The sequence below is a fragment of the Pyrus communis genome, chromosome 12 (genome assembly GCF_963583255.1).
Source record: "Pyrus communis chromosome 12, drPyrComm1.1, whole genome shotgun sequence".
In the NCBI taxonomy this organism is placed as follows: Eukaryota; Viridiplantae; Streptophyta; class Magnoliopsida; order Rosales; family Rosaceae; genus Pyrus; species Pyrus communis.
In genome coordinates this window covers 18,718,588-18,859,912 of record NC_084814.1, presented here as the reverse complement: position 1 = coordinate 18,859,912, position 141,325 = coordinate 18,718,588, and the positions used below count along the sequence as shown (strand labels likewise).

The 141,325-nt window shown below is 36.8% G+C and overlaps 13 protein-coding genes and 1 long non-coding RNA gene across 16 annotated transcripts; 10 read left to right on the top strand and 4 right to left on the bottom strand.

Annotated features, from left to right (window-relative positions):
• The first annotated feature begins 2,196 nt into the window (after nucleotides 1-2,196).
• On the top strand, nucleotides 2,197-2,742 carry LOC137710112 (brassinosteroid-responsive RING protein 1-like). The gene has a single exon (XM_068449067.1). It carries the CDS (start codon nucleotides 2,197-2,199, stop codon nucleotides 2,740-2,742), a length of 546 nt encoding a protein of 181 aa, XP_068305168.1.
• A 2,882-nt stretch (nucleotides 2,743-5,624) lies between these two features.
• On the top strand, nucleotides 5,625-6,179 carry LOC137710111 (E3 ubiquitin-protein ligase RHA2B-like). The gene has a single exon (XM_068449065.1). It carries the CDS (start codon nucleotides 5,625-5,627, stop codon nucleotides 6,177-6,179), a length of 555 nt encoding a protein of 184 aa, XP_068305166.1.
• A 9,598-nt stretch (nucleotides 6,180-15,777) lies between these two features.
• Nucleotides 15,778-16,359, top strand: LOC137710110 (probable E3 ubiquitin-protein ligase RHA4A). The gene has a single exon (XM_068449064.1). It carries the CDS (start codon nucleotides 15,778-15,780, stop codon nucleotides 16,357-16,359), a length of 582 nt encoding a protein of 193 aa, XP_068305165.1.
• Nucleotides 16,360-17,917: 1,558 nt separating this feature from the next.
• LOC137710567 (histone H4-like) lies at nucleotides 17,918-18,489 on the bottom strand. The gene has a single exon (XM_068449633.1). The coding sequence runs from the start codon at nucleotides 18,405-18,407 to the stop codon at nucleotides 18,096-18,098; it is 312 nt and encodes a 103-aa protein (XP_068305734.1). The 5' UTR covers nucleotides 18,408-18,489; the 3' UTR covers nucleotides 17,918-18,095.
• Nucleotides 18,490-28,190: 9,701 nt separating this feature from the next.
• Nucleotides 28,191-32,375, top strand: LOC137710927 (beta-1,6-galactosyltransferase GALT31A-like). Its single transcript, XM_068450093.1, has 11 exons — nucleotides 28,191-28,530; nucleotides 29,764-29,869; nucleotides 29,946-30,007; nucleotides 30,125-30,336; nucleotides 30,455-30,518; nucleotides 30,616-30,688; nucleotides 30,920-31,040; nucleotides 31,145-31,232; nucleotides 31,308-31,433; nucleotides 31,549-31,658; nucleotides 31,941-32,375. Exons 1-11 carry the CDS (start codon nucleotides 28,427-28,429, stop codon nucleotides 32,087-32,089), a joined length of 1,215 nt encoding a protein of 404 aa, XP_068306194.1. The 5' UTR covers nucleotides 28,191-28,426; the 3' UTR covers nucleotides 32,090-32,375.
• A 5,244-nt stretch (nucleotides 32,376-37,619) lies between these two features.
• LOC137710877 (uncharacterized) lies at nucleotides 37,620-41,122 on the top strand. Its single transcript, XM_068450031.1, has 6 exons — nucleotides 37,620-38,586; nucleotides 38,783-38,945; nucleotides 39,066-39,242; nucleotides 39,336-39,419; nucleotides 40,041-40,122; nucleotides 40,360-41,122. Exons 1-6 carry the CDS (start codon nucleotides 38,228-38,230, stop codon nucleotides 40,809-40,811), a joined length of 1,317 nt encoding a protein of 438 aa, XP_068306132.1. The 5' UTR covers nucleotides 37,620-38,227; the 3' UTR covers nucleotides 40,812-41,122.
• Nucleotides 41,123-70,334: 29,212 nt separating this feature from the next.
• LOC137711568 (uncharacterized) lies at nucleotides 70,335-71,043 on the top strand. Its single transcript, XR_011065076.1, has 2 exons — nucleotides 70,335-70,546; nucleotides 70,675-71,043. It is a non-coding gene; the product is annotated as an uncharacterized lncRNA (long non-coding RNA).
• A 12,524-nt stretch (nucleotides 71,044-83,567) lies between these two features.
• On the top strand, nucleotides 83,568-87,812 carry LOC137711172 (granule-bound starch synthase 1, chloroplastic/amyloplastic-like). Its single transcript, XM_068450380.1, has 14 exons — nucleotides 83,568-83,707; nucleotides 84,455-84,819; nucleotides 84,911-84,991; nucleotides 85,134-85,232; nucleotides 85,346-85,435; nucleotides 85,606-85,669; nucleotides 85,777-85,877; nucleotides 85,972-86,081; nucleotides 86,189-86,432; nucleotides 86,517-86,696; nucleotides 86,792-86,983; nucleotides 87,076-87,162; nucleotides 87,273-87,401; nucleotides 87,489-87,812. Exons 2-14 carry the CDS (start codon nucleotides 84,469-84,471, stop codon nucleotides 87,603-87,605), a joined length of 1,845 nt encoding a protein of 614 aa, XP_068306481.1. The 5' UTR covers nucleotides 83,568-83,707; nucleotides 84,455-84,468; the 3' UTR covers nucleotides 87,606-87,812.
• Nucleotides 87,813-91,523: 3,711 nt separating this feature from the next.
• LOC137711560 (glucan endo-1,3-beta-glucosidase 11-like) lies at nucleotides 91,524-94,250 on the top strand. Of its 2 annotated transcripts, none has more exons than XM_068450813.1 (4): nucleotides 91,524-91,831; nucleotides 91,959-93,107; nucleotides 93,319-93,479; nucleotides 94,012-94,250. In XM_068450813.1, the coding sequence occupies exons 1-4, from the start codon at nucleotides 91,768-91,770 to the stop codon at nucleotides 94,078-94,080; spliced, it is 1,443 nt and encodes a 480-aa protein (XP_068306914.1). In that variant the 5' UTR covers nucleotides 91,524-91,767; the 3' UTR covers nucleotides 94,081-94,250. The 2 variants fall into 2 exon arrangements, 1 of the variants encoding a protein (XP_068306914.1); XR_011065075.1 differs by having other exon boundaries at nucleotides 91,528-91,831; nucleotides 91,959-93,103.
• A 518-nt stretch (nucleotides 94,251-94,768) lies between these two features.
• Nucleotides 94,769-101,919, bottom strand: LOC137711559 (ubiquitin carboxyl-terminal hydrolase 9-like). The gene is made up of 14 exons (XM_068450812.1): nucleotides 101,689-101,919; nucleotides 101,372-101,542; nucleotides 100,016-100,264; nucleotides 99,707-99,851; nucleotides 99,399-99,458; nucleotides 99,192-99,287; nucleotides 98,418-98,822; nucleotides 98,157-98,297; nucleotides 97,779-97,949; nucleotides 97,177-97,434; nucleotides 96,646-96,794; nucleotides 95,844-96,371; nucleotides 95,469-95,739; nucleotides 94,769-95,356 (listed from the first exon to the last, which is right to left on the bottom strand). Exons 2-14 carry the CDS (start codon nucleotides 101,521-101,523, stop codon nucleotides 95,192-95,194), a joined length of 2,790 nt encoding a protein of 929 aa, XP_068306913.1. The 5' UTR covers nucleotides 101,524-101,542; nucleotides 101,689-101,919; the 3' UTR covers nucleotides 94,769-95,191.
• A 515-nt stretch (nucleotides 101,920-102,434) lies between these two features.
• Nucleotides 102,435-107,975, bottom strand: LOC137710661 (probable GPI-anchored adhesin-like protein PGA55). Of its 2 annotated transcripts, none has more exons than XM_068449746.1 (8): nucleotides 106,716-107,975; nucleotides 106,176-106,531; nucleotides 104,685-105,764; nucleotides 104,431-104,589; nucleotides 103,954-104,293; nucleotides 103,805-103,875; nucleotides 103,559-103,681; nucleotides 102,435-103,114 (listed from the first exon to the last, which is right to left on the bottom strand). In XM_068449746.1, exons 1-8 carry the CDS (start codon nucleotides 107,614-107,616, stop codon nucleotides 102,749-102,751), a joined length of 3,396 nt encoding a protein of 1,131 aa, XP_068305847.1. In that variant the 5' UTR covers nucleotides 107,617-107,975; the 3' UTR covers nucleotides 102,435-102,748. The 2 variants fall into 2 exon arrangements, with proteins under 2 accessions (XP_068305847.1, XP_068305848.1); XM_068449747.1 differs by having other exon boundaries at nucleotides 102,435-103,111.
• Nucleotides 107,976-111,995: 4,020 nt separating this feature from the next.
• Nucleotides 111,996-116,690, top strand: LOC137710808 (polyadenylate-binding protein-interacting protein 11-like). Its single transcript, XM_068449938.1, has 10 exons — nucleotides 111,996-112,982; nucleotides 113,169-113,270; nucleotides 113,365-113,409; nucleotides 113,493-113,565; nucleotides 113,676-113,788; nucleotides 113,905-113,964; nucleotides 114,044-114,091; nucleotides 114,214-114,282; nucleotides 116,034-116,095; nucleotides 116,254-116,690. Exons 1-10 carry the CDS (start codon nucleotides 112,449-112,451, stop codon nucleotides 116,309-116,311), a joined length of 1,164 nt encoding a protein of 387 aa, XP_068306039.1. The 5' UTR covers nucleotides 111,996-112,448; the 3' UTR covers nucleotides 116,312-116,690.
• Nucleotides 116,691-119,180: 2,490 nt separating this feature from the next.
• LOC137711348 (alcohol dehydrogenase-like 4) lies at nucleotides 119,181-123,332 on the bottom strand. The gene is made up of 10 exons (XM_068450575.1): nucleotides 123,148-123,332; nucleotides 122,912-123,048; nucleotides 122,762-122,811; nucleotides 122,270-122,598; nucleotides 120,999-121,081; nucleotides 120,563-120,638; nucleotides 120,358-120,419; nucleotides 119,944-120,039; nucleotides 119,697-119,858; nucleotides 119,181-119,471 (listed from the first exon to the last, which is right to left on the bottom strand). The coding sequence occupies exons 1-10, from the start codon at nucleotides 123,230-123,232 to the stop codon at nucleotides 119,361-119,363; spliced, it is 1,191 nt and encodes a 396-aa protein (XP_068306676.1). The 5' UTR covers nucleotides 123,233-123,332; the 3' UTR covers nucleotides 119,181-119,360.
• A 9,739-nt stretch (nucleotides 123,333-133,071) lies between these two features.
• Nucleotides 133,072-133,844, top strand: LOC137709786 (uncharacterized). The gene has a single exon (XM_068448770.1). It carries the CDS (start codon nucleotides 133,157-133,159, stop codon nucleotides 133,766-133,768), a length of 612 nt encoding a protein of 203 aa, XP_068304871.1. The 5' UTR covers nucleotides 133,072-133,156; the 3' UTR covers nucleotides 133,769-133,844.
• The last annotated feature ends 7,481 nt before the right edge of the window (nucleotides 133,845-141,325 follow it).

The following is a 141,325-nucleotide window of genomic DNA, read 5'->3' as shown; positions in this document are numbered from 1 at the left end:
TTGTTTCATATTGTTTAATGTTGTTTCATGTTACTTAATTTAATTTAATGTTGTATAATGGCTTAGGAAGTTATAAGAAAAAAATATGAAACAAATTTTGTGAAATAGAAGTTATAGAAAAAATTTTGTAAATAAAAAATAATAATAAAACTGTAAAAATAAAAATAAAAAATAAAAATCAAATGCAACGGCTAGCTGACGTCAACTAGCCGTTGCATTTGAATTTTAGCTTAAGGATTCTTGTCGGTAATCCTCTAGCCCTTTCGGATTCCGTGAGGCCCTCTCAGATTCCACGAGCCATCTGGCCTAGCCTTTGGTTGGAGACGATTTTTGAATTATTTTCGACCATCTGTACCCTTCAGTTGAAGATGAACTTATTGTACTGGCCAGTGGCCACCCAATGACATTACGTGACTTCCACCACGCACTATGTTTGACTCAAAACATTTGTTTATCCACAACTCCACATAATTCAGTTCTAAATGAGGATGTCGGCAGCTGGTGATGTACATAAAAATTCGAATGTTTCTATTAATTAGGTAATGGTACTAGACTAAATTTTTTAAATTAAATTTGTAAATTATATGATATGTTATTAATAAAAAATAAAAGTATTAATTAATACTTAAATAATAATTTAAATATCAACAACCATATCTATATTTTACAAAATTTAGTTTAAAAAAGTCAATCTTCTTAACTTTAATTTTGGGAATTATTATTGGCACTCTAAATTTTTCATTCTACACTCTAAACTTTCTATATTTAAAAAAAAAAATACACTTATGGGGTGTAGAATAAGATTTTTGAAATGCCAATAATATTTTTTTTAATTTTAAAAATTATGATAATTTTAGAATATCATTTTAATTGAGAACAACAGTCTGGCGAGAATGAGGTGTTTTGCTACTTGACACTTGCATGTTTACGTGTGCTTACGTAACGGGAATAGAAGGAAGGGAATGGGAATTGCACTACTTTTAAGGGATTCCGGTGTTTACCAACACTGGGGGAATGAAAGTGTCGGTAGAGCCCATCTAAAATGGGGAATCAGGTTCTTGATTTTCTCGGAATTGGACTACCAAACAATATGTGGTATTCGGACTCCCGAAAAAAGCATACATCCGGAATCAACTTTTTCTGCCCAATATACCCTCATCTCCTTCTTCCTTCAACCTCCTTCAACCTCTGTCTCTGCTCTCTCTGTCAAAGGAAGATTTAGCAGGTTTCATGGCCTGCGGGATATGGTTTCATGACCAAAATCAGAAGGGAAGAAGATGAGGACTTTGGAATTTCAATTTTGATCATTCGTCGGCAACGACTACAATCACTTCGATTCATTCCCGACTCAATCTCGTGTGTCAGTGGCGACCTAAATTAAACATATACAAAATCAAGAACGGATGAAAAGAAAGGAATTTGTAGGGAAGGGAGAGAAAGCAAGGGGAGACAGCTGGTGGTGACTGAAAAGGCTGTGGCTGTGGGGTAAGGAAAACAGATGGGGCTGGACAGAGGGTCGAGAAATTTTTCCAAGTGACGGGAACACCATGACACGTGGTGTTCCCTCACACATTAGGATTTAATTTTTTATATTTATTGAAATATAAAATTAAAAAATATTCAAGATGTCAAATCCTAATGTGTGAAGGAACACTACGTATCATGATGTTCCCGTCACTTGTAAAAATTTCTCCAGAGGGTCACGATAAAAATTGAAAAGAATGGGGAAGATAGAGATGGGGCACGAGAGGGTCTCAATAAAAAATGATAAAAAACTCTAAATACTTCTCATTAAAGATTCGAATAGTCCATCAATCACAATACTTCTCATTCCTTTAGAATAGCGTATATTTTTTCACAAAACAAAATAATAAAAAACTCTAAATAATTGGGGCTTCGTTACTTTGGAGGCAGACTCCCTGCGTGTTTATTTTTCGTGTCATCGTGTGATTATAGTTAAGTTATGTTAATATTTTATATTATTTTTTATAAAAATAATATAAAATAAAAATAAATAATAATATAAAATATTAACGTAATTTAATTATGACCACATAAATAGGAAGACACGGAAAATAGGAGGGTAATGAATCTGCCTCCCATTACTTTTCCTGCAATATTTATATATCCACCCATTTCGGCTTTGCTATCTGCAACAACACAACCCCTTCAATTCCTCTCCACTTATACAATACCATGGCATTTTGTGTTGGTATTAAGATGCCTAAATGGTTTACGACACTGCTCGTCCTCGTCCACTGCTTCAAGATCCTGTTGATGGTTGCACTTTCCTACCTAGGTCTGCTCAAACCTTCCCAAGAGACGACCGAGTTGGAAGAGTATCGTCGTCGACAAACTGACAATCATTTTGTTTTGCTGGATCGTCTGTCCCCGTCGGCAGTCCCCGTCCCGATCCATGTTCTAACAGAATACATCAAGAGGAAGCTTCCGGTAATAAAGTTTGATCAAGTTTTCGAAAAATACACAAGGCATGAAAGTCGGGAGACAGGATGCAGTATATGCTTGGAGTGCATAGAGAGGAGCCATGAGGTGAGGGAACCTTGGAACTGTGATCATTTGTTTCACAGGGAGTGTCTGGATAGTTGGGTCAATCAGGGCCAGGTAACCTGCCCTTTGTGCAGATCTCTGTTGTTTCCGGCCAAGAGCGAAATAACGAGCTGCGGCGGAGGAAGTTCAGGGACGACGGAGAGGGATGAAGCTTACTTTAGTAGGTTTTTATGAACTCTTGCCCCCAAGTCTCGACTGTGTAAAATTGATTTTTCTGTGAATTTTTGTTACGAAATTTCTGAATTTTTCTTTGCTTAAGGAACTTACATTGATAGGTTAGATTGTTGGAATTTACTGTGGGATGAGTAATAACGTTGTTGGTAACTTCTTGCCGACATGCCTCGTACTGTGAAAGTAGTTTCTTGAATATATTCTTCAAGAATGTTTTTGTTTTCTTAATCAAGAGTACCTCACTGGGTAGCCCGTGACACATAAACAAGTTCAAAATGGGCCATAATATATACTGAGTTTAACTTGAACTTAATGTCATAGTCCAATATGGCGAGGAATGGAGTGATCATGTAAGCAATACGCGATAGCCCCGGTGCCCCTCTATGTACTAACAGATCAAGAGTCTTCCAGTAGTAGGGTTTGGTCAAGTTTTTGAAAAATATACAAAGCATGATAATCAGGAGACAGTTTGCAGCAGATGCTTGGAGTGCATTGAGAGAATTCATGAGGTGAGTGAACACTGCAACTGTGATCATGTGTTTCACATAGTGTTTAGACGGTCGGGTCAACCAAGGGCAGGTCACCTGCCCTTTGTGCAGAGCCCTGTCGTTTCCGGCCAAGAGCGAAACAACGAGCTGCAGTGGAAGAAATTCAGGGACGACGGAGAGGGATCCTTACATTCGTTAGAATTCATTGTGGGATGAGTAGTTTTTTATGAACTGTTGCCCACAAGCCACAGACTCTGTAGAAGCAATTTTTCTTTGTATATTTTCTACAAAAGTTACTGGCTTTTCTTGCCGTAAGCAACTTATTTTAATAGGTAAGAATTCATTGCTCTTGCCCACAAGCCTTGCTCAGACTTTGTAAAACAGTACAAGTCACTTTTCTTTGTACATTTTCCATAATTGTACAATTTCAAGTACCCTACTTATCCTTACTACCAAACGATGATGCGAAAGTGATCATTATACAATGTATAAAAATCTTTTTGATACAGGATCATGTGACTGAATTTCAAACTTTAATAGGTAATATTCATGCACGAGACTTGAATTTTTTCAAAAACGGGGTCCTTACTTATCTTTTTAAATTTGAATGTTAGAAACCTTTATAAATCAAAGTGAAGCATACCAAGTTTGAAGATTGATGATCAAGATCAAAGTTGAAAATAAAAGTAAAAATAATGGCTTTCATACTCTGTCATAATTTTTGACCCGTGAGAAAATTGCGATCGGTTAAGCTAACCCTTTTGCCAGTTACCACCCTTAGCAAAAATCAAATTGAACTGAAGATCCATTGTTTTGTTTGTACTAGAATAATATTCAAAACTGGAATTGAGGAATAGTATATGAGTTGGGTATTGGGTGCTTAATTACTTTGATTGGACATAAAAGATTTCTGGCTTTCATTCTCTATGTTAAATTCAATTCGTGAGAAAAAATTCAATCGAATAAACTTCCTCCCAATGCCATAACTCAAAAACCTAATCATCTTTCCCCATTTAACTATGAAATAGCGGAAGAATAATAAGATGAAAATAAAATGAGGATGAGAGGTCATTACTGTCACAAAGAGGAAAAGTGTTGGGCGATCCGTTGACGACAAAGGAGAGGAAGAGTGCATGAGATTGAAATATTTTAAAAATATTTTATAAAATTGTATTTACACAAACTTGAATGCATAATGTAGTTTACCGTTCAGAATATCATTACAATTGAGGCTTCCTAGAAGTGCATAACAACAGTTCGGCGTGAATAAGGTTTTTTCCCTACTTAGCACTTAAAAATTCGAAATGTTCCATCAATCACAATACTTAAGAAAAGCGTGTCATTTTTTTAAAACAGATAAAAATATAAAATTCTAAAGTATTGTAGGATCCAGATTCTTTTCAGGTTTTTTGGTAAGGATTCTGGAGATTCGTAAATTATGTTCGTTTATCGTATATTATGTTGTCAATTTTATCAAGTACTGTTTATGTTTATTTTTTTTAAAAATATTTAAAATAATTTTTTACCGCACAATATACGTTGAACAGGCACGATTCACAAATTCTCGAAATCCTCCGGACTCTGTTACGATGGAGATTTCAAATTTTTAGAGCAGCTCCAGTGGGAGCATTTGCTCAGGGGACAATGGGGTGAACAGGGCCAGAGAGCCCGACGGATTTGGTCCAACATGTGGCAGCTCGAGGGACAGGCCTGGCACGATTTACCAGCCCGAGAACCCAGAGTGGGTGTGACGTCAGGGCGACGTCAGCCTCTTTTTTTATTTTTTTTTTGTCAGGCGCGTGGGCGGGCATCAAGAGACATAAATTCATAAATGGGGCCCGCGGCCCACTCAAATTTCTTATCGTTGGGGAGGCCATGTGGCTTCCTCGTGTCCGGTGGATTTCAACGGCTATATTTTATAGACCGTTGGATTTTCAAAGGTAAAAAAAAAAAATTAAAAACCTCATTTAATTTCAGCTGTTGGATCTGAGATCAACGGTCCACGTGATTAGTCTATGTAAACTAAAAAAAAACAATTTAAAATTTTGAAATGTTACCGTTGTGCCACGTGGCACAATCTGAAGTGTTGGAATGTAGCGATGGAGATTCAAAAGACTATTATTGTTCATTAAAAGTAGTTACTATTCACTAGGTGAATAGCATGTATTGTCTGGGGATTTCCACGCTGGAACTGCTCTTAAATGCCAACCAGCAAAACTACGTATTCACGCGGGAACTGTTGTTACCACATGTTAAAGGCTTCAATTATAATGATATTTTAAAGGGTAGGTACATTTTGCACTCTCTTGTCTAATTTTCTATATACATCCACCCATTTGTGCTTTTGCAATCTCGACAACACAAACCCTTCAATTCCTCTCGATTTATACATATCCCATGGCGTTTTGGGTTGGTATTAAAGTGCCGAAATGGTTTACGACACTGCTCGTCGTCGCTCACTGCTTGAAGATCCTGTTGATAGTTGCACTTTCCCATCTAGATCTGCTCAAACCTTCCCAAGAGATGACTGCGTTGGAAGAATATCGTCGTCGACAAACTAACAATCATTTTGCTGTGCTGGATCGTCTGTGCCCATCGGCAGTTCCCGTGCCGATCCATGTTCTAACAGAATACATCAAGAGGAAGTTTCCGGCAGTAGAGTTTGGTCAAGTTTTCGACAAATACACAAAGCCTGAAAGTCGGGAGACAGAATGCAATATATGCTTGGAGTGCATAGAGAGGAGCCATGATGTGAGGGAACCGTGCAACTGTGATCATGTGTTTCACAGGCAGTGTCTGGATAGTTGGGTCGATCAGGGCCAGGTAACCTGCCCTTTGTGCAGATCTCCATTGTTTCCGGCTAAGAGCGAAACAACGAGCTGCGGCGAAGGAAGTTCAGGAACGATAGAGAGGGATGGCGAGCACGGTTCGGTTTGGTGGAGCTTTGACTGAAACCGAAAAAATGTTTTTAGGTTCGACTCGGTGCGATTTTAAAGCTAAAACCGAAATAGAATCAAACTATTTTGGTTTTGATTTGGTTCGATTCCAAACCGTTTTAATTCGGTTTCAAATTATTTTGCAAACAAACTGAATTGTTTCATGAATTGCAGATTTGCAGCCACCGGCTACTATTCAAGAATCAAAATTGCAACTTCTAAAACGTTATTAGCAAGGGTCAAATCCTGTCGAAAAAGGTATTCTACCTTCGCAAAAATATTTTTTTCGAGGATAAAAGCTAGTCATTGGTTGTAAAAAATTCTTCCATACGACTTATATGATGGTTGGAAATACTTTTTGTACGAGGACCTTTCTTTTTTTTCGTTTTCCCCTTTCGATTGATGATTTTCGTTGAAAATTAGGGATAACAATTATAACCGTTAAATTCGATAACCATAGATAATTAACCAAATGAATTGGATTTGGATATTAAAATTCGGGTATGGTATGGATATGGGGAAAAACCGGGAATTTTATTCGGTTATGGTTTTGAATATGATTATAGGGGTCCCCAATCCGTATCCGTCTCCGAATTCGACCCGATTATTACATATATATATATATATATTTGATATATAATATAATTTTATTCAATTTACCGAACCCTCTCCATACTAATTCATTATGCATGCATCAAACTCTATACTATCTTTATTATGCACCAAACATCATGCATGGGGCATACCAAGTTACCAACAACCTCATCCATTCAATACTCTTATTGTTATACTCAATCAAATTAATTCATTTAATCATTTTATATATCAATTATCAAATGTTCCAAGTTTATCAGATTCATATCTCTTCAAGAGTTTCATTGTCAATAAATTGGTGCATGTTGTCAACTCAATAGGTACTCTTTCATTCTTTTTCATGTTATTTGATTCATGCAAATTCTCAATTAGCGTCAGTTTTCTAGTTTATTACATATTTTATGAGCCCATAGAATTATAAAAAATTAAATCAATAATTGTCTTCTTTTTTGTTGTTATATATTTAGTTTGCATGTTAATTGATTCAGTTTCAGTATTATACCATGTCTTCGTTTACATATTAATGGATTTGGTTGTGTTCGTAGCAATCAAAATGTCTAAAAGAAAATTTAAGTCTCAAGAAGAAACAATATATACCCCAACTAATTGTAATCTAGCACCTATATTGAATCCAAGTGTTGTGCAACAAGAAATACCAAATCAAATTGCTCGGCCCCAAGATATACCAACTCCTAATGAGGTCGCTGGTGAGATTAAGGAACCTAGAGGTGATGATGGTGAAGGTAATAATTCAAGACTTCGCAATTTGGTGTGGCAACATTACATAAGAACAGTAGTTGATGGGGTGATGAAAGCAATATGTAATTATTGTAACAAGAAGCTTGATGGGAACACTGGAAATAGAACCAGCCATTTGAGGCATCATGTGACGATATGTCCGCGTCAGAGACAAAAAAAAATTGAAGCAAATGCTAACCAAAAAGTGGGAAATGGGAAAGTAGAGTTGTATTCTTTCCTTGGTTGAGCGTGTTGGATTTAGAAACTTCATGAGTGTTGTCCAAGCATTGTTTAAGTTTGTTTCAAGAAACACAATCAAAAGTGATATCCTAAAAATATATGATTATGAGCGTTCGAAAACAATGCAATTGTTGAATGAAAATAAAAGTAGAATTGCCATAACTACTGATATGTGGACCGCAAGTAATGAGAACAGAGGATTTATGGTAATCACGGCACATTTTATTGATGACTCTTGGACGTTGCAAAGCCAAATAATAAGGTCATATTTTTAATACTTTAATATCTATTTAATTATTGCCTAGCTTTAGATTTATATTTCAAATTCTTTATTGTAACCATCTTCTTTGTAACTTTTTCAGATTTATTTATGTGCCTTGTCCGCATACCGCCGAGACACTTTCAGATGTTTTGATGGAGTGCTTGCTAGATTGGAACCTCGATCATAAGCTTTCTACCTTAACCGTAGATAATTGCACTACAAATGATAAAATGATTGATCTTATTCTTGAAAAACTTTATAGGAGTTCACTTTTGTTGGGTGGAGGGTTCTTTCACATGCATTGTTGTGCACATATATTAAACTTGATTGTGAAGGATGGTCTGGAAGTGATTGGTGGTGGTGTTGAGAAAATTCGTGATAGTGTTGTTTACTGGACAACAACACAAAAAAAAAAAAAAAAAAGAAAGAGGAAAAGTTTGAGGAAGCAGCACATCAGTTGAAGCTTCCAAGCACTAAGAAGATGGTTATGGCTAATAATTCTATGAATTTGAGTGACTAGTCACAGAGAGAGAATAAAGACTCGTTTGTAATTGTTTTTAAAATGACCGAGAGTGCTTCCGGCGAAATTCATTTTGAGTTCCAAAAATATTTTAAATGGTTTTTGGAAAGAAAAAAAAAACACCAAATATATGTTTTTCACAAGAAGCACTATAAATATTTCTTCAAGATCCACTTAAATTTTTACTAATAAATAGTTTCAAAAATATTTTAACCAATGATACTTTCAATCAATTTAAAAACGCTTTGAAACGAATTCTAAAATTTGCAAAAAGTAAAGTTTGCTCCTAAGAGCATTTCCAAATATGGAGTCAAAAATGCCACATCATAACGGTCATAAAGATAACATTAATATTGTCCAACCAAAATGCAAATTCCCAATAGGGTATGATGTTAATTGACAACAACTTCACATCTATTTTTGGTGATTAATAAATGTTTTTCATTATTTTATTAATATTTTTGTTTCAAAAATACTATTACAATTATGAAAAGTAACTAACGTAATAATTAATAGTAATTTGGTGAGACATCAACTTATTGAATTCGGAGCATGCTATAATTCTAAGAAGCAAGTTCTTGTCCTTTGTGAGGAAGGTGATGGAGCTATCTTTGCTGGACAATCAATTCGATGGAGGCGGCCCAACTATGGTGTGCTTAAGATTAATTGTGACAGTGCATGGTGCGGGAAGACACTCAAAGGAGGATATGGGTGGGTTATGAGGGACTTTGCAGGATTGCTACAAGCGGCAGGTGGGGAAGGAGGCCTATTTTCCAATAATGCGGTGATGGCAAAAGCTGTTGCGATTCACGTGACATTAATGGTATGTTTTGAGATGTATTTTTATGAAGTGGAGATTGAGTATGACTCTCAAGTGATAATTAGTATGCTTAATGGGGAGTATGTGGTAGATGCTATTTTGGAGTGTTTTATCCATGATATTGGTCATTTGGCATCTCAATTAGGAGAAGTGAGGTTTGTGCTTGTCAAGCGGAATGGAAATGTCGCTGTTCATGCTGTAGCATCATATGTTGCCTCGCATGGAGGTATTTTTCGTTGGGATGCTCTTGGTCTAGAGTTTTTATTTAATATTCTTGCTGTAGATGTAAACATTTCGATTAATTTAATAAAAGTTATCCTTTAACAAAAAAAAATAATGTAATAAAAATACATGATCATATTTATTAATATTTTTTGTTTCAAAAATGTTTTTCATCATTTTTTTAATACTTTCAATTTTGATGAGTCATACTAGTATAGGCGTTGGCGTCACAATATTGGACAGGTCACCTGTTTAGGAGCCAAGTCCAAGTATATATACAAATTCTTCCAATTTAAAGATAATATTCGACTCCTGTTTTATTGTGAAGGAATAAAGAGATTCATGAATCCCCCACGAGTCCACGACTATAAACCAAGTCCAAGCAAGAAACGTTAACTAATAGGGATAGCCAGTTGAGCTGAATTCAGAGAACTTAATTTTGTCTAATATTATTTTATCATGTAATAAGCATTATTAGATTAAAAAAAATTATGAAAATTATGTGACTTTCATTTCATGTGAATCTCAAGACTCATTAACTCGGGATGACACGTTCTAAATTCGATTTATGCTGCCTGGTAAATCAGACGATTGTAGTTAGGAAGAGATTGACCTTAAAATAATGGATGCTAATCCACATCCCCAACTAATTCTTTTTTTTTTTTTAGTACATTGATATTTTTACATTAAGGGTAAATCAGACGATTGTAGTTAGGAAGAGATTGACCTTAAAATAATGGACGCTAATCCACACCCCTAACTAATTTTTTTTTTTTTTTAGTACATTGATATTTTTACACTAAGTGAATGGTGAGTTCAACAAAGCGACACAATAAGCAACCTAATTTGGTATCGAATTCGCCATTCACAAAATTCAAACCTAAGACCTCTTACTTTCAAGTGAAGAGAAATATCATCAAACCGTAATATTAAATGACAATCCCCTTTTAAAAAAATTAAAGTGGGACGGCACAAAGTGATCTTATCCCCAATAAAATAAGCAATTGTTTGGGAAAATGCCGCATCTGCCTGTCGGCTTCTGTTTTCCACATCAACCGGTTCACCGACCCAATCCAATCCGCTCCAACTTATCCTCCTTCATTTGTTTAAGCCAAGCCAATCCCATCACACCATTGAGTTCCTATAAATTCCACGTTCAGTTGCCAAGATCTTGAAGCAATGTACATGGACTCAACACATTCAGTTGCCTCCTTTTATCCCATGGACTAGCTATTTAACAGTTTTAGTTGAAATTATGAGTTTCATTGATATGGGATGAAGTTTAGACTTCATTTCTTTTTCTATATATTTTTCTAATTTATCAGATAATTTCACAAAAGTATTAACCGTATTTAAGAAATTTTGAACACTGTCTAAATGAAATAAGTTTATTGTTATATGATGTCTTGAATAACTAATATGAAGTATGTCACTGTGTATAGACTTTTAGTATGTCACTGTATATTCGACTTCATTCTCTCTTTTCATATACGGAAATTTAGTATGTCACTGTTTATTAGTTGCAGGAACTGTCACGATAATAAATTAATAATAAATCCATACTGCATAGTTAAGATTAAATTTAACTTGAAGATGTCACTTAGTACTACAGTCTAATAATATTCCTCTTCATTGGTAAGTGAGAGGTTTTAGGTTCGATTCTCGCTGAAAACGAGTTTGAATCACATTATTACTATCTTATTATGAGACTAAGCTCATTCATTTATATTGTTATAGATAATATTAAAAGAATAAAAAAAAAAAATTGAAGATGAAATTCCATTGGCTTTTGGGTGCAGGGTTGGAAATGAAAATGAGTCCCCACCGTAATGAAATATCTGTACAAAGTCTGACACACTCTAGATCGTTGGATTCAACCACTTTGAACGGTTGAGATGGCTTTTTATTTTGCATTTATTTTGTTATCCTATAACACTTGATGTGTCTTTCTTACGAATCTGGGATATTAAATTTCTTCAAATAAAAATCTGGCCCGGTCACAAAGAGAAATAGTGGGACCGAAAAGTACATCCCTAACCTGTCATTAAATTTCTTCAAATAATATTAGGTACGCATTTCACAAGAAATTTTTAGTTGTGACGGAAATACAAGTGGTATATCATGTGTTTTAATAGGAATAGTGAGAAATTTATTTTTTAAGTTATTAACATTTTAGCACACAAATTTCACCATTTATTTAGTAACACGTGATGTACCACCCCGTGTACCAGTCACATTGAAAAATCTCTCAAATACCTCCTAAAACCCTATTATCTAAGGCGTTGGTTGTTGCAACTTACGCTTACTTGTCATTAATAAAAAATAAGTAAATTAATAATAATAATTAAGTAAGAATTAAGTTATTAATAATTATATTATTTAATTTACAAAATTTAATTTAAAATTTAATTTAAAATTTAATCTTCTTAATAGTATCCGAGATAGAAATACAAACATATACAATGTCGTAAGTAAGTAATTTAAATATAATGGGAAAAATCAATTTATATATAATGAGAAAAATAAAAAACTCAAAAGTCCAGCCCAATAAATAAACAAACAAAAACTAAACCCTAATTCTTATCGTCCAAATGCAGAAAAAGCAACACTTACTGTTGTTGTTAACCACCACACAGTGGCTTACTGATTGGAACTGTATTACAGGTTAGTATTTTACACGATATTTCTTAAATTTGTTTTTTGATGCTGAGACATCACATAATAATAACACAGGACAAACTAAAATGTTTTTGTGGACCTTTTGACCTTTGAAAAAAAATATCTTCTTGTTGTTTGGAGAACGCACAGCAGCACATGGCATCGGTTTTGTTCTCATTAGGCGGATAATATTCCATGGCTTTTATGTCACCTTTTAAAGCAAATAAATCAACAAGTTGGTTCTGACTTCTTCCGAAAAGAACCACTTGAACCTGCTGTTTTGGCTATTAATTCAAAAAAGCTAGAAAAGTCAAGTGCAGTTAAAATAATCCCAAGAGAAATGCTTACTCTTTTTTTTTATTTACAATTCTTAAGATGTATTTTTCGTCGGATTTGGATCTCATTCGGATTCAAGTTATGAGGATCTTAAAAATTCACACATCTTAAAAAATCTTACATTTTAATTATTTATCGTATATTATACGATAAAAAATTATACTAAATTGATTTAAAATTAAAATATAATTAATATCTAACTAAAAATGATCACATATACGATGAACGTTTATAATTTAGATATTTTTAGAATCCTGACAAGAGGATCCTCATCCGTTTTCGTTGGGTTCATCATCCTTGCTAGTTGCTTTCCCACCCACCAAAGGCGACTAATATGACAAGTAAATTTCATGTGGGTCAGTAATGTCATGATGTGAATTCCTGTCTTTTTATTTGAAAATTAAAACTTTTTGCATAGTGTTATGATAAAATTGACTATTTCTAAACAAAATGTTTGAATTTGTAATGTTTTATATTAGTACATATTTTTTGTTGTAATTATTTTAATTTAAATTTATCTCTCGTGCTCTTAATTGTAAAATTGGCAATCGTTTCAGAGACATCCACTCAAGTAAGTTTGGCATGCATATGCGTTCGCATGATATAGGTTTATGTTCGATGGGCTATTTAGCTTTTAAGTTTAACAATTGAGATACGGGCTTTACATGTTAATTAATTAAGAAAACTAATGAAAAGAGCTTGAAAATTTTAAGTTTTAATGATGAAGATAAAATAAAGAGTAAAGTGAATAGTACCATGATTGATCTTTTAGCGTAAAAATGTGATTTTAGTTAAAGTAACCAATATCGTAAGCTTTTCGTTAAAACTCTTTAATTAATTTGCTACGAGTTCGTTTAGCTTAATTAAAGGCCCACATATTAATATCAGATGCTGTGCGTTTAAAATGAGGATAAATTCAAGGGAAGTTTAACAAAAAGCTTCTAGTACTGTTCATTTTAACGAAAAACTATATTTTTACACTAAAAAATCAATCATGATACTATTTACTTTACCATTTATTTTGCCCTTATCGTTAAAACTTAAAGTTTTCATGTCATTTTCATTATCAAATGGTATTAGTTTTTATCTCTTCACTTAGTGATCACTTCAAACTCTATTTGATTAGTTGTTTTAACCAATTAGGTTGAGGAGTCTGATCTTTCCGTTTCTTTGGCCACCTGATTGATATCTTTAATCTAACAGACATATTTATAGGTTCATCAGGTTAGGTTTCAAAGTGGCGCCGCATATGCATGAGTTGAGTTTTAGGCTGCTCCATATATCAGAATGGCTTTTCCTGAGTTTTAGTTGCTGCCACACTTCCATTGTTTAAGTCAAAAAACAAAAGAAAGGTTTCTGCTATTTACGAAAAGAACTGCAGCCACTGTTTTTCGTCAGACTAAGGTCTTGCAATTTGTGTTAGCATGCATTGAATTCGTTGGTTTCGTTTTTAACAGAAGAAAATGATTTTGATTCTACTGCTTTGGATTTTTGACCGCGCGTATTTTTAAGAGAAAATAATACTTTTCATGTTGTTTTGTTCGTGCTTTAATTAGAAATCAATTATGAAAATGTACCTTGTGATTTTCATAATTGATTGATTTTCAAAATTATTTTATTTCATTCATTATGCATGATCGTGTTAGTATCCTGCAAAGTTCGAGGAGAAGGTGATTGACGGCCGCGTTAGTATCGTGTCACTTCCACTTGAAGGTTGAAGGAGATCCAGTAGTAAAGCGCGGAGACAAAACTACCTATTAGTATGCGTGTCGAGTTGATGAGTTTTGTAAATCTTTATGTACTCATTTCTTTATGTACTCATTTCTTTTAGTGTTTGTCCTGGTTTGGGAGCCCGAGAATTTTCCCAGTGGTGGGATTTGCCTCATTAAATCTTACGTCTTGTGTGCACATTTTATTTATCGTTTTAATTGCATATGAGTATGATAGTTTGATATGTGATGTGAATGTGTATTTAATTTAAGAATTAAAAATTAAATTGAAAATTGAATTGAAATTTTAAATTAGAACCTATTCACCCCCCTTTAGGATAAACTAGTACCATCCTAGAACTTTCACATAGGTTTATAAGAGATTGTATACTTTTGCCTCGCCAATTCATTGGAGAAATATCCCAATTTCCTTCATGCCAAGAGTAGAAATCTTTGGTTAATATATTGAGGAGATATTTTTGTATGTACCACGAACAAAAACAACCACACCTGTTATAATATGAGTGGAGAGAAAATATATTTTACGATGTTCGTCTATTTATTTTGTAACACATTTTGTACAATTTGTGTTCTCATTTAGAAAAAAATTCTCTTGGCAAATATGGATGAGAAATAAAGGAAAATGATTTCCACACATTTATTTCAACCTGTCACACACTTATCTTTGTTTTTTGACATCAAACTCAAAAAAAAAAAAATCAAATATAAATAACGATCAAGATTAAATAAAAGTGTAATTATCATTTCGCATAATAAAATGTTGGGCTTAATTGGATCGTTAGTCTTTATGGTAAAAGGATTGTCGGAAGATAGACCTGTGGTAGAAAAAATTAGAAATTAAGCACTTGTGGCGAAGTTTTTTAAGATTTAGGCGTAAAATTGAAAATTTTATTATTAGCACGTAAGTTACACATATGAGGCTAAAATGAAACTCTTCTTTAATTGTTAGCACGTGAGGCTAACTTTATTATTTCAGCATCGCATGTGAACCTCTTACACTAACCGAAAATTTTAAATTGTTTATCTAAATCCTAACAAATTTTACTACAGGATTTAAATTCTAATTTTTTTACTATCACTCGACAACCGTATCATCACGTTAACGATTAATCCAATCGAGCCTTTAAAATGTTGTTGCAACTTGCAGATTGAAAAGTAGAAGGCCAAGTCCAAATCCTTTTAAAATACATTAAAAGCCTCTTTATTCCACCCGGGGTCAGTGGCAACTAGAAAGGCCAATTGTCGTTCAATGTAGAATAGTTGACCAACAGTGACAGGTCCGCTGATTGAAACACGTCGGGATAGGATTGCCTGTATCGTTCATATCCAATACTCAATGCGTCCGACATCCGGCTTTACTTATACTTTTCCCATCCTGCTTACCCAATCCAATCCAATCCGGAAGGAACCCACAGTAGTGTATATTTATCCATCTGCTTTCTTTTCTTGCAACACAAACACCTCCAAATCCAATCCCATCCCCTCTAATCCCCCATGGATTTCTCCTGTGTTGGTATTAACTTCCCCAAATGGCGCAAAGGCCTTCAAAACCTGCTAATCTTTGCACACTGCTTAAAGATCGTACTGATAGTGGCGCTTAACCATCTGGGACTGCTCAAACCTGCAGTACAGATCTCTGAGCCAACTGCTGACTCCATGGACCGCCACCATCCGAATCCGACCAATTCGATACTGGCGATCGATCCCCTGTGCCCGTCGATAGTCCCGGTCCCAATCCACGTTCTAACAGAATACATCAAGAGGCGGCTTCCGGTGGTGGAATTTAGTCAGGTTTTCGAAAAATACACAAAACTTGGAGATCAAGATACTGCTTGCAGTATATGCTTGGAGTGCATAGAGAGGAGCCATGAGGTGAGGGAGCAGTCTAACTGCGATCATTTGTTTCACAGGGAGTGTCTGGATAGTTGGGTCAATCGGGGCCACGTGACCTGCCCCTTGTGCCGAGCTACGCTGTTTCCGGCCAAGAGCAAAACGGCGAGCTGCGGCGGAGGAAATTTAGGGACGACGGAGAGGGGTGATGCCTACTTTGATAGGTTGGAATTCATTGTGAGATGAGTAGTTTTCTATGAACTCATTCCCACAAGCCGCGGAAAATGTGTATAGTAGTAATATTTCTTTGAACATTTCTACAAAATTAATAGTAGGTAGTATAAGTTACCAATTCAATTCCTTGATGTATACATATTTCTTGTAAAAAATGCTGGAATGATTTAATTAGCATGCTAAAACCAACTGGCATTACTTCATTTATGATATGAACCTCTGTGAGACCAACCAACAAACACCTTGCCTGCAATAAAAAATAATAATAAATAAATAAAAAACTAATGAAAATGACTCGAAAACTTTGAGTTTTAACGATAATGACAAAATAAAGGATAAAGTGAATATTACCAAGATTGATTTTTTAGTGTTAAAATATGGTTTTTCGTTAAAGTGAACAGTATAGAGAATTTTTCGTTAAAGTTTCCTAAAAGAAATGGGTTCAAAACAAACATTTATAAGACAAAAGTTTAGGGCAAAACATTTTGAAAAAGAAGGAAAAAGGGCTCGAAAAGAGACTTTTCAAAAACAAAAAAATAAGAGTACTTAAAGCTTATGGAGTACATAGAACAAAATCAAGCCCAATAATTTTCTAAATGTTCCGAGTTGGTCGTTGCGTCACTGTGGCAACGGATGGGGTAAAACTCCTCATAATTTCTCTGGACCCGAAAAGAGTATATAATCGTAGCTTATCACTGATTATTTACTTTTTAAAAAAATAAAATATACAACTGACCATACTTAATAAAATTAAATTTTATTGTTGTTGAACATTTCTTACACTAGTTTTAATTTCATCCGTTAAGTATCTTAAGAAATTACCAATTGGATTAATTATTTTTTAATTCTAAGCCTCAAATCTCAATGAATTAGACATAAATTAATTAGACATAAATTAAACAATAATTTATGTCTAAAAACTCTCTCAGACATAACAACAAACACCTTGCCTACAACAAAAAATGGGTGCACCATTGGTACAACCACTAAGGATCAGAGTGGTCCCAGGCTCATCCTGACTATTGTGTAAGAAATTTTAACGGCTTTAAACTTGCAGTTGTAGAACCGTAAGACATGAAGAATAAGATGAATTATCCTCATGAAGAAGTTAAGTCGAAATACATCGTATCTTACATTTTTCTAACAATTTTGTTTGTTTTGTCTTTGTGAATTAATGAAACTCAAGGTTGAGGTTTTAAAATCAACTTTAATGTTATTTCTAAAGCTACCTAATCAACTATTATTTGCAACCCTCTTCTTTGCCCTTCTTTTTCTATCAAACTATTCAAACCAAATTTCTTTGTATTTTCTTCCTATAATTTCAATTTTTTTATCGTTTACCTTGCCCTCTACCTCCCACTCTTGTATTATACACTTCCTTCGATTCTCTTTATTAAATTAATGGGTCCTTTAATTTTGTGAAGATCACTTCAATTGTTGATGCTACGAGTTCTAAATCTTTCTCAAGACATATATAAAAAACCCTCTCTCACAAAGAATTTTAGCTCCACCATTGGGTGCACCACAAAATCAATCCAACAATTCAGTAACTACAAATTGTGCACAATAATTCTCTTTAAGTAATATATCTTCATTGATGGCATTGGAAACGGAAAGGATCCGATTGGAATTACATATTCAAATCGATCTCAGACATTCAAAATTAACAAGCAAATTCATCAGATCATAACAAGTTTTACAAAAAGCCCCAAATTTAACCAGAAGGATTCGATTCAAAATATCTTGAATTAACCTCCGAAACCATAAAGGGTTCGTCCCTGCCTCTTTAGAGCATAGACAACATCCATGGCGGTCACCGTCTTCCTCCTGGCATGCTCGGTGTACGTCACAGCGTCGCGAATGACGTTCTCCAAGAAGATCTTGAGAACCCCTCTGGTTTCTTCATATATGAGGCCGCTTATGCGCTTCACACCTCCTCTGCGAGCGAGCCTTCGTATGGCCGGCTTGGTGATCCCCTGGATGTTGTCCCTCAGCACCTTCCTGTGCCTCTTGGCTCCGCCCTTACCCAACCCCTTTCCTCCCTTTCCTCTCCCTGTCATTTTCCCGGAAATTTAAATTTTCTGACCTCCCAAACAAATTTGTTGTGAAAGTTAGGTTGAATCTGGTGAATGAAGAATCGACGAGGAAGGGGGGTTTATAGTGGGGAGCGGAATCGAGCGATCTTTGAATTTTTGGCGTTGCCGCCTCGGCTGAGCTTTGTGGGCGGATTTTTTGTTTTTTGTTTTCAACTGGTGCCGTTGGATCGAAACTTATCGACGGCTGGCCAGGTCGATCCTCGTGAATGAAATTTGTACTAACTGAATACTTTATTATGGGTCATCTAACGGCTGAAATAAGATATTGAAAGAGTACTTGGATCGTGTAAATACGGTTTCGCCACTGCCGCAGTTTTACATTTTTTTTTTCTTCATTACAATCATAAATAGAGTAAATATGACCCCGTATAAGTTTGTATACAATTGCAACTTTATCTAACATTTTTAAAATTTCACAATGACAAACATTAAAATTTAATTAAAATATCATACATCTATTACAATTTGTTAAATTAATCGTTTACATTATGATGTAACAAGATAAAAATAACTTTAAAAAATAATTATTCAAAGTAAGTATTTAATATAATTTTGAAATAACAAAATAATAATAATAGGTCCCACCTCCTCCTTCTCTGGCCAAACTTAGGGCTGGTTTGGTATTGCTATGCTTTGAAAAAAAAATTGCTTCTGCTGTGCTGTGAGAATAAGCAGTTGTGAAATAAAGCAGCAGAGTGTTTTATAAACTTTTATGTAAAACATATATGAAAAAAGCTGATTTTTCAAAGCTGGGTTTTGCAACTTCTTGTTTTTGGCTTTTTTTTTTTACCCAAAACTGTGAAAAAAAGCTGAAGCTAAATGTTTACCAAACACAAAAACAGGTCCCAGCTTTTTTCAAAATCACTTCAGTACCAAACCAAGCCTTAGACCCAACCACACCTCATTCTCTACAACCCTCCCCAACCCAACCTCTCAAATTCGTTGCAGGACCTCTCTCAATCCTATCTTCCCCCCTCCCTTTTCCATAAGCCACCCAGTGTGGAAAACTTCCGGCAAGATAACGACACGCGTTGAGTTTCAAGACGTCATTAGATAGAGTGATGTTGATCGAAAACCCCACCTGATTAGTCCTCAAAAACGACTTATTTAACATATGTTTAACGGATGTAAAATGTTGCAATTAAATTACAACTTGTATGACACTAAATTGCAATTAAATTGTAATTGTACACTAACTTCAGGGTGAAATATGCAATTTATCCTAAATTTTCTTAAGGGTAAACTACCTATACCCCCAAACCATTAAAAGATTGTCGTTACCCCCAAAACTACTTTTTTTGCTGATTTACTCCCTTAACTAGTACGAAACAGCCAATTACTCCCCCATTGCTAGATTTTAGAGAATTTTATCCAAAATTTTGTTAAGTGGTGTTAAAGTAACTTATGTGGATGGTGAAGAACCTTCTGAAGCACAAGTTGACAGTGATGAATAGCAATGTGGATAGCGGATATGAACAACACAAATACGTTAGTGCCTAAATTCATGAATTTAGTGAGATAAAAAGACAAGTTTTTCCTCTTGCCTCTCACATGACACCACTTAACAGGAAATTTAGATGAAATTCTCTGAAATATAACGGCAAAGGTTATTGGCAATCCTATAATAATTCAGTCTATTTTTAATGGATGATAGTCTAACATTGATTCAATTTGAATCATTGGAAGAGAGATCTAAATCCCGAGTAGGATGACCTGGGAAAAGTTAGGGTTACAATGGACATATTTCTGAGCAACTGAGCTTGGTTCATGATTAAGAACAGATGCTAAGAAAGTTTGCATGGACTCCTAAAGCATATTTAAGATCCTTAATCTCTCCACCAAGAACATGGTTCTTTGTTCCCCATTGCACCCACAAAAAAGAAGAGAATCAAATTCCCTTTCTCTCCACTTTCATAGGAACTTCAGTTCTACTTTGAAAGACGATGGAGTCTATAATTGTCCATCAAGCACTTCGGGAATATTCCCATTATTATTTGATGATTCGATCATGTATCTGCATTATTACGATCTATTAAGAGTTCCACACCGTTAGTTAGATGATTGTACAAGTTAGCAATATAGTTAGTTTGTTAGTATTTGGTTAGAGTAGTTAGGCTTACTAATTATGTAATACTTCCTTTTCAGTTAATACAAGTCTCATTTCTCTCTCTCTCTCTCTCTCTCTCTCTCTCTCTCTCTCTCTCTCTCTCTCTCTAGTTCTTCATCTTTCTCACTGTTATTCTTCTTTCATTTTCTCTTCAGTTCTGAAATATTTCAATGTATTTAACACAATTTGCTGGATGAGTATGATCCATTTTCATTTCTCTCACAGATATGGGACTTGACACAGCATGCACCTCATCAGTCCATGTCAGGCTTCCGAAAAAGGATGCTGTGTTCACTTGGTAGGCAGTGGAAACCGCAACTGTAAAGAAGATCGCCTTAACTGTCGAGTTGAAGGCGTCTCTAGCTTTACAACTACTTTGATGCGTGATGGAGGCTCGATTTGAGCTTTGTACATTGAGTTGACAGAACCAGTATTCATTACAGTTCGAGTGAGTGTTACAGGATTTCTTAGATTTGGAATGGTAATGGACGGCAGGTTTACATCAAGAATTGAAGGTTTTGTAACAGGACATGATGTGGCTTGTTGAACAAGTAGAGAAACAGCTGAGGTGTTGTAGCCAAACGCACAAAGGTAGCTTATGTAGTCATTTGTGCTGATATCATATATGAGGCTAGGGTTCGCTGCCTTGTTCGGGTTCACTAAGCCTCCTCCATAATCAAAATGGATCCGCAACCTTCTGCTCTGCCCCTTCAGCAAAGACCGGCTCTCCAAATGGATCTGCAAAAGAAGAAAAAAACTTTGTTTATTATTAATGTGCTGACCTAATCTCGAAACCATCCAATTTCACTACATTACTGACACTTGCTAATCGCTTGGACACTAAGCATTATGGTTGTAGATCAACCTGTTGTGATTAGTCGCACGATTTGCATGAATAACAAGGATTAAACACACATGTCCCGTTGAGAAAGATGCACAGAGGATTTGAACTTGATTTTAGAAGAGCAATTTGTATGGTACGGGTACACCAGTGGCGTCCTATGCTAATGCTACAAAGACACGTGAAAATAGTACGTATTCATTTCATTCCAATCATTTATATCAAACGAGTCCTGAATTCAGTATTTTGGGGTGTTTGTACTGCACATGCATGTACATAGAGAATGACAAGTCAAAGCTTGAAAGGTGGTTTATAGATGAACTGAATATACCCAAATTGAAGTCTTAATTCGTGATTCTCTACCCAAATTGATCAAACCCAAATTTCGTAGGCTGTTTTTGGTTTTGATGTAGCTCAAGTATTGCACACACATCAGTACTCGTATGAATGTATGTCACGCAATGCGCCTTAACAAGCACTGGTTGAAGCATGTCAGGGGAACATATAAGTACTTTTTTACGTGCAAAGCATGCCAGGGAAGCTATGATTGCTTTTGATGCCAACATCTTAATGAAGGAAGAAAGCTTCCAGTTTCCCAGACTTTCACGTTCATTACTAATCGCTACTTATCCGAAGGTTTTTGTGTTTGCAAAGACTTGACAACCTCCTCAAGTTACTAGTGCACTGCACACAAAGATTGGCTTTTAAGATTCGTGGCCAAAGAAATGATAATGTAAATGGGAATATAAGTTTAATATAAACAAATCAACTCGGTAATTTTCTTAACTTCTACGTTTTATGGAATCCAGGAGTGTCAATATCCATTTGTATAGTGCGCAATTTGCTACGGTCGAGTGATATTTTCTTTACTTTTAGGGCTGGTTCGATATGGGATACCGAACCAAAATTAGTATCCTGAATCCCAAACCAAAATTTTTCGGGACCGAAATTTGAAGATCAATCCCAAACCAAATTTTTCGGGAATCCCAAAATATTTTCGAAATTTCGGGACAAATCCGGAATCACTAATTGAAATATGAAATTATGAATTGTTCTTCAAATATATTCTACTATCAAACTATTTAAATTCAATTAAGACTCCAACGAGGTGAAAGTTGATTAACCGTTCTAACAAATCATAAGGGGGAGAAATTGAAACGCACTTGCTCAATCTCTGACTAAGAGCACGGAGAGCCGCAGGCCTTCTTCCCCAACCAGCGGAATAATTAGGCTGAGAAACTTCTTGAGATATCTGCCTCAGGTTGCGTAATGCCTGAAAGAAGAAATATGTCCACATTACAACACAAGATGTATGAAGCTTCATCGTTTCTACGATTCTAACTTGTTTTAAACATTCTCAACTAAGAAATTTTAATATCCAAACAAGATGACATCGATCAGGAGAAAACAATCTTACTGCCATACTTGTCTTCTGAGCAAGAAGTGTTGATGACTCATAAAGCGGGCGCAACACTTCAGGTACACTCCAAGGCTGGTTTAAGCAATCAAATTAACAAGTCAAAATTATGATCAATCAAGCCAAGGAAGTGACATTGCTTCAATATACAAAAGCCATATGATCAACAATGTGAAGGATCAAGCCACCACCTTCACAAGGTCTAATTAGATACCCGCTAGCTCGACAGCATTTCCGCTCTCACAAAATTCTGCACTGGTGGCATGCTAGAACCATTCTGTGTATTGTTAAGTGATCTTTCACAGACCCACCAACAATAATTAAAAGTGCTTGAACTGGACACAGTTACAAACAAGTAACACCAAATTGTTGAGTGCTCATGTAAAAGAAACAAGGACATCTGTTACAACGAAATTACATTGGAGATGAAATAATGTTTAGGGTAGTAAAGAAATTACATTGGAGATGAAATAATGAAACTCACTATAAAGTCCAGTTATAATTTGTACATAATACCCTCACTCTCGTACATACAAAGTAGGTCACTAGAAGGAAGTCTTGCAGTTTAATACTGTATAATTAGAATTGTATATAATAGCCTCATTCTCATACGTATATAATAGCCTCACTCCTAAATCGAAAAAAAAATTCATAAACCTTAACCTAATGGTAAACATAAATATAGAAATTAAATTAGCGCTGGAATCATGAACATCCAATCCAAAACATAAACAAATTTCACAAACTCTAATCTAGAATTCGAACCCTAAATAAAAATTTCAAACCCTAAATTAATTCCAAAATTTACTTGATTTGAGGGAGAATCGGTGCACAGTGCACTAAATGAAAAAGATTCTATGATTTTGAGTGTCTGATAAAAAAAATCGCATGAGAGAGAATCACAAGAGAGAGAGCGGTGGCCATGGCTCTGTGTGGTGAAGGAAGGCTTCACAGTGAGGGATGAGAAGTCGAGAGAGAGAGAGAGAGATTAGAGAGGTTAGTAGAGAGAGAGGTGAGTCACTTGTGTGATGTGGGTGTGGCCGGATTCGAAGACGGCAAATAAGGAGGAGAGAAAGATCGAGAGAAATCGGAGGTGAGGTCGAGAGAGAGAGTAACTAAGTGAGGGTTTTATTTAGATTCAACGGTTGAGATTAAATCTCAACCAAATTCGACGACTGTTACAATTCTAAATATATATTTAAAATTAAATAATATATATCTATTTCAGTTCGGTTCGGGATTACCGAACGAATGAAAATGTGAGACTGATTCCTATACCGAAATTTCGAGATTAGTTCGAGATTGGGTACCTAGATTTTCAGGATTTTCAGTTTGGGATTTTTTCGGTTTGATTTGGGGATTTTTTCAATTCGGTTTGGAATTTTAGGTATTTTTTCCCACCCCTATTCAGTTGTAAATAAAAGGTCTCAGGTTTAATCTCAAGAATGAAGAGTTCATAACCAATTTATTCTCTTATTCTCTTATTGTAAATATATCATTGTATAAAACAAAGTTGTCAAATACCAAGTGATGAATGAACATTTTTTTAAAACCTCAACCGTACTTACGAGGGAGAATTTTATCAATCAACCAAAAACATAATAGTAATGTTATTGGGAACAGACAAAACTAACACACTCTTTAATATAGGTGAATTTATTAAATAATAGAAATCACTTTTATATCCAATAGGAGATGCCAAATGTCCATACAAAAGGCATTGGAATGGACATTTTACATTTTTTGTTGGTTGAAAAACTATCCAATATTCGGAATATAAAATACTTATCTTTGTCAAAAAATGTAGATAAAAATGTAACTGTACATCTTGTGAAGAAGGACCATGCCAATCAAAGAGAAAAAAATAAATTAGATTCCAAATTAAAATCTCTTCCGTTAGAGTAGCTATTACATTTACATCTTCTGGAAATCTATGCCATGTAAACGCAGCTTTACATCTCAAATTTGTATTTCTTCATCCCAAAGTCGTAGTATTTGACACATAAGTTTAGCAGGGCAAATTCTTAAAACTGATTTGCCAAAATACCCATTAGGGTTGAATATGGGCTTAGGGCAATTAAGGTAAGAGCAGGTTTTGTAAAAGCCCACCATGAATGGGCCCAGGTTTGGGTAAATCTTCATTGGGCCGGGTTTGGGTAAATCTTGTCTAGATGTCCATTGTGTTGGAGGATGACGATGATCATTAAGAAGCTGCACATTACTAATTACTGCAACCAATTTTTCTAAGTTTATGATGTCTCGTATGTTGCATGATAATAAGCAAATAGGTATCCCTCAGCAACTAGTTTGTAGCGTGAGCATCTCAGAGATGCACTCATGTGTTTGTTTCGGTAATCAATTAGGACCTAGGACGTCGGATGTCAAAGATAAACGTTCTTAACCACTTGAGTTACGTGTTCTATGATGCTTATCAGCTCCATTAGCATATAAAATGAAAGTGTTGACATATAAATATATAATCTATCAACAGAACTGCCCAACAAAATAATGTGATTGGTAGCCACCATCAACAGTGCATCACCAGTTTCAATTCTTAAATAACTAATCTCAGAACTGATCAAACTAACCCATCACTACCAAATTTTTAGAGGCTTAATTTGTTAATTTAGTTTCTTCTGCAACATCTGGGCATGCATGATAGTAGAATTAGTATGTAAAACAAAGCTTAAAACACAATTAATTAAAACACTTGGGGCTCACATATTCAAGCTTTACTTTTGCCTCAAGTTATGGATTTAAAAACAGGAAAACAACACAGGACGGAACAAAAAAAAATCTGGCACTGGATCTGATGAACTGCTAAATTCACTCCTACGTAAAATTAAACAAAGTTGATGGGAAGAAAAAGGGAGGGGGTAGGGACAACCGGACAAGTCAAAAATATGAGTCATGGCAATCAGGACCCGTGAAGAAGGGAATGGTGTTGGAGAGGAGAATCTAGGGTTTATATGGTAGCAATAGGGTTTAGGGGTACCTAGAACACCATCACAGCATGTTATTAGTTATAATATGCATTTTAAATTTTTAATAAATCATAAAATTAAAACATATCAACTCTATTCTTCACTTATATCAAAATACGTAGAATTATAACAACACGTAACGATATTTTCAACCCACACAAAAATTTCTTACGGTGTCAGAGGATGTGGGAGTATGGTATCGTAATGGTGCTCTACCACAACTACACAAATTTAATATTTTTATCCTTTTCTTTCTTTACTTTTTGGATAATTTAAATTTATGCATAAGTGTAACTCACTTCTATGACTTCATCATGCATTCACGTACGTCGTTCTGTCTGTCTGTTTGCCATTTGACACCCTGGCATCAAATGGACTATGTGAGCCTTGACTTTAGGTCACATTTACTATAACCATTCACCAACCTAACTTACCTTTTTCAAGTTCATACTCAAAAATGATTCGTTGTCAATTTATAGAATTTCGTGTCTACAATCAAAATTGTTCATATTATAAATCACCTAATAAAAATCGTTTACGCAAAAAATTCAATTAAAACTTAAGTTGTTTAGTCAATGAATTGTATAAAAACAAATAAATGGAATTGGTAAAATCATTACTGACCATCTATGTATTTATTAGAATAGATTGACGAAATAACCTTTTTTTAAATTCATTTTTTTGCAGAGATGATTTTTACATTGTGATTCATAATATGAACGGTTATGATCATAAGCTCAAAAACTCTGTGATTCATGCACTAGGAGTTTTGAGTAGGAGTTCAAACTCATTTTTGAGTAGCCAAGTTTACAGTATATAGAAAATTGTAGCAATGATCCCTTAACTTTAACCCAATTGGAGCAATGGTCCCTCAACTAAAATCCATGACAATTGATCCCTTAACTCATCAAAACGTGCAACTATGGTCTTTTTCGTTAACTCCATCATAATTTCGTCAAAATGACTCATGTTGGAAGGACCATTACTACAATGAGGTTAATGTTGAGGGATCATTGCTTCAATTGGGTTAAAGTTAGGGACTATTTGTCTAATTGGGTTAAAATTGAGAGATCATTGCTATAATTTTTTTCATTTGGTTTTTTATATTTGCCCCTTGATTTATTTTGACGGAAGTTTTAACGGAGTTGACTAAAAAGATCATAACTACATGTATTGATGAGTTAAGGGATCAATGATCATGAATTTTTAGTTGAGAAATCATTACTCCAATTAAGTTAAAATTAAAGGATTACTGCTACAATTTCTTCTTACAACATTTGGCCAACTTTGTTCGCAGCTCTATTTTTGCATGTGGACCAGCCTGCCCTCTTTGGCTTCGTAAATTGTTTATGTCTGCTCCAAAGCTAAAGGACTATGCAGTACCGATAAAGTTTTTTTGAATTTGCAATAGAAGCATTTTTCCATTTTACAAATCTATATTTGCAAAGATATTATCTGAATTGTATGTTGAGCTCCTTCAAAGTAAAGTTTTCTTTTTGTGTTTTTTTTTTTCAATCAAAGGTTTTCTTTCTGTATTTAGATCAATTGAAATGTTAATGAAGTAAAATTATAAGTTTTACATAGATAATATATTTTGCTGGTAAAATATGTTGTTTTAATACATCGTGATTATTGCTTGTATAACACTGTATCTTATGTACATCGTGACTCCAACTTTGAATTTGGTTACAAAAACATGATTTTTGTCACTAGTTCAATACTCATCTCTTGATAAATTAAGACCGAGTAAAACAATATTGGCACAAAGACTTTACCAACAAGTAAGTATAATAATCATCATATAATAATCATACATTAGTGACATACATGAAAATACAAAAGGATATAAAAACGAAAGTTTCACATCACAGGCGTAGATAAGTTATTTTTATTTTTCTACATAGAGACTAGTATTCAAAATTGGGGTATATGGTAAATTACAGGTCAAATTGCTACATCAACAATACTAGAGTCAGCACAAACAATACATAAAATTATGAGGTTTCAAGTTTTTATATTAGCAAAATAATTTCTGCACGCTACTCTTCTATTTTTCTTGCACATCTACATGTATTTGTGCTATTAAAAAAACAGAAAGACATAACCATATATCTTAAATTAAACAGGAAATCTGCAAAATGATAAGCATGTAGGAAATAAAACATGGAAAAATAAAAAATAAAAAATATAAAAAATATACAAAAACAAGGGCAAAGGCGCAGAAAGTATAGCCAGTGCGAATGCATTCCATTGCTTGGAAAAGCTTAAGAATAAAGGGACATTATTGACGGTTAAAGCTGCCATGGCTTTTGTCATTTTTTTTCAAAACATTTTAAATAATATTATTTTTACCGTGACAGAAAAATGGAGAAAATGGAAAATTATAATTACTAGGTAGCCCATCTCCCCTCAACTGTTTAACTCCATCTATTTCCCTTCCTTTTCCTTTTCGAATATATACGTCACTGTTTCAGGACATGATTTTGTTGCTGTGCTGTCTGTAAGAAAAACTGATCTTTCTCTAATGGGGTTGCTACTGCTCATATTTTCTTCCTGAAGCTTCCTCCCCAAAACCCCACTCCACAAAAGCTTAAGCAAAGGGGAGGTACCTTAAAGCTGACGACTTTTTTGCAGATGGGTCTCAGTAAACCTCACAAGGTCGGCAATGGAGTCTCCGTCAGATGGGCTTCTCTCTTCTGCATTGCCAGCTTCTTCCTCGGTGTTCTTGTTGTCAACAGGTTCTCTCTCTCTCTCTCTCTCTCTCTCTCTCTCGCTAAGATCTTGTGTTGAGGTGGTTCTTTCAGTTTCCAGATTTGCTTCTCAGTCTAATGGGGCTTGTAAATTTGCATTTTTTAACGTTGTTTGCTACAAATGAGACATCTTTTCCGACCCTTTTGCTGTTTTTTGCAAATGATGCTCTGGTTTCTTAATTCAAATTCTGTTGGCACCATTGTTTGAAATTTAGGATGTTTGCTAATCCTATTTAGTAATTTGATTGTCCTTAAGTTTCCAATTGGACATAATGGGTGCTGAATCGTGGTCGTAATTTAAAGTTACATGATTTGGTTTAAGGAATATGTTGTGATCTATTGGCTTTTTAGTGTGGAAAGTAGTAGATTCAGTGAAGTTTTGCGATGGAGTCTGAAAGGTTAACTCTGATTGGATAAGGAGTTCTCCATGATGTTTGAGTGTTCATTTGGTTGGAAAGCTGATTTTTCGAGTTTCGTAGAAATTTGGGGAGCTTGCTGATCGATTTTAAGTTGGGCATTAGGAAAATGGTTTCAAGTTAACTCCCTTGGATGGTAAATAAAGTAATGGCAGCCAGTTGATATAGTTCAGTGGTGCTGGAAGAGATTCCTAGCCCTTGGAGCCGGTAAGAGGCTAGTTATTCTAAACGGTGATGCCAATTTTTGACCTAGTGTTAGATAAGTTTATGTACTCAGTCACATTGTACTGAAACTTTTCCCTTGAAGAATCAAATTCTGGTCAGAATCGTTTCTATCAGTTGGCTGGCATTGCAAAGGGAACATGAAGCTGACAGATGGGAACAACTTGAAGACGAATATGCACCCAATAATACTCTTGATCTGCTTAGCTTTGCTTTGTGATTGGTAATTTATATTACTTTGGCAAATTCTGCCAATAGATTTACTCTTCAATTTGGAACCAGATCTCCTATGTCTCTGATATTGCATAGAAATATAAGTTTTGAGTGTTGATCAATCACCACAAAAATCTAATGTACTAGGCTGGTGAAGCCCAACTATGGTACCCAAATCACATGAATGTGACAAGAGAAGCAAAGGATCATTGGATGACCTTAAAGTATGAGAGTTGAACTGTAAATTGCTTGGAAACGAATTTTTTTTATCTATCCCACTCATGTGACATGGGACTGTATTTGTCTGGTTCATATTGTTGTTTTCTTGACAGAAAATTGCATTGGTCAGTTGCTGATGTTTATCTTGCAGCTTTTGGGGTGTTCCCGATCCAGACAAAATTGATGAGGAGGCTCCACCACTGGAGAAAGATCAACCAAGAAGAGTTCTGCCTCCCATAGTTAATTGTGAGAAGAAGGCAAGTTACAAGATCCAAATATTTGTTAGCTCCATTTATATAGTAAATCAGTAATAGTTTATCTGTGCTACTGCAGGAGGTCACTGATGGCGTGGGAGACATCCTTTCTCAAGTCTCGCAAACACATGATGTGATCATGTAACTTCCCATGTCCTTCTATTATTTGAGGAAATCTTGAAAGTGATCATTTTTTGTATTTCAATATATACATTGATGTTGGTATGTTATTGACATTTATGCTGCATTTCTTTCCAGGGCATTAGATAAGACAATCTCCACATTAGAGGTCCAGCTGGCAACAGCTAGAGCTTCTAAATCTGGCAATTATGAAGGATCTCCTGTGGTGATAAGACCGGGAAAGGAGCCATTGAAAGAGCGCCAGAAGCTTTTCTTTGTGATGGGAATCATGACTGCCTTTAGCAGCCGAAAACGAAGGGAGTCAATCAGGGAAACGTGGATGCCCCAAGGTTGAAACCCAAAAAACTCGAAATCCATTTCTCTCACATAAAAGATTAGTTGCTGCTATAAGAAATAAGCATATGTATATATAGACACACATAATTGATTAGTTTATCACTTTTCCAGGGGATGAGTTAAAGAAGCTAGAGGCAGAAAAGGGAATTATAATGCGGTTTGTTATTGGACACAGGTAGGCTTACTCTATATTGCAAGTGACTAGCTTAATAAACTGCTTTCTTCAGAATGAAAATTTTAACAAAACTTACTGGTTCCTTTTTTGTCGTCAGTGCAACTCCAGGTGGCCTTTTGGATCGTGCCATTGATGTAGAAGATGAGAAACATAAGGATTTTTTCCGGCTGGTAAGTACTGAGTGCCTAGGACCAAATTGCCTGTTATCTCCAGTTAGTTGTTTGGAGACTCATGCAATGCTTTATGCAGATATATTGTCTTGGGAACCAATCAAAGGAACAAAATTCTTAAACCCTTTGGTGGGCATTTTTTAGTTGTTTTGAGATCTAGATTGTCCATTGGTTCAAACTTCAAATCACTTCGGTGGACCTTATGAAGTGTTCACCATTGTATATCTGCAGAACCACATAGAAGGATATCACGAATTGTCGTCAAAAACCCAAACATATTTTACCGCAGCTGTCTCTAAGTGGGATGCTGACTTTTATATCAAGGTTGATGACGATGTGCACATAAATCTTGGTTAGTGTGTATATTTTTAATTCAGCTGTATCTGCTGTGGAAATATGGGGAGGAAACAATTGATGCAGAATTTGCGGCACTGAATTAATTTCAATATTTGACAGGAATGGTTGGTTCTACCTTGGCCAGTCATAGATCAAAACCTCGTACATATATCGGTTGTATGAAGTCTGGACCTGTCCTAGCGAATAAGTAAGCAGCCAAATGTTGTGCATCTCTCTTGTTTAATTTATGTTTGTCATTCATCATCTGTACCTATTTTGATAGGGGGGTCAAGTACCATGAACCGGAATATTGGAAATTTGGAGAGGAGGGAAATAAGTATTTTCGGCATGCAACAGGTCAAATATACGCAATTTCCAAAGATTTAGCAACTTACATCTCAGTCCATCGGTAAGTCCTTTTGTGCAGTCTCATTTTTCTCTTGTACGCACACACACACACAAGAAAAAAATTCTGCATTTTGTTCTTGCCATGTAACTTGGAAAAGTTCTGTTTTCCACTTTAGGCACATACTTCACAAATATGCAAATGAGGACGTCTCTTTGGGTTCTTGGTTTATTGGTCTTGATGTTGAGCACATTGACGAGCGAAGCCTTTGCTGTGGTACCTCTACTGGTAAGTTCTTGGCAACTCAATTTAGTTCCACTTCAAGCCATTAAAGTGTTAGTTTCTTTATGCATATGACCTCAAGATTGATGCTTTTTGCTTTTCTACGCAATTAGTTATTTAAACTCAACTTATTGATTGTTAAAAGCCATTGCAGTTGATGCTTCTCACTAAAATAATCACTTTTCTTGCAAGCCGCACAAAAGATCACACTGTAATTAGTTCAATTTAGATGTTCTTAAGCTCGATCTCAACTGTGTATAACTCGAAACTCTCTTGTCTTTCTCAAAGAGTGTGAGTGGAAAGCTCAAGCAGGAAACCCTTGTGCTGCCTCGTTTGACTGGAGCTGCAGTGGCATATGCAAATCGGTGGAGAGAATGGAGGAGGTGCACGAGCGATGTGGAGAAGGTGATGAAGCTATTTGGCACACTAGCTTTTGAAACCCGTGTTCATTTGATTGTGATGTAAATGTGTATGGATTAACAGAAGGTTGGTTAAACACAAACCACCTGCCCCATTTTTGCTATTATTTATGCCCCTGGGACAGTTGGTATATGATTAATTTAATCATTGCACAGAGAATCTTGAGTCAGAAAATATGGACAAAATCCTTTCTTTCCAAGTTTGATGCTCTTTGGATGGAAACTAGTTGGCAAGTTGGGTTTTTATTTTCTTTCCATTTTTTATGACACCTTGGTTGGCAGGACTTATATGGAATATGTTCATTGTCATGTTGCGTTCTGGTTAATAATGCATTGTCATGTGTAAGTATATAACAAATATTATTGAATTAAGACCCTAAAATTACAATGATTTTGTTTCACGTAAGTTTCTTTCTTTGATTTGACACACCAATTAAGATCCTAAAATGATAATAATCTTGTTCTATGTAAGTTGTTCTTTTTTATTTGCGGTTGGAGCACAAAAGGTAAAGTCAAATCCAAATGAAAGCTTTTTTTTGGACGGTCCAAAAATAAATGTAAGCATCATCCTTCAAAGTACCGAATCTATATTTGAGATTGCTTTTAATTAATGAAATCAAATTGTGGGCCCTAAAGCAAAGAGGGAAGAGAATGTGTTGCTATGTGCAATGATTGGGGTCATTGCGATTTGAGCAAAAAAAGAACTTGTAAGAAATTAATAGAAAATAGTGACTTACATAGAATGATTTACGCTATTGTAGTATTTTGTTTTAACAATAAAAATTAATGAAGAAAAATTTACACATATCATTGTTTCAATAGATCAAGACGTCACTTGACATTGAATTTATTCATGTAAGTCATTCTTCACTTTTAGACCCAAATACAAAAATACGAGCATAAAATTTAGATTTTTGCATTCAAGATGAGCTAACAAGGAAAATCTATCTTGTAACAAAAACATGATCTTAGTGGCACCACCACTCCATAGCCTTTCTTTAGTATTTACTTATCACGGATTATTACTCTTACAAGACCTCCTATCATAATATTAACTTTTTATCTTCAAATTATGAACTGCTAACACGCACTCATTGAATAACTGTGCCATTAGAATTTAGAATTTTGTCTTGGTGACATAATTTCTCCCCCAAGTCTAAAACAACCATTTACAAGAGCTAGTACTCTTCTGATAAGAAGTTCTTTCTTTTTGGAAAATGTTTCTCTCATGATGAATTCTTTCAAGCAGGTCCCAACAGGCTTCGTGCATCCTGCCAAACTTTGTGCCTCTGTATTTTGGTAACTAGTCAAATCGAAAGAGCTGAGATGAGATGACATTTCAAACCCTACACCTGTTAAGCACTAACACGATTTTTCATCCTTTTGTGTGTTCCCTCGTCGGGCAACGTCGTCTTATCACAGATAAACCTAACTTTAGGTTGTTGGAAAGTCAATTTAGACTAAAATTTCACAACATATTACCAAGTGTACACACTTGGTAATTGTGTGTGAGGTTTACTTGTATTGAACGTGTCGGTGTCTTTTATTACGACAATATTCAAAATTAATCTACACTAGGGGGTTTTGAATATGAAACGTGGTGGGTTGAAGAAAAATATCATAACCACTATGATAATTCAGTACTTATAGAGTTCCAGTTTTGTGTATCGAAATAGTTTTATTATATTAATAAGCCATGACTATGTATATAATTTGTTACTCATTTATTCATGAGGTGTGATATCCACACACCTTTTTTTATTTCTCTCACACCTTTCAAATTTTTCATCGTCGGATTGGATAAAATGAAGAATATCAAATTACCGAAATTAATAAGGAGTGTGTGGATAGCACATCCCTTAATCATTTGTTCAAATTTGTAATCAACTATTTGAGGATTTGACATGGTCGGTGGTACAGCCGAAATGCAATATTTGATGGGTGAAGTGAGCACATCTGATGGGATTTTCCAAAATCATATGAAGTGTACGTGATGTAGAAATTCATTATTCACCGTCTACGCGCCCAGTGACATACGCATCCTCCTCAAGGATGTCAATCCTTGAAGAATCATAGGCGGTTAAAAACTTAACTTTTCAAGTAATGGGGTCGATGGAGAAAACCCTTTGGACGGCTGCAAACTCACATGAGGTAGTCTCTCGATATGGGACCGATATGCAGGAAAGCCGATCTCATGTGAATGTGCTACTGTATACAGATAGTCCTAATAGAAGATTGATAGAAGATTTTCTTCAAAAAATGGACGTGGAGTTAGTTATGGATATAATCATGTCCGTTCAAGTGTCCATTAGTTGCGTTATTTATTTTGTTTCCTCATGGTAAATCTATAATTTTTTGTGTGTTATAGGCTTATAGCTAGTCACAAAAAATTATATGGTCCTCAGGAATATGTGATACTCCAGACTTTAGAATTGCTAAATTTTAATTTAAACGAAGATCTAACAATTTAAACATTTATTGTATCCCACACTCGAAGGAGGCATAGAAAATATCGTTAGTCGCCACTTTGTGATATGAGATTCATACTCTCAATAGAGACCATTACTTTCCATATCCCACATCCATCCTACTTATTGTGTTATAATTTTAATAGAAAATAAAACCAACACTCGAAGGAGGCGTAGAAAATATCGTTAGTCACCACTTTACGATGTGAGATTCATACTCTCAATAGAGACCATTGCTTTCCATATCCCACATCCATCCCGCTTATTGTGTTATAATTTTAGTTACTCTACGAAGTAACTGAAGAGTAAGAATTATAAAAGATTCTAAGTAAATTGGACCAATATATTATTTTATGGTCCGTCCATATATGAAAATAATTGTAATAATTGACTAGAAAACGCTTGCATGTGGAAAGCCTGATAAAGTTAAGACTCGTCTATTCTTCAAACATAACCATCATGCATGTGTAGCTCATGCAGCTAGCTATAAATGTATATGTGTGTGTGTGTGTGTGTGTGTGTGTGTGTAAGGTCGGAGGTCAAATTAGAAGCTGACGGACTACAGAGCTTGAAGGACATAAAATAATTTACACGACGAAAGCATGCAAGTGTTTCAACCATTATATGGTCGGTTTCACTGAGATATTGTATTATTCTGGCATCAACTGGTTTCTTTCAAGCAATCATTTCAAGCACTAGTCGCCCAATGTTGCGGCCTAGTGGGGAAGGTGCTCGTTCTTCTTGCTCAATGTCTCCGTTAGAGTCACATCGCAGCGTTCGGTGGTGCTAAACCTACGCGTCGCTTGCAGAGTTACGAGAGCGGTTATTTACATGTTAGGTCTGTATAGTATGCTCATTCAGCGGATTTGTTGATTAAGGAAAATTAATCTTCTGTATTGACCAAGACCTAGCTAGCTACAACCTGTTCACATGCTTAGATTAAGGTTTGATTTTGCCTTGTTGAATTCCACTTAATTGACAAAGAAACCAGTAAACAAGACATCATATATATAATTTGCATGTCCATGCAAAAGGGGTCAGGAGTTCGGCCAGTTGAGAAGCGTACAAGGAAGCAACTTTAGGTATATGATTTGACCAAATATTATGCTTAGGCCATCATAAATATAATATGCAATTGTAATATGCTAAGGCCAAATTGCTGAAACCCTCCATTGCATTTGACCAAATATTATGCTTAGGCCATCATATATATAATATGCAATTGTAATATGCTTAGGCCAAATTGCTGAAACCTCCATTGAATTTGACCAAATATTATGGTATATGATTTGACCATCTTAACCTTCATCCACTCAATCTATAGCCAATGATGATTATATATGACCCTGGAGGCTTTTGGAGCAATTGCTCTACTTCCACCGTTGTTTTGTTGAAGCATGTGATGAGTAACTTATACATTAGGGATACATCACTGTGATGATTTTTGTTAATGAAAAAACGCTATGTGAAAAAAAAATCAATATATTATTAGTATGAGATGTCATTGTAATATTATAATTGTGTCGTATATGTCTTATTTGATCATCATACCATTTTAATTAAGAATTAGGTCAATTCTAAATTGCTAGTCTTAAGTGGCAACATTAAGCCGCCAATGAAAGAATATACGCATGATCAGTCAAATGCTGGAACGCTGCTTCTTTTGACATCCAACGGTGTTGAACCATCCAAAATTGCTAGTCATAAAGTTCTCATGTTTGTTTTATTATTAAACCTCAATGATAGGAATTTTTTAAAATATAACAATATAGTCACATTACGGTTATTGGTATTAAATTCATTATCTGCCAGATCCGAACTTAAAATCTCTTACTTACAAAAAAAAAAAATATCACTAACCGTACTAGGAGAAAGAGTTCATCAAATTTTAACAGTTCAGACCAACAACCAATACAATCATCATCTAAAATGCGTTTTGAATGAAACCTAATCAATCTATTAGTTAGAATTTATCGATGTTTTGCATTTTGCCTACATTTATAATTTTGATCAAATAGTAGATAGTGTGTATATAACCTTGTAATACAATATATCAAGATAAGATAATTAATGTGAGGTATGGGGTGGTGATACATCTTAAGTTTAAGATGATAATTACAACCAGCAAAAACAGAATCTGGTACCAAAGATTATCGCCCAATAGAATTCAAGATGGAAATCGATTAATCTAATCGTCAACCGGACAATATAAGGGCCTAAACTAAGTACCGTAGGATTATCATCATCTCAACTTTCCAACCCTAAAACTTTAAAACATAGTAGACTAAAAAATAACTAATTAGAACAATGTGCACCCTATTTTGTACTTGAGTTCGAGTTTTCATCCTCATAACTTAGTTAAATTGGTTAGTCATGCACCCACCTCACTCTGCTCCTAAGTACGAGTTTATAACTTTATAATCTAGATGAATTTAGTAAAAACGAAAAAGAAATGCTAAAAGACTATTTCAAAAGTGGGACTCTCTATCACTTCATGTTTTTGACACAATATTTTATAATGTTGGCATGAAAATTGATGTTCAACTGTGAGGTGACAGAAAATTTATAAAGAGTAATACTTTGAGAGAGTTCCCATGGAAATGGATCCCATCCGGATCCATTTTGTGGGAATCCTAGGGATCCACTCATCTTAGCCATTCATCGTGTTTTGTGCGGTTAGATCTCATTTGATTTTTTTAATTTAAAAGTAAACACAAATAGTATCTGATGAAAACTGACTGCATAATATACGATAAACGTTTAGGATGTAAAGATCCCTAAGATCTCCATAATGTGAATCCAAAGAGAATCATCTTTCAGTTTCTAAGGATTCACAAATGGATCCAGAGAGAATTCTCTTCCCGTTCCCATGGCATTTTTGAATAGTAAAAACAATCATATCACACATGTTTTCTCTTAGCCAACATTTTACAGTCTCGAGAGAGAGAGAGAGAGAGAGGAAATGTGTAAAAATCCAAGTCAGAGAACGTGGAAAACGAGAAACCGCGGGGAGACAACACATAGAGCCTAACCACCCATGGTATATATACAAAAGCCTCTTCAACTCATCATCCCCAAAATCCACAATTCATAACATTTACACACACACACACACTGATTTCTAAGATTTTCTCAGAAAATTCACCTTCAATCAACAACTAACTCGCTTTTTCTCATCTTTTTTTATTAAATTGTAATTAAACAAAAACAAATAGAAATTGAACATTTTGGTTGAAGCTATTGGCCAACACTAGCAATAGCAGCACCAGAAAACAACAAAGTCCCTCCTCTGTGAGCCTGTGGGAATCTCCCTAACGCGTCTCTCTACCGCTGATCTCAGAAATCTTATCCAAAGCTCTCAGCTTTCCTCTGTCTTCTTCCTCCTTTCTCTCTCTCTCTCTCTCTCTGTCTCTCTCTCTCTCTGCAAATAAACCATATCTAAATCTCATCATTCTCTGCTTCCTCCTCCTCTCCCTTTTTATTTTTATTTTTTTCTCTCTGTATTTATATATCTAATAAGTAATTAATATCCCCCCTCTCTGTTGGGTATTGGGGTTTTGCTATCTTCTTATCTCCTTCATCTCTGAAACCCTCGGGCAATCGCTGTGCTTATTGCATACCAGTATCCGATTCAATCAAGGGTTTTTCTCTTTTTTTCGCTTGCGGGTTTTTGCTTTTCTGCCCGACGATGGCGTCGCCGTTGGCTTTTCTGGAGATTCTGAGACGACCCACGATTGTGGAGGTGCTGGGGGAGCTGATGATGTTCATAATCCCTCTGTGGATTGGTGTGATTGTTGGGGTTTTTGTTGGGTGGGCGTGGAAGCCCAAATGGGCGAGCTTGGTTGGCCGAGACCTGTTGGATTGCCCAATCTCCAAACAAAAAGAATCCTCGTCCTCGTCCTCGCAGAGTTCGTCCACGTGTTTCGGTTCGATTCCGGGTCTGAGCTCGTTGAAGTTTCAGCTGCCCAGTTGCATTCCATGGCCTGCCGACGATAGGAATCCGGAAGACGCGCCATCTTTGCCACCTACCACCAATCCGGATTTCAGGTTCGTTGACTTTCTTGAGTATTTTGACTAATTTCAAAAGTTGGGTTTGCTTTAATTTTCCATGTTTTGGTGTTTAATGTGTTCAATTTCACAACTTTGATTAGTGTTTGTTGTGTTAAATTGGGGATTTGGGTCAGTTTAACTTGTAAGACATGAGAGCTTAAGCTTAATGAATATAAATGTTGTGATATGGCAGCACCTCAAAGATTGAAAGAGAAAGTTCCGGTCATGTGAACAAGGAGGATTTACAGCACATATGTCAGCTTGTTGAGGAGAAAGATGGAGGGCCTACTTGGATACATATGATGGATCGGTCTACCGCAGCTATGCGCTATCAAGCTTGGCGAAGAGACCCCGAGGTAGTTGTCTTTACCTTTCGTTTCAATGGATAAACGAGGTCCTTGGAGACAGAGTCTTGTTTTGCTTGTATGTATTATGTTGGCGAGTTGAACTAATTGGATTTCACCTGTGTATTTTAGACTGGACCTCCACAATACCGCAGTAGTACTATATATGAGGATTGTACACCTGAGTTACTGAGGGATTTCTTCTGGGATGATGAGTTTCGAGCAAAGTGGGATGACATGCTTGTACATGCTTCTACTTTGGAAGAATGTCCAACTACCGGAACCATGTTGGTGCACTGGGTGCGCAAGGTGAGAACATGATACTTTGTTTTGTCCTTTGATTCATGAGTTCCGTTGCTGCATTGGCTTATTACTTATGTTGTTTCTTTGTTTCGGACACAGTTCCCATTCTTTTGTAGCGACAGAGAGTACCTGATCGGTCGTCGCATTTGGGAATCGGGACGGACATACTACTGCGTAACGAAGGTATGTAAACAGTGAAGATGTAGCTATATATATATATCCTCTCAAATGAATGCACTGTCTAGTCTAGTCACATAGACAAGCTGCTGTAACCTGTTTTGCAGAAGAAAATTAATGTCAAAAGGATTCCTTTAGGATCCAAATTTCATTGTTTTTTTTTGGACAAGGTTGGATGTCTTGTGTGAAATAATGACAGCTAATGCACTAGTTTCGGTTAAATTTGGTATGCTAAAGATTGAAGTCATGAATGGTTGAATTGCTAAGCTATATGTGGCTTTCCAGTGACGCAAATTTAGTAATTTCCAACTCGAAATATTTTGTTGGTATGTAATTTACGGATTTGGACATTTGAGGCTACTGGTCGGTTTATTGTACTGAGTTCATACCTAAAGCAATTTTAATTCCTTCTGTATGCTAATAAGTTGAGAGTCCTAGAAGAACCTCGTTTTTCGAGTTATACTCCGGAGTGTACGTATTAGTAACTGTTGCAAGTGTTCGTTTTGAGCTGGTTGTGTTTAGTTTTGGAATAAATTTAGTGATATCGCTCATCATGTACAACAGTTCTGTTTTCTAAGGTTATTAATTCAGGATGCTAACCTAATGGTGTGACGTCACATGTTTCAGGGAGTACCCTCCTCTGCTGTGCCAAGGCGTGAAAAACCTAGACGTGTTGACTTGTACTATTCAAGTTGGTGCATTCGAGCAGGTAACGGAAGTCTCATATGATCTTAGTGCTTTCTGAAATGAAAAAACAAATCTGCCCTCCTAAATGAAAGATATCTTTCTTTATTTACCTATTAAGAACAGGGTATCTCTTCGCCATGGTGTGCAATTGGCAGATTAATTTTTATTGCCTTAAAATTGAAATTTCAGTGTGTTTTCTCATCTCAATTGAGCTTTTGGGAATAATCTCTAAGACTTGTATTTGTTGGGTATGAACCAGTTGAATCGAAGAGAGGGGATGGCCAGCTTACTGCGTGTGAAATTTTACTCTATCATCACGAAGATATGGGTATCCCTTGGGAAATTGCAAAATTTGGAGTCCGGCAAGGCATGTGGGGAACTGTTAAAAAGATCGAACCTGGCTTGCGTGCATATCAGAAAGAGAGAGCCTCTAAAGCCCCACTTTCACGGTGTGCTTACATGGCTCAGATCAACACTAAAGTCAGTGCAGACTACTTGAGATCTGTTGAAAACAGCACCAGCGATTCCATGGCGCTTGAAAAATCAGATAAGTCGGACTCATCGGAGAAACCAGAAGGGAAGACGATACCTAAGATTCTAATTATCGGTGGGGCTATCGCCCTCGCCTGTAGTCTTGACCGAGGGCTCTTAACAAAGGCAGTTATATTCGGAGTAGCCCGAAGATTTGCAAAAATCGGTAGGAGGTTCTGATTCCAGAGGCGTCAGCTAATGCCATCGTCAAGCGAAGTGAGGAATAGCCAAATGGTGGATCTCCGCGCTTTGCCCCATTTCAAGAGAAGTCGAATTGAGGTCTTATTCCTTGTTCTCTTTGTTTGAGCCATGAATATAACTTAGTTGTAGAACATCAGAGAAAAAGAAGCAATAGAAATGTTTGGGAAAAGAGGGAGAGTGATCGTATAGCCGTGTTCGTTAAAGTTGGAAATGTGATTGAAGGCTTTCTTGTGCTGCAAGAATGACAGTACCCTAGAGGTTCTTTTAAAGTTGCATTTTCTTTCACTTCATTGATCTTGAACTGCTTCATAGCTTTTCTGCATACACAACTTCACATTGAAAACTGCATGTGAATGCTAATCACATTCCCAAATAGAAGCCGGAAAAGATTTTCACGCTCTATTTTCTTCATTTACACCATTTTCCTATTTTATAGTTGTAGATTGAATAAATAAAAGTGGATGAGGAAAAAAATGGAGTGAAAATCACTATACTCGAACGATCTAGGAATTAGACGAGAAATTTTTCTGTGCGTTGAAATACGGATCATTACACCAATTGTCATAATACAATTGGTTGCAAGATTTTTACTATAAGTTTCTAATCAATTATAGTGTTCTAACACAATGCAAAATCTCTCGAATTAGAAAAGCTGTTGAAGAAGTTTAATCTTAGTTTATATAAAAACATAAAACTAATCACAACCGACCATGTGTCTATCTAATTGAAGCCCAAACGTGTAAAGTTAGTGGTCACCAATATTTTTATTTTTATTTATTTATTTATTTTTTTTGGTGAAGTAGTCACCAAATTTTGGGTCCGGAAAAATATGTGGCATTGTATGCACGTGGTCCAGCAGGGAGCACAACATAAAATCATGGAGGTTTGTGGTCACGGTTGATACAATCACAACAGCCTCAAAGTCGGCTCTCAACTCATGTCTTCTTTGACGGATCTGTCGTCTCTGTTCTAATTAATAAAGTCCAAGCCATCGATCATTCAGCAATTGGCCCCCTTTTATCTACACAGCCCAAGTCCTCCTCCAAAAGTAGAGTTCCAGCTCCGTGTAAAAAACTTAATCCTTCAACGTCACGTGATGAGTGATATATAACACCGCACTATATGCCCTTGCATTGGTCGCAACTTCACATTTGCTACTGAAAAGGTAAAAGTGGGAACTTAAGAGGCTGCTGCTGTTCTGATTCAATTTTTACGTTATTCGTTACAGTGAGATGCAAGTCGAAAGTTGATTTTCCCAGCGAGTGGGAAGCACAAAGTTGAATCATAGGATTTGTGCTGGTTAGAAACTAGACATGAACATTTGGGATCTAGAAAAACAATCTCTAGCAGCAGCGGGCTTTCTGGTGGAAGAGTTGCTACCATCTGTGTGGATCTGGAATTTTTCACTGAGTGGGCTAGTTTAAAATTTTAAATCTTTATAACAAAAAAACTTGATACTGTATTTTTCACAATATCAGCTTCCTTAAGAAAATTTTCATAAGGTGAGCCAAGAATTTTCGTTATTAAACAAATCTAAATTTGTACCTGTACAAAAAGCGACGAGAAAAAAGATGTCAGAAAAAGAGACGGTTTTTAAACTGTATCATATAATTTTATATGACTATACCTAGAGAATTTAGATTAATGACTAAATATATGGTAAGCTTTATTAAAAAATTAATAAAAATTACATGTAAAATTTTATCTTTCACGTAAAGCTACCTGAACTATAGCGTAGCCCATAACGTGGCTCTGCCAGTGCTTGACTACTACTCGATCCATCCTTTTCCTTTCAACTCGGCCTCGCCAGCCAGGTTTTCAGCAATATGGATATTCTTCGAGGAAAAATTCTTGTGTAACTGTTTCACTATTTTGCTCTCTATATATGTCTCATCACGGAACAAAAACTCATGAAGCGATGCTGACATTGTGTTGATAATGATAAATGAAATGTTATTGGGCAAGAGAATATCACACTTTGATATTTTCTGCTGATATTTTGTGTGGTTACATTATTATTATTTATGAATCCAAGTTCCAAGTGATGCCATAGGACTCGGCTGATATTTCTGAGCTAGTATCCTACATGTGCCCCAAACGATGTCGTTCGGGTTTGCAAATGTCTTCTTTCGAAAAAAGACTCTGAACTTGTTCACTTTGAGGCATTGTTTGGTGAGTTAACATACATCATAGGCTAAAAGTCAAAATAGTCATTGAGGTTTGCATAACACATCACTTTGGTCATTGAAATTGAAAATCAATAGAAATTGTCCCTGAGATTGTTCACTATCCATCATTTTGGTCATTCCGTTAAAAATTATGTTAGGTGTCCCGGAGCTATTGGCCGGAAGTTTGGACAATTTTCAAAGCTTGGTAACTCAATTGTTTCTTAACTTAATTCGACCCCTAATAAATCAAAATGAAGATAGGAAAGTGTAGAACAAGATTATACCTATTTAAAAGACCAATGGTTGCCGCAAATGGCTGGAAAATAGCCTTAAAGTTGCCTGGTCTGAGGGAAAACTGGAAAACTCACTGGAAACTGGGTAAACTTTAAATATTCATAACTTTTTCAATACTCAACAAAATCGACTGATTCAAAAACAAAAATCATACTTCTCGATGAGACAAAGAGAATGGTACCTTTCTTGACAGCTAATTCACTGTGGTTTGCCCAAAAAAGGGCTTGAAAAATAGGTAGCCACTTTCAAGCTGTTTTCCGGTCAAACCACGGTGAATTAGCTATCAAGAAAGGTACCATTCTCTTCATCTCATCGAGAAGTATGATTTTCATTTTTTAATCATTTGATTTCGTTGAGTATTGAAGAAGTTATAAATGTTTAAAGTTCACCAAGTTTCCAGCGATTTTTTTCAATTTTCCCGCAAACCAATCAACTTTGAGGTTATTTTCTGGCCATCTCCAGTAATCATTGGGCTTTCAAATAGATATAATCTTGTTCTAAACTTTTCTATCTTCATTTTGATATATTATGGGTCGAATTTAGTTAAAAACGATTGAGTTACGAAGCTTTGAAAATTGCCCAAACTTCTGGCCAAGAGCTCCGGGACACTTAATAGAGTTTTTAATAGAATGACCAAAATGATGGATGGTGGACAATTTTAGGGACCATTTCTATTGATTTTCAATTTCAGGGACCAAATTGATATATTATTAAAATTTCATGGACCATTTTGACTATTTAGCCTACATTATATTCAATTTGGACTTATTTGGTGTTCAAGATTAGATTGAAATAAATAATTTACTATGCTCAATGTTAAATAACTTGAAGGCTGAAGATGAATTACTCAATAAAAAGTGAGATCAGAAGAGTTGAGCTTTCTAATTTAACCTTCAATATAAATTAAGTTTTATAAGTTAGTGACTCACGTTTCATTCGTATGCACCAAACGAGCCCTTTGATCATCAGACAAGGCATGATATGGCAGGATTGAAGTTTTGAGTCATGTTTCTTCTGACTCATGCAGAGAGTCCAAAAACTCTTTTCCGACATCCTTGTCCCAATCCGATATGCATTTAGGCACACCAAGTACGGAGAGTACTTCAAGCCGATCTGCCCATCTTCCTATGTTTTTGTAGAAGATGTGTTACCCATGCAAATCAACATGGCTACACACTTTAAAATAGTAAAATATTCAATTTAGAATGCAGAGTAAGAGTAATGTTATTCATACCATATTTTTGTACCATATTTTCATACTATCTTAGATGACATTTAATGTGGACAGACACATTATTTGAATTAATCAAAAATTTAAATTTAGTTCATTATTTAATAAATAAAAAATTAAGAAAAACTAGTTAATTAAATGATAATTGTAGTATATGAAGGGTCTTTCTCATTCATTTCCTTGGATTTTGCAAATTTTTCAAATGATGTGACTGTCCACATCAGATGTTATCCAAGGTGATATAGAAATGTAGTATAAAAACATGGTATGAATAGCATTTGAAACTAAATTTGCAAATTAAATGATGTGTCATCAATAAGAATGAACACGTTTATCAATGATTATGTAATAAATCAATTAACAACTTCCATGTCCTTTAGTTTCTAAAACTTTATCTACAAATTTAGTCTCTCTAGCATTACTCGCAGGGTAAATACCGATAAAAGAGGAATGCCAAAATTGCTACGTGCTACGTATAGTATATAATGCATGTACCGTATACAGTCCCTAAAATTTAAATTGCTTTAATTGGGTGCAAGTTTAAGCTGTACAGTGTACACTTTATATATTCAACCTAGTTTTCAATTTCCTTCCCTGTTTCTTGTTGATTAGAAGGCAAAATTCCACATAGCAGGCGGCGTTTGTAAACTTTAGCAACAAGGCAAATAAAATAAAATACAATTTACTTTATGAAAACTCTTCGAAATTTGATTTATAGGTACCAAAAAAATTAACACAAATTTGGGAAAAAAAGAGATGAAAGAATTGTAGTATATCCAATTAACATATACACGAATACTTTGGTGTAAGAATTTGAATATAATCTGGGAAGACGGGGGGTTTAAATTACAGCAGCCGGTGTAGTTAACGAGAGACGAGTGTCTCAAAGCAGTTGAGCCCGTCCAGCTCCACCGCGAACCGCGGCGGCGTCCTCCGGCTCTGCTTCTTCACACGAGCCTCCGGCGATGACTTCATATTTCCCTCTTGCTTCGCTGTATTAACCGTGTTGCTAGATGGAACTGCGGCAGTACTCTTCAGCTGGTGTGCAGGGAAGGAGGACTTCACCATCTGGCCCAAGATCTCAGCACACAAGGCATCGAACGAACTGAACAAGGAATTCATGTTTCTTGAACCTGAAGGTATTTTTCTGATCAGATGATCCAAAACTCGAAAACCCAATTCTTGTTTTCTTCAATCGAGAAAACCCAATTCGCAAAACCGATACTTTTAAAGTGTAGAGAGAGAATTTGAATGTTTGATTGATGAGGAAGTTGAGGAAGAAAGGTGGGTGGGTATTTATAGGGAAGGAGGAATGTAAGGTTCGAGAGGGAGAGGGATTTGGGATGCGTGTGGAGAGAAATAGCGTGGATGCTCTGTTTTGCAGTTGCCGCGTAAGACTGCTGGGACTCTAGCCGATGGGACCATGACAAGTCCCAAGGAAGAAAGGAAGGGGTAATATAAATTCAAATTCTAAAGTAGGAAAGGGTAGTATAATTTCAAATTCTAAAGTTTTCATCACGCTATTTAGAAAAATGAATTGTTGTTAGTATTTCATAAATCTTATTTTATATTTTAAACGTTTTATAATTAAAAAAATACAATTATGAAGAATGTAGAATGAAAATTTTAAAATAATAATAACTATTCCTACAAAAAAAATAAAATAACTCAAAATATTTAAAATAAATCAATCACCACCATTCAAATACGAATAATAAAAAAAAATAGTCGGGAAAGAATCCTAATCAGTTTCTATATGAATCCGGGTCTGTGCTTATCTTGGGAAAGGAGTCTTTGATGTCTTATGACTTGGTCTAATCTTGTCTTTGATTTCTTGATTTAGAAATTGTACACATATGCCCAAAAAGGTTATTTTGTGTGTGATTAAAATACATGTAGCATGTTGAAATGGTGTTATTGTATTTTGATTGAGTAATGATACATTTATTATTTATTTGTATTATTATTTATATTATTTTTATAATAAAAATAAGATCTGTTAATACATGTGAGTACAAAAAAAAGATATATAATTTAAAGTTACGAAAGTATAATAACAAGAATAGTAAGTCATGAGTCATGACAAGGTTCTAGTCATACGGAAAATATTAAATTTTGGGATCGATCAACTTACCTAGATTCACCTTTTGCTTACACACGTCGTGCTGCACACACACACACACACGCACACACACAAAACCAAGATCATTTCCTCCTTTGGCTTTTGGGGATTAAAAAATTTGTGAAATTTAATATATACAAACTTAGCACAAAAGCTTAGCGTAACGTACAACACATGTATAAAATATTACTTGATATTTATGAGCACAGTTTTAAAAATTTTCGCCTAGCGCCGTTTAGGTCCCGTCTAGACGCTAGGCGGCTAGCTCCTGTCCCGATTAATGTTTAAGCGTTTGAAAATTAAGAAAATGCGCCTAGAATGCCTAGGCACCTACCTAACTTGTCCAGACCAGCTTAAGCACATGCTTAGATCGCAACTCACTTAAACAAATAGATAATTTTTATTTTGCATTTTATTTTTTTTTTCCAATAAATTGAAAAGACATGCTGAATACTTAAATAAACACACATTATATCTTTATTTCATATGTTTTCGTTATGTTTCAATACTTCATTATATATATGCATTTTATTTTGTAATTTATGATGAAATTATATATTTTAAGTATAAGTAGATACTTATTTACACGAAATATGATAAATTTACTTAAATCCGCCTAATCCGTCTAGACCCCACCTAACCGTCTAAGCGCTAAGCCGCAACCCGCCCCTCAACTAGCGCTTAACATCTTTTAGAACCTTCTTTATGAGTTTATTTATGCGTGTTAGGCTATTGAAATATCAACCGTGGGTTTCACAATTCACAGCTCGATCTAATACATGTGATGGACTTGGGAATGAATATCTATCTAGTTAGGAAACTATTTCACTTTCTGCAAGTAAAGAATTAAACAATTTTTGATATACAAAGAGTCAAATAATACCCTGTTAACTCAATTTAAAGAAATTATAAATATATATATATATATATTTATATTAATTGAACTAAACAGTGTTCAATACATAACGAAAGAGTATCTCCAAAGGAAGTTTTAAATTTTTGTTAAACTAGCAAGTGAATAGTGTCAAAAACTTTTTTTTTTTTAGTACCAAGATATATTTTACATTAAAGGGAAGAGGAGTTCAGCTAAGCTACACAATGGGCAACTTAATTTTTATCGAATTTGCCATCCACAAAATTCAAACTCAAGACCTCTCACTTACAAGTGAAGAGAAATATTTTCAAACCGTAGTACTGAGTGACAGTATAGCTACTCAAATTAACTTTTCATCTTTAACAACACTGTCTATGGGTAATGGTAGAGAAACTAAATTTGTAGCCTAAACTTTATAAACTAAATAATATGGAAGTTGATGATTGAATTATTACTTATATGTTAATTAATGTGTTTATTTTTTATTGATGATACATCATTTAATTTGCAAGTTTAGTCTACTTAACATTACTCTTTTTTTTTATTTGATTTGCTCTTATATAGAGACCATTAAAAGGTCTTTTAGGGATAAATTTCTTAAATTTGACTTTTTTTTTTTTTTTGGAAAAAGCGGAAGATTTATTGCCAAACCACACTAAAATTTACAACAGATTGAGGTCCGATTACAAGAAAAAGCCCAAAACACAATATGGACCCCCAAAACAAAGCCCAAACCAAAAGTTTGAGCCCAGAAACAACAACAGAAACAGAAAACCTATCTTCCTTGCAACTTCCGCCGATGCACCGACGGAGACCTTCCATCCAACAGACGACAGAAATCTAGCCAAGCAACTCCACAAAAATGATGGAAAGACGCCTCCCACAGCCTTCACAAAGCACCATAGATGACAGATTTGTAGCGAAACAAAGGAAGCTGGTGAGAAAACTCATCAGCAACATAGTCACCGAAGGCAACAAAGTCGTCGAAGACAAATCCATGGGAGGTGGTGGTGTAAACACCCGAGCCGGAGCAAAACACACTTCCTGATCCATGAGAGGTGGTGGTGAGATCACCTACACCAGAGCTCTACGCACATCCCGAGAAATGCGCGACAAAACGCGTTTGAGAAAAGGAGCTACAAATCCGAAATCAAATGGGTTAGAGGTGTAGAAAATATGGAAGAGAATGTGGAAAATATGGAAGAGAAGAGAATGCTTTGTGGAAATATGGAAGAGAATGCTTTTTCTCATTAATTTTTCTCTACAAGATTACAAGGATATATATACATGATATAAATGTGTAGGTAGGACAAGGTAGCCGTCCTAGTGTGTAGGTAGGACAAGGTAGGACGGCTGTAGAGGACAAGGTAGCCATCCTAGTGTGTAGGTAGGACAAGGTAGGACGGCTGTAGGACGGCTTGACGGCTGTAGGACGGCTTATTCTTCCAATAATAATATTATATACAATTACAAAAGGACTCCAACCATATTCCTTATTTGTCTAACACTCCCCCTCAAGTTGGAGAGTGGATGTCAAGAACTCCCAACTTGCGTAACATACCCGAAAACTTTTCTTTCCCAAGAGGTTTGGTAAACAAGTCTGCCAACTGTTGTGCCGTACCCACATGCTTGGTCTCTATTGTGCCACCTACAATCTTATCTCGTATAAAGTGACAATCCATCTCAATGTGACGAGTTCGTTCATGAAAAACAGGATTGGCAGCTATATGTAACGCTGCTTGATTATCACAAAATAAAATGGAAGGACCATCCAAAGGAATCTTCAAATCCTTCAACAAAAAACGAAGCCAAACTATCTCGCAACAAGCACCTGCCATGGCCCTATATTCCGCCTCTGCTGAAGAGAGCGAAACGGTTTTCTGTCGTTTCGTCCGCCAAGAAATCAAAGAACCGCCCAAGAATACACAATACCCAGTAGTCGAACGGCGAGTGATAGGGCAACCTGCCCAATCAGAATCACAAAACGCAGTTAACTTGGTCTGGTTGTCAGAACGAAATAATAAACCTTGACCTGGAGTAGCCTTCAAATAACGAACAATACGAAGCGCAACATCCATATGAGATATCCTTGGCTCGTGCATAAAACGGCTTAGAACATGCACAGAATAGGTGATATCCGGCCGAGTGATAGTGAGATATATTAACCGACCTACTAATCGTCGATACTTTTCAGGATCCTTGAGAAGTTCTCCTTTATCATATAATTTTGTGTCATCCATAAGAAAAGCAATGGGTCGTGCTCCCAAAAAACCATAGTCCTTGAGAATCTCTAATGCATACTTGCGTTGAGAAATATAAATCCCTTGTTTGGAACGAGAAACCTCAATACCCAAAAAATATTTTAAATCACCAAGGTCTTTTATCCGAAAATGATCACGGAGAAAAGACTTCAGAGAATTAATGGCACTAGCATCATTGCCTGTAATCACAATATCATCCACATAAATGAGCAAAGCTGTGAAAGAAATACCAGACTTTTTAGTGAACAATGAATAGTCAGCTTTGGATTGTTGAAAACCGGCAGAAATGATGGCACTAGTGAATTTGGCAAACCATTGGCGAGAAGCCTGCTTAAGACCATAAAGTGACTTGTGAAGGCGACACACAAGATTCTCCCCCTGTCGCCGAAGACCAGGAGGAGGAGACATATAGATTTCTTCATGTAAGTCACCATGTAAGAAAGCATTATTAACATCAAGCTGATGAAGAGACCAAGACTGACTAGCAGCAAGAGCCAGAAGACAACGCACTGTAATCATCTTAGCAGTAGGAGAAAAAGTGTCATGATAATCAATACCTTCAGCCTGAGTGAAGCTTTTAGCAACCAAACGAGCTTTGTAGCGGTCAATAGAGCCGTCGGAATTGTGCTTGAGTTTGTACACCCACTTACAACCAATGGGAATTTTGCCAGGGGGCAAGGAAGTTAAAGTCCAAGTACCATTAGCATGTAAAGCTTGAAGCTCCTCAGTCATAGCACGTTGCCAATTGGGGTCAGTGGCAGCCTCGGCAAAGGAGGAAGGCTCCACAGTCCGACTGACAGAGTTAATGTAAGAAAAATGCATGGGAGAGTAACGGTGATAAGAGAGAAAATTACAAAGTGGATATCGCGTACCTTGTGTAGAACCGGGTTGCGAAGTCGAAGATGGGTGGGATGGCAGAATCACCTGCGAACAAATATAGTCTTTTAAATAGGATGGAGGTTTGTGGGCACGGGAAGAGGTGCGGGGAAGGGGAGGATTGGTAGGTAGTGGATGGGGGTAGGGATGTCCGTGGGTAAAAGGGTGAAAGGTAAGGAAGTAGCGGGGGGGGGGGGGGGGGGTGAAGGAGGGGATGCCGATAGGGCAGGGGCATGGGGAGGAACGGGTAATGGGGCAGCAAGGGAATCTGTGGGAGGCGTGGAAGGGAAGGAAGGTGGAGGAGGGTGAGGCGTTGGGGCAGGAAGGGGTGGGTTATATGTAAAGTCCAGAGGGGGTGAGATGGGTAGGGTAGGCGAAGAGGATGGGATAGGAGGGTGAGAAACGGCATAAGGGAAAGTAGTTTCGTGAAAGATGACGTCTCGACTAGTGAAAATGCGGTGATTGTCGAGATCGTAAAGGGTATAGGCCTTTTGTCCATGAAGATAACCGAGAAAAATGCAACGATGAGCCCGAGGGGAAAATTTGGTGGTGGGAGTGGTCATAAGATGGGGTTTTCGAAAAGAGAACCTCAAATGGGGATTTATGATGGAGAAGACGGGTAGGGAAACGATTGATGAGATAAGTAGCAGTAAGAACACATTCCCCCCAAAACTTGATAGGAAGATGGGATTGAAAACGAAGGGCGCGAGCGGTTTCAAGAAGATGACGATGTTTTCTTTCAACAACGCCATTTTGTTGGGGGGTATAAACACAAGAAGTTTGTAAAAGCACCCCATGATCAGAGAAAAAACTACGAAGAGATAAAAATTCATCACCATTGTCAGTACGAATGCATTGGATGGTAGTGCGGAATTGGGCAGTGACATAAGCAAAAAAATCCTTAATTAATTGTTGAGTGTCGGATTTATGTTTCATGAGGAAGACCCACGTAAAGCGAGAAAAATCATCCATAATGGTTAAGAAATAATGAGCACCAGAAAGACAAGATTGACGATTCGGGCCCCAAATATCACAATGAATTAAAGCAAAAGGGAAAGTTGATGAAATTGAACTCAAAAGAAAAGGTTGACGAGTTTGTTTTGCCAACGGACAAACATCACAAATATGACTAGAATCAAAAGTACAATTAAGAGAGCTAGATGCTAAAGCTTGCAAACGAGTGGAGGAGGGGTAACCAAGACGCCTATGCCAGAGGGAGGAGGGGATGGTAATGATGTTGCAGAGAGGTTGACGGGTGGGGAGAGAAGAGGTAAGGGCCACAAGGTAATACAGATCGCCACGTCGCTTACCCACACCAATCATCGCCTTCGAAACCAAGTCCTGCAAAACACACCAAGAAGGAAAGAAGGTTATGGAACACGATAATCCATCTGTAAGTTTACCAACCGATAAAAGGTCCACTCGGAAATTAGGGACACATAAAACATCCTTCAAAGTAACTGATGAATTTAAAGGAAGAGTGCCGGTAAAAGTAATGGGAGCGGAAACACCACTAGGCAAAGAAACAGGTGGCAAATGTGAAGGAGAACGATTAACCAAACATGAAGCGGAAGAAGTAATATGATCCGTAGCACCACTGTCAAGAATCCATTGACCATGACGAGAGGTGACAGGTAACAAACCTTGGGCAAAATCAGTAGTGAGAACGGCATTGGCCTGAGGAGGGGTGGTGGTGTCACGTAGAGCAGCTAGAACACGGGAGTGCTGCTCGGCAGAGAGGTCAGGCATGGCAAGCTGCAAGTCATGCAAAGTGGGCTGGGCCCCGTGCACTTGGTGGGTCGCTGGAGTAGAAGAGGAGGCGGGGGCCTGGGTGCCTTGCACGTGATAGGCCTGGGTGAAATTATGGGGCCGGGAAGCAGAAAATCGTGGCTGCCTGGGAGGACTGAAAGGTGCATGGCTGCGGGAAGAACTGGAAGCAGTGGCACGGCGCGGTGGTCGCCACGGTTGGCTGTGGAGGGGATGGCCAACGGGATAGCCATGAAGTTTATGGCAGGTGTATCGGGTATGATAATCAAAATTGCAGTAGGTGCAGTGGAGGGGAGGACGAGCAGAGGAGGGACGGGACGGGCCACGAACAGCCATGGGAACGGCAGAGAAAGCTGCCGAAAAAAAAAAATTAGGGCTAGGGTTATAAACCTGCTCTGTATACCATGTAGAAAATATGGAAGAAAATGCTTTGTGGAAAATATGGAAGAGAAGAGAATGCTTTGTGGAAAATATGGAAGAGAATGCTTTTTCTCATTAATTTTTCTCTACAAGATTACAAGGATATATATACATGATACAAATGTGTAGGTAGGACAAGGTAGCCGTCCTAGTGTGTAGGTAGGATAAGGTAGGATGGCTGTAGAGGACAAGGTAGCCGTCCTAGTGTGTAGGTAAGACAAGGTAGGACGGTTGTAGGACGGCTTGACGGCTATAGGACGGCTAGTGTGTAGGTAGGACAAGGTAGGACGGCTGTAGGACGGCTTGACGGCTTGACGGCTGTAGGACGGCTTATTCTTCCAATAATAATATTATATACAATTACACAAGGACTCCAACCATATTCCTTATTTGTCTAACAAGAGGAAAGCCTAGGAGATGGAGGATGGGAAAGATGGTGGAAAGAAATTGGAATTGATGGCATAGGGATTGGAAATTTGACTTTTTAAAATAAAATTTTAGTAAATTTACGTTTTAAGGAATGTTCTATTGACTCGACTCAGAACACATTTCGGTATCATTGAATATATTAATAGGAGTGCACCAAAATTGAATTTACGAAGACTAGTACTCTCGCATTGGTTAGTCAACGGTCAACTCATGGATAAACAAAAGACCACATTCATACTATTTCAACCTTCAACTCTTCAAGGGTTGCACTACATAGAATATTGCTTAATGGATTGACTTCAATTTTGTTCCGTGAAGTTTTGGCCAAGTTTTATTTTAATTTATTTAATATTATAATTTAAGTTTTTCTAATGGTAGAGACATTACGTATTTAAATTATATTATATTTTGTAAATTATATGTTGTAGTATTGATAATTGTATTATTATTTAAGTGTTTATTAACTTCATTAAATCTCGAATTTTAGTGCTCGCAAGTATACAAATCGAATGATGATAAAATAATAAATAAGCACCAAGCCTCCCACATAGATCAAATTGCTTCTAAAAATCTTACTAACTAAATTGAAACAAATTATAATTGAGAAGCTTGAACGGAAAAGATACGAGATTCTAAACTGAAAATTAAATAAAGATCGAAAATAAAACGCATGGAAATAATAGGATTGGAGACACAAAGAAGCAATCCCTAGGGTATTCGAGTTCACCGTAACCAATTCTACTTAAGAATTGAACATTAAGTAGTTTGTTGGAAAAACTAGGGTTTTACAAAGAAGGACAAGCCATCAAAGGTAGGTTGTAAAGCGAGTGCACAGCTCCACATCCCAGGCTTTGGATTCTGAGTTGGTGGACTTGCCACGTTCTTGTTCTTGTTCTTGCTCGTAGTAACTTTATTCATGGTGGATGATTCTGAAGAACTCGGACTGGTATGGTTGGCTTTGGTAGTTGACTTGCAATTAGGCAGAGCCACACCACATTCGTCACCGAAGAAGTCCGCACAGATGCCTCCACTAAATCCACTGAAAACAGACATTGTTTTACGGCTCACCAAGGGAAGGAGGAGTTTGAGATTGATGAACAAAAAGATTATGAGTTGTTATCAAACATAAATTATACACGTTCTGTTTGTGTTCAAGAAGACAAGCACACAAGTTATTTTTTTACTGAACGAAGAGTTTGATGTGGGGCTTAAATGGAGAGTGTTATTAAGGGTACAAGTGTAATACAGTTAGAAATTCAGTTAGTAAGTTTGTTAGTATTTGGTTAAAGTAGTTAGGATTTCTTTTATAAAAATAATGTGTGTAATATTCATTTGATCAGTTAATACAAATCTTATTTCTCTCTCTAAACTCACTCTGTAGAATTTCTTTTGTTTCTCTTTATCATCTTCCCCTTCCTCTGGACCAATTCTTCATCTTTTACAATGTAGTTAACGAATGTGAGGCAAAAATGCTAAACTTTTGTCCTTTGTTAACAAGAACTTGTTACCAAAAGACAAAAGCTACCTGAAATTGCTAAACTTTATTCACGTTCTTGTTCTTGATCTTCTTCAATTCATTTGTATAAATTGTTTCGGTTGCAGGCGTAAGCTGTACGCTTTATAAACCCGAACCAGTTTCAATTCCCTGTTTCTCGTTGATTGGTAGGCAAAATTCCAGATGGCAGGCGGCAATTGTAAACTTTAGCAATAAAGTACAGTAGAATTACATTATTCAATTAAAATAAAATAAAATTTTGCGTGATGATAACACTTCGAAATTTGATTTATAACCAAAACTTCAACTTCGGTACTTAAAAAATAATTAGGGGAAAGGGAAAAGAGAGATGAAAGAATTGTAGCGTATCCTATTAACATTTACATCAGTAATTCTTTTTTTTTTTTTTTTTTTCAATTTTTTTCTGGTATGACAATCTGAATATAATCTGGGACGAGCGGGATTAAACTTCCAGCAGCCGCTGTAGTTAACGAGAGATCAGGGTCTCAAAGCAATTGAGCCCGTCCAGCTCCACAGCGAACCGCGGCGGCGTCCTCCGGCTCTGCTTCTTCACACGAGCCTCCGGCGGGGACTCCATATTTCCCTCTTGCTTTGCTGTATTAACCGTGTTACTTGATGGAACTGCGGCAGTACTCTTCAGCTGGTTTTTCGGGAAGGAGGACTTCACCGTCTGGCCCAAGAACTCAGCACACAAGGCATCGAACGAACTGAACATGGAATTCATGATTTCCTGAACCTCAAGGTATTTTTCTGATCAGATGATCCAGTACTCGAAAACCCAATTCTTTTTTCCTTCGATCGAGAAAAACCAACTCGGAAAGTCGATTAATCTAAACTGTAGAGAGAATTTGAATGTCTGATTGATGAGGAACTTGAGGAAGAAGGGTCGGTATTTATAGGGGAGGAAGAAAGTTCGAGAGGGAGACGGATTTGGGATCCGCGCGAAGTGGCGTAGATCCCTCCTCTGTTTTGCGGTGGCCGCCTAAGACTACTGGGACTCTAGCTGGTGGGACCATGACAAAGTCCCACCGAAGAAAGGGAAGAGAAGTATAATTCCACTTTCCAAGTTCCAACGAAGAAAGGTTTTTGTTTTTGGAGCATGATATTTTCTCCTTTAATTTTTTTTCCTTTTCTCTTTTTATATTATATATTTTTCCTTTATAAAAGAATTAATATTTTTAATCGTGATCGTTTAAATAATAAAATAAAATAAATAAAATTTAAAGTTTTTAATGTCTTATGACTTGGTCTGATCAAGTGTCTTGGTTCCTTGACTTGGAAATTGTATGCATTGCACGCATGCCCAAAAAGTTATTTTGTCTGTCATTAAGATACCTGTAGCACGTTGAAATTAAATACAAAAAACAATGAACTTAGCACAAAAGCTGCACAACGGACAACACATGTATAAAATATTACATGAAATCCATGAGTTGATTTATGCATGTTAGGCCTTTGAAGTAACAACCGTGGGTTTCACAATTCACAGCTACATCTAATACAAATTTGATGAGAAATATCCTTTCAGGATCTCTTTCACAAAAATTATCGAATCAAGTGATTCGAATGTTTGAAATTTCATTCAACAGTTCATTTATTTTGATCTTTTAAAAGTTATAATAATTTTTAACTATTGAATAAAATTTTAAAGGTTCAAATCACTTGATCCGATGATCTTGATGGAAGAGATCCGGAACCAATTTGATGCAATTGGGCATGAATGTCTTTCTGGTCAGAAAAATATTCGACTTTTTGCGAGTAAAGAATGAAACAGTGTTCGATATATAAAGGAGTTAAAAATAATATTCCATTAACTCGATTTAGAGCATATTCTAATAGATTAATTGAACTAAACAGTGTTCGATATATAACGAGCTAGGAGCATCTTCAAAAGCAGTTCTAAATTTTTGTTAAACTAGTAAGTGATAATGTCAAAAAACTATTTTAGTTAATCAATTTAATTTTTCATTTTTAACATGTAAAATTATCAGAAAGACGGGACATCATCGATATTGACCTCACCTTGTTAATTATCACCTGCATAGTTCGGCAAGTGTGAGATTTTATCACAAAAGGTCTTATATTTATTGAAGTAGGTAGGATATTTAAACTATTATTTTCTCCCTTATTCTGCTGATGTTGGATATTTCAACACGCCTCTTCACGTGGGATCTAATTAGTGGGTCACACGTGGGAGATCAACAGATTAGCAACCACTCATCCAACACACGTAGCCAGTGGACCCATCATCATCACACGGGGTTAGGGGACCCACCCATCATGCGGCAGTACGGACTCATTCCCTGACTTTAATATCGTTCAAATTAACATATAGACGTGCCAAGGTCTACTTTCAACAATATCGATGTTGTTCTCAACTTATGAATTATCACATTCATTTTCCGAAAGGTATGGGGTTTTATAACAAAGCCTCAATATTAAATGGTGTGAAGTTAAGATATTTAAATACTTCTTTTTTTACCTCATTCAGCTGATGTGGAATATTTCAACAATACTCTCTATTTTGGCAAAACTTTGAACATGTTATAATTAAAATTCAAACTCAACCAACTCATTTTCTACAACCACTTTCTCGCTTCCTTTTCTACTTGGTTCACAGGTCCACCATTGAGTTTTATTAGTTTTTTTTAACATTTAGCATATGAACAGTAACTCCATAAATTTAAAGAGCAACCGTTCACTTTGCTATTATATGAAGTCCTTTATAGAGTCTTTTAGAGACAAATTTTTTCGGTTTAACTTTTTAAAATAGAATTTTAATAGTTTTACCGCTTTTCTTGGCAATATTCAAAGGAGCGTTCTGTTAACTCGACTAAGAGCGCATTCCGGTATCATTGAATGTCTTTCGAAAGTTAGAAGTGACAATGGAGACTTCTTGGTGGTTCGATACGAAGAGGAGCTGCACCAAAAGTGAATTTACCAAGACTAATACTCTTGTATTGTGATAAGGGAATGAGGCAGCCTCAAAAGCCTTCAACCCTTCAACTCTTCAAGGATAATGCTTAATGGATTGACTTCAATCTTTGAAAAGGCGAAATTATAATTTTGGTCCATTTGATTTTCGTCAGGTTCTATATTTTAATGTATTTACTTATCGTCATTTAAGTTTATGTAGTTTTATTAATTGTCGCATTTTAATTAAGATTAGTGGTTTAACTTTCTCTATTTTTTTTTGTTCATAAAATTAACATTTGTGTGAGATGTGAAGGTAAATTGGTCTTTAAAGGTGTAACATCATGTAAATACGTCTCTCTCTAAGTACTAATTTTGTAAGAATTGTTTTGTGACGAAATCAAATCATTGACTTTGAATTCCACAACTATTAAATTACAAGAATACCCTCTACTACTGTGTAGCCCATGAGAATGTTCCCTTCCTATTATAACTAATGTTCTAAAACGCGCTAGGTGATAGTTGGACTATGGCAAGGAACTTAGCGCCTAGAGGCCTAGCCGGACACTAGGTGTTTTTTAGAGCTTTTTTGTTGGTTTTGTAAGGTTTTCTAAGCCCATTTGTTTAAAATCATTGTTGCGCCTTTTGTTTTCTCATAATAAAAATAAAGAAACTTGGGCCTTAAACTGTAAAAAAAATTGTATTATTGCAATTTTCTTGTTTTAAAATAAATGATACCCCACTTAAGAAAAAAACCCTAACAATTCCCCACAAAACATATGCCGACGATCCACCACCTTTCTCTGCAACTGCAGATTTCAACTCATCTTCTTTAAAGAAAATATATGATAAAAATATATGAAATAGACAGAGATTAGTACCAAAAAAAGTCAAAGAATAACCACCTTAATTTAATAAATCGCAATAATATTTTCCTATATACTCCATAAAACAAAAGGTTTACGTATCATGAAGTACTAGTTCATTATTGTTCGCCAATTGGCAAGCAACAAAGTAAGAATTGAACATTAAGCAGGTTTGTTGGAAAGACTAGGGTTCTACAAAGAAGAACAAGCCATCAAAGGTAGGTTGTAAAGCCAGTGCATAGCTCCGCATCCCAGGCTTTGGATTCCGAGTTTCTGGACTTCTCACGTTCCTGTTCTTGTTCTTGCTCGTTGTAACTTGATTCATGGTTGATGATTCTGAAGAACTCGGAGTGGTATCGTTGGCTTTGGTAGTCGACTTGCAATTAGGCAGAGGCACACCGCATTCGTCGCCGAAGAAGTCAGCACAGATGCCTCCACTGAATCCACTGAAAACAGACATTGCTTGTCACACAAACAACAAATTTCACAGCTCACCGAGAGGAGGAGTTTGAGATTGATGAACAAAAAGATTATGAGTTGGCAGAAGACTCAACGATTGCATTGGCCTTTATATAGACAAAGTATTCAGGATTTTAGAGGAAATCAGTTTCCCATTTGGATTCCGAATCCTACCTAATCCAGGAATTCTAGTCTTAATTATAGCACATGTGTGATCTAGTATATTGTATTGGATTCTATCATGTTTACAATAAATAAAGGTACAAGGCATGAGGAATATTACACCGAATCTTATCTAATTCAGAAATTCAATCAAATATGAGTCGAAATTATTACAATAATTTAGAAAATAATAATAATAATCTCAAAAAAAAAAAAAACAATTCAAAGAAAAACTGAATAACTAAAGTAGCTCACATCACTAAATAAACCTATGACTCTAATCCCTGACTGCCGCCATGAATCGAAGCGGCACCGCCATAGAACTCAGTGCATTTTGTTATGAAGAACATGTGAAACAATTGACAAATATGTGGACTCGAACTTAGTCTCTAATGATTGAATCGCACATAAAAGCGAACATAAGTCCCAACCCCTCCCCTCCCAATCCAGCTCTCTCACCACTCCAAAGCATATTGATACCAACAATTTCACTTCCATTCCTTTGGGGTGTTTTTGAGAAGGAATGAAAGTGAAATGGTAGGTGATAGAGATGGATTTCCTCGAGAAAAGAGGTTGGTTCTAAAGAGAAGGTGCCTGAGAGACACATGGAGTCTAAGTCGATATTTGTGTGTCTATGTTGAAGTATCACCTCAGCAAGCTTCGACATATGGGTGTGGCCTCATATGAATATTACTGGTATAGTTATTGCTCTTGTTATGGATGAAGTTCCATGGCAACCATCATAACTCATGACCAAGGTTCAACAGATATTGAGAGATCAACTTGATTACAATCACCTTACATTCATACCACATATTAATACAAAGAGTACTTAAATTGTGTTCATCTCCCTAATCTATGTCAACTTTCTTTTTGAATTATTTTTTAGCCAATTTACCTAGTAAACAGTATAAAATGTGGTCATTCTCATGCTTACCGTTCAGTTTTTCAATTCCCACCCTATTGAAATTGAAGAGTGAGGATCCTCGCCTGATCCTTTTTGTGAGGATTTTGGGGATTCTCTAATCACATCTGTTTATTGTATATCGTATATCGTGCAGTCAGCTTTTGTCAGGTACTGTTTATATTCAATTTTAAATAAAAAAAATTTACAATGATTGTTAACCACACAATCTATGATGAACGAATGTGACTGAAGGATCATCACAAACAGGATCAAGCAAGAATCCTCTTGGGAAATTGAACACCCAATTGCCAAGGCAATTAGGTAATTATTGCCCGAAAAAATCGAAAACCTTGCTCCAGCCCACACGACCTTTTGGTACGATGTTGTAGCCTAGCTACGAGTTTTTGGTTTTATCTTTCTTTATTTCTTTTTATTATTGTTTTACCTTTTTAAATGCTGAATTTGCCCTATTTTCAAGAGCAAGTTGAATGAAAATTGAAAAACTTCGGAGGATATCTAATGCACACAAACTGGCCTATACTAAAGAATTATGAAGCACTAAATATTAAGAAAAATCCCTTTTCTACAGTACGAAATACAACCCAAAAAGAAATGTTAAAATCTTGAGTACATCAAATACCATAAGTTTACAAAACCAAGTACCACAAGTAGCAAACTAAGAATTGAACATCAAGCAGAATTTTGGAAAACTAGGGTATCAAACCAGAACAAACCATCCAAGGCAGGTGCAAAAGACGGTGCCAATCTTCGCGGTTTCACAGCCAAGTCGGCTTCTGGTGATGATGAGTTGTTGGCGTTGCCCACATTCCTATTGTTCTTGCTCACAATAACTTCACTCCTGGCTGATTCTGAAGAATTAATCTTTGCATCTTTTGTTTTGGTGGTCGACTTGCAAATAGGCAGCAGCAAGCCATGATCATCACCAAAGTAGTCACCAGATATGCCTCCACGAAATCCACTGAAAACAGACATTCTCACACAACCTAGAAATCGAGCAGCTCATTAAACACAATTATTCGAGATTGAGGAACGAAAAGATTGCGATTTTACGCAGGACTCAAGATTGCATTTGTTAGGAACGTCCATACCACAAGATAGAGAATGCACAAAGTAAAGTAGGAAATGGACACCAAGAATTTATGTGGTTCGGCAATTTATGCCTACCTCCATGGAACAACGATCAATCTTCACTATATGAAAAAGATGAGTACAACAAGAGTAGTCTTACCAAGCCAAAGACAAGACTTGATGGATACAAGAAAGTATAACACACACTTTCTATCACCTCTAAACTTCACTCACAATGTGTAGTGGAACACTCTCACTCTCACTATTGGAGTGGAACTCCAGCTTTGGACTTGATCCTTTTCTACTCACTTATTTGCTGGCAACACCCACACACCTATTTATAGGTGGGTTTATGCCGACGTACCCATTGCCCACCGACTTTGGGCTTGCATGACAGCCACAAAATTGTAGCTTCTAGATCTTTCCATTTGCAACCAAGGAAGCTAGTACTCTCTAGCTTCTTCCACCGACTTAATAACATGCTAGAATTGTCTAGCATGCTCCGGCCACCTCACTTGCTTACTAGAATAATCTAGAACATTCATCATGGGTTGGACCATATACCAACAATTTCCCCCTCCAGTCCATGAGGGAGGAATTCCGATCACGACTCCAAGTTACCTGGAGTCCATCCCAGCAGCCTTAATGCAAAATTCTAACTTTGATTTTGTGACTACCTTTGTCAACATGTTTGAGGAATTATTATCGATATGAATCTTCTTTAGCTGTAACAACTTATTCTCGATAACATCTCTAATCTAGTGATAACGAATATCAATGTGCTTGGTACGTGAATGATATGCAATGTTCTTGCTCAAATCTAGAGCACTCTGACTGTCACAATAAACGCCATAATCACTTTGCTTCAAACCCAACTATTAGAGAAACCGCTTCAGCCATAATAACTCCTTGCATGCTTCTGTAGCGGCTATGTATTCAGCCTCGGTTGTGGACAAAGCAACACACTTTTGTAACTTGGATTGCCAAGACATGGCTCCCCCTGTAAAAGTAAACAAGTACCCATACTTAGATTTTCTACCATCCAGGTCACCTCCTATTTCAGCATCTGTAAATCCTTCCAAGATTGGTTTGGAACTGCCAAAGCACTAGCACATCTTAGAAGTCCCCTTCAAATATCTGATAATCCACTTAACAGCTTCCCAGTAGTCTTTCCTTGGATTAGAGAGAAACATGCTCACCATACCTACTGCATGAGCAATATATGGCCGTGTGCACACCATTGCATACATGATACTTCATACCATTGAAGAGTAGGGAACAACTGCCATTTTCTCCTTTTCTTCATATGTTTTTGGACACGATTCTTTGCTCAACTTGATATGATTAGCTAAAGGTGAGCTTACCGATTTGGTTGCTTTCATGTTGAACTTTTCAAGCACCCGTTCAATATACTTTTCTTGTGACAACCATAACTTCCTGGATTTTCTGTCATGAATTATCTCCATGCCCAAAGTCTACTTGGCTGGCCCTAAATCCTTCATATCAAAGGACTTAGATAACTCTTCTTTGAGCTTTTTAATCATAGAAGCATCTTGACCGACAATTAACATGTCACTAACATAAAGCAATAAAATGATAAATTTACCTCCAGAAAATTGTTTGATACAGACACAAGAGTCAGCATGAGTTCTATTGTACCCATTACTCACCATGAATGAGTTGAACTTCTTATTCCACTGTCTCGGAGCCTGCTTAAGACCATATAAGCTTTTGTTCAGCTTGCACACCAAATTTTCTTTACCTTTGACTTCAAAGCCTTTGGGTTGCTCCATGTATACCTCATTTTCTAAATTGCCGTGGAGAAATGCAATTTTCACGTCTAACTGCTCGAGCTCAAGATCCATGCTTGTTGTCATACCAAAGATAACTTGAATAGAAGTCGTCTTCACCACTAGTGAGAAAATCTCATCAAAGTTAACTCTTTGACTAAAACCTTTAACGACCAAACGAGCCTTGTACCTAGTCATGTTGTTGTCTTTTTTTAATTTGAACGCCCACTTGTTTTCAATGCTTTTCTGCCCTTTGGAAGCTCCACCAGCTCATAGGTATCATTTTTTTTAATAAGGAATCCATCTGTGACTTCATTGCCTTCATCCATCTGTCATTGTCGCTATAAGCTTTGGCATCCTCATAAGTTTCGGGCTCTAATTAGTCTACATGATATACTCTGATGAAGAATACTTGGTAGACGGTCTTCGACTTCTGCTGGATCTTCTGACTTGGTCTTCATTCTCTTGCGGGACTGGAGGCTCCCTTTGATTGGGTTCCCCTTGAATATGCTCTTCAGGCTCCTTCTAATCAACAATTTCATGGTCTGGCTCATCTTGATCAAGCTTCCCTTGATCAGCATTATCTGGTTTTGTAGGCAATTCATTGGCAGCTGCTTCAGGGATGTCACCGTGACTTTCTTCATCTGAAGCTAATGGATCAACTCCTTTGACTATGCCATCCGGTTGTGCCTCTTTATTCGAATCCCCAATTGTTTGATCTTCGTAAAAGATCACATCTCTGTTTCGAATAAACTTCTTCTGGTATGGATCCCATAATCTGTAACCAAAATCTTCACCACCATAACCAAGAAAGATGCAATATGTAGCTTTGTAAGCTAACTTCGATCTCTGCTCTTTGGGCACATGCACAAAAGCTTTGCAACCAAACACCTTCAGATGAGAGTAAGACACATAATTACCAATCTATACTCTCTCTGGAACATTAAGACCTAATGGTATTAATGGAGATCGGTTGATCAAATAGCAGGCTGTCCTTAAAGCTTCACCTTATCTGTTTAGATAACTTTGCAATCCTTAGCATGCACTTGACTTTCTCCATGATTGTGCAGTTTATTCTTTTAGCAATAATGTTATGAAGTGGAGTTCCATGAACTGTCTTCTCATGACGTATGCCATGTTTCACACAATACTCTCTAAACTGGTGAGATGTGTACTCGTCACCGTTGTTGCTACGAATGCACTTAAGAGGTTTTCTAGTTTCCCTTTCCACCTTGGCATGGAACTCTTAGAATGTCTGAAACACCTGATCTTTGGATTTCAATAAAAACAGTCAGACCCTTTGTGAAGCATCATCAATATAAGTAACAAAATATTTATTTCTTCCAAATGACTCGACTTCCATGGGACCATACACATCTGAATAAACAAGATCTAACAAATTTCCTTTGTTTGTAGATGGAACAGAAAAACTAACTCTTCTTTGTTTACCGAATAAACAGTGTTCACAAGAGTTTAACAACGTACCTTTGGCAAAGGGAATGTGAGACTTCTTTGCCAGAACTTGTCGGCCTTTCTTGCTCATGTGGCCTAGCCTCTTATGCCACAAGTCTAGAGATGAGTCATCCACAACGTTTAACTCACCTTTCAAAACATTGGTATTGGACTGGTACAACGTACAACAAAGTCGTGCTCTTGCTACCACCATTAAGCTTTTAGTAAGCTTCAATTTTCCTTCACCAATATGGTGATAATAACCTTGTCGATCAAGGGTAGTGATAGATATCAGATTGAGACGTATATCAGGAATATGTCTCACATCTTTCAACATCATCTAGCAGCCGAGATTAGCTCTAAGGCAAATATCACCAATTCCAAGAATTTTGGAATAGCTTTCATTCCCTATCTTCACTATGCCAAAGTCACCTTCTTTGTATGTACTGAAGAACTCCCCGTTTGGATGTAGCATGGAATGAAGCTTCATTGTCAAAGATGCATTTAATGCCTCTGTCAGAATCACCCATATGCAGACATTCACCAACAAACAATATTTTTGGTACATCACCACATATGATAGTGGTGGTATTGCTAGTATCATATTTCTTCTGATTGTTTCCTTCTTTTTGCTCTCTCTTTCAAACTCGACAATTTTTCTTCATATGGCCTGGTGGCATGCACCCCTGAACTTTGACTTGGATCGGCTAGGACTCCTGCCATAACCTCTAGGCCCTCTACTCTTGCTTCTTCTGCAGTTCTCTGTGACAAATACTTGACTGCTATCTGTGCCAGAAGTTTTTCTCCTTGTTTCTTCATTGAGCATCTTATTTTTAACATTATCAAGAGTAAGAACACATTAGGAGCAGAGTTACTTACACTCACCACAAAGGTCTCCCAACTGTCTAGCAAGGATCCAAGTAACAAGAGTGCTTGTAGCTCGTCCTTAATTATCATGTTCATAGTAGCCAACTGGTTGATGATATTCTGGAAATTGTTCAAGTGTTCTGCTACACTTAAACCATCCTTGTACTTCACATTGATGAGCACTTTGATCAAGAAGGCTCTCTTGGCTGGGGTCTTATTCTCGAACAAGAACTCAAGCTTTGTCCAAAACTCGTGAGCATTGGTTTCATTAGACACATGGTGAAAGACACTATCGTCCACCCATTGTCTAATTATGCCAATTGCCTTGCAATTCATCTTCTTCCACTCGGCATTGGACATGCTCTTGAGCTTAGCGGCATCTCCTTCAATTGGCTCATGCAGATCCTTGCAATAGAGAATGTCCTCCATTTTTGGCTTCCATGTTACCCAATTGGAGTTGGTGAGTTTAATCATAGTGCCACTTCCTTCTATCTCGTAGTACGAGCCAACAGAGCTCTTATACCACTTGTTAGGAATGTCAGTACTACAAGATAGAGAATGCACAAAGTAAGGTAGGAAATGGACACCAAGAATTTATGTGGTTTGGCAATTTATGCCTATGTCCACAGAACAACAATCAATCTTTGCTATATGAAAAAGATGAGTACAACAAGAATAGTCTTACCAAGCCAAAGACAAGGCTTAATGGATACAAGAAAGTATAACACACACTTTCTATCACTCTAAACTTCACTCACAATGTGTAGTGGAACACTCCCACTCGCACTATTGGAGTGGAACTCTAGCTTTGGACTTGATCCTTTTCTACTCACTTATTTGCTAGCAACACCCACACACCTATTTATAGGTGGGTTTATGTCGACTTACCCATTTCCCACCGACTTTGGGCTTGCATGACAGCCACAAAATTGTAGCTTCTAGATCTTTCCATTTGCAACCAAGGAAGTTAGTACTCTCTAGCTTCTTCCACCGACTTAATAACATGCTAGAATTGTCTTGCATGCTCCGGCCACCTCACTTGCTTACTAGAATAATCTAGAACATTGATCATAGGCTGGATATGCCAACAACATTGACTTTATATAGACAAGGGATTATGGATTTTAAAGGAATTACAAGCTAGTTTCCCCTTAGGAATCCAACTTCCTGGTAAATGTAGGAAGTTCGTGTTTGGAATTAAGTGGTATTCCTTGTTTAATTATAAGTAGTGCTTTTCCTTAGTGGTTTGGGAAATTGTTTAGATTAAGAAAAAATTAAACTAAATTAAATGAAAAAGGGTTTATCTTTGATTCGCAACTCATCTACCCCACTAAAGCTCTTTGACTTTGCTTTCAAATAGCACTTCCTTTTAGAGGGGTTGAAGATTACATGTAGTGCTTCATCTTTATATCCCTTTCGTTGGTGAATCCTCTGGTGCTTAAAGAGGCAGGAAATCCACTTACACCTAGGGGTGGTTCGGTATGGGATCCCATACCGAAACCCTTGTCCCGATTCCCAAACCGAAATTTTTGGGAATCCCAAATTCAATACCAATCCCAAACCAAATTTTCGGGAATCCCAATTTTCGGGAATCCCGAAATAATTTCGGGATTTCGGGACAAATCGGGAATCCCGAAATGTTTTTGGGCTTTTGGACTAAAATTTGACATATTATGTTTTTGGGCTAAAATTAAGTTTCAATCTACCCACTACCCATTTGTGCACAAAGTTTTTGGGCTAATGCCATCTCACCCCACATTCCAACTTTGATTCCTCCTCCACATAGTTGTAATTAAATGAAAATTTTGGCGGCGCCCATGTCTGAAAGAACAACTATATTGTGTACTCGAAAACAAAAGAAAAAAATTTGAGCTCAACTAATTGCATGCCCTGTACCCACCTTGTACGTGTATATATATACAATATATGTATACTGATATGTTCATGCATGCATAATGGTCTTTGCTCCTTTGTTTCCTTGATTTGCCTAGGTATGCAGGAAACTAATATCCACATATTAATCACACTAGTGGCTAGGTAAACTAATATCCAAAGATCAATCACACTAGTGGCTAGGTATGCAGGAAACTAATATCCAAAGATTAATCACATTAGTTGAGACAACTGGAATATAAAAACAAACAAATTGAACAAACAAACATTAGTTATTTAGTTGAGACAAAGATTAATCACACTAGTGGCTACCAATACCATTAATTAAAAAATAATTCTCTTATAATTAAAAAATAATATATATATAATATTTATTTCTATTCGGTATGGGAATACCGAAAAAATGGAGATGTAATCCCGAATCCCATACCGAAAATTTCGGTTTGGTTCGGGATGACATACCGAAATTTTCGGGAATTTTGGTTTGGGATTTTTTTGGTTTGGGATCGGGATTTTTTCGGTTTGGTTTGGGATTTTTGGGATTTTTTTCCAGCCCTACTTACACCGCAGCACTATCAGAAGAAAGATATGAGTTGAAGAATCTTTGACCATATTCATACGTCTCCCTCGTAATATTCGATGTTTCCAACTACTTTATACACAACGCTATTAGATGCGTTCCTCGCAGTCTTTGATACAACTAAAGACATCAACAGGTCTTGAATTTGATTGATTTATTTGTCGAATAAGCGTATCTAATAATCAGAAAAATCTGCTTAGTTTGGTTCTTTCTAAGAACCCAATTTATCGTAAACAATTATTTCGCTTGTGGCATTCAATCCTCACTTTATTAGGAATTTATGAGTGAGATGAGAGATGAACCGCCGTCAAATCGAGAAAGCGAGGGAGCGAGAGGTCTGAGATGGAGAGTAAGGGGTGGAGCTCGTGGCATGTGAGAGAGGAGACGAGCTCAAGTCGCGACACCTGTGAGCGAGTCGTATAGGTTGAGCGTGAAAAAAGGAACATGAAAACTGGTTTGAGTAATGTTATTCTTATCATAATTTTATATCATATTTTTTTACCATGTTAAGTGGCAGATAAGTTGGACAAGCTACATTATTTGATTTCAATCTTTTTATTAATTAAAACACTTAAATAATTTTAGATGGAAGAAGGAAACTTCTCGTATACCACAACCATTATTTAATTAACAATATTTTTATTAATTATTGATTAACATTTTGAAATTAAATGCTAATCAATTTAGATGATGTGGCTATCCATATCAGATGCCACCTAAAGTGGTATACAATTGTGGTACAAAAATATGATAAGAATAACATTATTGAAACTAGTTTACTGCGTTTTCACTTTTTGGTCTTTACCTTTAAGTTTTGTTCGTATTTAATATTTTTTTGAAACTAAAAGTAGTCACCAAACGAACTTTTAATTTTCAATAATGTTATAAATAAAAATAAAATTTGTTATCAAATGCTCTATAAAAAAAAAACAAAAATGTTAAATAAGATTATCATAAGTTATTTATTTGAACCAAAGATAAGAAGTTCAAATATTCCATATGAGATGATAGCATGCGTTAGAACTGAGCAAGCTGATCGACTGACCAAAACAGTGTAAAGCATAAACAAATGAACGGTAATGCAACAAGCCAACCAGAGCCCCCTTCTTCCCTCCATGCACTCACAACTCCCCAAGCTAGAGGGACCCACCCTCCTTTGTATCTTACGGCGCACAACTAAAGCATCTTCGTTATTGTACCCAAAGAAAAAGGCACTCTAACCTACTCTCCCCCTCACCCAACCTAATGGTGCACCTACCTCTATTAACTAAACCAAACTTCACGCCTCACACTCTCACACTTACCCTTCACACCATCAAGTTTCTTAATGTGGATCGGAGTATAGTCTAAAGAACCGATTGAGTTTTAAGACATTATAGAAGATAGAAAAACAGTATGGAAAGTTCCCTAAGGACCCTAGAGTAATCAGCGTTCGTTGAAATGTCTGCTTGGTAAGGTTCTAAAAAAACACACGACGCTACTCGGGCGGTGGGCCTAGTGCTTAGGCGGGCACCTAGACGGCCTAGACAGATTTATGTAAATTTATTATATATCTTTTAAATAAATGTCTATTTATACTTAAAAAAAAATAAATAAATAAACTATACTTGTATGGATAATCGAATAATGATAAACTGTAAAAATAGAAACAGAAAAATACACAAAATACATCCATCCAACAAGTTCAATATTTAAAAAATAGTAAGCATATAATCATAATGAGGAGTATTCTTGGATGACAGACTAAATTCTTCTTGTTCATGATCCTTGCATTGGATTGGACATAGACTAAATCATTTAAAGTTGTTGTATCTAGTTTTTTTTTTTGTATGTATCCCCTCAAAAGTTCTCCAATTCATTTCACAATTGGATGAACTTGTAGTCAATCCATCCCTTGCAAATTAGGTATACCATTTTCAAAAGTATACCACCATAAAACTAAAAAAAATAAAAAAGCACACAATTAATTTAAAAAAAAAAAAAATCAAATCCGCCCAGAACCGCCTAGGTGCCACCTAACTCCAGACCGATTTTTTGAAACGATTTGCCTTCTATAGTGGCGGGTCTTCACCGCCCAACGCCTGATGCTTGGTAGAATTCAATTGGTGATTTCCGATAAGCCTCGGCACATCACTCAATAGGTCTCAATAGACCTCGACATGCCCTACAAATGCTTGACATAGCGCCTCAATAACAAAACTAGGCAAAAAAAAAATCGATTGGAACCCAAATTTTTTTTCGCACGCATTAATTCTATCAAAAATCGTTTTCTTTTAGTGGATTCAGTGGAAGATACATCTAGCCCGTTTATTCACGTTACTGTCGATTTTTGATTTTTTTGCAAATCAAACGCCGCGGAATGACAACCATCCATCTATCCGACCAACCAAAACACGCCAGCGTGGCAAAGAATCTCAACACGAAGCCGGATCTAAATTTTAAAATTAAATCCCGTTAAATGCGGTCCGATGAAGTCCCTCTTTACCCGCGAACGCGTATAAATAACGGCCCACCAAAGGCGCCACCCAACGCCTCTCCGCAACGGAAAATTAAGAAAAAAAGAAAACGAAATCGCAAAGTTCGGGTCCGAGATCCGGCGAGCCTCGTCGGGTTTCGACCACCTCAATTCGAATCATTAGTTTTGGAGCTCGGAAACGCATCGTTTCTCGCCTCTCGTCGACTTCGAGATCTCCGACAATGAAGGGGTCCGGCAGTCTGGTCGCATCGGTGGTCGCCGCGTCGACGGTGGCTCTGACGACTTCGTCACCGTCCAACCAGGTACGCATAAAATTACAAAATGCTGCTGCAAGGTGTTGTCTTTTCATCAAATTTCATGAAATTAGTTTATGGATCTGCTAATATATCGGAACCTTAATCTAATTACGGCGTTAAATGCATTTGACTAGGGTTCTTCTTCCCCGGCGACGAAAAACGGCGGACAAAATTCGAATACGGCGTCGGATAAGGATAAATTCGAGCCGAGATTCGACGGGTTGAGGTTCATTGAGACGCTGGTGACGGCACACAGATGATTAATTTGACGGCGGAGCACTGGAGTCAATTGTCAGCCCCGCGATTAGGATTCAGAGGAAGAAAACTTGTGCTTTCCTTTTTCTTTCTTCTTTATTTTTTCGTATTTTTCCAAAGTTGAAGACTTTGGCGTCGATTTGTGATTGGGTCCCTTTTGGGTGTTTAATTTAGGCTCTACAATCTCAGAATTCATATTAATTACCATTTAATCTCATGTTAATTAAATGAGAAGCTTATTTTTTTAATTTTAATTTTTTGAAATTTTGGGGATCATAGGAATCTTCGTGATTTCCAGAAGTACATGTGACAATGTCTGGACATTGTTTGTATTTCGTTGTAAATTTTCGGTAGCGAATTGGGGTTTCTTGCTGCGAGACAAAATTACTTGGAATTGTACAAACAATTAAACCAAAGAAATTTTAACGAAAAGTTTCCGTTATTATTTATTTTAATGAAAAATCACATTTTTATATTAAAAAGTCAATTTTGATATTATTCATTTGACCATTTATTTTGTCCTTACCGTTATCGTTAAAACTCAAAATTTTCAAGTGTTTTTCATTAATTTTCCTTAAATCATATGCTTCCAATTCCAGTTGGTGTTTTTCAATGTTGGAAATTACGTTTTGTTTTTTGTTTTTGACATTTTGTTAATTGTTAATTGTAAGAAAGGATTTGGTGGGTTTGATTTTTGTCTTATAATTTCTAATTGGGTTTGCTTTGCTTGTCCTGTGTATTATTTTAAATTTGGTAGTTATACAAATAAATTAATAGTATAAGTTATCGGCCAATTCGAGTGAGGTAGGATTGAGATCCTTTCTGGATCTCAGATTCCGATTCTTACGGACTAAGCAATCTAGAGCGTTCAAAAGGGAGAGATATCTGATCGTTGGGGAGAGAGGCGCTATGTGTGAGATGGCTAATAGGGATCGCACGTTTTAAATTGAAGGTTCCAAATTGTTCGGTCCGCGGGCTCCGGATCTCAATCCCTTTTGTTACGTACATGACTTTCATGTCACAAAATGTTAATGTTAACGTTATGTAAAAAGTTAAAACGCATGTCATTAGTTGACTGATTTTAAGAATTTAAAATACAGTTACAGTGGCATATTCACTTGTGATATTTGGTTTTTAATGTTGGCTTAAAATTTTGATTGCTTTGTTTAACAATTCTACGGTTCTCGGGAGCATTGGTAGCCGTAGAATTTGACGCACAGATCTCTGGCTATCATTCTATGAATCTTTGTCGTGTCGCTGGATGTTTGGTCACAAGAGGAAGGCGCATATAAACAGATCTTTGCAAGAAAAAGGTAGTGCAGCTACCGCACCTTTATGACATAGATTAACAAAGTTTCCAACTACTTTTTATTGTTAAAGTAGTTTCCATCTTCGGATGTGCCGATGGCCTGTTAGATTTTTGTGGTGAGACAGAGACTCAGATTGTGGAGAATTTTAGGTATCCCGAACTTACACATTCACACGTTTATAACAACACTGATTATTCTATTTTATAACACTCATTGCGTAATTGAACTTTTTTCCGATCACGTCTTTCAAATTTCGTCACGTAATAAGTGTTATAGAGATGCCGATGTGTTTCTGGTGATTACAAGATAGAGTCTCCATAGAAGGATGGGTCTCCAACATCCTAAAAATATATATTTTTTTTTTCTCAATGCTTCAATTATTTTTGCTTCCTATTTATAAATCTACGATGACTGGATACCACATAAGTTTGTTTACAAAAAATCATGAGTGGTCCAACAATGACCATGATGTTTACCTTTGTAAATTGCAATCCAACAATTTTGATGACTTCGATCTGTAAAAGGATTGTGGTTGAGATTTAATTTAAAACATATTGGCCACACCGTGTACGACTATTCGAGAAAGCACTAATATTCATTTATGAATTAGGATTCGGGAACACGCGTTTTTTACACACATTTTGCTACTCTTTTTTTTTTTTTTTTAAAGACAAACAATATTATCTACATTAAGAGAGAAGAAATGAGTTTAGCCTCACAGTGGGCTAGCAATAATGTGGTTCAAATTCACCTTTGGCGAGAATCGAATCTAAGACCTCTCACTTACAAGTGAAGAAGAACACCATTAGACCGTAGTACTTAGTGGTCTACTTCGTACTGTATTTCAACAATTTGAACCGTTTATATTTTAGTACATTATTCATAGATTATCCTTGTAAAAAAATTATAAAAATCCAAAACCATAAAGACATTCATTTGGAGTGAAGAAAACGGACGAATACGGTTTTACAAAGAAACGCTAAATTTAATCCAACAACCATATAGTTTCGGATTTGAGTGATTTTTGACATATGTTATCTTTAAGGTAAACCATAAAAGATTAACGATTAGATTGTTAAAATACATTACTAAGTGGATCTCACAAAAACGCGTGTACTCATATTCTAACCCATCATTTATTTATATTTGTGATAAAACACTTTTGTTTTCTTTGAGAGTCTTTGAGACACTACAAATTTGACTCTTTGATTACATTTTGTTATCTATGTGACAGTTTAAAGAATAAAATTTAGTACTTCACAATTTTGCAATCCAACAGATTCTGCATATTTTATTATTTTATACATTTATTGTTGTGCTTTTGGCCAGTCAGTTGAGCGTGGAATCGAAATTCAAATTACAACCTCATCAAAATATAAATTTACAGTTGAATAGAATAAAATACAAAAAAATAAAGACATTAAGAAATTTACTAGGATCAACAAAATGCTGTCTACGTCTCCGGAGAAATAATGCTCTTCACGATGAGGATAACTAGTACAAGATATATTTGAGTAAAATCGATATAACCTAAACTTGAATCCCTTATACACCCAGTCACAGAATTTCCCCAAGAGCTCACTCTACCCCATGAATTTCTCACTCTCACTCTTTGTTTTCTCTCCTCTGTGTTCTCCTTCAAATGCTTACCAAATGCACAAATATTGCATCTAGTTATAGGCATAGAAGAGAAAGCATGCACAATTGCATCAAGACCTGCTTTCAACTTTGCTTGTGGCAATCATCATGTCTTCTCTTGAACGAAGACTTCCACACCACGACCGAAAGCAAACACAAAGTCACAAATGACTGCTGCCATTTCTTTGTAGCATTCACAAAGTTACATACGCAAAATTGTTGCCAACTCATAATTAATCACTAATTTATGAGCCAATCACAACATCTAGTACAAAAGTGTTGATTTTCCTTTCTATATAAAATTTGGTATAATTGCGTGTATTGTTCCTTTTTTTTTTTTGATATATATACATATATATATATTATTATTGCAAATAAACATTTGTAGAGTGACTTTCTCACACTACACATTCGTAGAGAGAGAATTGAGTCCCAATTTTGATGAGCTATTTTGTAGAGTCTCTTGGAGCAAGTTTTGAAAATATGGTTCTACAAATTTAGTCAAAAGTGGATTTATGGAATTTGTTGGAGATGTTTTTTTAACTTTTCTTTTTTCTTTCGTTTCTTAGTTTTTTTTTTTTTTTTTTTTTAAATTTATTCAACTTAAAAGCTAGATAAATACAAAGAAATGCGTAAGAGAAAAAGAATATACTAATTGTTTGACAAGGAAAGAAGAGAACTTAAAAAAAGAACATGTTATAACATTAAGAAGAAAAACATGACTAAATCACGAATTGTTTTGTAATATTAATTTATAATTTAGACGATGATGCATGCTTCATTAAACTATTAAAAAGTGAATGTCATTGCAACCGCCACACCATAATTTGTAGAAAAAATATGGGCCAATGGAAATGGAGGATAAAAATGAAATTATAAATCTATAATATTTTTTTTGAAAGAATAAATCTATAATATTAGTTTTATGGAAGAAGAAGTGGAGTTGGGAAAATATAAAATAAAATCTGAAGAACGCATACGGCAATAGTTTGATGAAAACTTGAAGTGCACGTGGGCCATGAATGCAGTGGCTTGTGTTCAAATCTTCTGCATGTATTTAGGATGTGGTCTCTTTGTGGCTGGATCATTAATTAACACGTATTAGGCAGAAGATTGGAAGATAACTTGTTACTTGAGATTGTACTTAATATGTGGATGGTATGAGACGGACTTGGATCCTCTTCTGAGCCCAAGGAGAGGATCCTCCTGACCAAATAACTTGGGCCATTGGATGAAAATTCAACGGCTACAAATAGGGACGTCCCTTTAAAGTTATAATAATTATAGCCGTTAGATTTTCATCTAACGGCCCAAGTCCTTTGGTCAGGAGGATCCTCTCCTTGGGCTCAAGAGAGGATCCAAATCCGTATGAGACTACGAGTACTGTGACTAAAGGTGTTTGCACTTTACAGCATGACTGTCATTGATATATGAAGTGTTCTTCATTAGGCTGCTAATTAAAGCTTCTCTTCAGGGCTTAATTTTTCTGATATTATTCTTCTCACCAAGGAGGGAAATATATATTGTACAAGATTGATTTATAAGGAAATAAACACCAAATAATATCTATCCTAGTTACATCTTGATTACAAGGATCCAAATAGGTAACTAAGCCAATTACAAAGGTCAACTCTCCAACACTCCCCCTCAAGTTGGTGCATAAATGTCGTTCATGCCTAACTTAACGAGAGAGTTGTAGAACGTTTGACTCGCAACATTTTTAATTAAGATGTCTGCTAATTGATCCTCTAACTTTACAAACGGGAATTGAATAATATTCCCATCCAACTTCTCCTTAATAAAGTGTCTGTCAACTTCTACATGTTTCATGCAATCATGCTGGATTGGATTGTGTGAGATATCAATGGCAGCTTTATTATCACAAAACAAATTCAAAGCTGACATTGAAGGACACCTAAGTTCTACGAGTAACCTCCGAAGCCATCATAATTCACATACTCATTTTGCCATACCCCTGTATTTCGCCTCTGCACTTGATAAAGTAACCACTTTCTGTTTCTTACTCCTCCAAGTCACTAAATTTCCCCCCACAAATGTAAAGTATCCAGATATGGACCGTCGATCAGTAATATTCCCTGCCCAATCTGCATCGGTATAACCTTCTATCCGGCAATGACCATTCTTGGAAGACATGATGCCTCTACCCATGGAGGACTTTAGGTATCGTAGAATGCATTCAACCGTACCCATATGAGTGTCACTCGGGGAATGCATAAATTGACTAACAACACTTATTGCATATGCAATATCAGGCCTAGTATGAGATAAATAAATTAACCTCCCAACTAACCTTTGATAACGATCTTGGTTAGTGGGAACTTGATCAGTGTGCACGGTAAGATGGTGATTTTGGATTATAGGGGTGTCAACCGGTTTACAATTAAGCATTTGGGTTTCGGCTAACAAGTCAAGAACATATTTTCTTTGAGATAGAAATATACCCAGTTTAGATCGAGCTACTTCTATACCCAAGAAATATTTCAATCCACCAAGATCTTTCATCTCGAACTCAGTTCCTAAGTAATTTTTCAGCCTTGAGATTTCCTCTTTGTCATCACCTGTAACAATCATATCATCCACATAAATAATAAGTGTCGTCAATTTACCCATTCAACGTTTCAAGAAAAGTGTATGATCGAAATCGCTTTTCCTGAACCCATACTTCCTTATAGTCGTCAGGAACCTACCAAACCATGCCCGAGGTGATTGTTTCAATCCATACAATGCCTTATTCAACTTACACACCATTCCGGGTTGTGAAACCGATGCATAACCAGGTGGAATATCCATATACACTTCTTCTTTAAGATTACCATGTAAGAAAGCATTTTTCACATCAAATTGTTGTAATGGCCAATCCAAGTTAGCCGCCAACGAAAGTAACACTCTTACCATATTAATCTTTGCCACCAGAGCAAATGTTTTTGTATAATCAACACCATACGTCTGAGTGTATCCCTTGGCCACCAAACGTGCTTTGTATCGTTTAATCAACCCATCAACTTTGTACTTGATGGTGTACACCCATCAACATCCCACTATTTTCTTTCCTCGGGGCAACAGAACTAAATCCCATGTTTGATTTTTCTGAAGTGCATCCATTTCTTCCTCCATTGCCTTGGTTCATCGATCATCAGATAGTGCCTCTGTGACATCCCACATCGCCCAGGGGAGTGATCCTTAAATGTATATTCACATCTCTACCTAGCACGAGGCCTTTTGGGAGCTCACTGGCTTCGGGTTCCGTAGGAACTCCGAAGTTAAGCGAGAAGGAGGCTAGAGCAATCCCATGATGGGTGACCCACTGGGAAGTTGCTCGTGAGTTCCCAAAAACAAAACCGTGAGGGAATGGTAAGCCCAAAGCGGACAATATCGTGCTACGGTGGTGGAGCGGGCCCGGGAAGTGATCCGCCCCGGGCCGGGATGTGACAATTTGGTATCAGAGCCTAACCCTGGTCGTGGTGTGCCGACGAGGACGTCGGGCCCCTAAGGGGGATGGATTGTGACATCCCACATCGCCCAGGGGAGTGATCCTTAAATGTATATTCACATCTCTACCTAGCACGAGGCCTTTTGGGAGCTCACTGGCTTCGGGTTCCGTAGGAACTCCGAAGTTAAGCGAGAAGGAGGCTAGAGCAATCCCATGATGGGTGACCCACTGGGAAGTTGCTCGTGAGTTCCCAAAAACAAAACCGTGAGGGAATGGTAAGCCCAAAGCGGACAATATCGTGCTACGGTGGTGGAGCGGGCCCGGGAAGTGATCCGCCCCGGGCCGGGATGTGACAGCCTCCTTCAATAAACTTGGTGTGCTATCATTGGATATTTGTTGTACAAAAGCTTTGTCAGCTTTTGATCATTTATGTGATGACACATAGTTGGCAATGGGATATTTAGAGCCTTTCGTTGTTTCCGGTGAATATCGATTAGGTGGCTTTCCCTGGTTGTGCCTGAAAGGTAATTGATAATTCGGAACATTGGATACATCAATAAGGATCGTAGATCTTACCTCAGGAATATTCTCAGAAGTATGATCATCTGGTGGTATTACATTTGGAAACAAGGGGCAGTAGTATCAGTAGAAGTTTCAAGATCGGCAAGTGGCAACACTGGTGCCATGGGTGAGGACTGCAATGCCGTGCCTGCTGCTCGTTCTGTAGGCAGCGATGTTGCTTTTGTTGGCTCGGCTGGCAGTGTAGCCACTGCAGGCTTGGCTCCTAGTGGTAGTGGAAGATCATGCTAGTAGCCATGGTTCAAACCTACTCGTCATGCAGTGTCTCCCCCTGAAGAGGAGGGTTGGAAGAAGCCGAAGAGAAATACATGTTAGACTCGGAAAAAGTAACATCCATGGTAGTATACATTTGACATGAAAGAGAGTGGTATCAACTGTACCCTTTCTGATGTAGTCCAGACCCCATAGAAACGTAATGGATATCACATGGGTCAAGTTTTGTCCGTTGATTTTTATGTAGATGAACAAAGGCAACACATCCAAAAACTCGCGGTAGGAGCACTAAAACAGACGGTAGAGGCACGAATGTAGCAAGAACTTGCAAAGGTGAAAGAAAGTTCAATACTTTGGATGGCATGCGGTTGATAAGGTAAGTGGCAGTCTGAAGAGCAACATCCCAAAAGGAACGGGGAACATTTGCCCCAATCAATAGCGATCGAGCCATTTTTAATAGATGGTGATTTTTGTACTTAGCCACCCCATTCTGTTGAGAAGTTTGAGGACAAGTAGTCTCGTGGAGGATTCCGTGATTAGTTAAATAATGTGTAAAATCATTATTAACATATTCATCGCCATTATCAGAACACAAAATCCGGATTGTAGTAGAATACTGTGTCTGAACCATGGTGTGGAATGTCTTAAACGCCAAAAACACATCACTTTTATGCTTCTGAAGGTATAACCATGTCATCCGTGTGCAATCATCTATGAAAGTTACAAACCACCTAATACTAGATGAAGTAGTAATCGGAGATGGTCCCCAAACATCCGAATGAACAAGACCAAAAGGAATAACACTTTTATTAGAATTCAACGGATAAGAAACATGGTGACTCTTAGAAAGTACTCAAGTGTCACATTTAAAGTCTGAAATCGAACAACCAACAAATAAATCCAGAAACATATACTGTAAATAACTAAAAGACGGATGACCCAAACGGTGATGCCATAACCATATCTAACGCCTCTTATGATCAACGGCTCCTTGGGCAAGATTGACCCGTCCTGTACTGACATTGTCCACAAAATAAAGATCCCCCCTCTTAGTACCACGACCAATTATCTCCTTCGTGAGAATATTCTGAATAAGACAAAACTTCAGATATAATAGTACACAACAGTTCAATTGCTCAGTAGCTTGGCCAGGAGACATCAATTTATGCTTTAGTAAAGGTACAAATAGTGTATGCGGCAAAGAGAAGGTAGGCATGAGGCGTACAGTGCCAGCGCCAGTTACTGATGAGGTGATACCATTAGCATTAGTAATATTTCGTCGAAGTGGATAGGGTCATAGGTCATATGGTCTGTGGCACCGGAGTCAATGATCCAACCGGACTGAGTATCACCATTATTCATATTAAAAGCATAACCACAGTTACCTGAGGACTCCGAAGGCATGTCGGAAGAACTCGAAACAGGAAGAGGATTCATGGTAGGGTCGGTTAAGGTAGTAGTGTTTAGGGTTGTAGTGTTTAGTATAAGGGTAGGATCAGTTAAGATGAGGTTGTTTTCACCGTCGAGTGGTGGTAGGTTCTCCATGGGAGGGCCGAGTTTGCTTGACGGAACGGGCAGAGCAGAAATCCTAGGATCTCTGCTTTGATACCATGCTAATTAGAGCTTATCTTTGGGGCTTAATTTTTCTAATTTTATTCTTCTTACCAATGAGGGAAATATATATTGTACAAGATTGATTTACAAGGAAAGAAACGCCAAATAATATATATCCTCATCACATCCTAATTACAAGGACCCATATAGGTAACTAAGCTAATTACAAAGGTCAACTCTCCAACATAGGCTACTTAGGGTTAATACAAAACATTGAAAGGATAACTGTATTTTGTTGATGGAAAGGAAAAAACTGAATTTATATGTAATCAACACGAGATTATCAGGTATTAAAATACAGACGTGTTCTTTAATAATTAATGTTATGCACATGCCCTTTAAGTATTTTGTAGTGAACTAGATTTGGCTGCTACAAATTCAGCAACAACGAAGTTAAGTCCTTCAGCAGTAAGTTAATTAAAATAAATAAATAATTGCTACAGTGCCTTAAGTCTTCGCATTCTTCGCCACCAGAGTGACAGAGTCTGAGACATGCGTTGTGAGACTTAGCAAGTTTCCAACTGCAAGAGTAGAAAGACCAAGATTGCAAAAAGCACTAAATCTGCAACTTGCTGCAATTTGCAATAGAGTAAGTTCTCTCTCTTTATCATTTTACTTAAATGGTTACAATTAAGTTACGTCGATTTTTATTTTGAATTTTTTATAGAGAAAAAGACAAAAAAGAAAGTGTGAGAGAAGTGAATGGAAGATGATGATAATAGAATGGGAGAGAATCCTTTCCATTTGCAATTGCAAAGCACCAAAGCAGCAAAACCCGAGTAGGTAATTTTCTAATTTTTATATTATATAAATGATTATTTATATATTAACATGTCTTATAATATATATATATATACTGGACTCATGGGGTGATATGTTAGTAATTTAATAATATATACTATATGTTGGAATGATAATTTGAAATGAAAACTAATTAAAAGAATTTAAAAATTTTGAGTTTTAATCAAAATAACAAAAATGTGTTGTAAGTGAATAGTACCAAAAGTGACTTTTAGAGTAAAAATGTTTTTTTCATTAAAAGTGAATAGTATATGGAGTATTTCGTTAAAACTCCTTAATTTGAATTGGAATTGTTTGTTATCTGGTGTAGGTAATTTTTCAAAAAAAAATTATTGAAGCTATGCCTATTAGAAAACAACTCTCTAGTAATATGAAAAGAAAAAAAAAATAGGCAAAGAATTAAAAATTGCTCAAAGTTTAAGAGGATTTTCTAATAATTTTTTTCCTTCTAAAAATAATGATTTGCTTGAAAATTTAATAGAAAGTGATGTTTGTGAAGACTTACAAGATGTAGGTGATGAATCCCATGATCACGAAAATAGTGGTGATGTAGAAGAAGGTGTTTGTGATGAGTCTCATGATGATTTAGGTACTATGTTCCTGTGTTGTATTTCTTTTTAATATATGTTCTTGTATTAACAAAAGACACATTTTAAACGTTCGCCCCGGACATCAAAAACTCAGGACCAGCCCTGATGACTACACACGCAATTAACCTCAAAGAAATAAACAACCACATGCAAAAGCAACAAACACACAAGAATACAAGAATTCATAGTGGTTCAGCCGATCTTTCTGACATCCACTTCGATGATCCCCTGAAAATTTCTCTGGCAAAGAATAAGAACAACTTTTGTCTACAACTGAAACCCCATTACCTTTGGTTGTTGAGAATATGAATCTCACATTGAGGAAAAAAGAGACATTGTATTAAAAAGTTCAACGACTCTCCATATTGCTAAATTGATTTTATGGTGGAACCTTACCTCTCGACCCTTCAACTTCCCTATCAGTGTCACATCCTGACCCGGGCTCCACAACATCCCGGGCTCAACTCCGCCGTAGCACGATATTGTTCCGATGGAACCCAAAGCAAGTGAGCTCCCAAAATGCCTTGTGCTATATGGAGGTGGGCATGTAGATATAAGGCATAGATGATCATCTCCCCTGGGTCATGTGGGATCTAACAATCCACCCCCCTTAAGGGCCCGACGTCTTTGTAGGCACACTCGCACCACACGGCAGAGTGGCTTTGATACAAATCTGACACGCCCCGATTTTGATATTCCCCGAATACCAGGATAGGCACGTGCTGGCCGACACCCGAGGGTGACGAAAGCCATTTATTGAGTGCAAATGCTGAAAACAAGGGGTAGGTAAACTTATAAATATAAAAGAATAATGAATATGCATTTAAGGAACGTGCTCTAGTTAGTTGAATGCTCTGAACATGTTCCTTAAATGCATATTCATTAATTTTTTATATTTATAAGCCTTATCTACCCCTTGTTTTCATCATTTACACTTAATAAATGGCTTTCGTCACCCTTGGATGTCGGCCAACACATGTCTATCATGGTATTTGGGGAATATCGAGATCTGGGCGTGTCAATCAGACCCTTGGTCTTAATCTATCTTGTTCATCCATATTATAAGACATGTACATTAACTAATTATACCTTGTGTTCCAGCACCACCCAATAACTTTTCAACAATTAGAACATTTGTAAGCCAATTCACCTTATTAAGATGCCATGGATTCAACAAGTCAGGTTACTTTGTTTGAAATTTGAACTTCCCCATTACTAATTAAGTAGAGGGGTAAAGAGCAAGTAGTCATGTTGGCAAGATGGCATGGAAATGTAGCCTTATTCACAATGCAAATAATGTTGTTCCTTCTACTTTTCTTAATTTCAATGGCATTAGTAATTTTAAATCACAAAAAATGGTGCAGAACCAACTCTTCCGGTCAAATCAAGAAAAAAATTGATAAAAAAGATGGGTTGAAAGCAATTTTCCAACCTCCAGATCATTGTGATAAAGATTGCCGCTTCAACGGTGTCCGTGCAGAATAGAATACAAAACTGCAACTTGATACAATTTTTTTTGGTAACTTTAACGAAAAACTCTCGGTACTATTTATTTTAAAGAAAAATCACATTTTTACACTAAAAAGTCAATCCTGGTACTATTCACTTTACCCTTTAGTTTGTTATTATTGTAAAAACTCAAAGTTTTCAAACCATTTTCATTAATTTTCCTTTTCTTTTTTTTTCTGGAATTGTTATTAGCACTCCAAAAATCTTATTTTACATTCCAAACTTTCTATATTATGAAGAAAAAAAATACACTTGTAAAGAATATAGAATAAAATTTTTAAGTGTCAATAACACATCTTTTTTTTAAGGTTTCCACCGTCGAATATCCGAGCAACTCCACATTCCATAGGAGTCAACAAACACGTGGAAGAAAGCAACGTTAACGTACCAGGTAGCTTCACTGTTTCACAAAATTTCGGGATGTCGTTTTGTATTTTGTTCGCATCATATGTGGGAACCGTCAACCTCAGAATCCCCACCACCACCACCAAACCATGCATTCTCAACCGCACACTGCTCGCAACGGTGTCGTTTCCGCCACTTGATTCAAGAAAAAGATTTTCCAGTTGCTCTCTTTCCAACTTGCAATGAACATGAGGTGAAATGAATCGCCTCTCGTTTGTGGGAGGTTTAATGATGTACTCGGAACACTGTCAAATGATAATATATGTATTTGAATTGTTCTAAATATACTTTAGAAATGAAACATATCATTTATTACGAGATAAATATTTTATGTGCATATTCTAAAAACGCAAAACTAGGACAATCCATCTGTTAAAATATGAGTATCTAACCTAAAACAATTCGCAATAAGGGTGAGCTAACTCCTTACATGCAACGCCTAATAATTTTTTGATGTGATCATCTTACAGTCATACAAAATCAATTATTTCTCTCGTATCATAACTATTGTATTAAGTTATTAATACTATTCTATATATTTAAAAATATATTATTCATGTCGTCCAATTATACTTTGACAAGTGAATTAATAACAATATGGCGGAATGATTGCATGTGATCATTCTGGAAGGCCAGAAAGCTCGACCGTTGCCATTTTGACACGTTTCATGCTACAATATTGTGCAGCAAGTAGATAAACCCCACACAGTCACACTCCCCGGTTTCCATTTCGCACCAACACTCTGAGCTAGCTGTTGAGTGAGACTCGGAGACTGACACCATCTCTGGTTTTTGTGATCTGGTAAGTAGCTTCATCTAATCAAATCAAACAATTTTTTTGCAACTGATTTAAATTTTTAATGTGTCACATAATTTGGTATGATCTGTTCCTATTTTCGCTAACATTTTGATCACTGCATGAAAGAATATACAGAGATTTTCTCAATTTGTTATAATTTCAATTTTTAGTATTAAGGTAATCATTTTTATGTTTGATTTAATGATCGTTTCATTGTGTCTCTGTTGCTTGAGTAATCTAAAGATCCCATGATCTTCAAAGTCTTCAAATTTGCATGAAAGAATATTCAGAGATTTTCTCAGTTTGTTATAATTTCAATTTTTAGTATTAAGGTAATCGTTTTGGTGTTTGATTTAATGATCGTTTCATTGTGTCTCTGTTGCTTGAGTAATCTAAAGATCCCATGATCTTCAAAGTCTTCAAATTTGCATGATCATAATTTTTGGGTCTATATTTTTTTATTAATCTGTCAACCCTATGAGCCTGAAACTTTACAAATTTTCCTTGGTCATCGTTTTAGGGTTATCTGTCTTTGATTTTGCTTGATCATCTTGTTCTGTATTCATGTTAATTTTTTTGGCTTAAAAGTTGTTGACTTTGCAGACATGGAATTAGTCTAGCTGGTTACGAATCCCCTTTCACGTAGATTAGATTAAATTAATTAGAATACCGCTCGAATAAAAATAAATTTGTGGATTTGATTATACTTTTTTTCTTCTGAAATATTGGTTTGGTTGATGTGTTTCAGAGCAAGGACTCCATAAATGGCAACTCTGGCAGCCTCACAATTTGTATCAAAGAGTTCCCATGTCGATGGAACTTCAGGGTTTGAAATCAGAACAAACTTGGGGGCGATGGGCATGTGGAACCAACCCATGGCTCACAATGGGCTAAGATCTTTGAGGAATTTGGATATGCTTAGGATGAAGATCCGTCCCACTGCGGTTGCTAGGCAAGCCATGAGGAAATCTGTGAAGGCAGAGAGTGATCTGTCTGTGGGGGAGACTGTATGTGGGAATGGAATGAACTTGGTGTTTGTGGGGGCTGAAGTTGGTCCATGGAGCAAAACTGGTGGCCTTGGTGATGTTCTTGGAGGACTTCCACCGGCTATGGCGGTTAGTGAATTTTTTAAGTTTGATCTGTGAGTTTTACATTTCATCTCATTGGGTTTAATTGAACTGATTTTTGTGCCTGATTCATTTCCAGGCTAACGGGCACCGTGTTATGACCGTGTCTCCACGCTACGACCAGTACAAAGATGCATGGGACACTAGTGTACTAGTTGAGGTAAGATTTGCAGGTTCTATATGCTCCTTATACTTGAACAATGTTAAAATGTTTCGGAGATGCTTTCGCAGTTTCATGCTTCAGTGAGTAATGTATGCTTTGGTGGAAACTCTCTTTGAATGATCAAATGTTCTATGTACAGATAGAAATTGGTGGTAGGGTTGAAACTGTTCGCTTCTTCCACTGCTACAAACGCGGAGTTGACCGTGTCTTTGTGGATCACCCACTGTTCCTTGAGAAGGTATGAAATTTATTTCCAATTGTCTAAGGCTATTTGCTGAAAGTTTCTAGGATATTGTATGAATATGTGTTGATTAGATCTTCAACTGATGCTTGAGCAATGTGGATGTGAAGGTATGGGGCAAAACGGGATCCAAAATCTATGGCCCGAGGACAGGAGTGGACTACATGGACAACCAATTTCGCTTCAGCTTGCTGTGCCGGGCATGTCATGCTCTTTGTTTGATTTATTTTTCTCAAACTTTAGAAATTATCCGCTTGAAAGAATAGAAAATGAAACTATCCTGGTGTTATCTAATTTATCGGAGGATTTCTTCACGAAAAGCAATGGATGAATCTTATGAAGTTCAATTGTGAATTTTTCGATCTTTCAGGCTGCTTTGGAGGCACCAAGGGTTCTTAATTTGAACAGCAACAAATACTTCTCTGGACCATATGGTGTGCATCTTTCTCTTTTCCTCAAAAACTTTTTCTTAGTAAAAAGTATAATTTCTTGGAAGAAAGAGAATAACTAACCATGTATATCCATCGGTACCACAATGCAGGTGAGGATGTTGTATTCATTGCTAATGATTGGCACAGTGCTCTTCTTCCCTGCTACTTAAAAACCATCTACAAACCGAAGGGGATTTACAAAAAAGCCAAGGTAAGGTAGCCTGCGTTTGAAGAGCACCATTTTGGAGTCCACAACAATTTTGTTTAAATGAAAACTCAAACAATGCTGGATTAATGAATGGCAGGTCGCATTTTGCATCCACAACATAGCTTACCAGGGCAGATTTCCTTTTTCGGACTTCTCACTTCTTGATTTGCCCGACAACCTTAAGGGTTCTTTCGACTTCTTTGATGGGTATGTATAACATATTACACATTTGATGTCGAAACTATACGATGGACTTTAAAGGTTTGTTTGCGGAAATGAGAAATTGTTCCTTTTTGTGAATGTTTTGTTTGCAGGCATGACAAACCCGTGAAAGGAAGAAAAATCAATTGGATGAAAGCCGGAATACTTGAATCCGACAGGGTTGTAACTGTGAGCCCGTACTATGCCCATGAACTTGTTTCTGGAGAAGACAAAGGTGTGGAATTAGATAACTTCATTCGCAAAACCGGCATCACTGGTATCGTGAATGGCATGGACGTTCAAGAGTGGAATCCGGCCACTGACGAATACTTAGATATCACATATGATAATACAACTGTGAGTAACTCCTAAGAAATTTAAATTCCTTGACGTATGGAGCCGGAAAAAAAAACTTTTTACTGATCAGAATTGTATGTTCAGGTACTGGATGCAAAGCCTTTGTTGAAGGAGGCTCTTCAAGCAGAAGTTGGGCTGCCAGTTGACAAGAACATCCCCGTGTTTGGATTCATCGGTAGGCTAGAGGAGCAGAAGGGTTCGGATATTCTAGTAGAAGCTATCTCGAAATTTGTTGGAGAGGAGGACATGCAAATAATAATCCTTGTAAGATCTCATTTGTTTGCTTTCTTTAGCACTTTTCTGTTGGCACTAAGCATAGAGAGTTTGAGTTTGATAGAAGGATATGTACTTTCTATTAGGGAACCGGCAAGAAGTACATGGAGACGCAGATAGAACAGCTAGAGATCAAATATCCGGGAAAGGCCATAGGAGTTACAAAATTCAATGTCCCGTTAGCCCACATGATCATTGGTGGTTCTGATTTCATGTTGATCCCAAGCAGATTCGAACCCTGCGGTCTCATTCAGTTGCACGCAATGAGATATGGAACGGTAAGGAGCTAGATCACTCCCCTTTCACCACTTTGTTCTCGTTTGATACTTGCATTGCTGATGTCTTCAACTGATGAATGCAATAACTTCAGGTGCCTATTGTTGCCTCAACTGGTGGACTTGTCGACACTGTCAAAGAAGGTTTTACTGGATTTCAGATGGGAGATTTCAACGTCGAAGTAAGTCAATGCTTGGCTTGCATCTACGACACAGAATTGCACTATAGTTTCTATTCCTTTGTGCTACTTATATAACTATAACAACAAATTTCTCTCGTGATTTGTTTCAGTGTGACAAAGTTGATCCAGCAGATGTAGCTGCAATTGCTACTACTGTCAAGAGAGCTGTTGCAACTTATGGTACTCCTGCATTGAATGAGATGATCCAGAATTGCATGGCCCAAGATCTTTCGTGGAAGGTTAGTTTAACTCGGAGTTGCTAAGTCGAGTTTAATTTTTTATTCTGCAATTAGAACAGTAATTGAACAACGTTGTGTTTCATTCAGGGACCTTCGAAACAATGGGAAAAGCTGCTGTTGAGCCTGGAAGTTGCTGGCAACGAACAAGGCCTTGAAGGGGAAGAGATTGCCCCGCTTGCAAAGGAAAATGTTGCCACTCCCTGAGCATTAGGTTTCGAATATTAACGTACAAGCTAGTATGCCAACTTCCACCTGTGACAATGGCTAGTGGTTTGTATAAACTCCAGCTTCTTAGTGGAAATCTATGGGATTGTTCTATGATTAATTAAGTTTGTAAGAACATAATGAATCTGACTCGTCTTTGATGCGGTTGTGAATACTCGGAAATATTAGAACACTATGTTTTCGTGGGAGTCCTAAGCTACTATAGTGGTCTCTGGCAAGCGTTGACGTGCCTTGTTTTCAAGACATTATACCGTGTCACCAAGGCATATAAACCCATGTGCCGTTATCTCTCATTATACACCCGTTGACACTAAAGATGTTCCTTTCTTTCATAAGGGTGTTCGTCTTCAAATTGAAGTAAGATACATAAAAGTGAGTCAGAGAAGTCTTTCAACAGGATAAGTGCAAGATTAGATCGCTCTAGACGGGCCAGATTCGATGACGACTGAGGTGTTTGATCATACAAGTGTTTCGAATCCATCAAATGTTGAGCACACAAGAAACAGAATTGAGAAAGAAGATATTGAGCAAACAAACCCTTAAAATCTCTACCATGCTCTGCGGTACAAGATAGTTCGAGTTGTTTAATTGTTAGATCTTGATTTTTATATTTCTAACGAAATATCTTATGGATAGAAAGTTTAAGAGTATTTGCTACTCCATAACACCATAGAAAATCTCAACAAAACTCGTCCGAGTCCTCAAAAATGAAAGATTTAAGTTGGAACTTTCAACCCACAATCAATTAGAAGTAACAAAAGGGCATATGATGGTGGAGGAAGGTATAATAATAATAGTTAGTCAGGACTCGAGTAATCAACCCAAATGCTCCGAGTAATAATTTCAGCAACAGTCATGATGATGCTCTAGGGCACGATTTAATACATAAAGAGAAAAACTTATAAGACAACTCGCACAAAAATACGCCGCCCTTTAATTTCTGATATGCGATCGCACGCTAATTTCTCTCAACGTTCGAATTGCTATATCAAGGCACCCTTTCTTGTAGATCAAATAGATTCCTCATAATATTTAAATGAAATTAATTGCAAAAGGCGCAAATGGACATGATGGAGAAAAGAAGAAAAACTTTTATGGCACAAGTTTATCATAACTTTGGCATCCTATACCAATAATATATGTTTTTATATTACCAGCATAACGTGTGAAAGTAAATTTGTGGTATATAAGTCGTTATGAATAAAAGACAATAAGTTTACGTAGGAGTGACACATGAGGTGCGGACTTTGGATCAGCAAACATCTCATATTTTGTTTGCGGCCGTTGAATAATTAAATCATAAACCTTTAAAACAAAGCAAAAGCAAATCAGAGTTCAAGAAGATAATGAAGGAGATAAGATTTAGTATTCTTCCCAACTAGCAACCAGCCAGAAACGGCGATTCACACAGCTTTCCTTTGCTTGGCATGCATGCCACGTGTCTTCCTTCTGTTTGGCAATTGCCTCTGCCGTTTTTCTCGAACCCTAAAAAAAAAAACCAACCACAATAGCAGCTCCTTCAAAAATAAATTAAAAAAAAATAAAAAAAAGATAAAGACAAAAAGGTCAATCGTAAATTTAAAGTAAGAGATGCTACCGATCTTTTCTAACGGACTTTTTTTTTAATTTTTTACATAAACGATAAAGTGTTTTACTACCATATATATCAAGCATAAAGAATGGTAGATGATGCATTTTTCTTGATCTGAAGATAATTCGCACAGAACGTTGATCATTTCAAACTTCTATACAGCTATTACAAAAGATCATTAAAATCAAGAGTTTTAGAATAGATCTGCTGCAAAGACGATAAACCTAACAAACCTAAAATAAGTGACAATAAACCTGACAAACCTAAAATACGTATCTCACGGCAATCCATCGCAAACAACGAGAACACATAAATCGCCGGAACACAAACAATCGTTGTAAGGACTCACAAAATCTACTAATCTAGGGAATACAACAAAAAAACCAAGAAAACAAAATGCATGAAACTAAGATAAAGCCGATTCGTGTCCACGGTGAAGGAGGATGCGGGTACAATAGTGGCAGGAGGTGTGAGTAGCAGGAGATGTTGGTCGCAGAGCAAGGACAGCAGAGCAGAGGCGCGGGTGGCAGAGAGGTTCCCCAGCCACAACCACCACCGTTGTCAAAATATTTCAATGTTTTATTAAAAACATGGTTGTACATTTATCGAATAATTATTAAATTCCTAAACCACTTTGAATTTCAATAATTTCTAATATATTTAAATAAGCAGTTTGAATTATCTAGCAGGTAGAACGACAAGGAAAATTGCAAAAAAATAGAACTGAGAATGTTCATATGAAATGAAAGGGTGGTTAGCATTCCTCCCATTAAAGCAAAGTTTGCGCCCACTCTATCCTTTCACTGCCTCCCCAAAAAGTTCAAAAAAAATAAAACCCTCTCCCGGATTGAGTGGGATTGGGAAGGGGGATCACGTGGAGGTTGTCGGACAACAGTCATTTGGACCCCACCAAAAACCCCATCACCACCGCAAAATGCCAACACCAATGCATCAATCATAGCATGGGTGTCAAGGAAGAATCAAAGTAGCTCACACAAATCACACCCTTACATTTTCTTAACCAGAACCGGTGAAATTAGAGAACCTTTTATTTACAAGAAAACTAATGAAAAGAGTTTAAAAACTTTAAGTTTTAACGAAAATGATAAAAAGATGTTGTAAGTGAATAGTACAATGATTGATTTTTTAGAGAAAAAATGTGGTTTTTCGTTAAAGTAAATAGTACCGGGAACTTTTCGTTAAAGATCCCTTTATTTATACATAGAAGTACTGTATCGATAGGGGTGAAACTTAGATTGGGCCAATCCGAACCCACCCATGTCTAACCTGATTTTAAACCCGAACAAGTGGTTTTTTTTTTTTTTTTTTAAATTATAACCCATCCGAACCCAATCTAATTCCAACCCGTTTATTGATTGGGTTGAGTTGGGTTGATCATTTGCCAGTTCATCCCTAACCCAACTCAACCCGACTAACCAAACACAATCTAACCAAATTGTAACACATATCAATTAATGCTCATATTACACCTAAGTGAGCCAAGTCCAAAAAACCAACGCGCTTTCAAATTTTTTTTTCTTCATATATTACTCTTTATAATTACTTAAGCTTGTAGGGAATAAGAAACTTTGATTAGTTAGCCCATATTTGTAGTCTCTAAATCCTAAAGCTTTATAGTAGATGGATTTATGAAATTAAAGTTAGCTACCTTTGATGCTACTTGGCTTAATTTTTTTAGGAATTATTGGAAACTAAATTGTTACAAGATTAAACTTGAAAAAGTTGGGAAACACAAACCCAACCCAAGTAAACCATAACCCAATTAAATCTGAGCCCAAATGAACCCGAATGAAACTCAACCCAAACCCGAACCCGAATTGTAAAAGTTAGGTTAGAATTGAGTTAACCTTCCAACTTGCCTAATTTGCATCCTTATGTATTGGTAACTTGAATCAATAAGACATGTCACGCGTGAAAGATAAATATATAATATTATTTAATTAGCTTAATTGTCCATTAGTAGTATCTTGAATTGAATCAAAACGCATATCAACTAAAAAAAGTTAAATGCATAACACTGCTTCATTAGCTTAAGATACTGTTTACCGCAAATGCCACAATAACAGTATTACAGTTATGTACTACTAATTTTAAAAGTTAAAATGCATAATAACATGCTATTAGATTAATATGATATCACAGTTGTATCAGACTGTTTCTTTCAATTTTTTTTTTTACTTTATAAGTCCAAAATATCTAACCCCCTCTACCAACTAAAACCTAAGCGCTCTCTCTCTCCCCCACACTAACTAAAACCTAAGCTCTCAATCTCTCTCCTCTCAACTTCACAGTTGCGTGCGTACTTGGACGTTGGACCCACTGTCCCAGCTCATTTCTGAATTTGTGAGAGTGAGAGTCTGAGACTGAGAGTGAAAGTTCACAGCTTTATATTATCACTGCTCACTCTCACTCCTCACAGTTGCCCACTCTCTCTCTCTCTCTCTCTGCCCTCATTGTTGCCCAATTTGGAGCTGCCTGCAGCTACATTCTTCCCTTTTCAGTCTCCAAGCTGAGCAGTGAGCTCCAAAAATGGCAGCCACCACTAGCTTCCCCTACTCCTCTGCAATTTTCCTTTCAATTCTCATCATTTCAGGTAAAACCCAGGTCCCAATTTCCCTATTTGCTTCCAAAGTTGCAATCTTTTTTGAAAATTTTGAATTCTGGTCACCTAATTTACAACATTTTCTCTGTTTTTTGTTTTTGTTTTTGTTGTTGAAAAGGGTTCATGTTTCCAGTAACGGTAAATTCAATGGGGATAAACTACGGCCAAATCGCCAACAACTTACCTTCTCCCGACGACGTCGTTCCGCTGGTGAAATCCATTGGCATCTCCAAGATCAAGCTCTACGATGCCGATCCCAAAGTCCTCAAAGCCTTCGCCAACACCGGCGTCGAGTTCATAGTGGGCCTCCCCAACGAGTACCTTGCCAAGGTCCAGGACCCGGCCCAGGCCCAATCCTGGGTCAAGTCCAATGTCCAGGCCCATCTCCCCGCCACCAACATCACCTGCATCTTCGTCGGCAACGAGGTCCTCACCTTCAACGACACGTCGTTGAGCAACAATCTCCTCCCGGCAATGCAGAGCGTCCACACCGCCCTCGTCGGTCTTGGCCTCGACAAGCAAGTCACCGTCACCACCGCCCACTCCCTCTCCATTCTCCAGACCTCGTATCCGCCGTCCGCCGGCGCTTTCCGCCGAGATCTGACCGGCTGCATCACTCCGATCCTCAATTTCCACGCCAAAACCGGATCGCCGTTCCTGATCAATGCCTACCCTTACTTCGCTTACAAATCGAACCCTAAGCAAGTGCCGCTCGAGTACGTCCTCTTCCAGCCGAACTCCGGCTCCCTTGATCCTGCCACCAATCTCCACTACGACAACATGCTGTTCGCCCAGATCGACGCCGTGTACTCCGCCCTGGGCTCCCTCGGTTTCAAGAAGCTCCCGGTCCACATCTCCGAGACCGGGTGGCCGTCGAAGGGGGACGAGGACGAGGCCGGAGCGACGCCGGAGAACGCGAAGAAGTACAACGGAAATCTGATCAAGCTCATTTGCCAGAAGAAGGGCACGCCGCTCAGGCCCGGGTCGGATCTCAACATCTACGTTTTCGCCCTGTTCAATGAGAACATGAAACCCGGCCCGAGTTCAGAGAGGAACTTCGGGCTGTTTAAACCCGACGGTTCGCCCGCGTACTCGATCGGGCTCTCGACGGGCAACATTTCCTTTGGTAACTCTAATTCGAGTTCGAGTTCGGGTTCGGGTTCGAGTTCGGGCCAGGGACAGGTAAATCCGATTAGTAATGGTTGGTCGCCGTCGGGTTCTTCCGGCACGCCATACTTGTCCATTTCCTCCGCCCCCGCCACGGTAAGTCTTTCAATTTCACTGTTTACTTTTTTACCGTGGAATCGTGGATAATGTGATGGTTGAAAAAAAAAAAAAAAAGTGGTCCAGGTGTTGAGTCCTTATTGGTCGTCAGTGTTGATAACTACCGGGGACGGTGGTGCCGCGGAATACGACGTCGTGTCGCATGTGATTAAATGGAATCGTTTTTATTTAATTTTTGCTATTTTCGTTTACAGGAGAGATTCCATGTGATTGGTTGGATTGCGATGATGTGGCTGCTGGCCTCGTTGTTGATGAAAAGCTGAGAGCAAAATATCCAAAGTTGCTCCAGATCAGATCTCAAAATCTGAAAGGACGGTGGATAAATAGAAGAGGTTACTTGGGAATTAGGAACAAGGTAAAACTAATCCACCATGCTAAATACTATTTCCCACTATCATCATCGCGGGCTATTTTTAACTGTTGATGCATTTACGGTCAGTTGCCCACTTTCTCGTCGATGGTTATTGAATTTTGATGCATTTTGATTCTCACATGTATCAACAGTCAAGAGTCGTTTGGTATGAGCCCCCTACTCACGCATTAAAATTCTTTAACTCTTGATGCATTGTGAACACTACGTGCACACCAATAGTCAAGAACTCGCTGGTAGAAGAGTGATGCTAGCATATATCTCTTGTAATTCGGTCCTAACACAAAATTCGCAATGAGCCCCACACCTTTTGATGCATATAGGTGATATTTTCTTGAGATCATCAACTAGGTTTTGATTATTAGGGATGGTGTGGGGCTCACTTAGTGAAAGTGATGATGGTGGTGGGTGGCTTTTAGTCTTTTTAGTTGGCAATTGGTGGCACTCAATTCAATTGGTACCAAACATTATTTGATAGGTGCTTATCCTAACTTTTCCCTCTTTTGGGCTTTTGCAGGACAATTATTATTTATTTATAATTCAGTGTCTTAATAACAACTCTAGTGGATTAGGGGTAGGAGGGTGATTAGGGTTTAATTAAAGTGTAATGATGGTGCCGAGGAGCGTTTTAGAAGGCAGAGGCTAGAGGGGGCGGGGGCCCCACTTTTGTATTTGTTGTTGTAAAATATTTTACCTTTCTCATGTACTTAAAGAGTATTTTTATTACTGTATTGACTGTAGTATTTTTTACCTTAATTATTTTCAATTTTTAACTTTCAAAAGAATTAAAACTAAAAATTTTAAATTAAACTCTAGGCTAAATTTTGAAAACTCAAGGGTTCATTGGATGAACATTTGGTTTCAGATTTTAGTTTTCACTTCACTTTTTAAAAAATTGAAAACCAATAACCGAAAACTTAACTCGAAAAAGTAAGTTTTAATATTTAATTTCTTTTGAAAAATAAAAACAATTATTGAACAAAATTTTAATTTTCAATCTCCAAAAAAGTGAAAACTAAAAAGAACATAATATTAAACAGCCCCTAAGAAAGCAATTTTCAGTTCTCTCTTTTTTCGAAAAACTAAAAATACTTTCCAAAGATTTCAGTTTTCAAATTTCAAAAAAAAAAAAAAAAAGAAAAAGGAAAAACAAAAACGAAAAACAAAATGGTTATCACCATTCACCTTAACGTTTGTGTTTGTATATGCATTGCACGTAATGAAATTAACAGAAAAATGTCACCAAAATGACAAAAATTGTGACAAAGTAAACGGAAATTAACGTGCAACATTCAAGTAGAACACAAGGCTCTTTGAAATTGTCCACCAAATACATTCAAAATAATGTATTCTGTCTACATACAGCCTTCACTGCTTTATCGTGGCAGCCGTAATAACACGAACGGCTTATGCAAGTTCCATATATAATTTGCTACCCTTGCCGACAAATAAATGTCTATCAAAATTTCGTTTTCTAAAAAAATATTGTATGAGATGGAGAAGAGATTTTTAGTACCAACCGCCATGTCGTGCAGCTCCTTCCCCTCGCATTGCCGTTTGGTCCACTCCCAGCGCCGTGCAATCTGTATGTTCAACCAGCCACAATGCTCGCCCTTCTTGCACCAAGTCGGCTTAACTTGGTCCACTCCCAGCGCATTGCCGTTTGGTCCACTCCCAGCGCCGTGCAATCTGTACGCTCAAGATTCCATATGAGTCCCTGATGACTCGGCCTCTCCGGTATTTTGTCCACTTTTAACTCTCCGATAAAACAGCACATAGGCGGCCGAAGTCTTGATATCAGTTTCATTGACCGGAGATACGTGACCGTCGTCAAAATGGTACCATCTGTTCTCATCAATCAACTGCAAAATCGGAAAGATAACATGTCACTTAAAGGCTTGGCATGCTAATACTTGACCGACCGACAGAAACTATTCAAATTGAAAATGATGAGATGCATTAGAGCTATCCTACCTTGGCATATGCAGTGTAGTGCCCACCACCTAGACCGCCGTAATGGTTGCTAATGGCGTATAGCTCATAGAGATGAGGCTTTCCATCCTTGCTTTTCACATATTGACTCAAATCAAGATTATGAATTGGAAAAGTCACCAGAGTATCAAGTTTATTCTTTGAGTATCTGCTATATGAGAACCGTTTCAGGTGAAAAACAAGAACCTCCGGCAACATCCACAAATCCAGTTTCTTTGTAGCTTGTCTATGTTCCTTGCACTTAGGGCAGTACCTGTATTGCAAAATTCAATAACATACGTCAAGGACGATACCTACTTGCCTGAAAATTATAAATAATGCCGTACAGAAACCATTAGAATAGGTAAAAGAACAAACCACATATCATCGGGACCTAGAGGTTCTTCCTTCAAAAATGCCTCCAAGCATGTAAATAAGGAAATAGCTTCTTGCCGAGTTTTCTTTGCTGTGAACCCATTCTTGTGTACCTCAGGTAGATCCCTGAGATAGCTAGCATCATATACTTCGTCTTCTTGGTCGGTCCAGTCCGCAAATATCTTTACGATTTTACCGGGACTTATGGATGAAGACTTTTCAAGTGGTTTGCAGTTCGTACCCCTCTCATCAGCTAAAAATAGCTGGAAGGATAACTCGCCACTTGATGTTTCCTCTAGTTCTATGTTCTCCGTGGGCCTCAAATTGTGGCTGTTTGATGGTTCATGAATGGCTTCTGAAACTAATCCATTTTGTTTCGTGCTATGAAGCTTAACCACTCTCTTCAAAGGCAACAGAATTTTAGAAACAGCTCTACCGACATCAACACCAGTTATCCGGTCTTCTCCTAGATAGGCAACCAAAGGTGTTCCAAAAAGCTTTCTCTGACCCTTCAGAGGATCTAAAGCACATCTGCAAATTGACAATAGCTTTAGTTAATAATGACAAAGAGCCCATCCAATGGATACACGCAGAACCTAGGTGATTAAGCAATTATACTTAATCACCTATTTCTCAGGGTTTACAAAAAAAGAACAATTCCATGGTCCTCAGATTTTTCACTGAAATCGACATTCCTTGCTTATGTAAATTAAACCTTAGAAGCCCAGGGCAAATTAGAGTTCACACTTTGTAAGTTTACCTGCATGCAAACTCAACTACAAGAGATAAAAGGAAGCAGACTCACTTTTCCTGCCGTCGATGAATAATTTCAAGTCTGGTTCTGGAAGCTACTTCTTTAGAATATCTATAGGCCACAATCCGATCATCATTCTTAATTGAAGACAATGGTTCTGAAAGGTTGTCCAAATATCGATAAATTCGATGGTCATACACCTGAAATGGAAGTGTTAAGACTAATATTTTACCCAAAAACTCAAGTTGTTAGGTGCCAACAAAAATATATATCAAGTTAACACCCCTTTAAGTTGCAGCCCCTATATATTATATTGCATGTGGTCAAGAGAGAAACATATGCATGGGCCTCAATCTATAGTTCACAGTTAATTGGGGAATGGGGATGAGAGGTTTCCAAAGCCTCTTGAGACCATAAATTTGATACCATATAGGCTACTGCTGTAGCTTAAAAACTTAAACTAGAGGGAATGCTGAAATGAGCCAACAAATGATTTCGAGCTAACAAAAAGGTTTTGATGCTACAGAAAAAATAAAGAATAAAAAACAAATGGAACTATTAAGTCAGTGAACTCCATATTACCTCAGCAAGCCGAAGGGTTTCATCACTGTTTAAGCAGCATGCGGTAGCCAATGCCTCAATAAGATCCTTACAGCACCGATCTTTTATCAAGGTTACAGTGTACGGAAGTGGAAGCCCACGCCCATCTCCATAAAGCACAGTTACCGTCATTGACCGGGTGACAGTTGAAGGTAGTGGCAATGATAAGTACATAAAGGGATCAAAAGTAATTGAAACCTTGCTACAAACTGGGCATACCAATGTTGATTTATATTGACCCTGGACATTAGTTAAACCAGAAATGTGAGTCAATAACCAAAAGATACATTTAACAAAAGTTCCTAAATTAAGAAATAGATTACTTGTATGACACAGTGAACATCCAACTACACAGAGAAGCAAAAATTACTCTTGAAACAAAAAAAAGACACAGCTAAATACAAAAGAGCAAGTCCATTTCGATATAAATTGATCAAATTGGTCAAAAGAACCAAATTGAAAAATATTAGCATAACAAACATAGGATTACTGAAGAGAGAAAAAGAGCTGACATTTAAGATCTAGCAATAGCAACATGCACACATTGTCTGATATAACACTAACAGTCACAAAAGAATTCTTACTTGGCAAACATCCACAATCAATGAATCATTTCGGGCCTTGTGATTTTTCCAACATTCAATTGCAACTTCCTCATCTGGACGACCATCTGAATCTTTTGTTTCAATGTATGGCTTACTCTTGACACGATTCAAATCTTCATGTAGTCCATCAAGTAAGAAAGCAAGAAGTTCCTGAAAAAAGAACTCACCATTCAGAAAAATACAATAGTAATTTAGCTTGTTATAAATACTGTAGAAAAACACTCTTGGTGGCTTTTTCAAGATCAAGTGACATTTTGTTTAAAAAAAGAAACACTGTTGCACATTTAACATTAGATAGCATACTATTACATTGAAAAGCATTAAACAGAAGATATTAAGAAAACAAATAGTACTAACTTGAGAATCATGTTGATTATAGCCACTAAACTGGGGAGCAAATCGAGAAAGTTTTCCCTTGAAAGCACGTGGTGCAATTGTTGTTCGTCCTGATGACCACAATTTTCTCAACAACTCACCGAAGGCAAGAGCAAGCTCACCCTGCAGAATTGCTCCATATGTCAGATTTTAAAGGAAAAAAAGGGAGAAAATAAATTAATATTCAATAATATCTGCATGGAGAAGGCGTGAAGGAGATATGAAAATGATAACCACACTTACATGCATCCCTAAAGGATTGTCAGTGTTGATCTCATCGGAGTAATCTTGCAAGAAATACTCAACAAGTGGAGGCGTATGGACTAAGCACTGAAGTGAACTATTCATAAAACATGTGTTTCCAAGATTTTGCAATCCAGCCAAACCTCCCCTATCTAATTTTTTCATTGGATTATAAACATAACTTTTATCATCTGTTTCTGTTGATGTTGAGCTGCTTAAGGCACTTCCCTGGTGCAAATTATTATAACTATAATCCATTGAATGACCATTTGACAAGGAAGGCCCTCCTGCAATTGTCATAGATGACCTTGATGGTTCTAGGGGTACCAATGCTAACTCATTTCCTGTTGAATCCATGGAGAATTGAGAAGATAAGTTCCCATTAACTTGCACCTCAAGAAGAATCTGCAGGAAAAGTATAGATCAATAAAGTCATTAGATAAATCAAAATAAACGTCACAACTGACAAATCTCAGGATAATCCAGAAAGAATTCAGAAGTCAAAGTAAAATGCTGATACACATAAAACCCAATCCCAAGTGGGAAATAAGAAAGGAGTGCAAAAATAACAACCACGCAGCAAATGTCTACTTAAAAATGCAGCTTAATCAGTAATAAGTAGGCTGGAAAACCCAACTTAGTATATCTCATGTTTATCTTTAACAATTCAATTTATTCTTTTGTATAATAATTTATGACAAGCAATCATTCAATTCAAGTAACAAAGAACATCCTAATTAATGATAAATAAATTAATAATACAGTATAACTCACTTCTTGATCCATCTGCAAGTTCAGCTGCTCCAGGGTTTGGTTTGAAGCACTCAAAAATGAATTCTTCTTCATGTTGAAGTAGTCCCAAATACGAGCCTGTGATCAAAAATTAAGAAGGAAAGGAAAAACCAATGTGATTAACTTCTTAGTAAATGAAGTCGAAAACTCCCAAAAGACAGCAAGGGGGGAACAACTATGTAAATGTACCTTTTGTTGCTCTATTCCTCTAATTTTGCACACCTTCTCGTAAAGCTCCTGTACAGTAGCCTGAAACAGACTAAATTTGTTAAAACCTTCATTGTATAGTATATACATATGGTCAAAGTCATCACAAGATTCACAACCACGACAGCCAAAGTTTACACACTTCCAAGAATGCAACACCATCAGACAAATAAAAACAATGAAAATACAACTCGAGATGGCAACCCCTTACATATCCTTTTCTACAAGCAATGAAAAATTTTCCAAAACTTATATGTATGAAGCAAAAAGCAAAAGAAAGATTAATGTACCTTTTTGCTTAATCTTATAACTGTCTGGCTGCTGTCTTTTGAATCAATAATCTTAAGACAGAGCGGGTAGACCTCCACCATCAGATTCTTGATAAGGTCACCCTGAGAAATCATCTTTCTTGGTAATGCTGGACCTCCTTTGTACCTGTAAGATTTAAAGGATATTTTTATAAAAAATACGGAACAAAATATGAAAAAGGTGCCCTTGCACCTATTTTAAGTTGAATTTACTATTAAACACACTCCCTGTAAACTTTTAAAGAAAATAGAATACAAGTGAAAGTGGTTTGATGCAAAATAAGTAATTACCAGTCGAAAAGCTTTTCCCAAACTTCTTGAGAAACTAAGACATAGTCATGCTCTTCCACCAGTGTTCTATGAAGCTGTAAATCGCCGTCCTCAGATTCATTTACAACTATATCAGAATTATCAATAGGTCCAGGTCTAGCTATGTTTTTAGATGAGAGCAGATCCAACTTTTGAGACACAGAATCCTGCTCGTCATATAGATGTTTTCCAGTGCCTTGCTCAACATACCTCTTCCAGCTTGAGTGCCACCTGGACAAACAGTAGAATAAACCCAGTTACAAACATGCAAGCATTTTTACTATTGAAACAACAGCCAGAAACCCAAATTACAGTCAAGAAGTCTTCAAAGTAATGTCACCCACACAGTAGTATAGATTCTTGTAATGCAGATAACGTTAAATCTGTTCTACAAAGTGTAAGGAAAATTTTGCCTAGTTAAAACTGATCCCGATATTGGTCATACTGAACAACGTCATAACCAATTTTTGTAAAAGCACCAGATTAAAACTTCATTTAGTAATTCTTCTGTTAAAGTAGAAGGGAGGTGCCCTCTAGATATACTAAAAAGAACTTTTGAAATTCAGAAGTACTATTTAAGATTTTATGTCAAACAATGTCAAAACACCTTTGGTTTTCAGATTGTGGTTTAAGTCATCCTAAAAGCAGTTTCAAACAGGCCCTAATAAATGCTTGGGAGACTTGGGGGAGTCCTTTTCGCATGGTTTGCTACTCCGATGGCCGAGCCTTAGCCCACAAAGGAGGCCCACCAGTTAAAAAAGCTCAAACCTTAGCCTATTTAAAAGGTTCCCCCTCTCATAGTAACTAACTCCATCTACATTCACTCTCACTCTCTCAAAAAAGGCTCTCGAGCCTTCTAAGTAAAGGCCACACTTTCAGTGAAAACACAATACAAATCAATGTGGACACAGTGCTACTTAGGTGAACCGTGTTACATCGCTTCACTCATGTTCTTGGTGTGATTGTTCAATTTTATGGTCTTAATTTGTCGAACCAAAGTTTGGAATCAACATGCTCCATGTAAAAAGCAACCATATGAATGCGCTAAAAGAAAACAAAAAAGAGAGTGACTTCCTAAACACGAAAATAAACAAAAGAAAATCTAATCAAGTACCCAATTGCTCGATACAGAAGCATAGCACAAATGCATGCTCTTGGCTTAGAAAGCACGTAAAACCCACAAGAAGCTAAGAACCCAAAATTAACCAAACAATTACGATGCGAAAAGCACTTCTCAATAAAGATTCAAAACAAAAGCAACACGAACATGCAAATAGATGGCTGCCAATCCAAAGATAAAACCTTTAGCATTAAATTCAAAGAAAGAGGAGCACACACCTATTGGAAACAACATAGAACAAGTTGCCTTCTTTGACGTTGGCATCCGATTTTCGAGCCAATTCATCGACGATCCGCTTCTCCTCCTCCGGCGTGTTGGGTAAGCAACTAACTCCGTTTTCCATCATGAAATCCGAATCCGGAATTGTCATGGCTGATGATTCACACAACCTAACCAATCAACAAATCAAATAAGAAAGAAACAAAGATCCCAAATTCGAATCCGACCCAATTCAATCCAGACCACAATTAAACAAAATCGACAAGCAACAAGTTAAACACATAAATATCAAGCGAAATTGAGAAATCGGACGAACCAGATCGCGGCGGAGAGAGAATGTGAAAAGCGGCAGCAGCCGCGGGACGGGGGAGGAAGCGTGGAGGGATTGCAGTTGAAGGTAGTTGGTGGGGGTAAAGGCAATGGGTAATGATCTGTGGGAGGGGGAGAGAGAAATGCCCCAGAAATCTCTTACCGTCTTTCAATGATTTGTCCCCTTCGTCTGAATCGCCTTTTTATATCTAGAGAGAGAGAGAGAGAGAGAGAGAGAGAGAGAGAGAGAGGGGGATTGAACGGGTAAACTTAAAAGGCCCAACTTCCACGGGAGAGATTGAATTCCTCAAGACTTCTTGGTGTTTGGTGGACGCAACGCGACGGTCCACTTGCATACGTATCGTGTTACGGCCATGTTACATACCAAAATTTTAAAATATACCGGTATTTTGACAGACCAACTGATTTGATGACGAAACTTCATATTTTGCATGCAAACGAAAGAATGAAGCGTTGAATGAGCGACTAAAAATTCACTTTTCAAAAATTCTATTATACATTATACGCTAATGTATACTAGATACGGATGAATACCGCATACAATGAATAAAAAATGCAGTATTCACTTTTAACTCTCATATTTCTTGTTGGAAAAGTTAAACCAGTCCACGCAAGGCAAAGGGTATATTCTCATTTTTAATCCTCTGCATACAATCACAAATTTGAAGGTGAAGACCATATATTGAAATGGATCCTGACCTTTCCCTGAGCCGAACAAACCAAGATGATGAATTTACAAAAGGTTAGGTTTAATTTATGGAGGAGGTGCAGCCTGCCTAAGTTTTTACAGAATCAAATCGAATCTACGCCTCAATAAACGAGGAGTTCTAATCCACTGTCACAAAAATTAAACAACTCATATGTACACTGGTATTACATTTTTCGGATCCAGCATGAAATCCCAACTGGGACTTCATCACGAAAAGCCGTCAAAGCCGTAGGGCAGCTGCAACAGCGTCACGGGAAAGAAGGGATGGTGGACTGAAAGGCTTCATGGCCACATTGAGAGCCTTGATATCAGACCAAACAGTGCAAACAACGAACAATCACGTTGCCCCGGTCTCATCATCCGAACTAGTAGAGGCCTCACTTCCTCTTACCGGGCATGCTCCGCCTCCCTGAATATCATCCTCAGTGGACATGCTTCCCTCGGTGGAATTAGAAAATGACTGTCCAACATCATCGTCAGTAAGCATATCTGCCTTCCGCTTCTCCCTGACATCCTTTATTCCTTTTCCCTGAAGAGCCAATCTCCTACGTTTTCGAGCTTTTCTCTTGCCCTTGGGGTAGTCCTCTCTCTGTGTCTCAATGCTTTTACCATCCAACTCCTTTGGATTTTTTCCCTTGCCATATTCATTATCATCTGAATCTTCAGCATCTGCTTTTCGCCTTTTCCTACTAGAATTTGTCTGCTACAGAGATAAAAAAAACATGAGAAAATGTATAGTCCTAATTACTGCTGTTTTCAGCAAAATAGGAATGAGAGAACACTGAGCCACAATCTGAACATTTTATTCTACCCGAACTACACAATGTCAGCTCCTTATTATGAGCTTAATTTGTCCCACATCCATGTCTCACCAAGTTCACATGGGAAGTTCTCTTGCTACACCAGTTTATTCCAATTATCAGGTGATTGATTAATTACCCACACCCCGCCCCCACCCCAAAATAAAAAAGAGAAACATGTAAAGCACATAAACGACCATGGTTGAATATTGACAGTTCATGTTTTTGGTTCAGCAGTTTTAATAATTTGGATCATGCAACAGACTTTTGCAATGAAATTAGTAAAGGATACAATAAAGCATATGTGCATTGATTAAACACAAATGTGCGTATATTGATGAGGATACCTTAGGACCACGATCAACTAACCGAGCCCATTCATGTCGATTTCGAAGGCAATCAAGAACAGCCTGTGAAGGACTTGTGTATGCATAACGCTCTCCATTATGCTTTCTCAGGTTATGCCAGTGCTGCAAAAAGAAACAAGAAAGGAGAGAAAAAATTCAGATACATTCATTGTTCTTCACGCACTATGGCGTACTACAATTAAACAACAAGAAAAATTTCAAGTATTCTTTTGAAAGCAACCATACCGGCATCACAGCATTACAAAGCTCCTCATATGTCATGCGTCTGCCTTTACTCATAATCTCATTTATCAAGGCTGTACAAGGAAAACACAATGAGCAAATAATGAACAAAATCTAAGAAGAAATGGGAAACCTTACAGAATTACAGCTACCTGGTAATGTACGATGAATCGGACCAACTGAGCCTGTATCATCATCAGAGACATTCCTAGGCGAACTGCGTACAGATGACACATTGCGATCATTAGCCTCATTGGACGAAGATGGTCCACTGTTTGCAGTATGAGTGGAGGAAGAATGAATATTCTTCCTGCCAGAGAGTACCGCTGCCGAAGATCCATTGTCCTCCCTCTTACTAGCAACATCTGATGCATCTTGTCGTCTTCGATCTGGAGAAGATGATATTCTGCCCGTCCTTTTAGCTTCTTCATCATGTTCACGTGAACTTCGGGACCCATCTTTAGGTGCATCCCTGATTTTTCTTCTAAAGACCTAGAGATTGTATTAATGGGATTAGTTGGCACAAACATGACTCAGATATACACGAGTGCAAGACATCCTCTTCATCAAAAGATGATAAAATCAACATCATATTTTTCTCAAAAGATGAAATAAGTTTGACATCTTACCGAACTGTGATCCTTTCCTCCAGAATTAGATGTACGCTTCATTAACGTGCTTGTTGCACTTGGAGAAGTCAATTGAGGTAAGCTAGACGCATTGCGAACACGTGGTACACGAGGTACTCTCGGAGAACTGTTGAGCTCTTGATGCAAAAGCATAGCTATCTGCCAAATTCCCAATAAAATATTTAAGATGTCATCCCAATAACTTACCAGCAATAAAAGATAATAAGATAAAGAAATGAAACTTCTTTTCTCACCTCCTGGTCACTTAATTGTGCCTGCACACTTGGTGGTGCAGGGGGAAAAGCAGATGGTGTGTGATTCTGATTAGTCTTAGATGAAGTTGTATGGTTGAACTTTTCACCTCTTTGCAATGCACTAGAAGCTGAACTCTTATTTTGTACATGTAAAGCCTTCTGGCTGGGCAGTGATCCAGCAGGCTCACTAGATCCTGAAGGAACAGCAGTATTCCCTGCTGGAGATGTCTTGGAAGATGAGTGATGCACTGAATCTTTTGATTCTGATGTGGCCCCCTTGGAATCATGATTCCTGCTCAAGTGTGAGGTTTTCAGAGTAGAATTTGTAGAGGATCTGATATGCTCTTTTACTGTTTTCCTTGACATATTGTCCCTGTCTTCGTCCAAGTTGTCACATGAAGCACGATCCTTCTTAATGCTAACATTACTTTCAGATATTACTCGTTGCTTCGAAATTGGATGAGGATTCTGAGCATCACCAGATTTTAAGTTATCAGAAGTGGATGATATGGACACTGCAACGGTGGATGAAATGGCAGAAGATTTTCCAGCACATGCTATTGTTTTACACTGACTGGGTATGGCTGGAGAGTTTAACATAATTCCATCTGGTTTTGAAAGCTCTTCAGGAGACCCCAAACTGTGTTTGGGATCTGCCGGACTTTGTTGCAGAGCCATGGAACCCTCAGAACCTTCCAATTCCTGTTTAAGTTGACAAGGATCACCAGATAACTCATCGCCCTTGTCTTTACGAGAATCACTAGCCGCTTCTGAATTTCTGTCAGCACCAAGCACCTTATGGTCACTAGATAGTGGGCTGTTTACTAGTACCTCATTGATTCTCAGACTTTCAGACATGTGATCAGAAGATACGCTGAGATCTTTTGCATCAGCATGAGGAGAATGCTGAACTTTCAATGAGCTACTACAATTCTCATTATGTTCTTCTGTTTTCAATTTAGAATGAGGTTCTACAGAGATCCCACCAGTAGAATATTGAATCTGATTCTTAACTTCTGAAGCAGCGACATCTCCAATCAGAGGTTGCACATCCAACGTGTCATCTGCTGTCCTATCTCCCTATGGCACAAGAAATGTCAATTCCAAAAAATTGTTTTGTCTCAAATCTGAAACACTTATAGATGTCTATGTGCACAAACACACAATACACATGTGCAGTCCAATGAACTAGCATTAAATAGTGCCAAACTCAGTAGTCAAGAAATGTACAAATCCATTTTGTGCATAGAGAGTTGATATTGATGCTTATGTGTATGGTTTCTTTTTTTCCTTGTTAAAAGGTTTACTATATGCTTGGCATGAAATTCCAAAAATTAATTGTGAATAATTCAATTATCCATGGTGTATAAATATAAAAAGAAAGCGGATTTTGCAGTAATAGTTCCATTACATGGATGAATGGTTAAATAAAGCAACAAAATACTTAATAAACACTAGCAACCGACTAAGATGAGTATCAATAAAGCGTACCTCTTTCTTTTCAAAATCAGCTGCACCATCATTGTGCTCTAACAATGAAGCAACAGCATCAATAGTTTTGGTGAGAGTGAGATTCTCCGGCACTACAGGAACTTGGTGGCCGACCTTGTCTTCCTTCAGTCCATCACCAATTGAAATTTTCTGTTTACGCGTGTCAGAAATTAAGGTTTCTGACAAGTGTTTTTCAACAGTAGAGTCTACTGGAAGACAACCATCTGATGCAGGTTCGCTGACCATGGAATCGCTAAACTTCTTGCTATTCTTACTCTGAATGTCACCCTTGGAAATCTTCGGACCTCTGTCCTCAGAAAATTCCAATTGTTTTGCATCACTCGTGGGTGTAAACACTAGTAATAAAAATTAAAACACAAAATTTGGAGTCAACAGATATTTTCCCATCATAAAATTCTTGCCATGTAAGTTGACCAAGGGTTAATATTCTTGCCATGTAAGTTCTCAAAACCAAAAACTATTATTTTCCCATCATACAAGATAAGTATAACAGAAAGCGTCCAAGGCACAGAAAATCACCTGATTTAGAAGATTGTGCACCTCTCTTCTTTGCATCAGCCTCTTTCTCAGCGGCTCTAGCCTTCTTCTTGCCACTCCGATCTTTGGATGTCCCCAAATCATCCTTTTTCCGCTTGCCCGAATGTAACACAACAGGCCGAAGTAGACTTCTCTCCTTCTTCACACCACTCTGAGCACACCTAAGATCAACAGCTTCATTATCCCACCTTTTCCTCTCTTTCAAAGATGCATTCTTGTTATACCCCCCATCCTCTGTTCGGCCCCTCGTCCCCACCAAAGAAGCTACTGGGTTTGCCAACATACTCTCCTTCAACAAGGAGAACAGAACGCCAGCACCTCTATCAACCGGATTCTCATTTTCCTCGTCAAATTTAGCATCATCCTCCTTCTTCTCGTCCCAACAAGGGAACTCCCTATACTGAAAATTAAACTTTTTGGGGACATACCCAGTAGACTTCCACAGCTCCGGAGTAAAAACCGATGACAACCCACCAAATAGAGCAGGGTCCCCGCCCGGGATTCCCTGAACATGCACCCTCTCCTCCATCGGTATATCAGTCCAAAGCCGGAAAGGCCGCCTGGTAGGCACATTAGGCGGATGTGCATAAGAGCTCTCCATCCTCACAGTCTTCGTCGGAAGCTCAACCAACAACTGCGCAACCTCGGTTTCCTCACTATCATTCCTATTGTTCTTACTCTTACACTTATCACAAACAAAATTATCATCTCCCTTCACATACCTAGAGCACCGGGTGTGCACCCAAACGCTACACTCGTCGCAATTGACCATCTCTTCCCCATCGTCAAAATTGACACCGCACAGGCAGTCCACGGTCCACGACCCGTTAACCCAGTCATCCGGCGGGTCCGAACTCTGAAGCCGGTGCGACCGACCCTTCATAGCTACAACCTCCTACCCTCCAAAACTTAAAAACCCCAACTATCTCTGCAACCAAACAAGCAACCCCCTACACTTAAACCTAACCCTAACCCTAAAATCCCAATTCCCCTAATTCTCAATCCGGATGCATTGTTTTCAAAATTTCAAAAAAAACTACGGATTCTTGTAAATTCTATGCAATAAATCACCCAAACATCGAAAGATTTAGGGATTGAGAATTCCGTTACCTGGAATCTGGAAACCTCTGACCTCTGGCTTCTGGGGATCTCTGTCCGTAGCGAAGAAAATGGCTTCTTCTTCTTGCGGAGGATTGAGCGGAACTGAAAGAGAGAGAAAGCCAGTTTATGTTTTTAATTTTGTTTTTCTGAGTTTTGTGGATTTTGTGTTTGGCGTCCGTGGAGTATTGACTCATTCAGCCGGCTCGGCTCGTTACGGCTCATAAATATCGCGACTCGTGGAAACTGGAAAGACGAGCCGGGCCGTGGTTTGTCGGAGCGTTCAGACGACTTTTGAGACGCTGCGTTTCGACTCGCAATGGGAATGGGTCTCATTGGGCTTTGGGAATGGACAAACTGACGGTCCGATGGACCTTTCTTTTCGACCCACATGTCAATTTTTTCGTCTCTCGCTTTTTTTTTTTTTTTTTTTTTTTTGGTAATTTAATTTTGTGTGTGAAATGGGTGGTAGCGTTGAGACAAAGCCACATTACGATTTGCGAAGCATCTTGAAGCACGTATCAATAATTTTTTATGTTTCAAACTCATTAATTTCGTATTTTATTTATTGTTTCGCTCATCAATGTGATCATTGATGTCAAATTCCGCTAAAAAATCTGTTCAAATGCTGGATGTGAAACTAAATTGAGCCTATAAAACCAATCATATGACGTTGCATGAACTAAATTTTATTCTTATAAATATTTTAAAATTTTAAAACAATAAGAAACAAAAAATAAAATAAAATAAAAGAAATAAAAACTAAAAAAAGCACTCTTCCTCTCCCTCTCTACCCGAAGTTACCTCCTCCCCAACTCACCCTCTGCTAATTAGTTGCAGGGGTTGGGGCTGAAGTTGCCTCCCCATTCCTGCATTCTCCGACCCAATTCAGTCCCAACCCTTTCCAATCGTGATTCCCACCTTCACTCGCCACACTCTTCCCTGCCACCACCCTCTCCCCCGCCATCACCCTCTCCCCCACCACCTAGATTTCCCAAGCCCTTTCTCTCTCCCTCCACCACATCGTCGCACACCTCCTCACCCACCCAAGTTTCCCCAGGCCCTTTCTTTCCCCCTTTCCCCCTCCACCGCGTCGTCGCACACCTCCCCACCCATCCCAGATTTTCCCGACCCGACAGCGTTACTTTTAAGTTGATTGATTTTATTTATAAAAAAAAAAAGTCTAAGGCGTTATGAAATTTTAAACTATTTTTCTTTTTAGATAAAGAAACTGATTTCTTTTATTTCATTCACATGGCATAATATAATTGGCTATGTAGGTCCACACGATTTCCATGTCAGCAAAGTATAACAAAATGAGATTACAAAGACCATATTGATGAATGGAGAAATAAATAAGGGACGAAATTAATGAGTTGAAAACATAAAGAGCGAAACTATCACTTAGCTAAACATAAAGGTGCATTTTTTGATTTAAAAAACCATTTCATATGCTAACGCAAGAGATTTTTATTGGTGTATGTGATATATGTGGTTTATGAGTGGTTGGACCTGCTCCAAAGTTACTTTTTAAGATGTTTTATCTTGGAGGGTCAGTAAACAAGATAGTTCGTGAGAATTTTCTCGTTAGACGATTAAGAGTGGTATGAAAGTTATAATGAAATTCTCATGGTGAGTTGGAATCTAATTTGAGTGAGTTCAATTATTAAGTATAATATATGAGTCTCGTTTTAAAAATAAAAAAAAATACTTGGCCATTCACATCGTTGCAGCAACAATGTCAAAAGAAGCAAACTTAGTGGTTGGATTTCTCTCTTTACTATGGTAAGAGAGAACTCTTTGTCAACAAAAAAATTAATGAAAAGACGATTTGTTCTTCTATTCATAATTCAATAAAAAGTATCAAAAAGAAAAATCATGGGCTGGTGATAATTTCGCACAAAATTTTTTTACTATTTTTTTATCTTCCCGCAACCACATGTGCTAATAATAATTTTTTTTTTTACAAACAATAACATTAGTAGATTAAATAATTAAGCTGTCTTCAAAACTATATTTAAAATATTTATTTATGTACCATAGTTAATTGTCATTTGTTATTGTCTTCAAAACCATCATTTGCTTTACTACAAAATTTAATCTTTCCTTTGAAACCAATCGCCCATGGATGCTGCAATAATGACTAAAAAAATTATCTATCACGCCCCAATAGAAATAAGAACAAATTATTTTTTTTAACAAAAAATAAGAACAAATTATTAATTTTGACCGTCTGCCAACCACAAAGTAGGAAAAAATTAAAATTAAAAATTTGGACACATAAAAAATGTACAAATGTACAATGAAGTACCAATATTCATATCATCATGGGAGCATATTCTTCTATATGTATTATTGAAGGTTCCACCTACATTTTAATATTCGAACCCTCTCATGCCCAAAAGTCAAATTGGAGGCCATACATCCTTTACTTTTGGATAGTAATATTCACACGTTCATTTTTAATTTTACATATTTTTCTTAATATTTAATCGTTAGATCAAATGAATTAAAGAAGATCGAGAATAAAAAATTAATAAAAATATACGAGAGATAAAAATAAGAATGTGAATAATACTATCTTTATTTTTTTCACTGCGAGGTAAACTTGTTCTATCAGTATAGGGTAAATGAAATAAAACATTAACAGCAATTAGAAATGAAAATTCTTATCAATAAAGTTTCACTTTGAACGTGCAATTTATTATTATTTTTTTACAATTTTAAATTGTTCCGTTTAAAGGATAATTCTTTAATTTTGTCAAAATTTTAACGAATTTGCAAGGTATGGCTGCATGAGAGGTGTTTTACATTGATGTATGATATAAATTGTTAAGTATGAATTTAATAACTAAAAGCACATCAAAGAATTCTACGGAAATTAACGAGTGAATCTCAATTAATTGAAAAAGACATCAAAAGCCCTGCTAAAATTTATCCATTTATATATTTTTTGTAATCAAAGAAAAAAAAATTAAAAACTTAAAATGATAAACGAATCAAATCTTCTCATTTTATCTCTTAATCCCTCACTATTTCTGATTATTTCCCCCCTCTCCATCTTTTATCACTTCCGTCCACCCCACCCACCCCAAATTCAATCTCTTTTTTTTTTTTTTCTCGACTTTTCAATCCCTAATTATGAATTGGAATTCGAAAATAAATATGGATGTGAATCTTAAATCCAAATTTGGCAGGGGGAGAAAGAAAGAGACAAATAGGAATAAAGGAAGGTAACTTTCCCAGGGACAAAGAGTTAAGGAGTTACCGTCATTGTATATGGTGCTTGGTTGTGGTTACTTTCAACTGGATTAGGCGGGAACATTCGTTGATGTTCTATTTTCCCTAAAATCTCCACGATTCAATCATTTTTTATATTTATTTTATTTAAACTTAAAACTGTTAGGGATATCTAGGAATATAAATGGGTGAGAAGAGATTGTTTGATTTTTGTGAACATTTTGCGGTGTGAGAAAATAAGACTTTGGGTGTGTACAGTACTCCCATATGTAGGACTAGTTTAGTATTGTTGTGTTTAAAAAAAAAAAAAAAAACTGCTTTCAATGTGTTGTGAAAATAAACCGTTATAAAATAAAGTTGTTAAGTGTTTGATAGATTCTACTTTTGCTTTTATATGCTTTTTTAATTTCATTGACAACGGTTTAAAAAAAACACTTTTATTTTATTTTACCAAACACATTTAATATTTCAAATTTTTTAATAAACTGTTTTTTTTAAAACACCACAATCCCAAATCAATATGTAAAAAAAGTCCAATTTACCTAACATATGCTTCACGTGATAATTTTGTTGGAAAAAAAAAATTCGATCAAATTACTCCCTTGGATTTTATACTTTTTAACCACGCGTGAAATGCAAAATAACACAAAAGCCCCTGCTGTTCCCGCTACTGTAAAAATCCAAATAGTATGGAATAGTCAAAAATGAAGGCCTCCAATAAAATGATCCCACACAATCAATCGCCTGCCCTTCCTCCTAAACCTCCAGTCCCACCCCACCACGTGTCCACATACCCCCTGCGGTACATCCATGATCATCATCATCACCATCACCATTATGCGGATGCGTATGCATGCATGTATGCATGACAGGAGATCAAACAAAGAGGCAGTACATTTGAGGAAGGGGGGAGAGAGAGAGAGCAGAGACAGCAGAATCTGAGTTGAAGAGCCTCCTAAGACGATGTCGTATTGGAATTGAAGACGATCTTCACAACTCTGAGAGAAAGAGAGAGAGAGAGAGAGAGAGAGAGAGAGGTTTGATCCAATCCAATCGGAAAAGGAACCTCCTTTTTCGGTTCGTCACTCTCCTTCTTCGCTGACAAAAAAAACAGCTCGCAGAGAGATAAAAACAAAACCCCCCCCCAAAAATCACTGCCCGAATTTCCGAGTCGTTTTTATAATATTTGGGTTGTTTTTAAAAACTGTTTTCATTTCGTTTTCTCCGTAGTAGTGATCTCGAGGCGCGATTGTTCTTAGGCTCTGTCTGGCTGTTGATCGACCCATCAAAGAATTAATTTTTAATTACTTATTTAAAATACCCATTTCAGAAAAAGGGAGGAGAGAGAGAGAGAGACAGGAAAGGAAAGAGAGAACTATGGCAGTGGTTGAGAATGCAGGGGTGGAGCTTGGGAAGAGCGTGGGGTCGAACTCGGCGAATCGGAACCCGGAGACTGCTACGACGCAGGACGGCGGTGTTGTTGCCGCATCCAACGATCAGGATCAGTCCAAGCTTAACAGCGCCTCCGCTGCCCCTTTACGGCACCGCATCGATCAGAGCATGTACGTGATGGTCACGCCGCCCCCCAGTGGAAACGGCAACATCAACGGCAACGGCCAGGTGGTGGCGGCTCAGCTGGGTTGCTTTGATCACGTGGCGAGTCATCATCATCAGCAGCAGAGATCTAACGGCGGAGATTTTCAGATGAGTAATGGGGATCATCGTCACGACGTGGACCGGGATATGAGGGAGTTGAGGGAGCTCTTCTCGAAGCTCAACCCCATGGCGGAGGAGTTCGTGCCGCCTTCACTGGCTAACGGCCATGGACTCAATGCTGGGTTTGTTAACATGGCACTGATGATGCAGAACGGGAACAGAAATGGACAAGCTAATGGCTTTCCTGGTCGACGGGTATGTATAAGACTTCAGCTTTTCTGGGTTCTTTCCTTTTTTTATTATTTGTTTGGCTGCTGAGAAAATGAATGGGAAAATTGTGTATTGTTTGGTATTTTGTGTTGGTTAAGTTTTTGGAGAAGAATTAGGGAACTAAATTTAATGGGTGTTTCTATTTTGCTTTCCTGTTTGTTTTTTTATCAGAGAAACAATCAAGGGAAACGGAGAATCAACAGCAGGACTAGTCTAGCGCAACGGGAAGATAGAATCCGAAGGACTGTGTACGTGTCTGACATTGATCAACAGGTACAAATGACCACATTTATTTCCTTTGGTTTGTGATTAGCATTTTCAATTTTGGTGCATCTGAGACTAAAATTCTGGTCTTTTTGGGACATAGGTCACTGAGGAACAGCTTGCAGCTCTCTTTGTTACTTGTGGGCAGGTAATGATCTTCGTTCGAAGAGCTCTGTAATTGGTTGATTGTCAATTCTGGTTTTGAATAATTTCACTTTTCTGTTGCTGAAGGTTGTTGACTGCCGAATTTGTGGTGATCCTAATTCTGTTCTCCGTTTTGCCTTTATTGAGTTCACCGACGAAGGTAATTTAGATGGTGTATGCGGAGATCATGTGGCTGCATAAGCTTGAATAGATGTTTTTATGATTTATGATACTGATTGGTTGATCTGCTTGTGGTTTTTCATTATGCAGATGGTGCACGAGCTGCTTTGAGTCTGGCTGGGACAATGCTTGGATTCTACCCCGTTAGGGTGTTGCCCTCTAAGACAGCTATTGCGCCTGTTAACCCCACATTCTTGCCTCGGGTGAGTCTACTCTTTTGTGACAGTTGCAAAATTCTGAACCAGAGAAAGTTTTAGCCTTTTGGAATCAATATGTTCTTGCATAGTAACTTGTTTATCCATTTGTATTTTGGTTTCAGACTGAAGACGAACGTGAGATGTGTGCAAGAACTATCTATTGTACAAATATTGACAAAAAGGTAAGTTTCTTGGAATTTTTTGTCATTGATGTGGCCCAAGTTGTGAATTCTAAAATTTTACATGGCTGTATTTGTGCAGGTTACTCAAGCTGATGTCAAACTCTTTTTTGAATCTGTCTGTGGAGAGGTTTGTGATTTCATTGGAAGTTTGTATTTTACATTTCATTTTTGGGCAACAATGCTATTATGTCATTTACACTCTAATGTATTGGACTATTCATGAGGACATCTCTTATGAATCTGATGCAGGTTTATCGTTTGAGGTTACTAGGGGACTATCACCACTCTACTCGCATTGCCTTTGTTGAGTTTGTGATGGTAATTGCTTATTCCTCTACACTCTGCATGCTGTTTTATTATTTTACTTATCGTTATTTGGTTTATTTTTAAGCCATGACGACAAGCTCGGTATAAACGTGGATTATGTAGTAATACATGGAACTCTCTTATTTTTCCAGATTAGTATTCAACCCTTGAATGCATCTCTGATTTTCACTTTACAATTGTGACTAATGTTCTAAATGATGCAAAGCATTTGCTATTTAAGAAATCATTTGCTACTTAAAGGAATGGGGCTGTAGGAATATTCTTTGAAAATCTGTGTTGTGCGTTGAAGTTCATTCGTCTCTATCCTTTCTGTCATGAAATCATTTGATAGGATATTTTGAGGTCTTTAGTTTAGTAAAGGCCAAGTATGTGGTTCATAGAAGGTTAGTTGGTGATTGTAAATGATAGTTTATGCATCCGAAGAACTTAAAAACTCGTTGGGTGTCTAGGATTGGTTTGAAATAGATAACCCACTAGTTTCAAGGTATGTTGAATGAAGAAATGAAAAATTGTATCCGAAGAACTTAAAACTCGTAAGTTTCCTTGGCATTATCTGTATGTCTGGGTATAAAAGGAGATGAATTATGTTAAAAGTGGAAATGAATTTATTAGATTTTTTTGCCTTTTTGGGCTGAGAATGTACAGGATCTTGATTTTCTTGGAATGGGTCAGATTTGAAATCAGAGACGTCATGTGGTAAACTGCCAGAAATTTTAAACAGTACCATTGTCTGAGCAGTGGTTGCTGACCATGTCTCATAGATCTTCTCCTGTGCTCGTACCTTTGTTTGTGAGGTGGTCACTTATTAAGCGTGGCTCCTTCTCCTTCCCCCTGATTCTTAGGTCCTGTTTTTGGTTTTGACTAGTATATCTTATTTTCCTATTGTTGCTTTTACTTTCCTTTTTTGCCATTGTCAAACAACGTTTTGCCGTAGTCATACAACGTTGTTCTTGCATGCCCTCTCCAGCCCATGTGTTTATTATGGAGTAAGCTTATTTCTGCAGTACCTATCTTGTGATATCCAGCTTATTGGAGGGAAGACTTTTTAGGTCTTGTCAATTTAGTTATGTTTCATATTCTTAGAGATTAAATTTTTTGTGCATTGTGGAACGGACTGAGAAGCTTGGTTGCTGCTTAAGAGAGTATATTTGGAGAGTGGTGGTGTTTCCAAACGGTTTATTTTTGTTGGCGTTAATGTCCAACTGTGATGTTGAAGCAGTTGATGCCTTTCAGCTCCACTGTCAGAAACAACTCAACAAAACCCAAGTTTCTGTGTTTCTCCTCTGGGAAAATCTCTGTCGGGTGATGCTAAAGTTTATGTTAGGTTTTTCGGGACAGAAGGTATGGGTAAGGTAGGATTTGTATTGCTTGAGTGTTGATGTATGCATGCTGGGAATATTTTAGTGGTTGTGAAATTTAGGGGAACGAGAGCATGTAAGGACGTTGGAAACATGCATTTCTTAGGCACACTTCCTGATTTATATGGCAACAGATGAGTAGAAGTAAATCAAAAGATTTGTTAAGTGGCTTGAATCATGTATGTAACCCATAGCATGCATGTTCTCCAGAAAGCCTGCAAAGATACATCAGTGAAAGCCTGCAAAGATACATCAGTGATGAAGTTGGATTGCAAATTGAGTTCCGTTAAACTTGATATCCACCTACATAGTCATACACATAAAAAATAGAACTCCAGATTCAATGCTGCAATTCATTAAAGTAATGTACTTCCATTCCTGCAGGCTGAAAGTGCAATTGCTGCTCTAAACTGTAGTGGTGTGGTTTTGGGATCATTGCCAATCAGGTAAGCCGCTTTCCCTCATTCCACTCGTCCAACCATTGCATGCTTTTTGATCTATATTCCGACTGGAGTTTTCTTTGTTTTTCCTACCCCTTTGAGTTATATAATTTCGAGATAAGCTTCATTTTGGTATATTAATATATGGCGTCTTGTACAAGCAGGGTAAGTCCTTCAAAGACACCTGTTCGTCCACGCGCTCCTCGCCTTCCCATACATTGAGTCATCTTCGGCATCCCAGACTGATTTAAGTATCCAGCTGAAATATATTAAATACACATACAACTATGTAAAGATGTTCTCCGTGCCTCTCTGGTCGTTGCGTTTTGTCGCATACTTGTCCTCGGCTTTCTTGGCCTTTGATCTTTTGTTCTCTTTAGAGGTTTATTATGATGTCCTGGACTATAGAGTTGGACAAAAAAAACCTTGAGGCTTAAATGACGATTCGATGTATTATTCCTTTTGGCTTGGTCCGGTCCTTGGACTAAGCGTTGCAAAGTAGTTCTTGACGACACATGAAGACCCCCCTTTTTAACAGCCCTTTGTAAGCTCAATGAAATGTGGTCCTTTTGTTAATGGCTGCCTGGATTGGATCTGTTCATATTTCATGGATTACTTCCTCTCCGTGTTGCATGCATATACATACACGAATGTTTACGCTTGCGAGCTTGCGAGCACACACGAGGCACGCCCGGACTGCCGCATTTTACTGGGATGTGTTGGAGGAATGAGGATTCTACCCCATATTTTGTTCTGTCTTGAGACAATATCAGCAATGCTTCTTTTTCGGTCTGAAAACACAGTATTTAGGGAATTTTTATTTAAACTCATCTAACATCTTTCTACACTTAACTTAATTTTAAATATTAGTTGTCTATTTTACCCTATTGCATAATTACTATTCAGTACAAAATGAAATTAGTAATGAAAATCAAATTTATCAATACACCCACATACTATAATTAAACCCTAGTATCACCTTTTGTTTATCTTACGTTCATTCCGACTAAAATCCTAATAATTCTGATAGAGAAAAATAAGTTTTTCTATTGATGGATGGTGATTTTGAAGTTTTCAATTCTCCAACTAAGGTATGACTCAATTTATGGATATTTTGTTTGTTTGCTTCTTTTTTGGATTAAATTTCATACTTTTTATATTATATTGTATTTGTTTTTCTCTGCCGTCTGTATGCGCCCCAAAACACCAGTGCAATGACTTTTGATTGGTATTGCAAAGACATAAAACTTGATTCTTGGTGCAAATAAATATTGCTCAACCTTAACCACGAATTAGCGGGTGGCATGTCTTGCACCTTTTTTATTTGAAATAGCTCCAATTTGTTTATGTGTTTATTAACGTAGTAGCAAAACACCCAACCCTATGTCACTTTAAAGTTTCTTAAAAAGTACATGAAAATGCTTAATTTAAAAAGGACTAAATTGGAGCTTGCATAACATTCTCTTGGCAAATTCAAGTCTATGGAATGATCTCTTGGATCCCAAGTCCATGGATGGGTTGTGGTACTAGAAAGAAAAAAAGTAGCTGTGACATCCTACATCACCCAGGGGAGTGATCCTTATATGTATATTCCTATCTCTACCTAGCACGAGGCCTTTTGGGAGCTCACTGGCTTCGGGTTCCGTAGGAACTCCGAAGTTAAGCGAGAAGAGGGCTAGAGCAATCCCATGATGGGTGACCCACTGGGAAGTTGCTCGTGAGTTTCCAAACAAAACCGTGAGGGAATGGTAAGCCCAAAGCGGACAATATCGTGCTACGGTGGTGGAGCGGGCCCGGGAAGTGATCCGCCCCGGGCCGGGATGTGACAATTTGGTATCAGAGCCTAACCCTGGCCGTGGTGTGCCGACGAGGACGTCGGGCCCCTAAGGGCGGTGGATTGTGACATCCTACATCACCCAGGGGAGTGATCCTTATATGTATATTCCTATCTCTACCTAGCACGAGGCATTTTGGGAGCTCACTGGCTTCGGGTTCCGTAGGAACTCCGAAGTTAAGCGAGAAGAGGGCTAGAGCAATCCCATGATGGGTGACCCACTGGGAAGTTGCTCGTGAGTTTCCAAACAAAACCGTGAGGGAATGGTAAGCCCAAAGCGGACAATATCGTGCTACGGTGGTGGAGCGGGCCCGGGAAGTGATCCGCCCTGGGCCGGGATGTGACAGTAGCCATGAAAATGCTAGTCCTATACGGCATATGCAATTATAGAGGGGCACAGGACGCCTCTTTGAAAGAAAAAAAAAACATTCGATTAGAGATGTTATTTTATAAAGGGAATGAGTGTAAATATACTTTTACATTTTGAATTGGGTTTGAGATGGTAATTTAGGTAATAAATTTGGGTTTAAAGAGAGATTAATTCTTTAATAAAAAAACAATATGAGTGAATATAATAAGTTGGGTATAGAAAGAGGTTAGATGAGTTCGAATAAAATTTGTGAATTGTATTACTGTTCTTTGGATGCAACGAGGGGACTGAAATGTAATTGTGGAGAGGCAAAGGGAAAGAAAGATTCTATTGCCTCCTGAGGAGTTATTTTTGCACACTTTATTATCTCTCATGAATTCATACACAGGTTTATTTCCCGTCTTTGAATCAAATAACTAAAGGAGAATTAAAAGGCCCAAATAAGTACGGTGGAGCAGAAGAAAAAAGATGTACAGAAATCAGTTTTCTGAACGCCAAATTGTAGGCGGAGGCTATTGTCGTTGTCTTTGGAAAATAAACTTAATGATAAGGAAACAGTAAGTGCTATATAGGGATTTTATTTGAAAACTTGGTAGTTACTCCACACCCCATGGTACGTCGAGGCTATTGTGTTGCCTTTGAAAAAAGATTAGACAGATTAGGAAGAAAAAGTAAGGGTTTATTTTAAGACCTAAAGTAATTTAGTCCACCTGCCAACCAACTAATGATACTAGTGAGAATATTTAAAAATTTGTGCAATAATACAGGGTCCATGAGCTCTTTTAACCTCTTCAATTTTTATAATATATATATTTTTTAATGAAGGATAAGAAAAGTGATAATTACATATTCTTTTTCTCTGCATAATACCCTTTTTAGTTCTATAATTGGTTATTGTTGTTTGATTTATTCGATATGATGGCTAGAAGTAAAGAGAGATGTGCAAAGCCAACATAATAATACAACCACACAATTAGAATAACTCGTCAAATACATCACAACGAGAAGGTAAAGAAAAAGGAAAGAAAATCGTATTAACGTCTGCTTGCAGAGCATCAATGGCTAACTCAGAGTTGCAAAACGCATCTCAATGACTTGCCTTCAATGAGCAACTGAAAGGCATCGTTTATCTTCTCAAATGGAAGCTCATGCGTTATGAACTTGTCCAAACCTACAACCTGAAAAGCACAAAATCAACAAAACTTGTTTAGATATGGAAATTAATTACTACGGGTAACGTTATCTCGTGATTCATATGTTTATGTCATTAGATTGTGAATTTGAATCACACATTCGGACAAGAATATCTTATTGAACATGGTTTTATTTCATAGTCGACAAAAACATTTGATGTTGTTGGACATTGAACTAAAAGAGGTTGAGATTAGTGGAATTCGACTAACCCCACGCATGCACTGTTTAGCGAAATGAGGGAGTTGGGACTTCCCTTTGAAGCCTCCAAACACAGACCCAATAATTCCTCGACCATTAAACAACTCCATTGGATGGAAAGGGAGCGTTGTTGGGGCTGCATGAATTCCCAGTATCACAGTAAACCCCCAACCCTGCAATAAGTAAGAGAACATTATATCATAATTTTGTTTAAAAGAAATTGAAAAACATATAGAATATAGAGTAGTTATTAAGTACCTCATGTGTGGACAGAAAGGCCTCCCGAAGAACATCCAAGTTGCCTACACACTCAAAGCTATAGTCCACCCCTCCATCTGTAATTTCTCTTATCCTCTGCAACCATGTCAATAAAATGAAATTTTCTATCATTACACAAATCATGATCTTGTAGTAAGATAGTAAGTATGTCGTGGAATATGCTAGTAGATATTTATCTTGCGATTATTGACATTGAATAAGTGTGTGGTGCTAGCATTCTTTAATATGATTGCATGCCTCATATAATTATATTGCGTTCCATGTTCATTAATAGAATAACGTAATAGCATTGCATCATGACATCAACAATTATGACAACGTCGCCAATTTTCTAGTTTCCCCCAAGTTTCTAGTTGGGAACTTAGGTGTATACATTAATGTAAAAGTACTGACCTCATGCACTGGCTTTCCAGGTTCGGTTGGGTTTATGAAATTTGTGACTCCCATTTCTTGACCTATAAAGTTGACGCGAAAAATTAATGTATATAAAGTACGTGACTCCCACGAGATAACGATTAAACATTCAGTTAGAAATCAAAGATAAGTGTTAATTAAAAACTAATTACAATTAGACGTTAGATTAAATATAAACTAGAACCTTTGATGAATTTATCGGGGTTAATGTCAACACCAATAATTTTAGATGCTCCTCTGACTCTTGCTCCTTCAGCGACCTGATCCGGATTGCAAGCCACATTTAGTTGAGTAATTTGGGGATTAAGAAACCCCAGTTGAGCATGAAATTAAGGAACAATTAAATTAAATATTATAAAGCAAAATAATTCAAATATAGTTTAAGTTCACATTCGTGTTAATTTAGTAGTAAATATTGGGTTAAGCATCGATATATTTTGTACAAGTCAATACCTGGTGAATCGTGTATGTTGAAAAATAACTGGTGAACATACAACTAATCTGAGAATTTGACTTCACATTTCCTTCTTTTTAAAGTGAAAAAAGTGTATTTACTAACACCTAAAAAATCATCATTAAGCAAACTCTCGGCAACTCAACAAAAAGGTTAAGAAACTCACAGCAAGTCCCACGGATCCTAAACCGAAAATGGCGACAGTTGAGGCAGGTTGCACATTAGCAGTATTCCATGCAGCACCGACTCCTATATCATATTTCATGGAAATAGAATATTTAATAAAAGATTAAATACCTAAATAAAGCGTGAGCTATTATTAACATTATAAGACCTTGTTTGATAGGGAGGATTATGACTATTCATTGTAAGGATATTTTAAAGAAAAAATAGATGGTAAATTCTTGATTTTAAGGTGATGGTTACTCATAATGAGATCCCTGCTAGTCCCCATAAAAATAATAAGATTAAAAGGGACACTATTTTCAAGTAAGTACTTCAATATTCGTTTGTAAATAAAATTAACAAAACATTAATGTTTCAAGTTGATAGATTTTTTTATATTGTTTTTTACAATAACACCATCCTTCGTTCAAAATTATTTTAATGGCTCTCTTGATGTTCGAGCGTTCAAAATTATTTTAATGGCTCTCTTGATGTTCGAGAATTACTCATATGTCACAAAGTATACTATTATTATACCATCTCATTTTAATAAGATATATGAAATCCTTAAGAGTAATGCTAAGGAGATTAAATTTGGAAACTAAAATTACAAACTAAATGATGTATCATCAATATAAATGAGCACATCAATCAACGCTTAACTAATAAACCAATCATCAACTTTCATGTACTTTAGTTTCCAAAATTGAGTATTCCTAGCATTACTTAATCCCTAAAAAAGAGGATGAATCCAATTATAGCCGCCACATCAAAATTGGGTGCAAAAAACCAACAAAACTAACATAACTATATACAAATTTATGTTCACATGACGCGGTAATAAGAAATTGCTATTTGATGGTGCCATGACAAAAAAATAAGTCATATACGTATGATTGACCAAAGACCCTGAATTTGAGATCACACATGAAAAAATAAAAAAAAATAATGTTAGGAAGATTAAATTTATAAATTAAATTTGCAAATTAAATGATGTGTCACCAATAAAAAATAAGTAAGTTAATCAATACTTAAATAATAATCTAATTATTAACAACCATATATAATTTAGTTTACAAAATTTAATTTATTTTAAAAATCTCAAAGTAGAATGTAACGTGTGGTTGATGGCAATGGACAAGTTGATCTTAAAATAGACCCCTAGATTATTATAAATTATAACCAAAAAGATTAAACACGCACACTGATTTTTTTTTTTTTTTGGTCAAAAGCAAGCACTGACTGATGCAACACATTTGATGCATGACTTACCAGTTGAAACACCACAACTTAGCAAGGTCATCTTCTTCATAGGAGCCTCACGGTCGATCTTGACAACACAAGCAGATTCAAGCACTGTATACTCACTGAAAGTTGAAGTGTTGAGAAAATGGTAGATTGCCTTTCCATCTTTGGTCGAAAACCTACTTTTTCCATCGTTAGTCATCACCTTCTTAAATCCGTTCACTCCAGAGTTGCTGCAAATATTGGTTTTCTCAGACTTGCAACACTTGCACTCGCCACACTCTCCGTTGAAAATTGGTACCACATGGTCCCCTTCTTTTATGTCCATCACACCTTCACCCACACTCTCAACAATTCTGTTCATTTCCCAACAAATAGAAATAGATTAACTTGAGGGGTTTAATTCTAAAAAGGGTAAGACTAATAGTTTGATTGATATTTTGATCGATATTTAGTTGATATTGTTATCTATAAGGTCAGCGTTATATGTACTGTAAATTTTTGTTAGACATGACTTACCCGGAAGCTTCATGGCCTAATATTCGAGGAAAGGCTCGTTGAGCTTCATTCTATAAAAAATAACAAGAAAGATTAGCTTAAATATACTAGTGTGTGTGTGTGTGTGTGTGTATCGATTTAGCGACATATTTATATATTATATATACATACATCTCCTTTCCAAGCACTAAGATCAGTATGGCAGATTGAGGTGAAGAGGATCTTGATTCGAACCTCCAATTTTTGAGGTGGATCGACTTGAACTTGTTCCATGACAAAAGGTTCTCCTGGAACCCAGACAACAGCAGCTTCACCACCACAAACACATGTAAGTTTTAGTGTTTTATATAATGGACATAAAAGAATGAGAAAATATGAATATTTCTTGTACAAAATGAATCCATTACCTTTGCAAGTGATGACCTTTCCGGCTGTACTGTAATCGGTTGGTTTGGAGAAACCATTGATAGCTTTTTGGTGGTGGTTCTCCATCTTGATCTTGATATTTTTTTCGTGTGTGGTTGGTCTTATAACCTGATCAATGTGTGTGTGTGTGTATCTATGTCAGGATTTGGGTAGGGTTGGACTCTGCAACCGCAAGGATAGCTTTACATTTAAGGGAACTATTTCAAAAGGTAGTTTATAAAATTGGACCTATTTCAAATTTTCCCTACATTTAATGGGGTGGCAAAGTTGATGCATGCGTATGAATCAGAATGACATGTATACATAGTAGGTGGGATTATCTGTCATTGCCTTTTGTATGTAAAAATACAAACACCAATAAATAAACAAATAAATAACTAATGAAAATAATTTTAAAATTTTAAATTTTAAAGATAAGGACAAAATAAAGAGTAAAGTGAATAGTACCAGGATTGACTTTTTAATGTAAAAATATGGGTTTTCGTTAAAATTAATAGTATCAGGAGCTTTTCGTTAAAGTTCTCATAAATAAAAGGAAGCTAAGTCGGGTGAGTAATGGTAAGGAGGCCAGTTTTTTAGATTAAATTTGTAAATTATATGATGTGTCACCAATAAAAAATAAACACGTTAATCAATACATAAGTAATAATTTAATCGTAATAATCACATCATATGATTTATGACATTTGGTCTAAATAGTTAGTCTCTAGCATTGCTCAAGACGTATATATTTAATTAGTCGGTTATTTTGTAGTTTTTGATTTTGCAAAATAACGAAAAGTTAAAGTGTCTCAAATTTGACTGTCACTCGATTAAAACCGTGTATTAGCAAAAAAAAAAAAAAAAAAAAACAAACAAACAAATAGGATCATGCTATGAAATTGGTCCCTAGCTTGCTAGGCTTGGTGTGATGCCATTGGAATATACTTGTTCAATGCTGGCGGCACCCAAAGGCACTTTTGGCTCTCCAGTTTAACATCAATCATTCAATATATATGTATATATATTGACTAAATTACATTTACATTTACATTAAACATATGTTGACTTCCACTAAAACTGTGTATCAACTAACGAACCACATTTCGTAACGAGATTTGAAACCTTCGAAAAAGGATCTTATACATTTACATATTTGATAAATTATTAGTCAATGATCGGCGGCTGGTTGCGTGCGTGAGATGCAAACTTCAGGACGGCAAAAATCTAAGCATAGAACCATTTTTATTCATAAATTAGAAACCTAACCAAAGCAATATATACAAATCCTGCCGTGTCAAGCTCGCCACAATTTTATAAGGTCATCAAGATTTCCATTATTTGGTTAAAATTGAGTTTGATGCTCATATTATAAACAATTTATGAATTTATTTAATAATCATTTCGGTTTTAGTTTTTAGTTTTTATTTTTTGTGTTAGTGACAGAGAGGAAACACACAAAAAAAAAAAAAAAAAAAAAGAGATGAAGAAGAGCAACAAAAGGTTGGCTGAAGAGATGAAGAAATGTATATGGAAAGCCACACAATAGAAAACCAAAAACTATTTTGACTAGTTTTTTTTTCATCCGTTTTCTTACTTTTCCCCCTCTTCTCGGTCTCTTTGATTCCTTCTTCTATATACTCGTCTACTATAGCAAGCACAAAAAATAAAAATTGTTACCAATGAACCCTAAATATATATTTTTTTTTTAACAAACTAAATAGGTTTAAAGTTTTTAATTCGTTGCGTTCGTGAAATACACAATAAAATGCAACAAAGATAGACATTAATTTGTTCAAACATTTTGGTCTCCATATTTGAATACCATCCACCTTCCAAATGGCCAAGTGGACTCCACAACATTATTATTCAAAGTCGACGAAAAGGAAATTGAAGTTCAACAACCAAGATTATCTCTGCACAAAAACATGGAAAGTGTCCAAAAGTAGGGTGTGGACGATGAATGAAATGGACCGGAGAAGATGCATGGGCCCATGCTCGATCCATCCATTAAATAAAAATGTCCATGCACTTGCCTTCAACTATTGTTTGGCTCTTTCCCATCTCTCTTCCGCAGACACATGGCAATGGCTGTGGCAATTATTGGAAACATATGTTACCCTATCACGTACGCACTTGGACCGTCTTGAACTAATGCTTAACCCACCACTACGGGCTGATCCAGTAATTGATGATAAATTTTAGATTCGTATTTCATACGGTATGTTCTAAGTTCAATTTCTACTCTTGATGAATCATACGATGGTGATTAGAGGAAAATTGAAATACTTCAACGAGCCTTCTCGATCTCCGAAAAAGTGGATTACCATGACGAAACCACCGACTTATCTATTTTTGAAAAAATAGAAATAAACAAAACTTAATACTCAACCACATCAATTAATGTATATTGGTCTACACGCGGGGTCTCATTGTGGTATGGTTCGTAAACGCATGCAAATTCGGATATAAAAACACCAAACACATAAACAATTAAACAAAATTTACGGTAAATGTAGGTGGCAGCGAGTGCATGCAGGAGCACATGGCGGGTCAGCTAAGAAAGGATCACTTATTGCAAATGGGAACGTTCTAGTTTCTTTCGTCAATCTCAATCTCACAGCCAGTGGCCACTGCATCTTTCCATGGCAAATTTTGTTTTTTGGGTAATTTGGCAATGGATCAAAGTTTACTTTTCATCTCCTAACATTTAGCGGGATGATTCATCAGAAAAAAAATGGGAAAAAGGAGAAGGATATTTACCAACATTGGAAAATCACTCCAAAAATAGAACGACGTTTATACAACACAAGTTTATTGCCATGTGACTTGTTTTGTCTAGCTTGAAAAAAAAAAAAAAGTCAGCTTTATTGAAAATACATTAAGCGTTTTGAATAAAGAAAACTATTTATTTTGGAAGTTTGCAACGATCACAGTGGCGTGTAAACTTGGACGACAGTCACCACCAAAATGCAAAAGGGCATAAGGGGCTAGAAGGAACTTCATAGTCGCAGAGCTGAACGTGCGGAAGAAGAAATGTCATGAGTCATGACCGACTATCTGGAATGTTATTAGTCTAACTTAATTAATAAAAAATGGACAAAATAAACAAGAGTCCTTATCAAAAGCCATTCCGTTAGTCTAGTGAACAAATCCAATGTTAGTGATATATGTTATCTTGTATATGAGATATAGATGGGAAAACTTTGTATCCCAATAGGACTATGTAATCAAATGTATTTATACGATTGAATGAATGAAGGATAGCAAAGGCTTCTAAAAATCCGGTTTACCTGTTTTAGGTTTTTTACATAGTATCATTCCTATTTAGCGCCGCACATCCTGTGACCGGGGATGCAAATGCTCTTTAGCATCCACACCACTATCAGGGTCACAACTCAGTTGAATTGGGTAATGGTGATAATCTTAACATAACTTCCACTGCTACAATTCCAATTTTTTTTCGTAGTGTCTTTCTTGCTCTCTCATTACGTAAAAATTTGTTTTATAGATAGATTTACATATGATAATAACGTTGCTATTTTTTTTGTCCTTCCTTTTATCGTATATTTCTTCAGGGCCTATGTAGAGATGGTCTATATCCGTTTTCGTTTTCATTTTCATCTCCTAAAGCTCTTGCTTCGTTATCTATTCCTTTTTTTCATTGTTCATTCTGATGTGTGGATGTCAATTGTTGATTCCGTTTCTAGTTATCATTACTATGTCCTTTTCATGGATGATTTATCTCACCTTTGGTGAGAATCGAACCTAAGATCTCTCACTTACATATGAAGAGGAATACCACTAAACCGTAGTACTAAGTAGCAAACGATTTGAAGATTTGAATTTGTTAGAAATGACGTTCAAGCATCAAATCCCAATCTCAAGTTTGTTGTAAATTTTGATATTAGCTGAATATGATTAATTGGATCGTTACATGGGAGTTTTATGCAATACAAAGACTACGTACGATCCTAAATTAAAGCCTATACAAATTGTTTCCTAGTTTACATATTTGTACAGAATGGAAGGTGAATCAATATTAGTTGACTTTCCATGATACAAGGAAATTACCATAATAGAGAATCAACTGATTTTACTTTCCTTAACACTCTCCCTCAAGTTGGAATGTATGTCAATGATTCCCAATTTGCCAAGTAAAGTAGTGAATTGCGTAAAGCTTAATGACTTTGTGAAGATGTCGGCTGGCTGTTGTGATGTAGATATATGATGACACGCTTGGCCCTGATATTCCCTGAACATCAGGGTAGGCACGTGCTGGCCGACACCCGAAAGTGACGAAGCCATACTAATATGCATGAGAACCAATAATATAAATAAGACTTATAAATTTAAATATAATGAGTATGCAATTTAGGAACTTGTTTAGAACATACAACTAACTAGAACACTAGAAAGAAATAATATAATATTGAATGAGCAAAGGAATGGGTCCTACACCGAGAGGACTCAAAGACCCTGATGCGGAAATGCCTTGACGCCGGGATTGTACGCCTCAAATCTAAGTCCTGAGGGGGCGCAAAACAAACATGAGTCGACCAAGTTGATATATACATAATACTGAAACAATTATTCAACGTACTAACCCCCAAAGTTTTATGGAAAATCAATAGTATAATATGTAATAGGTTTTTCCGAAAACCCTAGCATGCCATAAAACCTTTCATAAAACATATATCGTATATAATGTGCTAACTAGTGGTATCATAATCGTCCCGTAGGCCCCTACATCACTCGACCCGTAAGCTAATATAAGTATCATACGACTCGTGGGCCCTTACATCACCTGACCCGTAGGCCAATATAAATATATTCTAACCCGTAGGCCTCTACTTACCCAACCCGTAGGCCAATATAAGTATCATACGACCCGTAGGCCCATACATCACTTGACCCGTAGGCTAATATAAATATCTTTCGCCCGAAGGCCCATATATGCTACAAAGAAGTGTAAAAACATGTTCATAAATAGTATATAGTCATCCATCATATAGACTAAAAAGAACATAAATTTGATAAAGTATGGTATTCCAAAATATTCTCAGTAAAGCATGATAATCATAAAGTGTAAATCTAGTTTACTCATAAAACGTAACCATTAAATCATGCTTTTCATGTGTGCATTTCTACTATTAAAACATGCATTTTAGAAGGGGTCCACTCACAGATACTTCGTCGTCGAAGAGCCATGCGAAATAGGAAGAACGAAATCGCCCCTAATAAACACATCTAAGCACATAAAGGTCCAATTAATAAAACTCTATCATAATGATTGAATTTCAGAAAACATACGTCAAAAACGGATTTAGGACGTCGAAAAACGTAAAGGGAGATCTCGGGTACCTACACGCACCGCGACACTCAGGGAAAAGTCTCCGGCGCCACTGTGGGTAGCGGTACGTGTGCTCCACACGCTGGCACTGACAGCCCTTCACTTGTGCTCACACGTAGGCCCATGTGCGGTCTGGGTTCCTAGGATCCGACTGGGTTGGGCCGGATCCGAGTCTGGGCTTAGGTTAGTGGGTTAGTAGCCCAACCCAAGGGTCTTGGGGTATGGGTCCAACGGGTTGGTACAACTGGGATTGGGCTTGAAAGCCTGGTCCAGGGTTAAAGGGTTTTGGGTTTAAAGCTCAACAGGCCGAAAGCCCGAGCTGGCGAGGCCCAAAGGCCCAATTCAAAAGGATTTGTGGTTTGGGTTAAATGGGGTTAAGGGTTGGGGTTTTTCAGTGGGCCGAAGCCCTTAGGTTTTTGGGCTAAAGGATTGGGCCAATGGACTTAGGTTGCTGAATTTGGGTTGGCTAACCCGGTTTCTTTAGGAACGAAGGCCGGAGCCTCTTGAGCTCTAGTTAGCGTCGACTTGTCAATTTAACCTACGATCGAACAACTAAGATGAAGATAGAGATGAGAAAGAGCGTTTGGTACCTGTCTCATACCGTGAAATGGCCAGAGATGGTTGGATTCTTGCTCGAAAGTCATGGGCTCGTTGGACTTGGGTTGAGTGCCCTCTGGGTGTCCCAGAGCTTCATAGAGATGAAGAGAGGGAGGGAAAGACCCAACACGGTAGGTGGTGCCGTCGATCGTCTTGTCTTGGGTGAGGGTGACGGTGAGTGTGTGTGTTGCTGGGAAAGGGGGAGGGAGGTTGAAATGAGAGAGAGAGATCCGAGAGTGAGAGAGTGAGAGTTGACTCAGGGAGAATGAAAGAAAGAGAATGTGAGGGAAAGCTGCCAAGTAGCAGTCGAAGAAGAGAGAGGGTGAGCCCCTTTTGGGCATACCAAATAAGGTCCAAATGCACATTTAAAAAAATCTTGTCGAAACCCAAAGTGAAAATACTAAAAAGCCTTTCTATTCCGTAAATTTTGGAATGGGTTGTCACATGTGAGTCGTCTTGATCATTCCGTTTTGAACTTTCCTCGTACAAGATGACATTCAATCTCTATATGCTTTGTTCACTTGTGAAAGACTGGGTTTGAAGCAATATGGCTGCTTGATTATCACAATATAACTTGACATGATAAGGATGTTTGATGCCCAAATCCTGCAATTTTGCAACAAGTAACAACATGGATCATTATTCGGCTTCCGCACTTAATCGTGCTATCGTGTTTTGCTTCTTAGTTTTCCATGAAACTAGTGATTGCCCAAAGAAGATGCAATATCTAGTAATAGATCTTTGAGTGCCACGACATTGAGCCCGATCCACATCACAAAAGGCATTTAGTTGGATTGGATTAGCAGCAAAAAGTAAAATTCCTTGGTCTGGCGTGCGTTTCATATAGTGCAAGACAGGATAAGTGGCTTCCATGTGTGGAACTCTTGGCGAGTCCATGAATTGGCTTAGGATATGGACTACATATACCATATTAGGATGTGTGATGGTTAAGTAAATGAGCCGCCCAACGAGCCTTTGATATAAAGAAGGATCACTAATATAATCACCATCAGTTTTATTGAGAGAAATTTTGTTCCATAGGGAAGTGAGCTAGCTTCGCACCCAAATATCCAGCATCCTTAACGATTTCAAGAACATATTTCCATTGAGAGATTGCAATGCCCTCATTAGATCGAGCCACCTCTATGCCGAAGAAGTACTTTAATTGGCCAAGATCATTCAACTTAAATTGTTTCTACATAAACAACTTAATGTCTTCAATATTTTGTAGATTATTACCTGCCAAAATAACATCGTTTACATAAACAAGAAGAGCAGTGAATCTACCACCTCTGGATCGGACGAACAATGAATAATCCGCTTGGATTGTTGATAACCAGCTTGTTTAAGGGACTGAGAAAGCTTGATAAATGATGAACTATTAACAAGAAGTTTGCTTGAGTGTGTACAATGATTTGTGAAGTTTACATACTCTTGTCTCCCCCTTTCATCCAAATCGAGAAGGGATAGACATGTACACATCTTCTTTAAGGTCACCATGCAAGAAGGCAATGTTTACATCAAGTTGATGAAGATGCCAATGTTGGTTACAGGCAATGGCCAAAAGAAAACAAACAGTAACATGTTTTGCAACTGGTGCAAAAGTTTTGCAGTAATCCAAGCCTTCAATTTGGCTATAACCCTTGGCAACCAAGCGAGCCTTATAACATTCAATGGTCCTGTCAGGATTGAATTTGATCTTGTACACCCATTTGCATCCAACTAGTTTCTGTCTTGGAGGTAATGGTTGAAGGGACCAGGTTCTATTTGCTTTAAGGCCAACCAACTCTTGTTGCATGGCAGCACGCCATTTAGGATCACATGCTGCTTGTGAATATGAACAAGGCTCATTTTCAACTGAAATGGAAGTAGTGAAAGCATGATATGTGGGTGATAACCTGATTATATGAAAGCACATTACATAATGGATAAGTAATACAAGTAGTTCCAGCCAACGTCGAGTTAGATGAGGGAGGAGTCCATGAAGGGACGAACACACCAACATGATACTCACAAAGATACCAGGTACCTGTGTACCACATCTTGGGCGGGAGCTCAGATTTGGTGCACCAGGTGTTGTTGGTGGCAGAGAAGAAGACATGAGAGAAGTAAGGGCAATAGAAGAACGTGGAGATGAGGGTGCCTCATAAGTGTCATGGGTTCCAAATAGGGCGATTTATGATATGAAGCCTTCCTTATTTATGTGGTGGATGTTGCTAACGGCTGCCAAATAGGACAATTTATAATATGAACGATTATCATTATAAACACAAAATTATATAAATTGCCAACGAACAATTTTGAATTTTTTTTAATAGGAGTTCCTACTCATACTTGAGTAGCAAGTATTGTTCAACAATAACCCAAACCATGCCAGTCAGTTCAAAGAAACATTCCATGATGGAAAATAAAAACAAAGACATGAATAAATATAATTGACCACGTGCTTATATCAAACTCCCTCAAAATAAATAAATAAATAAAATAAAGACATAATTAAATATAACTGACAGCGGGCTTTGATGCATTATGAGCGCATAAGATTCCACGAAACATCAACTTTGTGGTGGAAAATTGGAAATTGATTTATACATCTGAGCTAAAGATTGCATAATATATAGCATGCCATGCCTAATTGTTCCCATAGAAAAGCAAAATCCAAATGCGACCAATTTGTCTGCCCTGAATTTCCGTAGTTTCCCACTCTATTTCTTTCCGCCTTCTTGTTAAAGGGCTCTTCGGATCATTTTCATCAAATTCACCAAATTCTCTTTTTTTTTTAGTCATTGAATCAAATTTCAAAAGTCCGGATGAATGGATTTAATGGATTTGATGGAAGGGATCTGGATATGATCACTTTCCGCCTTCTTGAGGCAGTAAGAGACAAAAAGAATGGTAGCTACCCTTATTTTTAAAGGAAAACTAATGAAAAAGGCTTGAAAACTTTGAGTTTTAATGATAAGGACAAAATAAAGAGTAAATTGAATAGTACCAAAATTAACTTTTTAATGTAAAAATATGATTTTTCGTTAAAATGAACAGTATAGTAGGCTTTTCGTTAAAGCTCCTTATTTTTAAAGGCATATTCACATACGGGAGGACTAGTCAAATTGCCACTTTCACTTTAAACAACGAGTGAATGATGAGATTCCTAGCTAAGGGTTTTGTTCTTTACCAATTTTTTCTGTACTGGCGCGTAAATTTCATCGGGGTTCCTTAGTTTTTCTTTACCATTTTTGATAAAGAGAAAGTGAAAAAGATGGTTAATGGAATTATTGACCCAAAAACAATAAGGTATTTTCATTTATGCTCACATTTTTATCTTTTTATACACTGCTTATTTATACTACATATTAATAAAACACTCAACTTTAACCAAAAGTTAAGAAGGATACTATTAACAACCTTTCATGCATAATTAGAAGAAAATATCAGAAAGAAAAGTATAGCCATTAAAGTAATTTTGCACAAAAATTAATAAAAGTAACCCACATTTTTTATCTGTCTCTTACGTTTCTCTCCAACTTTTTTCTCTTTCATATTAAACTTTTTTTTTATATATAAATTTTTATATTTATACACTTAATAAATGGACTCCATCTAGTTTTTCTTACTTGAGTTTTACAATCTAGTTAAAAATAAACAAAAATGTACAAAAGAAAAACAAGAGTGCATAACACTTCTTATTCAAAGAATGGACCAGTATATAGATCCTAAACTACCAACTATTTCCATTTTACAACCATTTCCTGCATCACCGGACCATATAAAACACACATTATATACGCTTTCTGACCACACTACACTTGTGGCCTTCTTTTGTCACACTACTTTTTCTTTTTGTATATCCTTTTGTTTACTTGTTTTTTTTATTCTCTGTTTAGTTGAGGAAAGCTCCGAAGAAGTATCCACCGACGAATAAATCAATAATCCCTCTCTCTCTCTCCATAACTTTCCCTCTCTTTTATCCCTCCAAGCAACCCACTAGGCATAAGCTGTCTCTAAGTTAAAGTTATAACTACAGCAAGAGCAACAAAGGTTTTAGTAGGGATTTTTAATAAATGGGCAATTGCTTGTTTGGAGGTTTGGGAGATGCAGATGGGGTAGTCCAAGTGACAACATCAAATGGTGGGATAATGGAGTTTTATGTGCCAATCACAGTAGGCTCCATCACCAAGGAATTTCCAGGCCATGGAATATTCAGAAGCCATGACCTATTTTGGAAACCGCTCTCCAACCATGATGATCTTCTGGCAGGACAAAGTTACTATCTTCTCCCTCTCAACAGCCAAAGTGGTCGTCACTTGGGCAGCGCCCAGATTGTGAGGGAAGGACATGTTAGGTCAAGCAGCATACCAACTTGTTCACTTGCTGCGCCCTACAGAATGTCGCTTGATTACCAAGGAATGATGAAGAGGTCTTACACTGAGGCGTTTTCGAAGTACAACAACGTCAGTTTTTGGAAGGTGAAGCTGGTGATCAGTCCAGAGCAGCTGTTGGAGATTTTGGCTCAAGAGGGTCGGACTCAGGAGTTGATTGAGAGTGTGAGGACTGTGGCTAAATGTGGGAGTGGTGGTTCGGTTTCGGGTTTGGGATTTTCCGATCAGTGGAGCCTCTCGAGTAGTAGTAGAAATGCTTCATCTAAGAAAGATGGAATATTGCTAGACATTTAGTTGGAATCATAGCAATAGTATTGTTCTTATATATAATTCCAGTTTGTGTTATACAGTCTTATGTTTTTCTCTTGTATCATGATGTTAAATTGTTAATGAAGATCTTTAGATTTTGAATTAGCATACCAATGACCCTTTTATTGGTGATTTTGGTTTTGGTACTGTTGAAATCAATTAGATTATGTCAGTCATATATTATAGATAGTGGATTAGTTCTCTCTTTTATGCATGATGATGTTAATTAAATTGCTAATGAAGATGCTTAGAGTCTTGTAACAGATACAGGAAATGTTGTATGAAAGAGGACATTGGGATACCCCGCCTGCGTCTGGGCTTAATTTCCTTTTCCTAAGCTTTGTGACAAGGCATTTAGGACTTCTTTTTGGTCCATCTTACATTTCAATTTAGAAGTTCCAACTTGATTTGATTATGGGGATGGACTAGGATGGTAATTAGGTTTTCTTTGTTTTTCTTCTATGTCACCGATAAAACAATAGCGAAGTTTAATGAGTTATTACAGATGCAGTTAGTCAAGTTAACTACTGTATTTGCATCAAAATTTGAACTCTTCTTCTCGTGAGTTAATTTTATGTAAATTATCCATTATTTGTAACAAATAAAAGTTTAACCTCTATATATATATTTTTTTAGCAGAATTGAACTTGCCTTGTGTTTGAGTGGAGAAAATACACTCAGAATTCTACCAAAGTCATAACTCAAATTGTCAAGTAATGATTCCCCCTTATAAGGGTTCACAATCAATTTTTTTGGTCAAACTATAGATTTGTTAAATTAGATGTTAGATTAGGTAGCTGACGGGATTCGAACCCATGCCATGGTATAAGGACAACATTCCTCTCTACTACTGTGGTAAAGGACCACTTGCATGAGTTCATAATCATTTAAGTAAGAGAAATTCTACTTTAAAAAAGAGAGAAATTTGAATATTATAAAGGATTTGTCTACAATCCTTAATTAAGAAACTTGAATATAACAAGGGACTTGTCTATAATACTTACATGTATTTAATACAATCATCATCTCAACGGTACGATGATAATTATATTAAATACATATGTTCACATTAATAAGATGATGATTGTACTAAATCCATATAAGTATTGTAGTCAACACCTATTATAAGGACTTGTCTAAAATACTTATATATACATATCATTTCAACGAGAACACCTTACATGGCACTAGTATGCTGTAACGTGGAGTCCCATGGAGTGCCATGACAATGAAACAAAGACAGGTAGACAAAAAACTTACATGACACTAGTACACTATCATGTGGCACCCTATGACAATAAAACAAGGATATGTGGACAAAAAACTTACACATGTCTAAGTTTCATTGGTATAAGGCGCCGCAGTTTCAACAAGAGATGGATTGCCCTAATGGATAGGTCCTTCCTCTTGGGTTCAAACTACTCACTCTCGATAGTTTAGATGAATTTAATGTAGATTATATTATTGTTTGTCAAAAAAGAAAAAAATTAAAAAAAAACCATTTCTAAATTTTCAAGACAATGAGAGGTTTAGGAAATAAAAACCTACAACCATGCATCGATCGCCTCACTACTCTTTTTTTTTTTTTTTTTTTTTTTTTTTTTGAGAAACATAGTAAATTCGAAAACGTACATAGTTAAGGGTAGAATGCACAAATGAGCCTCGGTAAAAACTTTGCCCGTATTTTAACCTGGAGGACACTTAAAAGTTAACCATCCTCAATGGACACTTAAAAGTTTCAATGTATAACAATCAAGGTAAATCAACTTACTGGATCTTTCTTTAGTCAAGATGTCTTGAATTAGGTCTGGTGGATCCTAAAACGAGGACTGAGTTCCTAGGGTTTTTTGGTTTTCTGTTTGTATGTATTGGACTCAAAACTTTGAATAGGGCCTTTTTGCTTTGGGGATCCATATTTTAATTTTATGATTTAATTGTAATTGGGCTTCCATTTGTGTACATTTGTTTGTTTGTATTTTTTTTTCTTTTTCTGTAATGAGTTTGCCTTTTCCAAAAAAATTCTCAAATCGAGCTGCTCTTCCTCAGGAAATATGGCTTTCGAACTACATGTATTTCTCATATATGGACCCAACCATTCTCTCTCTTCACCCAACAATTTTTTGTTGTAACTTTTAAAATCCAACTTTCTATATATATCTTGATTTAATATCTATCGCTGATGATATTAACTTAAGAGAATTGTTATTAGTATTTTAAAATTTTTATTTTACATTTTAAATTTTTTATATTTAGAATAAAGCATACATTTATGAAGAATGCAAAATAAAATTTTGAGAATGTCAATAAATCCCTAACTTAATATACGTGACTTAATACCTTTGAGATTAAATTTTTCTTTGTAGTGTGTAAGTAAGAGAAGTTCTAGTAATTTTTGCACTAAGGCATTTAGATCTTTTCACTTCTTCAAATAGCATGTGTCATTTTTTTACACAAAGCTAAGACCATAATTGCCCTTGAAATTATATTTTGTATTTTTCATCATTAATTGCAAGAAAAAAAATCTTATCTTTAGTGTAATAAAATGACATGTGTCATTTGAAGAAGTAAAAAGATCTAAATACCAAAATTATTGCAAAGGTTGCTAGCACACTCCTTACCAACAGGATCCTCACCAGATCCTTTTGGTGGGGATCCTGTGGATCAATAAATTGTACCCGTTCATCATACATCGTGCAATCAGTTTTTATCAGGTACTGTTTGTATTTAATTTTAAATAAAAAAAATTTAAAATGATTTCTAACCGCACGATATACGATAAACATATATAATTCACGAATCTCTAGGATCCTCATAAAGAGGATCCGAATTCCACTCCTTATAAGTAATAGGAAGGGTCAAGAAGACTCTCAAAGTGAAATTCTCTATCTATAGACTATTTGTCACCTCACAGTTAACGTTAATTACCATCCTAACTTTATAAAATACTACGTTAAAAATATGAAGTGACAAAGAATCCATACAACATCTTACCTTTGAGAAAGTTTGTTTAACATTTTTTACAATAGAAAATGCCAAAAGACTTTGTCAAAAGCATATGGTGGGGCAATGGAATCGACAAAAGCGTGCATCACCTAATATGTAACGACATTAGCACAACTTTAACATGCCGATGGTTCAAGGTTGGAAATATAAAGTTATCAACCACGACGTGTCCAAATAAATTAGTAACCCTAGTCCCTACCTAACTTTGATAACGACAAATTATCCACTAACAGACGAACTATCCTTCATCTATCTGGATAAAAAAAAAAAAAAAAAATCAAGTTATCAACCACGAACCATCAAAGATATTTAGTCCTCAACCGATGACAGTGTTAAAAATTTTTCACCGAATAGACTAACTTAAATATTTAGATCTTTATAAACAAAGAAAATTGATACTATTAAGAAAATTTTCACAAGATGAGCCAAGAACTCTTGTTATTCAAACAAATTCAAACTTGTACATGTACAAAAAACGATGAGAAAAAAGATGTGAGAAAAAGAGATGGTTTGTAAACTATATTATATAATTAAACCGAAAGAATTTGAATCAGTGACTAAATATGTGGTGAATTACATTCGAAAATAAAAATTACATGTAAAATTTTGTTTCCTACTGAAAGCTACATGTGCAACAGCCCAGGGTAGCCCTTAATGTGGCCCCGTCCGTGTCCTCAACGTTCAGCTGCACGTGTAGCATGCAGGTTGGATGGAGTTGTAATAATTTGGGTTTCATATATCGACATATATAATTAGAGTGGATTTAAGTGAGAATAAAATGCGTTCCTGCATGCAAGCGGGTAATTAATTAGATCGATCATGGCATCATGCAATATAATCTTATGTCCAATGCAGTGCATGCGTGCACCTTCCGAACATAATTCGAAGTAGAATTATTTTATGAAATGACACCAAAAAGAAAAGGGATGAGTTGAAATTGAAAAAGAAATGTGGTTGGCCCCCAAAAAACCATTCTTGTTCTAATCATCAAGAGGTCCGATCATGTATGTATCAAATGCAATTATACTATTTCCTTTTGTTGATTGATTATGTTTCAAAAAGCTAATTATTTATTTTCTATCTTCAACCTGCGCATGTCCATTCACCTTTCGTCTACACCATTCATCAACTTCGAACGTTTTGATACATTATGGCCTGGTCTCCTCTAAAAGAGGGGAAAAAAAAAAAAGGTGAAAAATGTCATCAATCAGTTATAAGGCAGGGTTTTAAAGCTTATATCTTCACCCCATATCGCGATTATCAGTAAAATATCAGGAATATTAAATCAGCAGTATTATCGACGAAAATGATTTAATTACCGAAAATTTTACCTCGACAAACAATGAACTATGATTCAGCGGCGCTTCTGGTTCAGGCTTTGCGAATAAGGAGCCGCACAATTTTATTTTTTTTATTATTTATTTCTAGGGATGGTTTAATTCACACCCCACCAATTTATGAAACCACCCCCCACACATTAATAAAATTCATACAAATTGCAGTTTTACAGCACCTCTAGCGAGCCTTGAACTGCCCTTGCAATTGGATTCAATTGCCTTTGGACCCACAACCGTGCTCCACGGGCTGAAAAAGTGGAGGCAAGGGGGGCCCATGTGAAGCCCGGCCTTTTGCAACCACGTGGTGTAAGTTATTGTCTTTACCCTTGTCTTTTTTCATTTCAAACGAATGGACTTACACAAAGACAATTACCATTTAGAGTGAATATTGAGCAAAACGAGTTCCTAGATTTCATACAAAAGCCAAAATTTTAAGCAAAAACCCAAGCAACCAACTTCAAGTTTTTGTCAAACTTCAAACAATATCACCAATCAAACGCCTCCACTCCACAACATTCTTTCAAATCAATAAACTTGTTTACACACCAAAACCCAAGTCAACAAACAGAGTTCAACACAACATATAGATGCCATTGGTTATTTATATATATATTTTTTTTTTAAGCAAGCCATTGGTTAACTTAACATATATACCAAATAAAACCATCGTGATCATTTTAAGGGTGGTGCTACGGTGGTTGGCTGCCGGTAAGGGCATTGGTTGGTGCAATTTTCTTTCTTTTTTTTTCATTGAACAAATAAGGGTAAAAGAGGAAGTTTAATTGGGTAAAAAAACAAAGGATGTGGGGTGTTAATAAAACCAACTTTTTTTAATCTATAACCAAAACACGTGTTTTGATTAGTTGAATAGTGAGTATAGAATTCTTTGCAGTTGTTAGAACTAAAAAGGTGTAACGTATAAGATGCATGTACGTAAACAAGAAATCAATATAATCTTTTTCAACTGTTTTAAGATAATACTTAGGTACTCATTAGTGAATACTCATATTTTAATTTTGATTAATGAACACGTGCTATTTTTTATTGTGTCATATCAAAAAGTGAGTAAATAAACTATTCACTAGTGAATACCTATGCCCATTATCTTTTTTAATAGAAAGGTCTGTGTTTTCGATTTGGTTAATTTAGTCCTCGTGTTTGTCTACGTTAGCTAATTAAGGACATTTCATTCAATCTTTTTTACAAAATTCATAAGAAAAATTATATGAGATATAATTACTTTATCTCTTTCAGGAAAATGAAAATCAATGAAAAATAACACCTATAAGAGATAAAACTTCTAATCTGAAAAATGATTAAGATTGTGACATTGAAAAGAGAGGGGGTAATGTTAGGGAGGAGGTTGGGGAGTTTGGAGGAGAATAATTTTGCTTTTAATTTGATTTTTAAATATTTTAAATCAAATAAATAATTTCATAAATAAGTTTATAATAATTTATAAATTTTTTTACAGAAATTAGATGAAAATGTCTTTAATTGGCTAACGGAGATAAACACAAGAACCAAGTTGGCGAAATTGAAAACATAGGGACTAAATTAGCCCAATGACTAAACACATGGACCATTTTAACATTTAAGCCTAATAGAATATCAATATGGTATTTTCTTTCATTTATTGTAGCTATGATATACTTATTCTTCACCCTAATTATATATTGTCAATTCTTTGTTTCCTCCCTTAACAGAACACTAGCTTCTTATTGATCGTGTTAATTTCATATACATGCTACGTAATTTTTATACAAAATATGTTCTTAAAATATTCATCGATATCTTCTTAAATTATCAATATTTTCGTAAAAATCAATATTTAAAACCTTGGTCATAGCCTCATAGGTGCTAGAAAGCAATACTTTAAGCTGATTTTTAGTTGGCTGTGAAAAACAATGGTACCAAGCATGCGACATGCATTCACAATGTCCCCTTGTAAAATGCATGTCCTAATAAGATGAAATGGCGTTGTCAAGAAATGTGTCAGTGCAACATTAGCCTTCCAGAAACGTTTAATCTTTTTTTTTGTTTTTTTGTTTTTTTGTTTTTTTTTGTTTTTTTTTTGTTTTTTTCTGAATTATGCTCAAATTAAAACGTGCGGAACTTGACATCTCTTTCATATTGTATAGATTTTTTTTTTGTTTGACGAGATATTGTATATTTAGAGACTTGTTTGTGTAATTTGACATCAAACTGAAAATCAACATTGTGTTTGGACGAGGAAATTTTAGATTATTTAGGAATTTCAAATTGACGGAACTTTATTTTCTAGAATTTGTGAATTTTCTTGTTTGGATAACCTAGAAAAACAATGAAATTTGAATAAGAAAATTTTAAACTCTCACTTATAGAAATGACACCTATTTTACATGAAATTTAAACTTGGAAATTAGAGGTTCCAAATTCAGATTTTTTTCTTCCACGTAGAAATTTTGATTTTTTTTATATTTATGAATCCAAATAAGGGAATTGGTGCATGTTAATTTATACATTCTGATTTTTATTCAAATTCCAAGTCTATTTCTCTCATCCAAACGTAGTGTAAGTGACTTCTAGTAAGGATTTTTTTTTTTTTTTTTTTTGGTGAAATGTGGTATGAACTTATACACCTTTTTCAATTTGTCACATAAAATAAAATTTTAAGCAATTTGTCATATCAACATTTTGAAATCATTAATTTGTTATTTCATCCTAACTCCGACAAGTTTTCCATCTAAAATAAGTCATGTGCGAAACACATGACTTGTGTTCATGGTTATTTTGGACTTTTGACATCCTTTTTACAAGTTTTTTACTTCTCTTTAGTACAGACTCTTAAATTTTCGCTAGTTAGACAACGTGTTGTGTTTGCTTGAAACCTTAAGTTGAACTTTGAGAATTTAACGTGGCCGATCATCTTTAATTCAACACACAAAGAAGAGAATGAAGGTTGTTCCCTTTTTTTTTTTAAATGGAAAACCCTCATATCATTGTATCCCAAATCAGCCTCCTTTTTGTGTTTATGAAGAAACCCTAGAAATTTTTTTGTCGAATATATGGAACTTATTAGGACGGGAGGGAGGTGTTGAAATGCCAAAATAACCTTGAACACAAGTTCATGTGCAAGACCCATAACTTATTTTAGATGGAAAATGTAACAGAGTAAGGGTGAGACAACAAATTAATGATTTTGATAGTTAATATGATAACT

Coding starts and splice junctions, on each gene's coding strand:
- LOC137711559 (XM_068450812.1), bottom strand. CDS start 101,523: ATGACAATTCCGGATTCGGATTTCATGATGGAAAACGGAGTTAGTTGC. Junction 99,288..99,398: donor GAGGAATAGAGCAACAAAAG/GTACATTTACAT, acceptor TTTTGATCACAG/GCTCGTATTTGGGACTACTT. Junction 95,740..95,843: donor CTAGGTCCCGATGATATGTG/GTTTGTTCTTTT, acceptor TTTGCAATACAG/GTACTGCCCTAAGTGCAAGG.
- LOC137710877 (XM_068450031.1), top strand. CDS start 38,228: ATGGCGTCGCCGTTGGCTTTTCTGGAGATTCTGAGACGACCCACGATT. Junction 38,587..38,782: donor ACCACCAATCCGGATTTCAG/GTTCGTTGACTT, acceptor GTGATATGGCAG/CACCTCAAAGATTGAAAGAG. Junction 39,243..39,335: donor TGGTGCACTGGGTGCGCAAG/GTGAGAACATGA, acceptor TTTCGGACACAG/TTCCCATTCTTTTGTAGCGA.
- LOC137710110 (XM_068449064.1), top strand. CDS start 15,778: ATGGATTTCTCCTGTGTTGGTATTAACTTCCCCAAATGGCGCAAAGGC.
- LOC137710661 (XM_068449746.1), bottom strand. CDS start 107,616: ATGAAGGGTCGGTCGCACCGGCTTCAGAGTTCGGACCCGCCGGATGAC. Junction 103,682..103,804: donor TTTGTAATGCTGTGATGCCG/GTATGGTTGCTT, acceptor TTCTTTTTGCAG/CACTGGCATAACCTGAGAAA. Junction 103,115..103,558: donor TAGTTGATCGTGGTCCTAAG/GTATCCTCATCA, acceptor TTATCTCTGTAG/CAGACAAATTCTAGTAGGAA.
- LOC137711348 (XM_068450575.1), bottom strand. CDS start 123,232: ATGGAGAACCACCACCAAAAAGCTATCAATGGTTTCTCCAAACCAACC. Junction 122,599..122,761: donor TTAGGCCATGAAGCTTCCGG/GTAAGTCATGTC, acceptor GGAAATGAACAG/AATTGTTGAGAGTGTGGGTG. Junction 119,472..119,696: donor CTAAACAGTGCATGCGTGGG/GTTAGTCGAATT, acceptor TGTGCTTTTCAG/GTTGTAGGTTTGGACAAGTT.
- LOC137710567 (XM_068449633.1), bottom strand. CDS start 18,407: ATGACAGGGAGAGGAAAGGGAGGAAAGGGGTTGGGTAAGGGCGGAGCC.
- LOC137710112 (XM_068449067.1), top strand. CDS start 2,197: ATGGCATTTTGTGTTGGTATTAAGATGCCTAAATGGTTTACGACACTG.
- LOC137710808 (XM_068449938.1), top strand. CDS start 112,449: ATGGCAGTGGTTGAGAATGCAGGGGTGGAGCTTGGGAAGAGCGTGGGG. Junction 113,410..113,492: donor TCTTTGTTACTTGTGGGCAG/GTAATGATCTTC, acceptor CTGTTGCTGAAG/GTTGTTGACTGCCGAATTTG. Junction 113,965..114,043: donor GTACAAATATTGACAAAAAG/GTAAGTTTCTTG, acceptor GTATTTGTGCAG/GTTACTCAAGCTGATGTCAA.
- LOC137711172 (XM_068450380.1), top strand. CDS start 84,469: ATGGCAACTCTGGCAGCCTCACAATTTGTATCAAAGAGTTCCCATGTC. Junction 86,433..86,516: donor TCACATATGATAATACAACT/GTGAGTAACTCC, acceptor TTGTATGTTCAG/GTACTGGATGCAAAGCCTTT. Junction 87,402..87,488: donor CCCAAGATCTTTCGTGGAAG/GTTAGTTTAACT, acceptor TGTTTCATTCAG/GGACCTTCGAAACAATGGGA.
- LOC137710111 (XM_068449065.1), top strand. CDS start 5,625: ATGGCGTTTTGGGTTGGTATTAAAGTGCCGAAATGGTTTACGACACTG.
- LOC137709786 (XM_068448770.1), top strand. CDS start 133,157: ATGGGCAATTGCTTGTTTGGAGGTTTGGGAGATGCAGATGGGGTAGTC.
- LOC137711560 (XM_068450813.1), top strand. CDS start 91,768: ATGGCAGCCACCACTAGCTTCCCCTACTCCTCTGCAATTTTCCTTTCA. Junction 91,832..91,958: donor TTCAATTCTCATCATTTCAG/GTAAAACCCAGG, acceptor GTTGTTGAAAAG/GGTTCATGTTTCCAGTAACG. Junction 93,108..93,318: donor CTCCGCCCCCGCCACGGTAA/GTCTTTCAATTT, acceptor TTTCGTTTACAG/GAGAGATTCCATGTGATTGG.
- LOC137710927 (XM_068450093.1), top strand. CDS start 28,427: ATGGGTCTCAGTAAACCTCACAAGGTCGGCAATGGAGTCTCCGTCAGA. Junction 28,531..29,763: donor GGTGTTCTTGTTGTCAACAG/GTTCTCTCTCTC, acceptor TTTATCTTGCAG/CTTTTGGGGTGTTCCCGATC. Junction 31,233..31,307: donor GGACCTGTCCTAGCGAATAA/GTAAGCAGCCAA, acceptor CTATTTTGATAG/GGGGGTCAAGTACCATGAAC.